Source organism: Hirundo rustica, chromosome 3 (assembly GCF_015227805.2).
Source record: "Hirundo rustica isolate bHirRus1 chromosome 3, bHirRus1.pri.v3, whole genome shotgun sequence".
Lineage (NCBI taxonomy): Eukaryota > Metazoa > Chordata > Aves > Passeriformes > Hirundinidae > Hirundo > Hirundo rustica.
In genome coordinates, this window is record NC_053452.1 from 58,418,957 (window position 1) to 58,556,516 (window position 137,560).

The 137,560-nt window shown below is 42.6% G+C and overlaps 7 protein-coding genes and 1 non-coding gene across 14 annotated transcripts; 4 read left to right on the forward strand and 4 right to left on the reverse strand.

Moving 5' to 3' along the window:
* Positions 1–25,934: 25,934 nt before the first annotated feature.
* On the reverse strand, positions 25,935–32,565 carry SOD2 (superoxide dismutase 2). The gene is made up of 5 exons (XM_040058103.2): positions 32,470–32,565; positions 30,783–30,985; positions 28,556–28,672; positions 27,772–27,951; positions 25,935–26,446 (listed from the first exon to the last, which is right to left on the reverse strand). Exons 1-5 carry the CDS (start codon positions 32,496–32,498, stop codon positions 26,301–26,303), a joined length of 675 nt encoding a protein of 224 aa, XP_039914037.1. The 5' UTR covers positions 32,499–32,565; the 3' UTR covers positions 25,935–26,300.
* Positions 32,566–35,628: 3,063 nt separating this feature from the next.
* Positions 35,629–61,351, reverse strand: WTAP (WT1 associated protein). Of its 3 annotated transcripts, none has more exons than XM_040058115.1 (8): positions 61,214–61,351; positions 57,080–57,117; positions 56,937–56,992; positions 52,145–52,203; positions 50,328–50,455; positions 43,624–43,802; positions 38,730–38,884; positions 35,629–36,854 (listed from the first exon to the last, which is right to left on the reverse strand). In XM_040058115.1, exons 2-8 carry the CDS (start codon positions 57,107–57,109, stop codon positions 36,271–36,273), a joined length of 1,191 nt encoding a protein of 396 aa, XP_039914049.1. In that variant the 5' UTR covers positions 57,110–57,117; positions 61,214–61,351; the 3' UTR covers positions 35,629–36,270. The 3 variants fall into 3 exon arrangements, 1 of the variants encoding a protein (XP_039914049.1); XR_009207625.1 differs by lacking the exon at positions 35,629–36,854 and adding an exon at positions 43,068–43,412 and having other exon boundaries at positions 38,748–38,884; XR_009207626.1 differs by lacking the exon at positions 35,629–36,854 and having other exon boundaries at positions 38,748–38,884; positions 43,068–43,802.
* A 7,230-nt stretch (positions 61,352–68,581) lies between these two features.
* Positions 68,582–77,008, forward strand: ACAT2 (acetyl-CoA acetyltransferase 2). Its single transcript, XM_040058118.2, has 9 exons — positions 68,582–68,645; positions 68,744–68,878; positions 69,998–70,179; positions 71,038–71,155; positions 71,922–72,065; positions 73,114–73,236; positions 73,914–74,068; positions 76,084–76,194; positions 76,767–77,008. The coding sequence occupies exons 1-9, from the start codon at positions 68,597–68,599 to the stop codon at positions 76,932–76,934; spliced, it is 1,185 nt and encodes a 394-aa protein (XP_039914052.1). The 5' UTR covers positions 68,582–68,596; the 3' UTR covers positions 76,935–77,008.
* Positions 77,009–77,194: 186 nt separating this feature from the next.
* TCP1 (t-complex 1) lies at positions 77,195–85,766 on the reverse strand. Its single transcript, XM_040058117.2, has 12 exons — positions 85,601–85,766; positions 84,025–84,110; positions 83,180–83,308; positions 82,713–82,810; positions 82,285–82,395; positions 81,377–81,558; positions 80,659–80,785; positions 80,152–80,327; positions 79,323–79,446; positions 78,218–78,410; positions 77,745–77,908; positions 77,195–77,499 (listed from the first exon to the last, which is right to left on the reverse strand). Exons 1-12 carry the CDS (start codon positions 85,671–85,673, stop codon positions 77,283–77,285), a joined length of 1,680 nt encoding a protein of 559 aa, XP_039914051.1. The 5' UTR covers positions 85,674–85,766; the 3' UTR covers positions 77,195–77,282.
* Positions 84,643–84,778, reverse strand: LOC120751344 (small nucleolar RNA SNORA29). Its single transcript, XR_005700407.1, has one exon. It is a non-coding gene; the product is annotated as a small nucleolar RNA SNORA29 (small nucleolar RNA).
* A 1,400-nt stretch (positions 85,767–87,166) lies between the features above and the next one.
* MRPL18 (mitochondrial ribosomal protein L18) lies at positions 87,167–90,037 on the forward strand. The gene is made up of 4 exons (XM_040058119.2): positions 87,167–87,303; positions 87,747–87,927; positions 89,331–89,565; positions 89,830–90,037. The coding sequence occupies exons 1-4, from the start codon at positions 87,252–87,254 to the stop codon at positions 89,899–89,901; spliced, it is 540 nt and encodes a 179-aa protein (XP_039914053.1). The 5' UTR covers positions 87,167–87,251; the 3' UTR covers positions 89,902–90,037.
* Positions 90,038–91,097: 1,060 nt separating this feature from the next.
* Positions 91,098–102,514, forward strand: PNLDC1 (PARN like ribonuclease domain containing exonuclease 1). 3 transcript variants are annotated; one of them, XM_058419826.1, is made up of 19 exons: positions 91,098–91,191; positions 91,637–91,694; positions 91,816–91,889; positions 92,794–92,827; positions 92,966–93,089; positions 93,718–93,806; positions 94,060–94,166; positions 95,517–95,596; positions 96,577–96,714; positions 97,324–97,393; positions 97,647–97,732; positions 97,959–98,014; positions 99,066–99,130; positions 99,978–100,031; positions 100,245–100,287; positions 100,811–100,910; positions 101,374–101,549; positions 101,706–101,804; positions 102,350–102,514. In XM_058419826.1, the coding sequence occupies exons 1-19, from the start codon at positions 91,116–91,118 to the stop codon at positions 102,414–102,416; spliced, it is 1,596 nt and encodes a 531-aa protein (XP_058275809.1). In that variant the 5' UTR covers positions 91,098–91,115; the 3' UTR covers positions 102,417–102,514. The 3 variants fall into 3 exon arrangements, 2 of the variants coding, with proteins under 2 accessions (XP_058275809.1, XP_039914883.1); XM_040058949.2 differs by having other exon boundaries at positions 91,099–91,121; XR_005699950.1 differs by lacking the exon at positions 102,350–102,514 and having other exon boundaries at positions 100,811–100,927.
* A 16,729-nt stretch (positions 102,515–119,243) lies between these two features.
* On the forward strand, positions 119,244–126,501 carry MAS1 (MAS1 proto-oncogene, G protein-coupled receptor). 3 transcript variants are annotated; one of them, XM_040059580.1, is made up of 4 exons: positions 120,676–120,804; positions 121,745–121,802; positions 123,514–123,660; positions 125,426–126,501. In XM_040059580.1, the coding sequence occupies exon 4, from the start codon at positions 125,463–125,465 to the stop codon at positions 126,450–126,452; it is 990 nt and encodes a 329-aa protein (XP_039915514.1). In that variant the 5' UTR covers positions 120,676–120,804; positions 121,745–121,802; positions 123,514–123,660; positions 125,426–125,462; the 3' UTR covers positions 126,453–126,501. The 3 variants fall into 3 exon arrangements, with proteins under 3 accessions (XP_039915515.1, XP_039915514.1, XP_039915513.1); XM_040059581.2 differs by lacking the exons at positions 120,676–120,804; positions 121,745–121,802; positions 123,514–123,660 and adding exons at positions 119,244–119,332; positions 119,422–119,581; XM_040059579.1 differs by lacking the exon at positions 120,676–120,804 and having other exon boundaries at positions 121,766–121,897; positions 123,264–123,660.
* Positions 126,502–137,560: the final 11,059 nt, after the last annotated feature.

Here is a 137,560-nt window from a genome sequence, read left to right on the forward strand (position 1 = left end):
TTCCTACTTCAGCCACTGAGCATAGTTGTAAAATATCAGTCAGCAGATGCTTGGCGTCAAAAAATACATCCTCCAACACTTTGACAGCAAGTTACAAGTTTGTTGTGTCAATGACAACACATACAGGCTCAAATGTTTTATTTCATCTAAAGTTCATTTTTCACCCTCAAACAGGGATTAGAGTGTGAGCACTTTTAAACCTCTACAATAAAACCTTTTCCTAGAAACACATTCACAAGCCCATTGCCCAACTGAACTTTCAGCTAAGCCTCAGCCAACCCAATAAAAGAAGTTATTGGCCACTCACTAATGATTAATATTATGCTGTTGACTGTAAATGTTTCAGGCAAAGCAGGTCCCATTGATGATCTTGCAAAGAGAAAGCCCTAGAAGTCCAGTTGCTTGCTGGAGTGTTCACATCCCCATGCCGCGGTGTCTCCAGAGAGGATATCTTCTCTGCAGAAGTGCCACGTTTTCAGCACTAGAGCTAAGAAATTTTTTAGGCTTTTCTAAGCCTCTTATGTTTTGAAGCAACAGGAATAATTGTTCTTGGCAAGCATTCTCTCCAAAATGTGCAGATAGTTCCTATACAGTAAAAACTAAAGATAAAATTGCACTGTACAAGAGGAAAACTTATAAAACAGATCTTCCTGAGAGGAGCCAAGCTAAACGTGTCTAGCAGTCTTCAGGAACCTGCTCCGCTTCAGCTCCTTTTGCCCAAACCACAGGGCTGTGGTGGGCTCGGCAAAGCCCTGAATGCCTACGCTGGGCGTCCTAGGACTCTGCACTTCCTCCAGGTGCACTTGGAAGCCAGCACCATCATCTTTTCTGTGACAGGGCCAGAGGCTGCCCCCATCACATGGCTTTGCCTGTAGAGCAGCACTTCTATGTATCTCCAGGCTCCTAATCCTTGTTTATTTCTAAAATCTCTCATGTCCTTTCTCTGAACAAATTCCCCCCTTTCCTATCATCCTATGGGGTCTTCAGATAAAAAAATATCTTCAAGTTTATTCTCCTTGCTGCTGCTCCAGTGAGTCTACATCTTCTCTCTTTCCTTCTTTCACAGGCCTCCTGCTCACTGTGCCTGTGAGAGCTCAAACACTCTCCAGGTATTAGCTGCTCTGTCAAAAACCTTCATTATGCATGATCCCTTGTCTGGCTGCTGGCAAGCTTATGTCATCCTGTTCTTTTTACTGTGTGGCACATGTCAAATCTGCCAAGGGGCATCTGCTTTCATGAACCAGCTGAAACGGCAAGTTTTTCTTCATTTTCTCATGCAACCAGAACGAATTTCTCTCACAACAAGGCTTACATTTTTCCTAAGTATTCAAAGCTGAACTTCTTAAAGAGTTCAACAAAATACAGTGAAGAGTGTGAGGTCACATTAAAAGAAGTGTGACCAGCAGGGCAAGGGAGGAGATTCTCCACCTGTACTCTGCTCTGGTGAGAGCCCACCTGCAGTGCTGCATCCAGCTCTGGGGTCCCCACCACGGGAAGGACATGGATCTATTGGAATGAGTCCAGAGGAGGGCCATGAGGAAGATTAGAGAGCTGGACTACCTCTCCTTTGAAGACAGGCTGACAGATTTGGGGTTGTTCATTCTGGAGACGAGAGGACTCTAGGGTGACTCTTGGGAAGCCTTCTCGTACCTGAAGGGTGCCTACAGGAGAGTTGGAGAGGGACGTTTTACAAGGGTGTGTAGTGACAGGACAAGGGGGGATAGCTTTAAGCTGGAAACAGGCAGGTTTACATCAGATATAGGCAAGAAATTCTTTCCTGTGAGGGTGTTGAGCCACTGGATTAGGCTGCCCAGTAGAGTTGCAGATGCCCTGTTCCTTAAAGCCTTAGGGAGGTCAGGCTGGATGAGACTTTGAGAAACCTGGACTAGTGGAAGGGGCAGAGAGATTGGAACTAGATGATCCTTAAGGTTCCTACCAACCCAAACCCTTCTAGGATTCTATGAAGCCCCATGGCCAGATGTTTCCACTGTTGTAAAGAGGATGGAGGATACACAGCTTGTAGCACAGCTGCAGCTCCATTGAGGCCTGACCCACTGCCACTGCACTTTGTGTTAGCAGTCATTGCTGAGTTAATCTGAACCATCTGGCTGCTGCCATCCTCTAACAGCCACACATTTTCTGCATATTTTCTTGTCATTGCAGTGTTGTGTTCCGGCATCTTTGAGAAAACATCTGCCCTGAGGATTCCCCTTTTATAATATCTTTAAAATATGTCACCATCTGCTCACTCTTAAGATCTCTTCCTTTATCCCACCACAAGTAACTGGCCCCTCAGTGACCTCCCATTTCATAGCAAGGTGCTTGTGCAGGAACATTCATTTCTTTGCTTCACAGTGTGCAGTTCTCTCTGTCAGGTTTTGATCCACTGGCTTGTTCAGTGTATAGCAGAGAAATGCCTCTGCTTTAGCAAATGCCTCTTCTCTTGACTGTCGTAGGCTTCTCTGCTTCTTGGCATCGGTTAACGTCAGAAAGAAGAACTCCACCCCATCTTCCCCTGAAGCATCCCAACTCCAGGCAGAAATTCCTTTGGTTCTTGCATTGTAACAAACTAGTTTTTCCCAAAAACCTGACTGCCCCCAAACCCATCTGCACCACGCACCAGACACAACCACTCTGGAATCTTCACTACTTACACTTCCCCTCGTCACCTTATTTCTCCTCTGCCCTGTGCATGCCGCAATCTTTTGCTGCTCCCTCTAACAGCCCACCATGTGCTGTCTCCATTTACTTTACCTATTTTCAGGCTCATTTTTCTCAAACAGTAAATGCCAAAATTCACTGCACGTCATGTCTTTTGGACATCACAGAGTGGCTGATTCTTTACACACCCCTGTTGAGCGAACAGAGTGGGTATTCAATTCCCTATTCTGAACAGAAAAAAATTACAAAAATTGATTGTGAGGGCCCAAAATCTGTTTTCTCATGCCCAATGGGCATGGTTCCCCATGTAATTGTTATTTTACAGCCAGTTCCTGAAAAGAACAGTTAATATCTGCTTTAAGGTGAAAAAATTATCCCCAGGGCTTCTCCACAGCTCAGCTTTTAGCTGGAATTTTCTCATGTTTCACAAAGAAAGCCACCAGGATGGTCACAACCGCTAGGCAATCTGTGTTTTAGCTCCAGACTACCAGTAGAAAGAAACACAACATCTTTTTCCAAAGCTTTGAGAGGCATGAAAATCTGTTTTGCTAATCTGTCTTGCTAATCTGTCTTGAAACAGAGAACAAGAATTAAACCTTCCCATGCATCTGTCAAAACACATATTTTAAAAATTGCTAAATGGTTTGGTTTGCATGCAAATACAGGAAGATCAGAAAAACAGAGTTTGATTTCCTCAAGCAAGTTTATATACTAAAGGCAATTGACTTAGCTAATTTGCAAATGTGAAGTATGGAAAGGATAAAACAGTTCTGTAAGAACATATCCTGGGGGGGAAAAAAAAAAAAAAAAAAAAAAAAGAGAGAGAAAAACAAACAAGAAAAACAGGAAGGAAGAACTGCCCAAAGAGAAGAATGTCATTGACACCAGCAAAAGTATGACAAACTTGACTTAATACCATTAGCTTGCAAACTGGGAGAAATCCCTGGACTGGAGTCCTATGAGCATGAAGGACAACCTCTAGGCTCTGCTGGGACAAGCAGCTGACATGCAGAGAAGAACCTCCCCAAAGGAGAGAGCTCCTCTAGCAGCTGTGGCTACACAGCCCCCTTGGCACCCCTCAGCAGAGCCTGGAGCTAATTTGTGGCAGGTGTTGTCTTTCTGCATCCGAGAGCTGAGCCCTACCCCAGCAATCCAGCTGATCCTGGTTAACCATAATATTGCAGAATGCTAGAGATAAATTCTAGCATCTTAGAGACCCAGATGATGTCACTGCTGTCATTAGACATTATTTTTGTTTGTTTGAATGCAGCATTCAAGAGCATTATCTGTGTTATTGTGAGGATTTGAAACTGGAATCTTTGAGATGAAAAGAAGAAATTGATTGGTTTTATTTTCCTTTCTTTTTTCCCCCCATTTGCTTTTAATTTATTAAAATACTTGTGAATTTTCCTGGAGATTCACCAGGAATAATTCCAGAGGGACTAATACGCATCATTTTTCTGGCTCCAATTAAATCCAACATCCACTGCCCTCATCGCTAACATGTTCAGCTATGTTCAACAGAGCTAAATATTTAATCTTATTGTAAATTGCATATAATTTAACTTTGTTTTTCTTTTGTGGGCACTGATAGCTCTTTTCTGCTCTGAATTTGTCATCAATAAATCAGAAGTCATCCAGAGAGAAGCTAACTGCTTGTGTAAAATAATCTGTCAGAAGAGGTTCCTGACGAATGTTTGTAATGGACATTACAGAGACTTACAACTATTTCTAAAATGGGGAAAATGTTGCAGTTCCTGCCACTGTTCATTGCACTTGGCTTCTAAAAACACTGGCAAACAGAAATACAACACTGCCAACTTTTGCAATTGTATCATAGTTCCTAATACTGACCTTTTTTATGAAATCCCCACTCCTGAAAGCATCTGGATTAGATGAAGATCTAAACTTTCATTTGTTATAAACACACCGTCTTTCTAAACCACATGGTTAGAAAAGCTTGGAAAACATGGGTGTCATCTCATCTGGATACACCGTCTGTAACTTAGGCACTGCATACAAGCAGGTCACCTACTCCACTCTAGCCCATGAAAGAGGCTGGTACTTGCACAGATTATCCTGCCCTCCCTGCTCACTGACAGCTCAAAGTGAGCCTGAGCTCAAGGAGGTGGAAAGAACAGGGCTGCTTATCCACCCCTGTGCTCACACACATCCTGCATTGGCCCCCCCAGCAACTTGATTCAGCCCCCAATAACTTGATTTCAAAGGAAATCCAGCAGTGGAAACAAGAAACTGTGGCTGTGTGGCCCCACCATCACCAGCATGTCCTCTCCAAAGGGTGAACTTGGCCTGAACCCTCGCACGGTGCTGGGTGTCACCCGAGCCCCAAAAACCATCAGCTGCCCTGGCAGAAAGCTGTAAGGAAATAGAACTGAGGGAGCTGTGAACCAAACTGGTCCCATGGGTGCCAAATCATACAGAAGAAGACAAGAACCACAGATTGTGGCTTGGGAGATCCCAAGTACGGAGAGTGCTTCAGTTCCTTGAGGGTTTCCCATGGATTAACCTAGTCTGGTGTCAGTACAGAGTATGGCTGAACAAGGTGATCTCCAGGGTTTCTCTCCTGCCTGGGTCAGGAGATCTCATATCCTCACCCGGAAAGAAGTGGATTTCCCTTGAGTGATTATGCCAGCCCTATTTAGAGAGAACTTCTGACGCACTCCTCAGGTGCTGCTGGGAGTCGGCAGAGAGCCCATTTTGCAAGGGATGAATGGTGCTCCATGTGATGGAACATGTTCTCTTTTCATTTTTAATGCCCATTTTTTGTCTTCATTTTCTTAGAGCAGCTGTGAAATAAGTCATAATATTTTAAGAGCTCCCTTCAAAAAATGACTGTCTCTCCTCTCCTCTCCTCTCCTCTCCTCTCCTCTCCTCTCCTCTCCTCTCCTCTCCTCTCCTCTCCTCTCCTCTCCTCTCCTCTCCTCTCCTCTCCTCTCCTCTCCTCTCCTCTCCTCTCCTCTCCTCTCCTCTCCTCTCCTCTCCTCTCCTCTCCTCTCCTCTCCTCTCCTCTCCTCTCCTCTCCTCTCCTCTCCTCTCCTCATGTTTTATAGCCCCAGAAGGCTTGTTTGAGAGTTGGGGATGTTTGATGATGACTGGAAATATTGTGTTAACAGAGGGAAATGCAAGTTCTGTGAAAGAAAAGTATCGTGTGCCATGTAAATTTAGTAAAAGACTATTGGAAAGACAGTTAGTTTACCATAGGTAAAAGTGATTTTGAAAGAAGTGATGGTTAAGAAAACCTAGCACTTGCTCTCACTTTCTAAGGAAGATTCAAAATTTTTTAAAAGTCCAGCAGATAAGATGGAAAACAAGATGTTTTTCTATGTAAGATATAGTTAGACACGGAAGTTCCTTAAGTATGCTACTGAAAGAGCAAGAAATGCCATGGGAGGAAGAGCAGAACAATTTCACAGTTTGAAGCTCAAAAACTTATCAACATGGCGAATGCCTCCCCCTAGACCAAAAAACCAGTGTATTTCTGCTTCATGAAAACCCTAGATGCTCAAAATACTGCATTTAAAGAAAACATAAGGAACAAGAAAAATACCATCACAGTGCAGGGTAGCATGCGTGTCTGGACACCAGAACTGGAAGGCAAACTGAGCTCTTTGGGGGTTGGAAGATCAACTGCACTGGTTTTGGAGTGCAGCCTCTGAAACACCATTAAGGATCTGCTGCAGAAAGCATGCAAGGCTAAGAATAAGAGGAAGATTTTTTTCCAAGTCAAAAATTGGTACCAAATAAGCAAACATAGGCCTACCCCAGTGGAGCAACAGCCTATCATTGTGCAGTCTTACCTCTCACTTGGCATCTCCACAGCAGCATTACCTCATCTTGGCTACTTTGGCTGTAGAAGAGCAGAGGCAGAAACACGCTCCTAAGGTCACATGCAGACTTAGAGGTTACATTACAGAGTACCTGCATTGCAGCCAGCAGTAAACAATCTCTGTCCATGTAAGTTTTCTTCCAAGCTGCCATGTGTCCAGCACATGGGGAATGCCCTGGGGAATCAACACACTCAAGGGCAGAATGTGCAGGAACACACACAAGGGAGAAGCGTCAAGAGCAGTGAAAAATTCACCCTTAATCAGCTGCGTGTTTTTCACAGGCTGGAAACAGAGTTTGTAAACGCAGAGCTCCAACACCCCAGCTGTAGCAGGGTCTTGGTGAGACATCCTACCTCTGAAGGACAACTGCGCTGCTGAGAGACCCCGTCCCTGCACACAGACATTGGGCCTTGACTAAAAATGGCTGGCACAACGTTAGCCCATGCTGCCCTGCGTGACCAGCCTTTTCCACCTGGGGGAAGGTCATGAATCAAAATGATGACAGGACTTTTACACTCCCAGGTTCCTCACAACACGGCTAACTACAAGAACTGAACTCAGCAGAGAGCAGCACAGGGCAAACACACCCTGGGGCAGCAGAGAATGGCGCCCAGGTAGATGGCTGGGCAGGAAATTAGTTTAACCATTCATTCCTGAAGCCACAGCATTCACATTTGCTCAGGAAAAATTGCCGAGGGGATCCAAAAGCCCTTCAGTGGTTCTCATGGTCAGCCAAGAATTGAGACTAGGAAACAGTAACGCTGCCCATCTTCAACCACAGAAGAGAGAGCTGCTGCAGCTTTGGGGCCATTCTCCCCTTCTCACAGGGATGGGGCAGAGACACCCTTGGGACACCCACATGGGTTTTCAGTGAGGAGCGAGGAGGAGGTCAAGCCGCTGCTGGACAACGAGCAAAGTGAAGACCGCTTTGAAGGGTAGCTTTGTAATGTTTTTTGCATTACTCTGCTGGCTGGACGGCAGCATGGAGCATCTGTTTCCAGCTACAGAACTGCTCATGGAAAATACTCTGGTGATGGCAAAGACTCCCTTCCCCCTCCCCAAGACTCCCCCCACACCTCACAGAGCTGGATTGCAAGCCCCACCGCTCAGGGCATTTTGCCTGTAATCACTGGCAATAGATTTAGACGTGTAGTCCAATTATGTCCCAAAATTTGTGATTATAACGGAATGATTCATGCCGCAAATGAAAGAGCTAATGGGTCACAAGACTTGTCTTCCTGTGTTTCTATTTGTTTCCCTAATGTGTTTTTTTTTTCTCTTTCAGTTTTGGGGAGTTGGAGTTTGGGTTTTGTTGCTGGTTTGGGTTTTTTCCTGTCAGAGGAGCTGCCTCCTCGTGGCTTGACTGTACCAGGCAAGAGGGAGGGGGCGTGCCAGCAGGAAGCAGTGACTCGACGTGTCTTGTACAGTTAATTGGTTTTGATTTATGAGCTGTAGGCAGATGGTGGCTGCAGCACATTAAAGATTCTTTAGGAAATAACACATAGATTTTTCCCTCCAGTGCCTGAAAATATTGCCTCCCGAATAAAAAGTTTGAGACGGCACAGCCCAGCACCAGCACTGTGGCAGCACCTGTGTACAGCTGATGAGCTTAGGCTTGTTGTTTTTCAGGGCTTTTGTTGCATGAAGGCAGCTAAAGAAAAGCACAAGGGCTCCAATGAAATCAGAAAAGCTGATGACAACAGATGCTTGCTCCCTCTCACCGTGCGCAACGCTATCTCCATTATCTATTTATCTTTCCTGAACTGGTGAGAAACCTCAAAGGAAAAAGAACAAAGTAAAAGCAAACAGAATCTTGGAAGAGAAGAAGAGCTGCTGCTATGAATAAAGGATGCCAGATGGGAAAATCACAGCACAGAAATGCAGCGTGAATCTCTACAGCAAGAAATATGGCTCTTCTGGTATACCTGGACCACCGAAGGCAGACGTAGTTGCAGACACCGTGTGTCAGAAGCTTGGCACATACTATTACTAAATATTTCATCACAGGTCACTTGGAGCATCTGGTTACAGAAAATGTTTGCAAGAAGACTGAGCAGCTCTCTGGATCTCACTGCTGACAACTGTAGAAAGGCAGATAAAACCTTTAATTCTGCTCATGACATGAGGACTCCACCATCAATGTGTTTCCACCTCAAACAGACTTGGCATGGAATGCTGCAGGTGTGAAAGTCTACTTGGGTTCGAGTGACAGCTTTACACATTCATGAACCAGCTATTACATACTCACTTCCAGCTTATACCCAAATTTCTGGAGGATAGGGAAGCATCCCTGTGCATTTGCCCCAGTCTTACACCATTCCCTGGCTTCAAGTATGAGTAATGGCAGGGCTCAACTTGCTGGGCTGGGTGAACCTCTGCTCCGACCACTTGGTTGGTCTTATGTTCCTGTAAGATGCATTTTATGGCAAGTCTGGTCAATTATTGGTAGATCATTTCCACCCCTCCTCTAAGACCTTCCTTCCATGAAAGAGCATATCAGATGTTATCTACACAGTAGTTTCCACCAGTGTGGTAGCTATTAAGTGTTTTAATGAGTCTAATCGAGCCAATGAAAGCTTATGCACATGCACAAAGTGCTGTAATACTCTCTTTGAACTTTGAATTTTTTTTTTTATAATTATTTTCATCAAATGAAAATAAATCAGAATAAGCCACTTTTTACCCCCAGTAGCCTACACCTATGCTGTCCTATATAGCCACACCAGCTAAAATATGCAATGCTAATTATTCCCTGATATTTTGCATGGAGAACAGGCCTTTCTTGCAGTTCCTTGGGGATGCTTTGTTCAGCACCATGAAACCACAGCTGCAGCTGTGGACAGAAATTCTTGAGAGACTATATGGAGGATACAAAGTTAGGGTCTATCTAGCATGTCACTCTGTATGCCACAGGGTTCCAGCAAACCCCTCCCTGGTTGTTGGGGGTTGAAATACTGCAGCATTGACACTCTGCACTCACAGCTCAGATTTGAGGAGGTGGAGAGAAATCTTTTCCCTGGAAAGGCTGCTTGGAGTTACAGAATGCCTTCGAGGCATCCACTCCCCATATGGGATGAGCACTTTGTTCCACTGCAGTAAGGAGAGCAAACCTAACTTGGATTTTGGACTGCTTTAGAATACAAGTATAAATAGGAATTATACCCAACACATACTTCACTCCTTGCAGTGACAGAATGTGCTTAAAATTGTTCTTTCCATTTGTCTGTCCCTGCTTCCAGTAAAATGATTCAACCTTGCACACAATTCAGAGCTTGAACCTTTGCAGGGGTTATTTTACATGCATGTGTTTGCAGAGATGAGAAACTCTTCTGGCCATAAGGCCGTACTTGATGTTTGAAACAAAATCATGTGGAAAATATATTGCAAAGAACCATATTGGGAATCTTAAAGCTTCAAAAATACAGTATTTAAAGCAGCTGACTTCTATTGAAGGACAGTGCAGAAGAAGTTAGTAAAGACTCATATCCCAAACAAATCTCCAAACAGAAGACAACTCCCTTCATAATCCCAGATTGATCCCAGCCTCCTAACACTACAAGCAATATATACCTGGAGGTCAAAGCAACCAGCTTTACCAGGTCAACATGTTCAAGCCGCCCTTGTGCTCAAGAAAAGAAAGTATTGAAAGCCTCCTGGGCTCATCACAAAGAGCAGGACTGTGCCAATCCACACCATCAAAGACGTGGAGCAAGAGCACAGCTCTTGTCGGCACCACTTTGTGTAACTCTGCCCAGTGCTTGCTGCTCCAGAGCACGAGCACAGCCTCTGCGGGCAGGCTGCTGGGGAGCCTGTGGTGCCGAGGGGGGGTGCCTTTGCCCACTGGTGGCACAGATCCATCCATGACCTTGTCACCTGCAGGTGGGACAGCTGCCTTGGCCTCCCCCAGGCCGCAGCTCTAGAGCAGCAGGGGCAGAAGCCGGTGAAGGCTGAGCCGTGTCCCTGCCCAGGGCACAGAGAGCGGGGAGCAGAGCCTGGGAGTCCCTTTCCCACAGGCTGGGTTTCCGGGAGCAGTGCGGTCCCCATCCAGTGGCTCCTGCCAGCACCGCTGTTTTCTCTCTGGGCTTCTCTTGGCTTCATCCTGCGCAGCTGTGCTCTCCACATCAGAAGGGACTTTTCACAGAAAAGTGAAATTAGCAAAAATAAAGATAGTTGAATGCATTTTGTTTCACCAGAGAGAACGTTTGTGGTTAGCAAATAGACATGAAACGTTATAACATAATTTCTAACAGTACCCTATAGAGATGACTTGTCTGTTAAACATGAAATAAAACTGGCAGGAAACCACCATATTGACTTAATAAGGCATAACATTAACTGACACCAAAAAGCAACTTAGTTAAGGAGTAGAAAACTTTACAACCTCAGTTATTTGAAAAATACAGAGGTAGCCCAGCAATTAAATTAAAAGTGACCATTAGGATGATTTGCACTATTCAGTTCACTGCAATTAAACATGATGCCACGAATACATTGGGTTGGAATTTCTTTGACTCCATTATTCTCCTGACCAGTCCTGATCAAAAAAACATTAAAATACTAGCTGCCAGTTGAAAACTCTGCACTGTTTGGCAATATTCATTTAGAGGTATTTCTAGCTGAGCCAATTAAGGCTTCAGAGTTAATGGAGCACATATCTTCCCAGTCCATAATGGTACATACATTCTTGACATACTCTGTGGCTCAAACTGGATAACTGGAGGTACTGCCTGGGTCTATTTGCGGTCCTGGAAGCAGGTATTGTTAATCCTGTCTGTCATTTAACTGGGATTTTGCAAGAACATCTGTGCCCCAAAAAAGGTGAAAAATACAGTAAGATGCTAAGCTCGAAGACGTTTTTTTAGTTCATGCCTATGTTTCTGTACCATATTCAGCCTGGCCTTGACTTAACTCCTTGTGCCACGGGCCCCAGAAGAGCCTCACAGTCTCTGCTGTTCTGCCTGTCATAAGTAGCTTTGTGGAAAATCACAGGATGCTCAAATGGCTGGTGAGACGGATCAGTGTGAAATCACAGAGAGGTGAACATCACTTGCTCAAGCTGCAAGCAAGCCCTTGCAGCAGTGCAGCTGTTACTTTTTTAACTGCAATACCAGAGTCCCAATTCCTGATGGTTTGTGTTGGGAATCTAGGGTACCAGATCATCTCCTGATGACCGTCAGAAAAGGGCTGGTATAACTTCACCTTGAGGTGGTGCGTGATCTCAAAGTATACCGTAAGGACCTGTCCCATAACTGGATGGGTCCTGACCCTATTCCTCTCTATTCTCCCCACTGTCTGAGGTGTCTCCTTTTTATACATCTCCTCTAACAGCACAGTTAGCCATTTGTTCACTTTTAGATGTACAGCTTCCCTGAGATAGTCAGCAATTACCCCCTTCTTTGCTAAAGATAAGCACAACTCATGTTGGGGTGTCAGGGTTGCTTCCAGCTGTCTCTTTGTCTGGCTGATGCAACACTTCAAACACCCCTGGTGTGCAACAAGAAATACAGCTACTGTAAGCATTTTCCCAGTTCTTAGCCACATAAAGAGAGAAAGGTGGGAATTTTTTGGTAGTGGTGTGTGTTTAAAGAGTGTCTAGTCCCATGGGTTATAGCAAGTACCTAAGTCTCCTAAGTGATAAAATATTATAAGGACATTAATTAGGAAAACAAAGTAATTATATGGAGTGAATGTATAAGAGCAATTGATTCAGCTATCCTCCTTAAACTCCAGAGCTGTGGTGCCATTTGTCTAAAGATAGAAGACTTCAAACGTCAGCACGCAAAGTTTTAATATGCTTTTTCCCTAAGGCTAAACTAATGAAAAATTTCTGCACTTTCCTGGAGTTAACAGGTCACATTTATCATGCTGCCACTTATGCTCAAGAACTAGCAATTTAACTGTTCCTAACTGGCTTGGTTCAGCCCTCCTGAAACTGGAGATGGGCTGAGTTTTTTATGCAATCTTATCTGCTGGAAGTGACTAATGTTGGAATAACACAGGACTACAATCTTGGCATTCTGGAAAGCTGGTGAGATCCTATCCCCAAATTCTCCTTAAATGCTGCTGCTAATTTCAGGAGTATTTGTTTTATTACTATGATTTATATATATAGCTCCTAGATAAGTTAACCACTAAGGAAAAGATAATTGACAAATTCTTCACTAGTCTTCTGCGTTGTTTTTTCCCCTCCTGGGATCAAAATTTCTTTACAAAAAGAGATGATTATTCTCTCCCCGCAGCTATAAATTCCTCAGCCAGCTCCTCTGTTACCATGAAGTCTGCTGGGCATATTCCAGAATTATTTCTGAAGTTTTCTCAAACTTCCATATAAGTCCAAAAATTCCATAGTCCTGCTCCATGCCAGCACGACAGTCGACCCTTACTGCTTGGTATAAATTCTTGAAACACTCAGTTCCGCTGATGTGGAGTAGCCAGTTAAATTAAGGGCACAAAATCCACACAGTACTTTGGGAAAGCCCTGCCACAATAATCACATCCGTCTCTCCAGAAGCTTCAGTTCTTTGTTGCAAACCAAGCTGCCCCAGAAACTGTGGGGGCAGAAAGCATCCAGCCATCACCACATAGCCTAACACTGGTCACCGCCAGAGGAAAGGGTGTTGGGGGGCAGTTACAAAAAAGACTGGGGGGGGAACCCCCAATATCTGTGCAAAAATACATGAATGGTACAAAACAAAATAACGCTCCTCCATCGGAGGCAAATAAATCACTCCCAGGCTACAAATAAAGCATGACTTGAAGCATTTTATGAAAATAGATGCAGCATTCCTAGCATGGTGGTGTCCACAGTGAGAGCTTCCTACCAGAGCCTGGTGTCCTAGGCATGGTGTGGCTCCCATGCCTACCACAGACTGGATGTGCAAGGCCAGTGTCTGCTCATGGCCTGTGCATCCCTGTTCCCTGCTAAAAGAGCACGTCAGCCAACAATAACACTGTTTGTTTTGTTGCCATCTCAGTAGACGCTCTAATAGGGCTAATAGGAAAAAGAAACCTCACCAGAGAAGGGAAAGGTCAGAAGGCTAATAAAATAAATGTAGTTATTGTGTGATCCTTTGGCAATCCATAACAGAGTGCTATTTTCCCTTTTTTTTTTTTTTTTTTTCCCTCAGCAGCATGAGAATCTTCTAATGAATCCAGAATGAAATTTCAGCTTTCATGCAAAGTTTATTAGTGACAGTCACACCATTGCAGAATTAGGAATACTAGAGATTTAGGTTTACACTTGTTAGACTCCCTCCTCATTTCATCTCTCTAGGGTTTTCTGAATTTTTCTTCCAGTTTTTCTTCAGCTCTGGCTACCAAAGAGAAGCAGTGTCGTACATGACAAAATGTTGGCCAAATAGATACATTTACATTGAGAGTTCTGCGTTGTTCTTGAAGGGCACAGCTGGCCAGCTGTTGCCCTTTTAATAGCACCACCCATCTAGGTAATTCATGGCTGGTTGCTCTTCCATCTAGCGAGTATTCATTCCTCTGTTCATAATCAAATACCTGCTGAAGTGTTCGGCTGTTCGAGGGCTTTGAGTCAACAAAACACAGCTTGATAAATGGTTTTCTTCCAAGCACACTCCTCTCCAGCACTATGCTGACGCCACGGCACTGCTGGATTCAGGGACTGTCATTCCTAAACGTCTAAGTGTACATACACACTTATATCCTGTGTCCCTGAGAGTCACAAGCAACACACATGGCTGGAATTTGATCCTCACAAGTGACACACAGAGCTAGAATTTGATCCTCAAAGCAGTAGCAAAATCACTACAGCGCTGGGAAAGATGTCCCCGTGGATAAGGGGTTTAAACGCAGCTGCTGTCTCTTCTCTAAGAAGGTTGCTCCTGTGCTCCTCTGCCTTCCAGGAGGAGTCAGCAACAGCAGCCTGGGGCTATGGATGAGTGGGCCCCTAGGGAAGGCCTAACTGGTACCCCAGTGCCTGCCCTTCATTCAGGTTGGACACACAACCGAGGCAACAAATCCCCCAGCACTGCCAGCCTTTGGCTCTCCTCATACCCAGTGGAGAGGGACAGATGTGACTCTGAAGCAAGGCAGCTGTTGTAAAGGATCCGAACACAGGCCATGGTAGCAGAAATAGCACAGCACAAGCTTAAGGAGAAAGTAGCCTGAAAAGCTCCTAAGTAAGTTGCATGGCCTCACTTAAGGAGGTCTGGTCCCAGGAACCACAAGAGGAGGCCACCTGCTGCAGTGAAACTCTCTCAGATCTGCAGCAGGACGACTCAGGCCAGCCCTCTTCCCTGCTATGGACTCCTACAGAGCCATCGGCTGAATCAGCAGCACCTGCAACCTCGCTAACAGCCCAAAGACATTGCCTAGTTTAAAAATCTATCAAACACAGGAGGAGGCTACATCCTGGCTTCTTGTATGGCAGGCTGATGCAAGAAAACACCCAGTCCCCATGCCCTGGGGTGGAAGGAGGGCAGTGTTTGGGTGTGATGCAATTCCCTTCCCAGTACACTACACTGTCATTTCAGCCATCCCTCTACAGCAGTGGAGCTTTTTCCTAGGCGATGTTTGTTACTTTAAAGGGTCCACTTTGTGGCTTTTCACATCAATCATTACTGAAGTTATGTCAAGATCACAAAAAACCCCCACATTTGTAGTTTCATCTGTATATATGCTTCACGGGTAACCATATATCCTGCCTCAACTTTACTTCTTTATAAAAACAACAGCCTGAAATTCTCCACAGAGTCAATGGGATCCTGTGATTAATTAACAGGATATTAAGCATCACTCAGAGGTGCTTTTATCCTCTGCACACAGCTCTGGTGAAGGCAGGACAAGGAGAGATGTAAGAACCAGGCTGACAACCATTCATTCAAAGGGATGCTGCAAATAAAGCAGGTTCATAGATCTGCTACAAGAAAAATCTCATCTTTGGTTGGAGTCCCTGTTCATACAACTGGTGACAGAGCATGAAAGCAGAGCTCAGTTAAACAAAGCAAACCATGGGAACACAAAACTAGTTTGTGAACATCTTAAGTTTTTAGTCCGCATAAAAACCTATTGCTCATCATGTATTATCTATCCTGCTGGCAACCCAGGTCTTCTGCCTACATTAGTAGTACAGCTCCTTAGTTCTCTCCTTTCTTTCTCCTATGGAAAAAAAAAAAAAAAAAGTTATATTACATCAGTGTGATTGAGAGGGAGATCAGTTATTGCTGTCCCCAAAACAAGAGATCATAATTTCTTTCTGAGGCTCTCTTGTATCACACAGAATTGGTTGGCCTGGAAAAGCCTGGTAATTCCATACACTTTAGTGCAAAGTCTCAGACTAGCCACAGACATCCTTCTCTACTGGGTTACACACCTTAGAAAGGGGAAGGCAAGGATTTGATCAAAGCTCTCAGCCTCTGCAAGGAGAGAGAACTCAACTTCTCATCAGGGAGAAAGACAGAAAGAGTAAACAAATCATGTAGGAAACGAGAGAGGAAAGAAAAAAGGTTAAATTTACAGGCTTTAAAACACAAAGAGACATTGTGATCATCCATTTTGTATAGATTCCTGCATAAGCCAGGCCACAACATGATTGATTACCTCCAAATAAATAGGTGGTTAGTTCCTCTACAGCGGTAATTACAGGTGTTTTCAGAAAAAAAACCAAAACAAAACAAAAAAAAACCCCTAACACTTACTTGTATGGTAATATAGCAGTATTTTACCAGCATCACCCATTCATATTTTGGGAATATATTCCTATATCCTGTTCCAGATGCTGGATGTGAGCTTAGCTTGTGCAAAAAATACCTCAGATATGGTTAATACATTCACTAGGGAATCTCAGAAGAATATGGGATTTCCCAAATCTCTTTGGTAGAGAACATATACTGCTATTCAAACTACTTCTAAGTCAGCATTCCTCTGGGGAAGAACTGTCTCAGATGTTGCTGCAGGCTCTCATTATCATGGCAGTATTTTTGGCTGTGCCTCAGGGGAGCAATCAGACAGCTTCATCCATCCCACACCCAGCCAGCAGTTCCTGGACCCTACTTACACAGAGGGTTCTTTTAATACTAATTTTATCTCAGGCCAAGGGTTCAGGCAGTGACCTTCTAGACACCACCACAGCACCAGCAATAATTGCTTGGACTGTTAAGCCACATTAAATTTCATAACCTTGATCTGCTAAATGATACTGAAAGAAGAGTGAGAAGCCATGAGGTCACAGCTGTTCTGATCCAGCTTTATCAGTCAGACATTCACAGACCATTTTCACGCTGCTGGGGCTCCTAAGGACTCTATCAGCTCCCAACGAAGAAATACAAAACACTTCTCAAGATACTCAAGCCTTCTCCAAATACATACAAATCTGATGTGTTTTCAGAAAGCAGCAGCATTTTTTCTGGTCTCTGCTGCTTTTGTTCCTTCTGAAATATACTGATGTCCTATGTCTTAAGGAAATTGCAGTTGAAGTTTCCTGTAGGACTTGTTAAGAATGAAAGTTTTATGTGCTGAGGATGCAGGACAAGTCCAGCAGGCATTACCTCAAGGAATTCTGCAGCTCTAGAGATGTGTTGAGTCTTGCCTGATAGAGAGGTCTGTGAAATGCAGCAGGCTTTTTATTCCATGACACTCTTGGCTATGAATACTACATGTGAACAATTTAACATAAATCACAGAGAAATGTATTTGTTCAGAATTTAGACCTCTACATACTGACATATGAGAGAGCTCAAGAAGCAGATGGGGTTACCATTGTCTGCTCTCTCTTTTGCCACATGGCAAAGAAAGTGACATAAAATGGATTATTTTGTTTCTATGGAAATAAATACCATCTCCTGCTGGAAGTGCTCTTCTCTGCCTGTGTAGACTGTGGCTGGACACACAGCTGTCTGATGGATTCGTCCAGCGGCTCTGCTTGAGTCATGAGGGTCTGGGCTGTGCAACTCCTGTCACTCAGGAAAGGTGGATGTTGGAAGCTGGAACGTCAACACATCAGACAATAAACCCCACAAGCAGCTACAGGCTTTTCTGGGAGCTTTTCCTTTGGTGATAAGGAGCAGCTAGCTCTAAAGAGCGCAGAGGGTCCCTACATACATTAATGCTACCCAGTTTCAGGTTAGTTCAATTTGAGAGTGAAAATAATGTGGCAATAGGATATTGAGTAGTCTAAGTGGGGTCTCTCTGCTATTTGACATATTTTTTTCTTAAAAATTACTGCAGACAAGGCTGGGGCATGCTTGATAATCCTTGACTGAAACCTGAGTATTTGACAGCTGATGACAATGGAGGTGACAGGTTGTTTTGAGTGGATGGTGGTGATACAACTAACTTCTGTGGGCAGCTTTAAATCTTCACCAAAAATATCCTGCAACAGATAACCAACACACTGGCCTTCTACAAGCACTTTTTTTTTTTTTTTTACCTGTTTTTTTTTTGGGGGGGGGGGAATGGGGGGAGGGTGTTGTTTTCCAGTCATATTATTTTTCTGATTTCTTCATTTGGGTTTTTTCTCAGAAAAGTTTTACAAATTTTTCACCATTTTCAAGAACTTTGCAAATTAGTAAAAAAGACAAAAACAGAGCCTTTTTCCTCTCCCTGTCTCTTCCACTGCATTTATTTTTCTGGTTAAGGTGAAGGATAAAACCTGATTGTTCCTCCAATAGAAGGTGAGGTTATGTGGCTTCAAAAAAGAAAATTATTATCGCCATTTTCAAGCTATAGTATTTTTTTCTTTTGAAAAAAACCCCAGACTACAAAAAAAAACAGTGTTGGGACTTTCCAATAATTTTCTCCCTTTGATCTGCAGTCTGACAGGCAGTTCTTTTTTTCTTTTTCACTTATTTTTCATGTTACTGGTTCCTACTTTGTACTAAATTTAATTTTGCACTAAATTTAATTTTGCTGTCATTAACATAACCCAAATGTCACCGCCAACTGTCACCAAGACAGTCATTCTGACTTGAGATGAACAAATTCATTATGAATTCCTTAGGAAAAAAAACCATTCCACAGCCTGAATATCTGTGAGGGATGGAGTCTAAATTTGATCATGACAAAAATCAGTAAATCAGAGTTCTGGTTTAGCCGCTGTTACATGTTCTCTGACTCAGTCAACAAATTTATTTCATTCCTCTTCCCCTTTCAAGCCAATAGAAAATAGTTTCATGCAACTGAAAAATGCTTTGGGCAAGACTGGGAGAAGCAAATAACTTATTTACTGAATATGGGGTGTTGACTGATTCGGAATGTCTCGCCAATTCATCCGAAGTCACCAAATGTTTGGAGCTGGAAAGAGGATGTGGGGCTCAGTTAGTGGATCGAGATCATGCTGAGGGCAGATTGTTCACCTTGAGCAGTCAGGATACTCCCCACAGTATTTTTTTGATATCCAGATTCTCCTTGTCAGGGGAGCACCTTGGGCACTGGTCTGGAGGGGAGTCACCTTTGCCTGACCACCTCAGCTAACGAGTATTTCAGTCATTTGGGCTGCAGGAACTCAAAATACATCACCTCTGAAATGCTCCTGCCATGGCAGACAGGGCACATCACTGGGAGATACATGTTCAGGCCCATGTCAGCAGAGGAAGAATTCCACGCTGTTCTCCCGAATTTTGGAGTGTCCAAAGTGCCTACTACCCAGACAGCAGAGGCAACGCTCCAGCATGCACATCCTCCTTCTTTGCATGAATTGCAGTGTCATCCCACCCTTTTCATTCATCCACAAACAAATCAAAGAGGCAAGACACCAGTCTCATTTCCTTGCACGTGTGTGTGTGGTGCGTAAGGAAAGGAAAGCATATTTTTCCTGAATCTCAGTTCAGAGGCCAAATGGAAGCATTCACTTTTATCACATTCATAGTGCAGGACTGATATTTCACCTCTACAATATATCTGGGAAACTGCAAGCACAGCTCCAACCCAAGCAAGAGCTTTTTTTAAGGGTAAGGTTTTAATGATGAAGCACTATGAGAACCATACACAGAGTGCCACTTGGAAACACTTCCATGTAAACAAAGTCTAATGGTGGACACCTTCTGTCCTTCCAACACTTTGTCAGATCACACTCTGCCACGAGGGGCGAGTTCCTCTGCAGCACTCAGTCGTAGCGGGGAATCAAAGCATGGAAAGCACATGAGCAGAGATTACACAGCCTCTCAAGTCTGGCAGCCAGATGTTGGCTTGCAAGAGTGAGTGCAACCAGATGGTTTTTCTGCCATTTTTTTCTCCAAACAGTCAGAAGTTAACAGAATGACACACATAGAGATAACTTTGTTATCATATTGTGTATTTAGACACACACGCATATTAGCCCCCTCAAAACTGTAATCCCTAAGGATTACAGGCAGGACTAGGATTTTCAGATGTCAGGTCCAGCTCAGACTCTGCAAGAAGCTCCAAGTGAGAAACAGCCAGACTAGGACTTCTCCATATTGCTGCCCTGATATCAGCATCAGCCTAAAGGTGAGATCCAGAGAATCTTTCTGCAGCCACTAAAAAAAGATGCTCCTGGGTGCAGTACATGGGGACAGCTCATCAGCTGGACATGGGCATCTTTGCTTTTTTCCACCCATGCAAAACTGCCTTACAGTGAATTGCTTGGGATTTGGAATGAAAAAATACAGCAGGAAGATCGCTGCATTGTTGTGACATACTGGCTGCTGATGCAAAATGCTCAGGAAAAGCAAAGGAGGTTTTGATGGGACAGTAATACATCCCAACATGATCTAGCTGTTGGATACTTCTCTGAGGCCACAGAAACATGCTACTTTCTAATGAAGCTGACATCAGAGCCCGCTGGAGAGAAATCTGGGCAGGTCAGCTCGGAATCAGTAGATGCAGATGTTAATTTCAAGGATCAGCTTCAAGGCTGAACCCTCATCACCAGCCCACACCTCTATCTGTTCCACAGTGTCTGTGCCAGACAGCCACATCTGAAACAAAAACATTTTGTTCTACTTAATATCCTGTGCTTTTCCCTATACGAGGCATGGGCTTGCCACTCACATACTCCATGTGCACTGCACAGTCTCACACAAGCTGGAGAGAATGCATTTGGGACCGTAAGGAATATCAGCAGACAGACAAAAACCAACACTTAACTGCTATGACTTACATTCTAATAAAACAAAATCCAGGAACAACCCTAATTCCCAGCTAGATAATACAGAAAAGCAGCAATTCTGGCCCTAAGATGCTTTTAACTGACCTGGAAGGCAAGTGAAAATTCCCATTGGAGCATTTGACCCTAAGACAGGCTAATTCCAGTTGATCGTTCCCATTTTATTCAGTTATGCAAACAAGCACCAAGTCCTACACTTAAGCTTTTATGAATAACATCCCTTCATCCCCAAAAAGCCCAAGTGAGAGCTTTAGTTTTGTGACCCTTATTCCTTCATGAGAAAAATAAATAAGCAGAAAATAATGAATATATTTCCTTGTAGAACCTATTGCAATTAAGCTCAAGAAGAGGTGGGGGAGCCCAGATGGAAGAAAAAGTTCAAAGTTCTTCTGACCCACATTCCTCTCAGTGACGTGGGAAACAAACTCAAAACACTCCAGCAACCTGGCTGGCCAGTCTTGTAGGCATCTTTTACAGGAGGAAGAAATCAAAGACAGCTTGATGATGCATCCTTTGAAAGACCGCTTTTCCTCTCCTCCCTACAGCTTCTTAACACAATTCTGCTAGAGGGGAAAGAGTGGCTGGAAATATCCCAGTGAAGCATTTAGTCAGAAGGCAGATACATAGAGAGACAGAGAGCTTTCTTGAACAATACCTTTATGAGCCTAAAATATTTTGTTTGAAACAGCTTTATGTGAATGACCTTTGGAGAAGCCTGAGGCTTGAAGCCCACAGCAGCTGTCCTGACAGACAAGACACCAGACTTCCCTGACAGCTGCAGGGCCTGGGGAGCTTCTGGATTCCTGGAAACACTGACAAGTTCTCAATTCTATCCAGTTTTGACCACAGCCAAATTTTAAAATTCCTGAAAACTGGGAGCCTTTGTATTAGCTACCTCAGGTCTGAATTTCTAGAGGCTAAATAAGGGTTGCAACCTCACCATTTCCAGTCAAGTTCAAATATTGAAATAGTACAAATTAGTCCTTCTCAGAATTGTGAGATTACCTTCAAATCATGACACTTAAATGAACAGATGTTCTTCTCTCTTGCCTTCTGATTTAAAGACCCCTGATGTGTCAGTGGTATTCTTTGCAGTAACTGTGAAAAAAATTTTAACTTTCTCTTACAAAAACAAGGCAAAACCGAAATTCCTGTGCAGTAATCTTCTGAGTGTTGCAAAGGTTATGGATAAAAGTAGCTGCGTTACCATGCTACTTGCTCCTTGATCTGACCTTTACAGCTACAGTCCTAGTGCCAGTAGCATAAAGGACAAGCCCCTAAGATGCAGCCCCATGGAGCAGCTGGTGAGAAGGAACACAGCTGCAAGGAACAAGTGCAGAGCACACTCCAGAGGAAGTGGAACTCAACAAGGAACCTCAGGAGAGGTAGGGAGAAGGCAGGGAAGTATAGACTTGGCTCCTCCTCAGAAAAAACAGGTGATGAAAACAAGAATGGACTAAGGAATCATTGTCTAACTGAAGACAGACCTGGACTTTTCAAAGTTTTTACCTTTCCAACAAGGACAAAACTCCCTCACAGGAAGTCAGATTCTGAAAGCCTCCAACCTGTCTGCAAATACCATGTGCAATAACCAGCAACTTTTGTATGTTTCTGTGGAGTTCCACAGAAATTAATGCTTTCAGAAAAGTGTCCTTCCCTCTTCAAATTTATATGCAACAGGAGCCCACAACTACGGGGACTGTCGGTCACTTCACATAGCCCTCATGTCAAGACTTCCCAAGTACTGTGCTGTAGGGAGTTCTATGGACTCTAGGGATTTCCCATCAATCCAGGCATGCTTTAAAGCACTGGTGTAGGACACATGTCAAAGTTGCTTCTGTGGTGTCACAAGGCTGTGTGGGTCCACCACCAGCCCCATCAGTTCCAGGCAGCAGGTTTACCAGTTTGTGCTAATTGGTTTATCCATCTCTTTAGGTGAGAAGATCCAGAGAAAAGCTGCTGCAGCAGCAGCCCAATAAAGCTTCACTATCGCAACTGCAAAGCTCTGTGCCTCAGGTTGTGCACTCCCTGCAGACTTGGTTTAATTACAGCAATGTGACAGCCTTCATCCCCTGCAGTTAAACCTGTGGTCTCTGCACTTGAAAGACCATTCAGGATGTCGTGTGTCCCTACACAGACATGCAGAGCCCGATGAGGCAGACGGGAACCACAGAAGCATCTTCATTTTAATTAGGAGCACCTCCCCCTAGCTTCTGCCTGCCTGGCTCTAGCTGTGGTAGATGCTGTACTTTACTGTATGTGTTACCATAAGCTGCCTTCTCCCCAGCAGCACTGTCTCCTCCTGACATACTGCTCACTGAAGAGGGTGACCCTGATTATTTAGAAAGTGGAAACTCAAACAGATCCCCTCCTGAGCAGCGAGAACACCCAGCCAGGCTCCTAACCTGACTCTAGGAAATCCAACTCGGAAGCCCGAAGTCAACAGAGTAAGACAGACAGACACTCCCACCTAGTGGGGAAGGAAAAGCTCTGGGTCTCTGGGGCTGGAGCTGCTTCAGCTCTGTGTGAGCAGACCACACTCCCACCACAGAACCCTCTGCTTTTCGAATCAACAAGAGTAATAGCTATGATGAAACCTGAAAGCCTTACTTTTAATTATTAAGCAGAAGAAAAAGGCAGGTTAAGCCTACCAAGTTACCAGTATTTTTATCTCCTCATTATTAGACACGACTGTGAAAACAACTCTTACACTTTTTATAGTAGTGTAATGATTAACTTCTGCAAGGTCAATGCAACAGGCATGTAAAATATTAGCAGAAGGCACAGTGGCATTTTAAACCTACTTCGCTACATTAGAGAGAACTAAATTCTTGAATGCAAAATAAAGACAAGTATATCTTCAGTAAATAAAGAGGCTTTAATATCTAGGAGAGCATACCAGCTCACAAGCTGTATCACTCTCAGTATTTTCTGGAAACAGTTCAAGGGTTTACTGCTTTGGGGGGGTTTTAATACATGTCGTAGATAAAGGCAAAATAGAAAAATTGTAAGGTGGCAATTAGAAGCTGGAGGGGAAAAGCCTCCTTGATCTTTTTCCATTTCTGCAGGCTTAGTAAAAATACCCACAGACCCCTCCTGTTTTCCAGTAGGATGAAGGTGCCATCCTGAGGGCTCACTGGGGCTGGCCATGGCATCTCCCCCATGGCCTGCCACGGGGAGGCTGCAAGAGCTTGGCAAATTACTTTAATCTGTTCTGGTCCACAATGACATACAAACACTTTGTGATTCATATTAGCTTTCAAATGTCTTTTTATGGGTCAGCAAAAAGTCACAAATGTGCACATGCATTTCCCAGCAGCATACTGCCCTTTTGGACCCAACTGCATGTTTCTGAAAAACATTCAGCCATCAAAATCTGCAATGTGCAAACCAAAGTCTCTGTGTGCAGCAGCTTTGCCACCTGCCAGTATTTTATTATGGGATCAATCTCATGCACCCTGTTCTTTCAGCCCATGACACACTACCATTTCCCAGGTTTTGGGTTAGGTACTGCACTTTATTCCCCTCTGGAAAATTATTCCAAATTTTTATTTTTAACATAATGTGGCCTACACACAATGGTGCCTACAAACATGGCACCTTCATCAGCGGCATGGCTAAGCCCTGAGGTCTGTCAGGATGCAATTTTGCAACTCTTCTGTTTGGTCCAGGTCAAAGACTAATCCAGCACTGAAATATGCAAACTCATTGCTCCTGTCATGCAGATCAAGTCTGCAAATAATTCCATGTCCGTTGATGATACTCTGCACAGTTCAGGTCTTAACACACAGTTAACCACTGGGGTTAGGAAGGTCTAGGTAGAACAAACTAAAGGGTCTGACTTGTCCAGACAGGGCATTTGAGATCAGCTGTAAGGCTATCTCTTCCTGTTTTTCAACTGACGTAGGGAGAGACAGACCTGCCCACCTCCACAGCAACCACTGTAACACAAAGTGCTAGTTCTCAGCAGCAATTCTGATTTTACTGCCTAACACAGATTAGTAAGAGGTTTATCCACTTTCACTGCCCAGTGAACAGCTTTGCTAGCACACTTGCTAAATTACAAGCACATACTCCACCTCATAGTGCCACAAGAGCCACTTTTTCCAGATTTCACAGCAGTATGGAATTAAGTCTAAACGAGTCCTTACTTCAAATGAACCACGTTAAGTAACATTTGTGTCCTTTACAGTTGTCCATCAGAACAAGCATCAAATAATTTTCACTGCTTCACTGTCCCTACTGTTTGCCTTCAACAGTAAGTTCTCATCTTCCTGTTCCACAGACATTTCTTTTGGTACAGAGCTGAGGACCTCCCACATTAGACCTAGACAGGACTGACCCACCAGCTGACTGGAAGCAGGAGATGAGTGGATTTTTTTTTAACCTGGTGCACAGCAGAAACTGAGCCTTACCAGCATGTGCTGGGTCTCACACTATTGCCTTTAGAGCCTCAGCAAATGCTGGCTGTGCTTGAGGAGCTCTCCATGGTTTAAAGCCTCACCACCAAGAGCTAATTTGACCTCCACAGCTTAAGCACTCCTTTCCAGAGTACCAGTCTACACGCATATTTACCTCCTGTTCCTTTGGAGTGCGCAGTACCAGGATGCCTGGCACACACATTACGGCACTCGCCAACAAAGCCCTGCCTCAACAGTCACTCGTATTGAGGAGCACTCCACCAGTTTGTTTTTCATCTCTGCTGTGTGGTACTTCACCATATGTAATAAGGAACAGAAAGAAACTCCAGTTTCCTTCGCCTTCGAGAAGACACCATGGTACGCACAACAGGCCAACCATTTCTTTTTCAAGCCCATGGGCACGCTCTGTTACACCACACACGTTATTTCATCCCTGCTTCAAGCATCAAGTTTAATTTGATACTGCTGCTTCAGCAAAAGGGCTGTGCACAGACAACTCGTACTCGATACAAGCATGGAATCAGTCCCTTGGTTAAAGGATGGTCTAAGACATACCTGAAGAGCTGGCATGAAATGAGTGTCACATGCTGGCATTCAGGCTCTATGTGAACAATTTGCCTGAGCCAGTACTGTAATCTCTTGCCCAAGGTAATGCTTCCAACACTTGTTTATCAGTGTGATACACAAAGATCTCACATAAGAGATGCAGGAAGGGGTAGAGATGTCTGAAGACAGTCAATTTGGGCAGGCACAGCAACACCTATTTCCCCTTTCATTTACCTTTTCAACCTTTATGAAAGATCTACAGCCTGTAATACAACAAATTACAAAAAGCGTTTTTCTCTTCCAATTGTTTTAAGATGAAGTAACTAGACCAGATATCACTAAAAATGAGTCTCTTGTAGACAGTTATAGAAGATTCTTCTTTTGAGTTTTATTTGTTTACAGCAACAGTAGCACATATTTCCACTTAGGTATTTTAGTGCAACAAGGAAATCCATTAAGCTTCAGCAAGGTGACCTATGTTTATATGCAATGGAACAGATTAAAGTGTCTCCCTTTGTTGCACAACAGTTTAAAGCTTCAGAACTCTAAGTAAATACCTTTCACAGAATTAAACAAGCAGACACTTTGCTTGATTATGAAATGCTTTTGTTGGATGAGTGAAGTGCTTTCTGCAGTAGAACAACTCATTTGTAAGCCACGGGCACTACTACAAGAGTGGTATCAGAGTAGAACTGGTGACATTTTAGTAGTCTGTGCAAGAATCCCACTCTACTTTTTGCAAGCTGCGTATCTTGAAGATACATTCTCCCAGCTGATCACATTCCAGATGGCTTTCAAATAATCAGGTCGAACATTTTTATACTGAAGATAGTAAGCGTGTTCCCATACGTCAATGCCTAGCAAAGGAATGAGACCTGTGAAAAAAGAGGATGAATTTTGTAAATGTATGAAAACACACTGTAAAGTTTTGAATTGCATCCAAGTTGTACCCAGTTTCTCAGTCTTAATCTGCAGGAAGACAAAGAGCTCTGCAGCATACTGGTCCTTATTGCAATATTTTACAAAACTGTGCTCACACACACAACACACACAATCCATAAATTCAAAGAGCCAATTTGGGTGAACACATCTATAAGTATTCTGGTACTGTCTTGAAGACATAACTGAAAGAGATGAAGTAATTTTTGAAAGGTTTCTATCTTTTGTACAGTTATACAAGCACTTTCATGAAAAATGACATCATAAAGGTTTCTTGCTATGCCGGATTGCTTCCAATACTTTAATTACAGGCTATTTGTTTAAGTGTCTTAATTACCTCCTTGCTTTTGTGCTAAAATACCCTTGTGTCACTGAGTTTTTAATGGTTAATTTTCACAGGAGAGAGGGTGAAATTTACCCCCATTATACTCTATGTCCTTATATTAAATCTATAATTTATTTTCACCCTACTGATAGGCCACACACAGATTGCTGGCAATACATTAAATTCCTTGCCATTCTCTGTGAATTCTGCAGAATGTGCTTTAAAGGTATCTGCAAAATTGTTTGAACAAACTGACGCTGCAGGCAGATTCTCACTGGTCACAACCTCTTCCCTTTGTCAAGGGTGTCCACCACTTCCATCTGTCTCTAGGGAAGTAAGAACATTTTGGAAAGAGATCATTGCCAGTACTGTGCTGCTTGTCCAGCTGTAACATTTAGCCACATCATAGACTAATTTGGTTGACATTCATTACTCTTTGTCAATATAAAGGAACCAAATTATAAGGCTCCATTTTAAACCCAGTCTAGATAGGAACAAGAGTTATGGTGTTCATCTTCCTCTCTCTTGTTGTCTGGCCTCCACTGACAGTGCTGTGAATGAGTAGCTTCTCTGCCATAGAAAAAAAAATCTAAAGGCAAGAGGCTTAAAGCTGCTTGATTATGTGCAAGTTACTCCAGTTTCTCAAAAATCCAAGGAAGCTGAAGCCAAGCAAACAGCACTTTCACAATATGGCCCATCTATCTTCCCTTGGACTAGAAGACCACTTAATCCTTCCGCTCTTCACTTCAGTTTTTAAGTCCTACTTTACAAACACTGCTCTAAAAACTGTTTTCACTTCTGCTAGAAGAGACATTTGGTTTTTCACATCTATTTATCCATCAATTTCTTCTCAACATTGTCCACAAACCACTTTCCAGATGTTATACACTTGCCTACCAAATCTACAGGAGCAGAGGGGAAGGAAAGAAACCTGACCTGTTGTTCCTTGCAAAGGGTCTTGATTTGCACAAGCTGCTATTTGCAGGCGCCCCTGCTCCTTGTTATAGCCAAGCCACCCCCAGCCTGATCCTTGAACACCAACTGACACAGCGGTCAGCTTCTCCTTGAAGTTTGCAAAGGAGCCAAAGTCACGCTTGATGGCTTCCATCAATTCTCCTGTAACAGAAAAAAAGCACAGAAGGATCAGAGGCATATAAACCTCAATCAAAATCTCTCAAGTTTATAACAACAGCTTTTGTGAGAACTGTACTAAAGGGCCTTTACCTTTAATTGCAGGTCACTAGGTAAACAGTACTCTATCCTCCCTAAGGGGATTCCTTCCTTTAAGCTTTAACTGCTAAACTATCCCTACCCAAACTGGAGCATAATTCCAGCCACTAGGCTCGGTGGATCTGCAGCACATTTCTTCCCTTTCTGTGAACTGAGTACATATGGCAATTTAATCAGCACGGCTTTGTACAACTGTTTTCTCTTATGAAGGTGGAAAACATATATACAGCAGTAGCCAAGTATTTTCCAGTGTATACATAATCAGCTCTAGAAATTAAAAATACTTTGTACGTGAGTAGGTTTTTTTTATACTTTTGGCTTACATCCAAAACCCCCCCCAAATACCTCAGAATTTTGGCAACTGTCACACAGAAAGGTGAATTAACTCTGAAAAATAAAGATCCTTTAGACTCCTTCAAAGAGAGAAAAGATCATCAATTCTACCTGTTAATTAAAGCTGATGCAACAAACCACTGTAACGAGCACTAACCTTTAGGCTCCCCTCCTCCATTAGGGGAAAGGTTTGTCCAGAAGATGGTGTGGTTGATATGACCCCCACCGTTAAACTTCAGTGCAGGCTGAAGTGACACCTGAGTTGTAACATCACCTATGGATATAGAAAATAAAAATACATAAATAAAAACATTATCATCACCACAACAGGTAGGAAGTTTCTACTAGGCCTCCACTGATCTCCAAAATCTTTCCACAAGCATAAAACTTATCAATGGGAAACATAAGGTTTGTACTGTTACCCACATTTTCAACAGTCACAGACAAACTCTTTTAAAGGTTTATTATCTCCGACCATTTTTATGCTGTAATACGTGATCTGCAGTATTGCAACTCTCAGGCAGCCTATACCACACATGTACACTACTACCAACCTACAGCAGAATAAATCAACAAGCACAGCCAAAACACTTTGAGGACCCAGCACTTGTAAATTCTTCAGTATCATCACTACAAGGCAAGAGTATTTCTCACCCATTAGCTCACTGATTTGCAAAGTAAGCTTTTTTAAACTCCTTAAAACAATTTACAGGGCAAACAGCTTGTGCTTGAGAAAAGTCAGTAATTTCAGTGACCACATACACAGAATGTTCTTCTCCTTCCTGTCTTTTGTTTCATTTGGGGCTTTTTTTTGGAGGGAGGTACACACAGAAAAGCGACCCAGATCACTTTATTACACATGACAAAATCCTGCATCTGAAATTAAGATCAAACAGCTCTGTACTTCCTCTCCCTCCACAAAATGCTGTATTCCTTGAAGAATTCACTGGTGCATTGTGTCTCTGAAGAGTGTTGCACCACTTCAATACAGGCGCTTTCATTACTATTTTGACTTTTAAAAGCACTAAAGCATTTCAAATGTCTTTAAAGCTTTTTCCATCACTCCTATGTTCTTTAGTAAGGAATCAGTGGGGGAGCTGCTCTCTCCACTCTCCGGACTGAGTGATAGAAATTTTCTGAGTCACCTCAACAACACAGACATGAGGACAAGCCTGAAAGCAGTAGTACATCTCAAAGCAGTAGCACGTATGTTACTGAGGTTTTAATTCAGGATTCCACATTCTCAGCATTTCCTCACAACCTTCACAGAGGGGTACAGCACTGAAATAAAGCATCCAATGCAGTTTGTAAAAACATTATTTGCTGGATTCAGGTATCAGGTTAAGGATAAAAAGTCTCTCATGGCCACTCAAATGGCATCTTTTGGACATTATTCCTGAATTTTGCATGCCTTAATGACACTTTCAAGTTCATCCAGGGCATACAACACATAGGTTTACTCAGGTATCAGCAATTCTCACTTTCACCCAAGCACAAGCAGTTACATTCCACTGTGAAACCAGCTGGCAAGCAGACAGAAGTGTGTCTATACAGGAATAATTTCTTTGAGGTAAACTGTTATCTTAAAAAAAAATCATCACAACAGCAAAAAAACCCCAGAAACTATTCCACCTTCTTAAAAAGATATACACGTTATTTCACAGACTTTCATCAGTCCAACTGAAAGGCTCAAAGTTTAGAAAAAACTCTGGTTTAGCGTAGTTCTGCTATACCTGCAAAGTTTTTGCAAAAAGCAGCGTATCTCAAATTTTGAGATTGTAACAAAAAATTCCATGATGGCTTCCTGCATATTTTAGTGTCTCACATGGGCTTGTGACTTTCACGACCCCTTCATTTGACCAGTGACATAACTGACACCAAATTCAGATCTCCCCACTGCGTGCTGTATACATTAACTGCATGTTTGTCTTACCTCCACTTGTAGGCAACCAAGATTATTTACCAAGACAGCGCAGAACATCTGATGTGAAAACTATCAAGGCACACAAATTTCACTTGATCTAACTTTGTTATTAACCTTTTATTGCAAAGTACTTGTTCAGCAAAATTGCTACAATTTCCTACTGACTCAGGCTTTGTTTGGTTCAAGTAACTAATGGAGAATGGACTAAACCCACAACAATCAACAAATCTTCTAGTTTTACAGCACTACAGAACAGAATTTATGCTTTTTACTTATATTTAATTTCCAGTTAGCAGCACCACTGAAGCTACAACAAAGGACTTTCCCCAAACAATATTGCCATGACATAATTCAAAACTTTTAAAAGAGAATGTTTCCCTTCTTTTATTTCTTTTATGTTCTCCTGTATCATCTATTCCATTAAGCTTCCATCTCACCTGCTGACTGTGGATATACAAACCTTTTGCCAGTGCCTCTTTGTACTTCTCCTCGACAACGTTCAGGTTGTTCACGTAGGTGGCATGGTGCTTGCTGTGGTGCAACTGCATGATCTGTGCATTAATATGAGGTTCCAGAGCAGCATAGTCATATGGCAAGTCAGGAAGAGTGTGCTTTTGTCTAGAAACCAAGCATCCCAAGGGTGCTACCAACTTGGCACTGCTTCTAGAAAAGAAAAAACAAACAAACAAACAAACAGAAGCAAGTAGTCTTATTCAGTAAAACTTGGGCTTTACCAGTGAAATATACTGAATGTTATGATCAGCTGCTTTACATACCTGGAGTGATATCTTAGCCAAAAAAAATCAGATTTCTATTTCTCAAGAGTTTAAAGCAAGCATACTTTGCAGCTCAACAGCAAAGATGAATTCACACAAAGGTCACACATACAAGGCTTTGCACTGTGAAGCTGCCGCTGCTTCTCAAACCGAGCCTCCAGGCCACTGCAAAGACTCATGTGCCCTCCTCCAAAGCATGCTCGAAGGAAAAGTAGGGAGAGCAATTAAAAGCCAGTAGTAACTTGATGAAGCTTCAAAGCTTCACCTAATCTTTACTGATTAAAAATAGAACCAAAGATGTCGCTGAAACGTCCTTCCGTCGCTAAACACAAGGTCCCTGTACTGGGAAATAAAAAAGCAAAAAAACCCGCAGAGTCACCGGGTTCCCGAGACTGAACCTCCCCAGCATTTACACGGACATGTGTTTCCCTGGCCCCACGGCGGGTACCGGGAAACCACACGGGGCGTCACCGCCGCGATGCCCGGCACGGACACCGCGCAGGCTGCGTTACCTTTCCCCACTGAGACGGGGATCACAGGAATTGACTCTGTTGGAAGCCGAGGTGAGCCTGACCGGGAAGGAGTGGCAGAAACATCCGATTGTGACTGGCTCAGGGGCCCCGTGTATTTTGGGCATAGACTTCCTCCGGAATAGTTATTACAAAGACTCTAAGGGACTCAGGTGGGCTTTTGGAATAGCAGCTGTGGAGGCAGAGGGCATTAAGAAATTGAATAGCTTGCCTGGACTATCGGAGAACCCATCTGCAATAAGAGTCCGGTTCTATTTGGTTGGTTTTCAGAAACGGGGCTAGTAAGGCTGTGAGGGACTTTAACACCTCGCACTTGTCATGAGACATGACAAGGGCCACGACGAGAGGAGAACCGCCGGGCCGCCAGGACGGTCAGCTCTGAGGCCCGCCGCCGTATCGCTGGTGACCTTGACATAAGCCAGGGACACGCCGCGAGCAAAGCCCTCGGGACCCTGAAAAGCGGCCGAGTGCGGCGACCCCGGCCAGCAGAAACAACAGGCTCTGGCAGCACCGTGTCAGGTCACCTGAGCTCCTCGGCGGACGGCGGGGGCAGAACCTGGAAGGGCTCAAGGACGACCGCCAGCAGCCCCCGCCAGGCCGGAGCCGACCCGGCGGGGCAGGCGGCAGCAGCGCGACCTCCCTTCCTATAAAATGGCGAGAGGCAGACACCGAGGGGCGAGAAGACGACCCCCCCCCGCCGCCTCCTCCCCCGCTGCCGCCCTCCCGTCCCCGGCTCGGCGGCGGAGGGCGAGGGCAGGGCAGGGCAGGGCGGTGCGGCCGCCGCCCCTAGCGCGGGGCTCTGCCCAGCCCGGCGCTCTCCGCGGCGCGGCAAAGCTCTCACCTGCCCGCGGCGGCGAAGCGGCGCAACATGGCGGCGTCTGCAGGCGGGCGCGACTCTCAGGGCGCAGCCGCGGCCCGCCCGCCCTCCGCCCCAGCCTCGGGGGCTGAGCTCGGCCGAGCCGCAGGTGACACACCCCGCGGTCACCCCCGGCCTTCGAATTCGGGAAAATACCATCTCTTAGCAGTGGGTGTAGCTCGTCTTTATGAAAAGAACGGCTCCTAGAATCGTTATCTTAACAGTCAGGCCCGCAGTAATTTCGGCCGAGGCGAGGCCGCCTTAGCGCCCCTACGAAACAGCTGAAATGCCGCCCGGTGCCTGTGTCCCCGAGAGGATACAGCAGCGCGGCACGGTTCGGCTTGGGAAACGTGCCTCGCAAAGACATGGTTCTGGCAGGGTAGCGACGGCACCGGCAGCTCTAATGCTACCCTTTCAGCGGTTTTGGTCTACAATTTTTTTTTTTTTTTTTTTTTTAATTTCCCCCAACATCTGCTTTCCTGCATGTAGCAATTCAGCGGCCTCTGGTGCTCATGAAAATCCCAATTACCTTAACCCCCCCTCAGCTAAAATAACCGGTAGAGTTAACGTGAGTCCATTAAAAACTGTCTCCTCAGCGAGGTCAGGGAGGAGAAGCTCATCCCTCAGAGTTAGAAGGCATTCTGCATACAAGACAAATATTAGGTAAAATTTAAATTATATGGAATTAATCTCTGCTACCACAAAACCTTTGATCTTTGTATTTTGTCTTCTTAAAATACACATAACCTTAAGATCTTACAGCACCCACATTTACCAGACTATAAAAACTCACATTACAAAAATTTAGTGAGGGCTAAGCCTGAACCATTTTGTTGTGAATAAATAACCTCGTCTTGCCAGTTTGGAAGAAATCCACCTGGAACGACCCCACAAAGGGAATCCCAGCCCCCTGGGAGACACAGAGCTTCTATCCCTGACTTCTCAAGGCAGCCTAGAAAAGGCCAGTAATTCAGCTTCTCTGATCAGCCAGAGGTTGCCCTTGCAGGAATGTGAACAGTGAAAACAGCTGTCCTAGCAGTAGCTAAGATGTAAGACAAAGTGTCCAAAATCAGCAAGTTGTTTCTTCATCCCCGGCTACTGAAAACACATACATCAAAATATAGGTTCTATCTAATTCCAAAGAGGACTATATTGTACTTATTGGATCAATAAAATGTCTTTTTTTTTGTTAAAATGAACCAACTACATCCAGGATTATTAAGTGTTGTAATACAGGCACCAATAGCGAGGCAAAACCATGAATAAATATTACAGGCTTTAGCATTTGCATATGCAGTATTACACTGCAGCTCACTAATGCTTGTAGCAAGTGTTCCATGAAAGCAAGCCAATTATGTAATTATTAATTTTATTATTAACTGGCACAGTTGCTGGGTTGCTTTCACTTTGGAATTAAAAAAAAAAAAAAAAAAAAAAAAAAAAAATCACACAAAGCACCCCAGCTGGCTTATTTAGAAGATACTGTCTAAGAAGAGGATGACAAGGGGAGTGGTTTGTCTTACACCTTTTTACCTTTTTCTTCCCCAAACAACTTGAAGTCTGATGGTATAATTTGTATTTCTGATTGTTTTAATACTATTTAAAAATAACATACCACTCTTGAGAAAATAAAAGCCGCATGTCAAGATGATTTTCAAGTCATGACTGTCCTGTAATACCTGTCTGATTTAAATAAAAAGTCATCGCCACTGGGGAACTGTGCCTTTTTTTAGTGACCACAGATTTCCCAACAAGGCTTTTTACCATCTGATCGCATAAAGCCCCATTACTATACTGTGTTATGAGTATTTGAAGCATCTTACAAATACTGTATTTTACCATGCGCAGGATCCAGGATGTACATATAAACACATGCTACACATGCTACCAATATGATGCTAAGAACAGATAAAATTCATCATCAGGGACTTCTGTTATCTAAAAATTTCCTTTGGGTGCCAGATGCCAGTACCATTTTTGCAGAAGTACTTGTCACTTCGCTTTCATGCATCCAACCATTCAACTGCTATTCAAGCAATCAGGCCTGAAGCAACATTCAAAAGCAACATGGCATCACTCATGGAATTTATACTTCCAGCGATGACTACCAAGTGATTTTAAACACTGATGTGAACCCTGTGAAATTAACACAGCAGTGGTACTAGCCATGGACTAGCATGTTTTTAATCGACAGGCGTAGATGCTGGCAATTTAATTACATCCATTTGTCTTGGACAATATTACTGCAGACACTGATTTATGCCACTTAAAAATGCTACCACAGAAGCCCTTCTATAATCTTAAGAATTTACTGGAACTGTAAATTTAAACAAAGTCAAGTGTGCTCTGGAGCTTTTGACAAAAACTTTCAAGAAGTCTCTTTCCGCAGTGAATTGCAAAGCAGTTAAGCTATTTCTTTTTATTTTAGTAGCTATATATGCATTAATTTTATTAGTCATCTGGTAATTACAAGACTCACAGTCAGAAAAGTGTTTGGAACTGGACTTAAGTCCACTCTAAAATACACCACTAAGTACTTTTGTCTTACACCTTGAACAATGCTTTTTCATTTTCTTGTTCATGTGCTACCAGCACTATAAACTAGTGGACAGAAAATAAACACCAAAAATCCAGGTTCTGAAATTCATAGCTCATTGCTACTGAACACAAGTATGTTTAATTAAAAGGAATTCTTTCATTCTCTGCACCTGTCAAAAAATCAGTTGCCTGAGGAAGGCATTTAAAAACAAAAGTTATCTGTTTCAAAAGGCTGAATTGCTAATTCCTTCAAGTTTTTTAATTTGTGCATTTACCTGTTAGGTACTTCAAGTTTTGGGGTTTGGCTTGTTTTCTGAGTTTTTCTGTAATCGTTAATAAAGCCAGGTTCAAACTCTAAGGCTTACTTTTGTTAACTTCTCCTTTCCACCTTCCCCCAACCCCCACCATTTTTCTGCCAATAAGGACAAAACCTGTGGAGCAAGCATTATCAGGCTGTCCTGAAATTAATGAGTACAAACCTACAACTCCATGTATTTGGCATATGCTGATGGGACTGACACAGATATAAACTCGTTTCAAAAGCAAGGACCGTAAGTACACCTCATACAAATAAGCCACGTAAACCAATGCAGAACAATGAGGAAATTACATTATTAAAAGTTTTTATTTAGGTTTGGTCAGTACAGGTAAGATAATATTGGAGTCACAGAGCAATATGCATCAACAGGATACAACAGTTCTTAAAAACTGAGTAACTATGCACACAATTCATAAACATTCGGTCACCTAAGGAGAAAATGCACAGATGTATGGTGGGAAAAACTGTAATTAACACTGAAACTACTACAGGACTCCTTCAGTAAGTCCATATTTTTAGTGATAAAACTACTGTACTGGGCAAACTTGGCAGTCATAAACCCACAGCTATTATGACAAATCTTGAAGGTGGTGTTAAGTTTAACAGTATGAGTAAGAATGCCCTTACACAGCACAGGTTCTAGATATACACAGATTTGTACAGACATCATTTATGTTATACTTTATGGAAATAATTTCCATTTCAACTTCACATTAACTCATATAAAAATAACTTGAGCTACACAAACGTCTTTTTAGCAACATTCAACGTAATTAACTGTTAAAATTTCCAAAGTGGCAGAGGTATTGAAGCAAAAAGAAACCCACAAAAAGGCAAAATTGTGACAAGTATGCACTAATTTAAACGGCTTCTGGACAGTATCCTCTCCCAATTTCAATGACACTGTATAAAAATTTTGCAGAAAAATGTTACAAAACGGAACCCTGCACATTTACATTGGAGTCCAAACCATTCTGGACATGACGAGAACCCACAGTTCTGTTACCTTTCATGCTCACTGTTTTCTCCTCTTGAGGATCATGATTGGAGTCTGTGTCATTTGAGTGGTGAGTGAGAGAGTTTTCACTGCCAGTGGGAGAGTCTACACTTTCATACCCAGTACTGAGCTGGTTTATGTAGCTACCACTTCCTCTACCAGTTCTATCTTCAGAGTGGTTGGACAGCTTATTACCATTGCCCGGAGAAGCTGGGAAGTCATCTTCCGTGCCGCTACCCTCCCTATAAAATCCAGGCCCAGACGTCCGCTGATGGGAGGAGCTGCCATTGCTTGGTCCGTTTGCCAGGCGGCTGCAGTCTTTGCCCACAGCCTCTCCCTGTTCTGTGGGCTCAGAGGATGGAGTCCTGCTGGTACCTGCGTTGGAGGCCTGGGACTGCTGCTGCTGGTACTGTGCCAACTGCTGGCGGGTCTCCTTCAACTGCTGCTGAAGAACTAGAATGGTACTCTGCATACCCTCTACTTCCTCATCAAGCTGGATGATGAAGTCATTCAATTCTATGTAAAGAAAACACATTTGTTGCAAACACTTAATAGCCCATATATAGCTTGAATCTCAGATAAGAAATTAAAATCCCGTAACTCAATACTTTATGCTAAAATTTTTCAATGAACTATTTCTTAGCCATCAGGTATGCACTGCTTTTGATACTCTGCCTCTGAAGGAGAAAATGCTTAACAACTATGGTATCTACCTACTTTCTATACTGCTATTGAAAATACGTGAGAAAAAATTAATTTCTGGGCAAGAAGAGAAGATATTCAGAAAAAAGCTCAATTACAGTAACTAGTATCTTGCAAGTAGATCCAAATGTGTTTATTTTAATCAAGTATAAATCCCTGGCAGAAATACTGTAAAAGTGACCGTGAACCATATTCGCACATAACAGATGTGAGTTACTGCAAAACCCTATTCAGTAGGCAAAAGTATAATTTCTTCATCACATTTCAAGGAAGTTCCAATTTTTTACTCTGTTTAATCCTTTAAATCCTTCAAGAGAGGACACAAAAAGACCTTCTTACCAACAAGAATGTTAACTAATTTCACATGGTGTTTTAATATTTTACAGTATTAAAACTTTAATTTTTTAAAATTAAAAAATCTTATTTTATTTACCTTAAAAAAGGTTTTTACGATTAGTACTACATTCTGGAACAAAACAAATTTGACCTCAAAACAGTGTAAGAAACATTGACTCAGTCTTCAATTCAACTGCATCATCAGTATGATAGAGGAAATAAAATGCAAACTGCTTAATATTGTAAAAAAAAATTTAAGAAGTGTTCTTACTGCTACGGAAAACAATCATTAGGAAAACTGTTACTGCAGAATATCATCATCTTGATTCATCTATGGTGAAGAAGAAACTCAATGCTGGAGATTACTACATTCAAAAGCAGAAGTCTTTAAATAATATCTACTTGCTTCAATTATGTACTTAGTAAATTTTGTGGAAGTGTATTATCAAAACAGTAGTTCTATTCCCATAAAATGACATTACACAATCATCTACCTTAAGAGTTCTATTTTATACTGCTACTTTCTCAAACAGATGAAAATACGACTGGGGGAAGATCTATCCTGAAAAATGCAGGACATCTCAGACTTAGATGTAATGCCATATCAAGTTTCTGGTATCCTACAATCTTCAGACGTAAAACAAACAAAAAGATACTCAAGTCTATGTGATGTCTAGATAGGTTATATTCCCAAACTTCAGATAACCTAATCTAATCTACCATCCTATGAAGAGCCACTGACACTATGCAGAATTTGAGACTGAAGATTTTTAAACCTGCATTTTCCCCTCCATTTAAATTATGCAAGAGGTCAGAGTTTTTATACAATTTCAATTTAGGTTTACAGTGTTGCAAAATTTAGACTCTAAACATGATGAGATTTTCATTCATCTGAATTATCAAAGGAAAAAAAGAATCAGTTTTTCACATTCTTAGGTATTGTTGAAAAGTTGCTGATTTTTTAAAATAAATTTCAAATGAGTCAGTTTTAACAAGAAGCTTTCTATTCTCAGTGCATGCCTAGGCTTTATGTAATGTTAACAGCTTTCATCTTGCCAATTCACCAGTAATGTGGGCAGTCTAAACATTCCCTATTAAATAGCAAGACTTACAGCACAAAAATCTTGATTTCAAACACTGCATTACTGGAGCTGCAAATCCCACAAGTTCCCCCAAAGTTAAGGATTTTGTCTGACTTTAACTAAGACTACCAGTTAATACTTATTATTGTCATATTTTACTCAATGCTGCCCTTTCATTCTAGCAAAGATGGTTTTCTATTATGTATATCACCACAAAATTAAACTTGTAGAAGTGCAAGGCAACTTCTATTTTTGTTAAAAAATCCCTTACCATCCTGACTGCTTTTAAGTTCCTCACTATATTTCTTCTGTAAAGCCAATTCTGCCTCAAGCTGTGCAATACGTCCTTGGGACAGCTGCCTTCCAAGCTCTTGATTCTCCTGGATAAGCATTCGACACTTCGCCATTAACTTTTTCCCTGTTTGGCTGCAAAGGAAAGAGCCATCTATCACAAAATGAATACAAAACCTTCAGTCATCTTCCTCAATCACAATTACAGACAAAAAGGAGATGCAATTTCTGCATGCCACAATTCAAGGAACATTATGCCTCAACATAATTGTCATAGCAGAAAGTCTCCCTATAGTTACCACGTGCTGTTCCAACGGCAGTTGATCTTCTGTCGCTGTCCCACAAAGTGGAAGGCAAGTTTTATTACTGAAAATATGAATAAGCATATTGTATTTGATACCAACATCTGGATTATCAGTATGCAAAATCTTGCCATGTGCCAATTCTTAACGGCGTTAAATACTTGATTAAAGATGTGTTTTGCAATTCCAAAGATCAAGGACGGCATAGAAACTACACAAGCAAATTGTAAGCAAAATTTCTCCCCATCTGTTGTACTAATGAAATTTAATAACTGAATTTGGGCAAAGAAAAGGAAGTTGCTTGGGGGAAATAATAAATCTCATGTTCATTTTTCATACTGACAACCATTTTTCTTTAAGAGGTTTAAACATTCATTTAAATGCTGTTCAGATACCCTTGTTTAAAAACAGAGATATCTATTTTGCAACTCAACTTATATATTTGACAGTCACATGCACAGTCTGCTTCATGACTTCTATGGTCAGCATTTCTTAAGTACATCTTATATGGTGAAGAGGAATGAAAAAGTAGCTGAACATTGGAACGACATGAAGGATGGGGTGTATTATCTATCTGCTTCCTTTAAAATGACAGATTGCAGATAGTAAGCAATGACCATTAGGACATTCAGTTTCTGTAAGAAATGTGAAACAGGAACTGACAAGATTTTCTTTACTAAATTGGTAACATTACACATCTTTAATCTTCGTGATAAAAATCTCATTGTAAAGCATTATAGGAAGTAGTATGCAAATTAATATATAGGCAATACAGCTGACTCCATGAAAGAGAAAAATTAAAGTCCTTTAGGACTCTTAGTCTGCCAAGTCAGGATAGCATCCCCAAGCAGTTCTCCTTTTAATAGGCTCAGCACCATAATGAAGCTGTTTTCTCTACAGAAGAGTAAGCTCTACCAAAAGCCCCAAACTTGAACAGTTTTGTTGTGAATTCAATAGCAAGACTTGCATTACTTTTCAGGACCAAGAAGGTAATTTAATTTTTTGTATGTTTTTTAAACAAGTGACAAAAACTGAAAAGAAACTGAGGATTAAAAAAAAGAACAGGAAATTTCTGCTACAATCACAGCCACGGTTCTTTCCTGCAATGACAAAACCCAACCAGAAGAATTTAAAACATCAATTTCCTTATCAACTGCCTTCTGAGCATTCAAGCCTTGGACAACTTTTAAGTCCTCTGCCAACTCTGCCCCATTTAACATTTTTCAACTGACTTTCCCAAATCTTTCAGATGGGATGCTCCAGAAGGAATCTGGCTGTGTAAAGTCCTGAAGGCCTGAAAATCTGCTAAAGGCAGCAGCCTGTTTTCTTTCTTGATGTGATGTCCAATGCCAGGTCCTTGAAGTTTAAATTGTGCCGACCTAATACAGTCCAAGTTGCACATTTAAGATGCAAGTTTCCTTAGAGATGTTCATTCTGTGCAGGACCACTTTGGAGATAACCAATGTGACAGATCCCAAAAGGTATTAGGCAGACATGATTTTTAGCCATTTGCAAATTCCTGTTACTGTATTCATCATCACTACAAGTAGAAAAAGTTTACAATGCTTAAGTCATTTAATGCTCTTCTCTTCACAAACCAGCATCAACTGCAGAATCAGCAAGTACCAGTTACCTTGGAATTGGGACTAATTTAGAATCCCATTAGTATCTTCAGGTTAACTCCTGCCAAAATGTAAAATATTTATTACCTGTATAGAAATTTGCATAGTTACCTATAATGCTATTTCTTCCCATCAAATTTTTTCCAGATGTTCTGGACTAGCAGAGAATAACCCTTGCAATTTACAAAAAAGACAACACATTCAAGAACATTAAATCCAATAACTATTAAAATAACTCCTATGAACTGTAAAACTAAGTTCAGCATTGTTTTCATAAATCCTCTTGAACATACATGCAATAAAACCTGTAAGAATGTAAGTGGTTAAATTTCAGAAGACTAAAGTTTGTTGTACTAGGCTTACTGCAAAATGACATTTCAACTAATTTTTATTCCAAGTTTATACTCTGCTTAATGATGGTTAAAATGGCTTAGCATAGCTATTCCTTTGATTACACACCCTTTTATTTCCCCCTCCAGACATCAGCAATGTTTATACTGCACAACCTTATCTACATCAAGGTCCAGAACTAACTCTGCTTAGGGCTGCAGTTAACATGTTATCCACCCTAAGAACATCAGTTGAGGATCTGAATAGGGCCACTGCCTCTATCAAAAAGCAGGCTAGATGCCGTGAAATGAGTAGTTGTGTACAAGGATGGACAATTAAAGCAATTGGGGGGGGGGGGGGGGGGCGGCAGCAAGATGCAAAGAGAATGAAAAAAACCCCCAGAAATACTTTATATGAGCCAATTTCTTCACCTTTCAAGAAACAAAAGCCAGTAAAGTCTTAACCCAGTTAACAAAGCCTCAATTATTTACCAGGAAATCCAGCCACTCGATGTCCAAATTATGCATATTCACACCATCGACTTAGTATTGTATGATGCAAATTAGGCTATGTTGTAGCTACAGAAATAACATTTTCTTTTGACACTTGTCAAAGGTTTGAAAGGAAGTGGCAAGTTACTTGTCTCTCCTCGGTTGTACTCACACATTCAGAGCCTGAGGACTTTAGAAACCAACCTGTATCTAAATGTGTTAAATTATTTTCTGAACTTCAAGTCAGAAACAAGCAATCTACACGGTATGCCTCTTTCAACACATTATCGTGAGCTTTACAAATGGCTTGGTAACACATAACAATTTATTAATGTAAGTCTTACCTCTGTTTTGATGCTAGATCAATAAAATCTTAGATACTGCTATAGCAAAATCATTCCAGATGTATCACTTTTTTAAAAGGCATAATTTTCTGTGGATTTTTCTTTTGCTGTTAAGCCATTACTCATGCAAAAAAAAAATAAGTGTAAGTATACTGCGTAAGTATACTACTCTTTGATCCCATATTAATCATCTGAAGCACAAACAGAAAGATACTTCCAAGTCAAAATTATGTAATGCCATCTTAATATAAGTCACCAAAACAGAATACATCACCTTCTGTGACAGCTGAAGGTCTCTTTTTAATTTAGAAATTAATTTTTTAAACTGAGTCATAAAACGTTGCCCAACTGTTTTGAAAAATAAAAACCTCAGATTACTAAATAGAACTCTATTTGCTACTGGAAAAAAACAAACACACAAATGCTACACCACATCTACATTTTGCTTTACAGACCTCAGACTTGCACTCCCAACTGTCCCAGATGGCTACTCTTACAAGTAACTTGGGACAACAGAACAGAGGCATCAATAGAGTAGCAAAAAACGCCTTCACTGAATCCACCAACAAAAATGCATGCATTTAAGGTTTTTTTGGTTTGTTAAAATACTGACTTTGTTTTCAGCGAACGAGACAATTCAGAAATAACAACCTGTTCAATTCTCGTTCATCCCAGGAGTTTCATGATACAACAGTATAACCAGAAGTGTTCCTTGAACTATGTATTACAACTATTTCAAGGCACATTTTATAGAGAAGCACAATACAAAAAAAACCCCAGGTGTACAACGGAATAAAAACACCCCACCAACACTGAAGACAGTTGCCATCATGTGCCTTCTGTATTGAGCATTTGAGATCAGTTCTTAGTATGAAGATCAAAAAATTCTCATTTCTGCATGAAAACATGCAGCGAAATTCTTATCACAACCAGTTTTTCTTCTACATGCTAGTTGTGATCAAATATATATTGCTTCAAACAATTTTAAACCTGCGTTTAGATGGAACGGACATTTTTGTACAGTCCTAATTTTGAGGCATCCACAGTATTACCAACCATCCAGAAAACAGTTCATTATTTAGTAACAGTGACTTAAGGCTGCATCAAGTGCTAGAAAGCCCAAAGGCCAAACAGTCAAATGTGTACACTACCACTGTAGTGATATCAAATAGCACTCTCGTGGCTATTCAAAACTGGTTAGCAAGTAAACTCTTTAATGCAAAATTCACCTCATCGAGTTCTGACCCAGCAGTTCAGTGAACAAGCAGGAAGTCCACAGTCTTATTGACAAAACTGACTGACAGTGTCTCTAAGTCACTAGGCTCAAGGTTAAGAGCGAAGCATATTCCACTTCTACATTTTACGGGAATTTTACATGTTCAATTCATGATTTAAAATCTCTAGGTTCTCTCTCCACCAAACTGTCTGTAGACACAGTGTGCCACAGACTTAAGACTTCTGTTTCTCCCTCTATTTTCTTCAAATAGAACAATTTTGCAAATGTCTACATGTTCTAGGAAAGATTTTTTTCGAAGACGGCCATTTCTTCAGAATAGTCCGACGCTGTCAGGCCTCTGAAGCAAAGGGGAGAAAAAAAGCTGAAACACAAGGTTCATCTGGTAAGTTTTACATTAAGCATTACAAGCTGGACAGTATAAGAATGTGGCTTTTGCCTCAAAACGTCTGAGTCTTGGTGTGGAAACGAGTACTTGGCTGTCCCACCATAGCATTCTCGTAGTGGGACTGTCAGGGAAGTCTTGACTGGGGAGTATTTGTTTTGTTTACCTATCAGGCGTAAATTTCCAGGCACTCAGTTCATTTTGGGCTTGTTCCAGTTTGTCTTTAGTCTGTTCCAGTTCACCTTTCATTTTTAGGAAAAACAAGTTGATGGCTGGGTCCACCATTGTTGATCGCAATTGGGCAACACTAGGCTGCTGGACTTGCTTGAGGTACTGAATCTGATTCTGCATAAAATAAGAAAAAAAGACCGTTATTCATAGAACATTTAAGAAAAATTTTAAGTCATTTCAATACAAATAGCTAATCCAAAGTTAACATCAAGGCAGCTTGCCTTCTTTCACACTCTAACCTGAAAAATGCATGATAAAAATCACTTGTGCACACCTTGCACCCTTGTCCATGTACCTGCTCACCCAAGCCCCCATCCTAAGCACCTGCCATGCTTAACCTTCCACGGCAGATTTCCCTCCAGATCCCACATTATTTTCTGCATGTCAGTTTACATTTGTCACAGCAATACCTGGAGCATTGGAATGCTCCCTTTCTTTTGTATCTGCCTGCGCTCCTTCTGGGGAGCAAAGAGCATATGGAAAGAATCATCTGCTTAAAACAGACAGCTGATTCCCACTTAAGTTCAGTGGAAGTTATTTAGGAACATTACAGCTAAAATTGACAAATATTTACAAGCAAATAATAAAAAGGACCTTTTAGAGCCTTCTGAAGTTTTTTGCAACTGCAACAGTCACTTATGATGCAAGAATGTGTATTTTTAAACAAAGTAATTTAGAAATACTAATAGCAATTAAAATAGATTTTGGCTGGATTTTATTCTCTTGCAATAACCACAAGCCAAAGGAGTTACAATTTTATGATTACAACACTTGCAATAGTCAAAATTTCAGAAGTATAACTGAGAGGTTTTCTTTTAAATATAGTATTATTCAAAGCACAAATATAAATAAACAGGATTAACTTTAAGTTTCTTCAATTTTAATCCCATCACAGACATATTTTAAATTGTACTAGAAGAACGTGCTTAGAACCCTGCTAATCACCGATACAGCATCAGCCTGCACAGAATGTGTTAATTCTTAAATTCAATTCATTATGCTTCCTGTATCACACACATTTCTTCATGAGCAAGAGGTGAACAGAATCACACAATGTTAAAAGACATTAACTGAAAGTCACAATGGTTTGCCTCCCACACAGGCAGTCTTGCAACCAGACTCGAGAGCAAGAGAGTTTCACTGACAAACCCTGAAGGGAAGGAGCCTCCCTGCACTTTCTGCTTTCCTTGGGACACACAGCACAGCCAGCAGCACTGACAGCTTAACCATGTCCCTGTACATGCAATTACTCTCTTATGGGGTCTTTACACAGCAGTGGTGAAAAGGAAGAACAGAAGTCCTATGTAACCGGACTCACTTCTAAATAGAGTATAACGTGTTTTAATTTATGTATTGTTAGGTAGAAAAAATCCTGGATTTTATTTCAAGTAAGTGGTTTCAAAGGTACTGGAATAACTGAGGTATTTCCTTTGACACACTAATTTGATATTATAAAAATCAAAATTCTTAGCTACTTAAAAAAACTGAAATCATCATACTTTTAATTTTAAACAGACAAACTTCTGTGCATTCAGAAAGAAATATAAAGGGAATAAAGCACTCCATTTAATATTTTCAAGAAATAAAGCACTTAAGGACCCACATACAAGCATTACCTAGAAACAGGAAGTTCAGATTAAAGGTTATGCTAACATTTCTTGGATGGAATTTTACCTCTTGGGTCCTTTGCCTCACAATATATTGCTCACTGAATAAATATCAATTTTATTCATTTTTACTGATGTACATTTTCTATCCACTCAATTTTTTGACTCTTCTACTACTGAAGTATTTCAACAACCTACCAATGCTTTGTGATAGCTAGAGCTAGTAGACACTGAAACGGACAACTTCACTGGCAAGGTATTTCAGAAATATAATCATGATACAGCAACATTGTTCCAGATCTATTTTTAAAGAGGCATCACTAACTGGGAGAGGAAAAAAATAACAAAAACAAACAAAAAACCAAACAAACAAATAAAACCAACCAACACCCCAAACCACACATTCCTTGTCTGACCAAGGCCCAGATTCCTTCTTCTACTACTGTAAATCTAAAAACTGTAACAGATTCCTTGGATCACTAGCACACAGAATTGCTGCCACTGCTCCTCAGTCACGCCAGAAATACACTTGAGCACTCTGGAGGACCCAGTCAATGCTGTGAAATGACAGTTATTTGTCAGTCTCAGTGGGGTGTCTCCAGCTCGCACTCCTGAGCCCAGCAGAGGGCACCTGCACAGGACTTCAGCTCAGCGACCATTTCTAAAGCAGTCATGTAGAAAAAAACTTACTTGAGCTTAACAACCCTTGCTCATTCTCTCCCCAAACTTAAAAGATAACTTCTTCCCTCCACTTTTTCCAACTCAAATTTTATCAATCCCTCCACAAGTGCTTTCTCCAGCTGTTAACTCCAGAGTCCTTATCTGTTATGCTTTTCATCCATGAAAACCTAGCAACCTCCTTCCCAGTATGACCTGCTTCCAAAGCAAGCCCAAATAGCTTCCCTTTTCTGCTGATTTCCTAATTAAGTTTGTCTTCCTGCTTAGCCAGTCCAAACTTCACATTCTTAGCTCTAACCACTTTCTGGTATGAGTCACCTCATTGATATTCCAGGTGGTAAGGGTTAGGGAGCAGGAGAGTTTGCCTGCAGTCACGACCAACTTCAGCTACAGCTGAACATATAGGAATAGTCATGTCCACTGCCAGACCCCAGGGAATATCCACTAAACACCTAAAATGCCTATGGACTGTTCACACTCCCGAACATGAAAGCACACACTGGCTGGTATTTTTCAAACGCCTATCAGATGGATAAGTAGAGGCAATTTCCACAAACAGAAAAAGAGTCTTGTTATCAGCTTTCTCTCTGCTCCAAGCCAAGGCAGGAGAGCACTAAAAGCAGTCTATTTAGAGGACAGCAGGCTGCATGAGGTATTGTTTATGTGCATTTTTATCTTTTTGTTAAAGACAGGCAACAACATTTTCGATCTCCCTAGTTCTCACATTCTTGGAAACAGCTGCATGCTTTCAGCTGAAATTTTCCAAAGACAGCTACAAAGAACAAGCTCTCTAAACATGAAGATTTTACGAAACAGATCACAGGTGCCTAAAAAAAAGTGTAAGCAATCTAAGTCAGATCAATTGTATATATTCTCGTAAGGAAGGAGTAGAAAGGAATCAAGTGCACAACTAAGAAAAGAAAAAAACACAACAGAGCTGTAACCTAAACCACAAGAATAATGACTATCTTGTGTTACAGTACAACTGCACCCAGACAGAGTTCCTTCCACTCATTGTTATCTGTTCCATGAAAAACCTATCTAAGCAGCAAGTACTTCCAAACACCTACCCACTTACTGACTCTCAGTAACTGTGCAGTAGCCTGGAAGGAGGTTAAGGCCTCTCCCTCAAGCAGCAGTAACTTTACCACCACCTCTGCCAGAAATAAAGCCTTACACAGAAACCACAGCCAATACCTTACCTGCACTGCCCTACAAGCAGCAACCTCTTCTAGGGGGTTGTTCCTGCTGGGGGAAGGTAGCTCAGGGCTGCTGCTGACAACAGGGCACATAAGATGTTAAAACACCTGAACTTCAAGGTAGCCCTTAGTCACCCTAAAACGACAGAGCAACTTTGCAGCACCTGACAGACTTTTATTAAGCTGCTGGCTCTGAAGAAATCCATATATTCTCCTGCTAGACTCAGCATAGCGCACTAGAGAGGATGGAGCTATGCACTCCCCTCCCGTCTTGTTTCTTCAAAAACAGTACTGACACAGAGTAAGGGCAGAGATTCTGCTACTGCTACTCTGACATACACACCTACACTTTCAAGATGACAACTGGTGACTTTCATAAGCTGAAAATGCACTAAAAAACTACTTTTTTAAAACAGTGTGAAAATTAAAACACCAAAATAGAGTTCATCACACCTTATTTTAACACAGAGCTAGCGTGCTTTAGTAAGCAAGGTGTTCTACACAAGTAGTCAGAAAACTCAATCTTTGCCAACTACTAGCAGTTGACTATGGTATGAAGGTTTTAAACATTTAAATTTGAAAGCAGTAGGTTTGTAAGAATAAAATATCCCAAAAATACATCTGTAGTCTTCAAGAAACTAGACACCATAAACAGTCTTTCTAATTAAAATGTGACAGGAAACACTAAAGGTTTCTATAATAAGCAAACACATAAATGTTACTGGTATATTTTACATGTTAAGTGTGGATTGTAAAAAATATCTTAACTATAATAATATGGAAAAATTATTTTATGGACTAAAATCAGGCATGTCAAATAACAACACATGATGAACAGTTTATTAAACGATTTAGCAACATTTAGCTTAGCTTTGCATCTTATCCAACATGACATTTTTCTACTGTTACTATAGTGGAAAAAATACTCTCAACTAATACAAAGCCAAGTAGTCCTTCAGACCTTCTTGAAACTATGTGCATTTTTAAACTGAAAAATACCTAGAGGTGACAATGTCTCCATTATATCCCTCCCACCCCGAGTATCCATTTTACACCTCTTCTTCAAGGATGCATCTTTCTACCTCCATATACTATGGAGATTACATCCTTGGTGTTAATTCTTAAGTCAGAAGCAGGAGAAATAAAAGCCACCTGAGTGTGTGGGCATGTGTCTGTTTTTTGGGGTTTTTCTGGTAGGTTGTTACCCACCCTTTTTTCTTTTTTAAAGTACACTGAAAATAAAAAGCTCTTTAGAAGAGATTCTTCTAAACAGATGTTCTGGAAAGATTATGCAGCTATAAACATCTAACGAAGTGCAGTCAAAAACCCCTACGGTCATGACATTGTCAAATTCAAAGCATTAAATACTTGGAAGTTTGTAACTTCAAGGGAGAAAGAAAGGCAAATATAGTATACACAAATTTGCTTTTGGTGAAAAATTTACACTTTTATTTAGCCATTTATTTTTTAGTATTTATTGCTTTAGCTATATGCTCAGAAATTCAAAAGAAAAAATCTGTTATTACTGTTGTTCCAGATCACAGAATGTATCAGTAAAACTTCACAAGTGAAGCAGGACCAATACAGCAGCCTTATAGCTAGGGAAGTGTTTCAGTACAGTAGCAGAAGATACCTCCACTGGCATCCTGGGCTGCATTAGCAGGAGTGCTGCCAAGAGGCTGAGAGAGGCGACCCTTCCTCTCAGCTGGCACTGGTGAGACCTCTGGGGTACTGGGTCCAGACTGGACACCCCAGTACAAGGGAGACACAGACAAATCAGGGTGAGGCCAGTGAAGGGCTGGGAGGCTGATTAAGGGGTTGGAGCATGTGACACACAAGCAGAAGCTGAGTGTTAGGGCTGATCAGTCTGGAGAAGAGAAGGCAATGGTACATAAACACCTGACAGAGTAAAGAAAGCAAAGCCAGTGGTGCCCAACGAAAGCACAGGTGATGGGCACAAACTGAAACACAGGAAGCTCCTGTTAAATGTAAGAAAAGACATCCTGGTGTGTCAGTGGTTAAACACTGGCACAGGTCACCAAAGAGCAAAGAGTTTTGGCATCTCCATTTTTGGAGATGCTTAAAAGCCAGTAGTGCAGAGTCCTGAGTAACCTGGTCCAACTGACCCAGCTGGACTAGAAACTGCCAAGTCTCTTCCAACCTCAGCGATTCTGGGCTTCATTTTTTGCCACTGCAAAGTAAGCTTTATCCCCTTTATTTTTCTTCCTGTTTATAACACTATTTACTGTGAACTAAAGCAATCTTATAGTCTTAGGAGCAGTGAAAATACTGTGTACGAAGTTCAATCAGTACTATACCTGTACCTGACTGCTCTGAAAAACTTGAGGCAAAAAAGGAAGGAAGATTTAAAAAGCAAAGGGGAGCTACAACACTAGTTACTAGTTTTGCACAGAGCTTGTACTTTTCATAAGAGAAGCTCTGAAGAATATATTACCAAAACTCGCAATAAGCTTTTTACAATCCTCTCAAACTGCCAGATTGAATGAAAATTATGTTAAGGTAATCCAAAATGAGATCGTTTCCAAGGAACCAAAACTAAACACAGATATAAAAGCCACAGAAAATGGCCAGAAATAAAGGAGAAACAAAGATCAACAAAATACACATTTAGAACACTAGAAATTAAGCAGGTCTGCCAAATTTCAAAAAACTTTGAACAAGACAGCAGCAACTTCACCTATCCGGCCAAACTGACAGAGGCTTACAAATACCTTGTTATCCAAAGGCAACGCAAGTTATCAGCCTAAAACCTCCTAAATGAAACCAAATAAATTCAAGCATATCCTTACATTTTTATTTATTCCTGACTCTAACAATACTCCGAAGCAACATTTTTGTAGATATGCACCGTAGGTAAATGCTAGAAGAGAATAATGCAAGAATTTGCTTGGTTTGAAGTAAAAGCCTTTCCAATCACAACTGCTGCTGAAAATCAACAAAAGTAACTAATATTAAATCCCAAACTTTTAAGACATGATCTTTACTAATTCCATGAAAGCTAATGTACCCTGCCAGGTCTTCAACAGAAAACGTGATGGTGCAGATACACAAAAAACATAGCACATAGGTACTGGCTCAACAGCTGACACTGCTTGCTCCAAGTCTGAACACACTTATCCTTTCTAAATACTTACAGTACACTCTTGCATCTCCTGCTCCTTAGTTGCCAGCCTCATCACCAGAATATTTTCTCTTCGGGCAGACTCTTGCTGTTGCTGTTTCAACTTCTCTTCAGACTCTCTCAGCCCCGTCACATCATTAGCTAACAGAAACAACAACACAGAGAAAGCATGTTTTATAGTACCTTCTCATAGGAAGTTTTAGAAGATAGCTAAAAACCAAATTCATGAACAGAAGTCAAACAGTTACACTTCTTGCAGTCATGTTTATGACTAACAAACAAAAACCAAAATATCATTAAGTATTAGAAAGGCTTGACAACAGGTCACTTTAAATCTATATTCCTGGTCCTCCTTTAAGACTCACTAAAATTTTGAAGATGTTTCCATATTTATATAAGAAATCACTTCTAAACTGCTTGCTTAACCAAACTACTATTACAACCTACAGTCTGAAACTTGGGAAATTGGAACTGCACCGGATTGTGTAAGAAAAGCTGAGGCCAAGGTAGCAGAGGAGGAGAAGTCTGTACTCTCACGAAAAACAACCTGCAATCTGTAAAACAGTGCTGTTTATGGGCAGTTCTCAGACTGGTCTCAACACTTCATGAGCAAAGAGTAAGACAGTTGAGAACATTCTGTCACAACTAGAATCCTGAGCCATGGACATTTATGAAATTTATATATGAAATAGGGAAAAGGGAGCACTTTTCCAAATTACTTGAAAAAAAACACATGCAAGCAACCCAATACCAACTGCATACATTCACTCTGCTTCTTGTCATATGTAAAACAATTTAAAATTTGAATAATTTAGTTTTGGGGTTTTTTTCTTATTTCTTGAGAATAATCAGCTGTAAATTTAACCTGAATATCACAAGTTGCTTCAGGACAGTGATTTCTATATAAATCTTTGCAGATAATTCATTAACGCTGATTACTGCTGTTTCCAAAATCAAGAAACCAGGAACATTGAAACTATTAATTTATGTGTGTTTAGACAGTTTGAGATATGAATGGAATCACCTGTTTCCATTTGCTACATTTTAGTCACTCCAAAACCCAAAATACTATGAGACAGCAGTATAACAAGGGTGTAACAACAGCAAAAGAGAAGACATCCATTTGGACTAGAAGAAAAATAACCCTCAAACTCAGTGGTACTGCATCTTTAAAGTATTTAGACTGAAAAGGTGAGTGGAAAAACCAAAACACACCATCTCTAGCTGCCAACAAAACTTTTAAAAGTGACTTAAGATTGGCTGTTCAGTCACTCCCAGAACGTATTCATATTTTCTCATTTCAGAGTAGGATGTTTTCCCCATGCTATCTTCCAAAAGATCAAGTTTTAATGACCATGTAAGAATGACAATCAAATTTGCCTAATCAGATCAAATAATCCTTGGGGACTCATTTTAGACATTATTTCTCCTCCCAGTCTTAAAACCCTGGGAGACTACCACAGGCACAGATATTGCTGGAGTATTTCAGCAGATAAAGTTTCCTTCTCTATAAGTAAAATTCTGAAAGTACACCTACTTATGGGGTTATACTTTGAAGCTTTCCCCTGCCTTAGCAGTCCGTGTCCTACAGATGCAAAAATAAGACTTTTTAGATGGTGAGATAAAATTACAACCGGAGAAGTTGCTAAGAAAGCTGGGAGAGCTGAAAACCTACAGTAGAAAACACAAGGGCTCTTTTCCTGACAAGTAACTGACATAACAGATTATTATCTCTTATTTCTAGCACTTTTAGAATGCACACATATTATTTCATCACACTGCTTTATACATTCTGATAATTTGCACCATTTTGAAACCCGGCTAACTTACAATTAAGGTCTGTGTACTTGCCCTCCAGAGCTTGCACGTATGCTTCATATTGTTTCCACCTGTCGCAGACATAAAGAGAAAAAAAGAACATTCTGAAGCTCTGTTTACAAAATCAAGGCATCGCATTCCTAAGCTTTCAGAGCTCACACTGATACCATAATCAGAAAATGTCAAGAAAGAATTACACAACTGCACAAAAGACAACTGCAGTTTTAAAAAAAGGAGCTTTTAATTGTGAAAATAGTTAAGTCTGCTTTGCATCTCAGAGGAATAAAATAGTAGCTGTGCATTACAACACTTAAAACTGACATCTTAAAAATCAGTATTTTAGATAAACATTAGGATCAAACACTACTTATCTGATTATCTTTGTGAAGTACCCTATATACATCTTATTCTCATAGCTGAGCAATTCAAATAAAATTCTGTAACAGAAACTGTGATACAAATACAACATTAAGTATATTACCAAGTGAGCAGGACAAACAGAAGTGTGTTCTAACACTAGAAATGGCAGTCTAGGTTAAGCAGCTCTATCAGCTCATTCAGGTTAAGACCATTTTCTGATTACACTCATCATCCATAAGCCAAACAGTTTAATAACTCTTTGAAAACACGTTAATTAGGCAATTAATTAGCAGTCAAAAAACATCTCTTAAAAACAGCACTGCATTTTATACAAACCATCAGATCAGTAGAAAATAAAGTCTGCTGGACAATTTAGCATGAAATGCTTCATGAAAAAAGTTCACAGCGCTGTGGTTTGGGATTTTTAAGTAGTACTCTGCACCGAACTATGTGTGTTCCTTGTGATGGTACAACCGCACTTATAAAGAAAATTCATCTAACAGCTTACTGCCACAGAAGAAAGTGTCTGCTCCCTCCTCTCAATTACCTTCTCTTCCTGACACATATTTTATGCCAGTCTCATCACAATTGCTCCATTTTAATTCTCTAACCTACAACACTACTTTAATTTAAACTATAAAATCTACCTCTAGGTATGTTGGACCATTTAGTGAATTCAAACAGCACATTAAAGGGTCTAAAAAGCACCAGAGATCTGTAACAGCAAGACCACATCACTGGGAAAAGGAAACACAAGATCTCTTCCTTCAAGAAATGACAACTTCAGCTGAACATGGCAACAGCATGAAAGAACTCTCAAATCTCTGTAAAATAGAGCACTAGTATTCATACTTAACCCTGAAACTAATCTCTCTGCTCTAAGAAGTCTCACCACTAGAACATTAAAAATTCTATGTTAGCTCAAGAGATTTCCATCTCCCAGAAGTAAAACTTAAAAGGTCTACTACTAAACAGCAAATCCAGAGATAAAGAACCTAATTTTATATTAAAAAATGACATGCAATAAAAAGTTAATATACAGGACTACCTGACTTTTAAGTTACACCTAACAGCCCAAACCCACTAATTCTATCGAAGTTGTGACACACTCCACACCCCCCTAACAGGAGCAATATGCAGAGCAAGTGAAATGAGGACATGAAAAACAAGTTAAGTAGACATGCCGGACCACTACCTGAGGGAAAAAAAAAAAAAAAAAGGAAAAAAAAACCAAAATAACCACCCACAAACAAACCATGCAGCCTACAGTCACCAAGAATGTTGCAGGTAATACCTCTAAGTCACCTCTCAACAACTGCTAGTATTTAGGCAAGAACCAAACTCCCGGAAAAGAAAACCTAGGTGGCACTAGGCCACGTCATGGATTTCAAGTCATATGCCACCAAACGTAACTATTCAGATGTGGCATTTTCTCAAAAACCTGGTGAAGATTCTTGCAATTCAAGCAACTTGTATTGGGTCTGGCTGAGACAGAGTTCACTTTCCCCACAGCAGCCCTCACAGCGCTGAGCTTTGCACTCACAGCTAGAATGGTGTTGGTAACACACCAGTGTTTCAGCACTAGGAAGTGCTTGCACATCATCAAGGCACGTTTTCCAACATTCCCCCCTCACCAGTAGGCCACGAATGGGCAAGATCTTGGGAGGCAACATAGCCAGGCCCTTGATGTCCATGCCCCAGATAATGCCTTCCAGCACACCTGTAGAAGACTAAGGCAGCTCATCAGTGACTCTGAGTGGGGGAAGAATAACAAAGGCTGAAAGCCAGATTTTTTTTCTCCCATCAGTTTGCTTTCCACTCAATATGGTAGTTTATGTCCATAATTGATGGCTCAAAATCAGTAACTTGAAGAGCTTCACTGAAGGGCCACTTGGAAAGGCATTCAAGAACAGAGACAGGAGAACTGCGAGGACACTCCTGAATCTCTTCTATGTTCATTTAGTCTCACAAGAACTGGAAGGTTAACTGAGCAGCATTATCTCAGTGACTTAATTTCCTTCATTCTCTAAACCTATTAAGCAGACTTTATAGAGGTAATTGGAAACTATGAAGTCCTAAATGCTTTTTATTGAAATACCTATTTTTATGCTGAGCTTTGGGGTTCACAGTAAATAATGAGCAGTTAGGGGTTAAGACACACACTCCACCCAGGCCATTCCAAAAGTGACTGGCTCTAAGTCCCTGTTGACTAAAGTCTAGTAAAAGCGCTGTACTTCCTCAGAAATGCTTGTTTATATCAGAGTGCTTCAATGATTTACCAGCTAGCCACTCAGCTAAACAACCAGGGCAATACTGATCACATTTTTAGCTATGATCCACAGAGTATTTCTTTACCGTGTTCCTGGCTCTTCTTTCTCTCAGAAGCTCCTACAGTTAAGCTAAGCAACTACTGCATTAAAGAAGCAAAAATTTAAGCCAAGTCCAGAGCAACAAGCCATGAGACAAGCAGAAATTCTGTATTGGCCAAAGGTGCTGCACTGGTCCTGTTCATGTTTAGTCAACTAAAGTTGAGCAAATCTAAATTATGTACTTCATGGCAAAGAACAGTAAAATTGGGACTCATGGCACAGAAACTGACCTGAAGAAAGTATTTTCTATGCATTTCATCACTTCAACTGGACAGCAATGGTGACTTACTACCTTAAGACTAAATGGTGATTACACATGTCTGTGTCAAAATGCATCTGCCCCACCGAAACACAGACCAAAAAAATACATTCCAAATCTTAAGATAATCTACAGGTCAACACATGCTTTTCTATGTCTCAAAATAATAGAAATGACATTAAAATATATATGTAATAATATTTTATTCCAGCCTACAAATGAAGCCAGCAATCAGTGAAATCACAATTAGAGGTGAACTTAGTAGAAATCCATAATTTTCCCCCCATACAAAAAAAGTGTTTGAAAGATTGATTAATGCAAACTAATAAAACGGACATGACCAAAAGGGAATTTAAATTTCCATTTCTGGGTATATTGAACAGTTATTCGCATTAAATCCAACAAGTACCCTTTTTGAGAGCACCTTAGTTTTTCTACACACTAAGAAGATTCAATAGCAACACAGCTGTCATTAGCAGATTCTCTTCTGCCTCTTTGTTAACAGAGGTGAGCTGCTGACATACTTTACCTCCTTTGGGTGTATTCCATCATATTCTCTCCTGAACACGTGCTGGAACTTAATTTCTTCTGTGGTAGTAACTAATCATTGCAAGTTATAGAAACTGATTACAACTGACAGCCTTTTTGTTTTCACACCATCAGTCAGAAAGCAAATGGCACAGAATCTATGCTTTGGTACTTTCACATGAATTTATCCCAGGAAGTAAGGGCACAGCTTTGGAGACTTAGAATTTACTACTGATAGAGATTATTTTGAGTACAGAAATTTCTATAAAAAGGATCACAAGGTCAAAACCACTTATGAAAGAAGCACTTTTTCTTACTGTTTAAATACATTTTTCTTTACAACCCAAAAGACTGGATACTCGGAGGAAGACAGAAACCAGTTTGAAACATATGAAGCCAGACTGTGTTTACTCCCTGGGAAAAACTCACCCCCAAAAGTAGCTGGCAGGACAGTTTACCCAGAAGGGAGGGCAGCTGATCACCATGTACACTAAGTGTTACATATGCAGCCCTTTCTTTCTACACAATTTAGTCTTTCTTCTATCAAACGGCAAAATTTACCTTGAGACCCTAATAATGCTAATAACTCAGTGTACAAGAAGCCAAGAACTAATGTTTACCAAAATGCACAGACTACTCCAGCTGATAAACAGATGCCCCACAGATGGCTAGTTTGGATAGCTCCTGGTTTAGGAATCTGGAAATTCGGGCATACAGAAACAAGTGGCTTGGGGTGGCTTCTTTAAGCAGGTGGTCTGTGCAGCAGGATTTTCTGTAATTGTTTCCATGGTGACACTTAAGCTTTCTAGAAAGTGAAAATGATGGCCAAGTTCTTCCTTGTCAAAGTTCTAGGTGAAGAAAACTTCATTTTAACATTTTTCTTTTAGTATCTGAACATGCCAAGACAACTGCATGGTCTGAGAAAGTGTAAATAGTATTGGAGAAGTAAAGAGTTGACATTTTTCTGATGTTTAAAATAACTTGCTATCTATTAAGGAAAGTAAGCAATCATATCTTCTATAGTTACGAGTGAAGAAAAAACCACTTGTACTCATGTTTTACAAAATACTAGTAAGGATTTTGCCTCTTGGGAAAAAGTGTTCGCTCCCAAAGTACAAACAAAAATATCTGAGACAAGAGGAGAACTTTACAGAAAAGATGCATCATGAAACAAATAGAGCTGTTTTTCAGAACACGGATGCTAAAAGACAGTAGAAGAATAAATTCACACATCTTCCCATGGAAGCTCACTAAAATGTTGAGATGGAAAAAACACTTTTTACGTTACCTTAGGATAAGCTCATCTCTAGGTAAAACCTTAAAATCTGCTTCACTAAGGCGAACCTATGAAGCAAGAAGAAAAGCAAAACTTATCAAGCTGTCCTGATCAAGCACCCTGAAGGGTGAAATCACAAGTAATTTTACACATACCTTCTTTGGGAGAGGTTCTTCATTCGTCATTGTGAACACTGAAGGAAGAAGAAAAAAAGGAGTTTTATTTAGTGTACTTTCTAGTGTAAACAGAACACTGAACAAGCCAGAAACTTGAACTTCTAGTCTTAATTGGTTTAGTTTGCAATATTACAACACCAAAATATTGGTTCCACACAATGCAGCACCAGAGTACAAAACAACACTATGACACGTTTGCTCCTGTAATCTAGATATAGTCAAATGCATTTTTTCTAAAAGTCACCTCAAACTTTCTATATCTAAAAAGCAACCAGTAATCAATTCTTCCCATTTAACTAATCAAAACTACCCAAATTTGTATCAAGCTGATATTTAGTGTGTCTACATCTACATAATACTGTATTTTACAAGTAAAGGATAATCAGGGTCTGAGGAAAGCAATTTATGCTACTGACTCTCCCCTTTGGAATAAAAAGATACTAATTTGTGAACATTACAACATGTTCTTGCAAGTACTTATTCTCTTAAGAGTCTAATAAACAGGAAGTACTGTTATTTTAAAACCCATGTGAATATTTTCAGGAAAAGTAAGATGCAAAATAAATGGTTTAGACAGGCCATCAAACTGAATTCCTCTAGTGCATAAAGAGCACTAGAGGACTGCATTTTGCTAAGTTAAATATTCACACTGCCCTGAGTTACAGGACATGCTTCCTCATCTCAAAAGAGTAATACACAGTATTTTCAACAACTATGATTATGTAAAAAAACCTGAGTTCCTAAATCTTACAAGCGTTTAAGTAACAATAAATGTAAGGTTTGCTAGAGGCATGCATCTTTGCAATACGCTTTCCCATGGAAAAGTTGCATGTAATATTAAGAGTTGACAAGGTTGTAAATCTGCTACTGCACATCTACCAGGGAAAGGATGTCTCAACTCCTTGGCTGTGAACACTTAGCTTTAAAGAAACAATGCCCTTAAGGAGTAGATATTCTATTTTCTCTATGATTTTTATGAATTAACTCAGTATTTTCACAATGACACCCAATGAACCAATTTAACTTTTTCAAATCCTAGAACTGTTGGTCAGTACAACAACCAAATACATTCCAGTGAAGCAGACACGTTTCAACCTGCACTAACTGACACCATTGACAACTATACAGTATCCTACCAAATTCCTAATCAACAACAACCAACCAACACTCATAATCCCTTCCTATAATAAATACTGACATTAGAACCCACAGGAAAGACATTCAGTAGAGGCATCTCACTAATGAACGGCAGCTTCCTGTTGCTAGGCTTAGTAACACACAGGCATATAAGCGCTTCCCTAAACTAGGAGGTCCCCTCCACTCCCACCCCCTTCCTTCCCACTCACAAGAAGTTACTCAAGCATTTTGCTTGAACTTCTGCATACAGCTCCCTATTTGAGACTGCTTTAACAAAAACATACCTTAAATATAAAATAAAAGCTTAAGAAGCTACCGATACAAATTGCCAGTGCCCAATTCGAGATTACAGAAGGAACGCTTGTGACACCTGTATTTAGGCTGCCTACCTCCCCGCTGTAATTTTTCCAAAGATTTTTAGACTTTTTAACTCCTTTGGAGTTTGGAATTGTCTTGAAGACCTCAGCGTTAAGTTCCTGACAGAGAGAAACATGCTTTTCAGATGTCCCACACAACTAATGCTAACACTGATTAATTGGTGCATGTGTTAAGTCATTATGTGCGTTCCTCAAAAATACCAGAAGCACACAAATACCAAAAAAGGTGAATTTCTCCCTAAAGACCTGGCTTGTAACCCCTGCTGCAGCATACAGGCAGGTACGAACATATGATTGCTGTCACAATCACGACTACAAGAAATCAAAGGTTGATGCTCCATTCAACGGTAGTCAATCTTGCATCTCCAGACCTCACAAAAACTCCAGAATCAGACCAAGCTAGTCTAACCTCTACACCCAGCACATCACTGTTTACAAAACCACCTCCTCCTTTCAGACAAGAGCACCAAAGACTGAAGTTATGGGCCACTGCATTACAAAAGTTACTGCCACCTATTATTACTTGCAGTGATAGAACCACGCACTAAAAAAATAAAAACACACTAGCTAAAAATATTCTGTAATTCTGGAAAAGATAGGTTGAGAATACCTACAGATAAGCACTTAAGTGCTTCTTCCACACATATTTCACCCCACAACTGCCCAGCAACAGCTTTTTGGGAACGTGAAGTAACTTAGCAGAAGCTTAAACATTTATTACTGCTGTACACTGCAAACGCATTGTGCTCCATGTTTCTCAGAAACATCAGCAGTGCCAGGCTGCCTACAGCAACTTCAGTGACTTGCCTTAGTTTTCTGCTAATTAACAGATCAATCTGTATGCTACACATAACAACTGCAACTGAAATGTCCATTTGAATCTAATACAGTAACTTCTCAAGCACTGTGCATCAAGAGATGCTTTTTATCACTCAGCTCTCCTCTAAAATAGATCATCTCTCCCCTACCCATATGAGAATTAACTTGCAAGAACACGATGAAGTGTCATTTTCTACCATAAAAAGAATCAATATAAACAACATTCCTGAATAACTGACTGGAATTAACACAACTGTATTTTGTGATTTATATTATGAACAGCTTAACTGTACTATCCTAACTAAGCACTTACATGATTTTGCAGAAATAGTGGCTGCCACACACCACTCCTGCATATCTGTTCCTGGCAACAAGCAACATAAAACTATAGTCCATACTTAAAATAACATTGTCACAGGCACTAAAGAATTTTTCTGAAAACTCAAATGTTTTAGGCTTCTATGGCTGTTTTAATTAAAAATATGTGAAATGGAGAAAGCATATTTTAATTTTAGTAACTCTGGTAGAAGCTGGCACACCTTTTCCTCCAACGTTTTAAAACACAGGTTTTAAAAACCTCAATGAACAAAAGTGACTGAATCAGGCAGGAAGCTTTACTTGTTATACCTGAACTGAGAGTTACTTTAATAATCTGAAGAAAGAGTTCTATGGGGAAAACCCCAGTATGGGCTCCCAGCTCCCAAGGCATGTATGTGCGCGTATGTATATATACACAAACATATAATTTACAGAATCGTTAGGGTTGGAAGGCACCTCTGGGGATTACACAGTTCCAACACTGCCCTTGCCCCCGTCCCCACCAAGGCAGGGTCACCTAGAGCAGGTGACGCAGGAACGAGCCCAGGTAGGTTCTGAGTGTCTCCAGAGAAGAAGACTCCATGACCTGCCTGGGCAGCTGTCCCGAATCGCTGCGCTCGAGATTGCTTAAAAATTTCTCAGATCACACTGCAGCCCGGAAAGGAGTTAAAGGGGAATGCACCACCATAGCAGCCTGTCTCAGTGCTCTGCCGCCCTCAAGGTAAAGAAGTTCTTCCTCATGTTGAGATGCAACTTTTTGTATTTTAGTTTACGGCCACTGACTCGCGTCCTGTCACCGGGGGGGCTACTGAAGAGAGCCCGGCACCATCCACTTTAAGACAGCACCCGCCTCAGCATATTTGTACGTATTGATGAGAGTCCCTCTGTTTTCTCTTTTCTAGAGTAAACAGGCCCAACTCACGCAGTCTCTCCTCACAACATAAACATTCCAGACCCCAAATCATCCTTGTGGCCCTCCCCAGGACCCCCTCCAGGAACTCCTTGTCTTTCTCGTACTGAGGAGCCTTCTGATGTTTAAACAGAAAAGCTTCACAGCAGCCCCACAACTGGTCAGCCCTCAACCGCGGAGGTCCCTCCCCCGCCCCGCGCGGGCCGCAGCCGCAGGTGTTTGACAGACCCAGCTGCTGCGGCCGCCCCCCGGCCCAAGCAGTGCCCGCCCCGCCGCCCTCGTTCCTCTGCCACAAGGGAAGCGACAAACGCGGCTCCCGCGGCCGGGGGCGCGGCAGCAGCGCAAGGCAGGGGGAGGAGGATCCCGGCCGCGCAGCCAGGCCGGGCTTCGGGGCCTCGAACAAAATGGCTCTAAGTGCTTCCGCTCCTCCCCCCCCCGCGCCCGAGGTGAGGGACGGAGGTGCCGCTGGCGTTCGGCCCCCGGGGACCGCGGGCCGCCGGTGCCGTCCGTCCGTCCGTCCCGCCAGGGCGGAGCGCTCGCACGTCCACTCACCTCCCGCCCGCGGCGCGGAGGCCCCGCGCCCCTCGCACGCCGCTTGCCTCGGCCGCGCTCCTCCTCACATCGAGCGGGGGCGAAACGCCACCACCAGCTCCGCCGCCGCCGCCACCAGCTCCGCGGCCAGGACCGCCGCGCCCCCCCCCCCACCCGAGCTCCCCCGCGCGCCGCTCCCGCCCGCTCTTTATTTGCGGGTTCTCTGCGCTACAAAATGGCGCCCAGGGAGGAAATGAGCGCCCGCCCCGCCCCGCGGGCGGCGGCTGCGCGCGCACCCGGCGCGCGGCGGCGGCGCGAGTGTGTCGAGCGGCTCGTGGGGCGGCCGCCGCCGGGGATCGTCGCTCGCCCCGCCGGGCAGCGGCGGCTCCCGCGGGCTGTCAGAGCGCCGACTGAAAGCCCGTCGGCCGAACGGGCCGCGCAACGCCCGTGTCCGTGGGGTGCCGCCTGGCCTCCTGCCGGCGGGGGGCGCCGCTGTCCGGTGGGACGGGGCGAACGAGCGGCGCCCGTCTCCCGCCAAAGCGGCGGCTGAGGGGAGCGGGATCCGGCGCCTCCTGGGAAAAGCGTTTGGCTTCCCGGAAGGCTGGCGGAGAAGATGGGATCTCTGGGAAGGAAAACTGCGCGCAGCATTAAATAAAGTGCGCGATGGGTGCCGGGCTTCTCGGCGTGACCGCCGGGGCTGTTTGCCCGCCGAGCGTCGGTGCGAGCCAGTATCCTCAGCGACTTAAGATAAAGGACTTAAATTCCAGCTGCTTCCAAAGAAGTTAAACATCAGCTTCCGCGTTTGGGAATAAAACCCAGTAAAGTTTGCCCTTCGTTGCGGTCTAGCACTGAGCTGGTGCTTTAAAATAAAGTTTATCCATCTTGCTATCCGTGATTTCGCAAGCTGTGCTATTGGGTAGATACTTTTGCCGGCAAAGTCGTAAAGCTGCTGCGGGCTGAATTAGTCCGTCACCCGGGTTGCCCAGATGAAATTGATTGTCACTCACTATGTCAGTGCTGAAGGTGCTCCATAAATCTCTCCTGGCTCTTACCGGTAGTAGAAAGAATGTAATCACTGCAGAATAGAACCCAATGCACGGGGTCCCACATCCACGGGTATGTGTTATGTATGAATACACAAACTTCTCAGTGAGAACTTAAAACGTTTAAAAACCATGCTACAAGTGATTTGACATAGCAACCCGAGGCAGGGTGGTAAGGTGACCACAAGGAGAGAGGACCTGAATAAATGCCTTTGAAATCTTACCTCATTTAAAAGGGAAAAGAGATACGCTGTGATTACACTACAGTTATCTGTTCCTGCTTTTCTTGCAGATAGTTGTTTTAAGCATTCAAGATTCCAATTAACAGATGAAGCCATCCCAGGTTACGGCAGCGTGAGAGATGCACTGAAATATTAAAGTAGGCCTTAATAAGAACATTACTGTAGCAAATTGATGTGATTTCCACGTGTGCAAATGTAAACATTACAACACTAAAAATGCATATGAGCAAGCAGGAGAAGAAACGGAAACTTTTTCTACACAAAATAGATGCAGACATAACACTCGGGGCTACTTCTATTCTGTGTGTAACATACCTAACATCTTCTGTGTATCAGTGGTGATTTAAACTCAAGATCTCCCAGTACTCTGTCTAGAGTTTGGCTACTTTTTGTTATGTTCAGAAACTAAACCTCCTTTGTGTCTTAGTAGTACAGATAAAGGTCTAGCTCAGATAGACTCTAAGGTGCGGGATGGTAAACCTTCCACCACTGTTTGTGTTTGTGAGCACATAGAAAGTATTCCTGCATTTTTTACCCTTTGTCAGCACCTAGCTATTTTAAATTTATCTTTACAAGTGTAGATTATATTTGTGGGAAATATGCTAGCTGAGCAAGAGGCAGGCAGCCAGGAACATGTAGAGATAAGTGGAATCAGCCTGCAGAGCTTAATATTCTGGGCTGCCTTCCTTCCGTGCTTTCAAGTTAGTAAGTGTATTATCAGACTACACCTATAATTTTTCTTTGGGGAAGTAAGGGCGACAATTTGGTAACCAGTCCTCTGATACCTTCGGGAAGATGATGTTTAACTGAAATACTCTTTTGTTCTGTTTGCACATCACTTTACACAGTGAGAACTAACCTGGGACTTTTTAGAGCCGTTGGAACAAACGTGTTGACACCCGCCTCGGGTTGTGTTTACAGTGTGGTAACTGGAGTAAATTAGCTTTTCAAATAATAGGTGGTATCACAACCCCCGGCAGCAGCACTGGTCTTTGGATGAGAGGGCACACCATGATATGTCCAAGCACCAACACAAAAGCCAAATTCATATATTGATTCACCTATAATGATAAAATGGAATAGGAACCAGATTATGAATGTGTGGGCAGGACAGGGTTTTAGGTTCCTTGAATGATGGTGTGTTACTCATGAGCTTAATTATCCATTAACTGGATGGCTCCTCCTTGGTTTTACCAGCTCACTTCTGGGTTTCTGTTCCACCCCTTGGTTTCACACGGAAGCCCCTGCAGACCAACACAAATACCACAGTGTTTCCCAGCTCCAAGGGATGCTATTTGTCCCTGGGGGAGGCAGACTGAGGGAAGACGCTTCCTAGAGTAAAACGCTCGTAAGGAAAATTAGTCTGTGGGTCAGAAAAGTGAGGAATTGGGGGGAAAATGACATAAAGCCTTTCTCAAAAATTAAGAAGAAAAGTTTGGAATGCTGTACATACTCTTGGTATTTGAAAGGACCTTGAAATATCAGGAACTAAAGAAAAGCCAACCAGCTCTTGCAAAGCCTGTCCTTGACTTGCAAGGACAGGAGATGGAGCAAGACAGACCCGTGGCACATCTGTAGCAGAGAATGAGCTCTCAGGCACATTGGAAAAGGCTGCTTCAGCCTACAGGTATGGGAGAAAAATAAAATCTATGGGTTGCACTGAGAGGAAAGTGATACAGAGAGGTCCTTCAGGTAACTACTGGGTAAAGATCTGAGCTGCAGAAAGCTCAAATTTGACATCAGAGAACTCTCTCTTTTATAGAAGCTTCCCAAATACTAGGCTGCAGACTTAATGCTGTCTTTATATCCCCTGCTAACATGCTTTTAAGGGTCTTAGTGGAATTATCACCTATTTTTCTTACATCTTTATAGCAAGAAGTAACTAAACTTCTTCAGAAAGCTGCAATAATTACTTTTTAATTAACTGTAATATATATATATATGTGTGTGTGTGTGTGTGTGTGTGTGTGTGTGTGTATATATATGTAGTGAACTCCAGAGCCCGTCCTGAAGACATGCCCTAACTGATAATCCATCCAGATACAATTACAACCAAATTGTGACTCAAGCTAAATTCATTTTTGGAGATGCTTGATAAATACTGCAAGCTTGCATTTGGAGTACAGGTGTGCATATAGTTGCTAAGGATATAAGCCCAGGTGTTTACGACACTTTTTTTTTAAACCACAGAAAGGCCAATATCATTTTATTAGTGCAAGCATTTTCCTGTTTGAGGGGAAGACAACGTTTTTTTAATTAAATACCAATTAGATTATGAACATTCCCTTGCAAAGATGGATTCAAGGAAAACACAGATTGCTCTTAACACAGCCAAGGACATTTTATTGCCTTGATTTCCAAGGACCCTCTCAGTCAGGTGGTAGATTGAGAAATTTTAGAAAATGTATCTCTTTATCTCACTGGGAAAGCAGTGTGTCTGTCTGTTTTTTAAACATGTCTAATGTGCTGAACCTACTCATAGACAACTGAATGTCAGTCCACTGCTAAGAAAACCTGGAAAAAGAATGAATTGTCTTTCTACACATGAAAAAAGGCCTTAAGGTACTAAGGGCGTCCAGGAAGCCTGAGTGGCCTAAGCAGATATTACTAGCAATATTTGTGTATAAGACTTTATAGACTAGAGAATTTGCTGTTACAGGAAAGTTGTGAAAACGATTTAAAAAAGAATACAATTATCTCATATTAAGATTTATGAATTTAAAGTAATTGGGTGGGTTTTTTTCCATTAAGAGGTACAGCTTCGTTTTAATTAAAACCACATTCCAAACAAACCTGTTTTTGCAAATATTCATTGACTAAGTGTCAGATTTAAGAAAAAAAAAGCAAAGACTTCACATTTTGGTAACAATATTGATCTTTTAAAAGGTCAGATTTAGAAAAAAAGTTATTTCGCAGGAGAGTAAATCAATGAACACTGAAATCCTCTAACTTTTTGTCTATTTCTAATAAAACTGAGCCAGCATTAGCGAATGAAAATGCAAAAATCTTTGTGCCTTGATATTTCAGGGAAGGCACATGTCCATTTGATTGTGTTCATAGTGAAGTAGTAAATAAACTTGGTTCAGCTGATATCAAGTAAGATTTCTGTTCTGAATTGATGACTTCATTTCCCAGAGTTTAGATTTCTGAGAAATGGCAAAATGTACCAGCATAGGGCAATCATTTGCTATTGCGTATTATGCTGCTCATTAACTACATTGAATTTAAAAGCACAGCTGCCTACTCCCGTTCAGTAGTGTTTTCTTCTGAGTTTAGGTAACTTAACTTTGATCTGTACCATGCATGTTTCATAATTATTTGCCTTTGTGTGATTGCTACATTATTTCACTATGTTACATGCTCCATTTGTTCATTTGGATCTCAATCCTAGACACCATGCAAGCAGAGTTAAATAGAATACTGCAAACCTGATAGACATCCCAAGATAAAATTCATCTCTGTTTTTGGATGCCCCAGCCTCACAGCCTAGTTTGTCACTAATGTTGAGCTGCAGAACTGTTCTGCTGGTTGGGGATGAGAGCAAAGGTGCAGCAGGTCAGCTCACTGGGTGAGCTGGCCTGAAGTCCCTAAGGCTGCTTCATATTTGAACTTCTCCTGTCCATGAACTGTGGGGACAGAAGGGTTTGAAGCCTCACTTTATGTTCAATTCAATATTTGTGGTGATATTTTTAGTTTTAAATTCAAGAGAATCCTGTTCATAAGGCTTACTTCAGCTGTAGTGTCAGTTGTGGACTTTGAACACCTGCTGACATTTAATCTGAGCTCATCTCTCATGTTGACTTTGTATTTCCATCCATGGCCTTAAGTTGTAATCAGTCAAATGTTACTTTAGGAATGACATATGCTACAGTTGATAAACAAGGTTACCCACTCTCTACTGAATTTTGAAAATGCAGGGATTACATTCAGTCATACGGGGTTCCTTGGGAACCGTATGATATTTTTCAAAAACAATCACTGTATTGTGTAAAATCCTACATTCCTGAGTTTTCCTTGTATGTTAGTTCTACTACTTGCTTGCTGATAGCCTTTTGAAAAGGCACAAAACATATTTTTCCCCTCCAGATTTAACCTTACTTTTTTGTCAGTGTTATCAGCTGCTCTGAGTGCAACAGCATCATCAAAGAAAACGAGCGGTGCATGCACGTTGCCAGTTAATGCATCCTTTAATGCATCTTCTTAGGAGACTGGTACATCAATCCACCTAAGCATTTGGCTGCCTGCGAGATTTTCCAGAGATTTCCTTTCCTGAAGATATCTGAGGGGATTCTTCTCTTGCTGAAAGCTGGAAACCCCAAAGTAACTGAAGAAATGTTAGGACACATGGTTTTCTGCTTTGGCCTTATCCTTCGCAAAGACCAAAATATCTAAAAGGAGGAATGTACTTTGAGTGTTTGAGTCCTGCAGCATGATTTAACAGAGTTATTGGTGAAATCTAGGCCAGTCTTGCTCTCCATAGCTGAAGTAGGTTTTTTTCCCTATCTAGTAATGCCGTAACTTTTTATATTGTAAAGCAAGAATAGCGGCTGAAAGGAGTCAGAAGAATCCAACTCCAGTATTGTAGTGCTCCTGTTGCTCATTGTGCCCACACGGAAGGTTCAGATGCATTTTGTGGATGCAGATTTAATACTGCCAGTTTCAGATTGGCCAACATGCAGGATGTAACCACAGGTGTGCTGGTGCATTCACTGCATATATAACCTCATTTATGTTTGTCGGTGTGTGTGCTATGTGCTTTTTAGGACTTAATTTGAACTTCCGTTCTCTCTGTGAAAACCTAGAGCATTTTACTACCTGGCTAGAAAAAAAAGTCTCCAGAGTTTATAGCTAAGGTAGGAGCAACAAGGCATTTTATAATCTTCTTCTTGGCCTTCAGATGCAAATTCAATGCAGTACTTTGGCTGGCACGTCCCTTAGGCCAGGTATCCGTGAATGAGGAAGGAAGGAGTAAGGACTGAAGCTCAAGGCTGTGCAATAAACCAATTATTTCTACCTTTTTTTTTTTTTTTTTTTTTTTTTTTTTTTTTAACTTTTGTTAGTTGCTTTGACTTACTTTTTTGGTTCCTCCCTTTATTCTGTCCCTTCTTCCTCCAGATATCTTAATATTGTTGCTTCCCACCTCACATCCCTAGGCTTCCCACCTACATTTCCCCGCAGAGAAGCATTCCTGCCCGCCCGCCCTGCTGTGGGTTGCGGCCACTGCTGCAGCCGCCCGTCTCCTTCCAGCTCCCCGACTGCCAGCAGCTCCTGCGGGCGGCGCCGCGTCCTTCCAGGCTGCCTCGCCTTTCTCCCAGCAGCATCGCTTCCCATGGAAGTAGCCTGGGAACAGCCTCCTGCTTGCGTCTTTCGTCAGGTCAGACACGAACAGCTCTTGGGCCACCGACGGAGCACTGCCTACACTGATATGTATATATAATATATATGTCAAGCTTCTACTGAAATTAAGAAAAAAAAAAAAAAAAAGGCCGAGTTGGGTGTTGGCTAACCTCTAGGCATCAGCTGCTGAGCAGATCAAACCAGCGACAGGCAGTTTTGTATAGTTTTATTCAAATGATTATTCTCTCTTCCCGCTCACGCAGATCCTAAGAAATGCCGTCATGAAATCAACAAGCTGTCCTTAAAGCCACAATATGACAAGAGAGCACTTGACCCGCACGCTTTATTTTGGGAATACGTAATCCGGACGGAGCTGGCAGCGGGCGTGCGCGGGCACCGGCTGTGCGAGCGGGGGGCACGGGAGCTGACCGCCCGCGGCAGCCCCTCCCCGGCCGGCGGAGCCGCTCCCCTCTCCGCCCCGCCTGGGAGGGGGCCGGGAAGGAGCCGGCCAAGGCCACCCTCGCCCCATCGATCGCCCCAGGGGGCGGCCCGGCCACGCCACCGTCCGCCCGCCCCCCGCGCTGTCCTCAGGTGCCCGACGACGAATCCCCAGCTCGGGCTCCGTCCTCCGGCCCCGCCCGGCGGCGGACGAGGGGCGGGACCGGCGCCGACTGCGCTTTCGCTCCGGCCGCTGCCGCCGCTCCGCTCGGGTTTCCGCCGCTCCGCTCCGCTCCGCTCCGCTCCGCTCCGCTGCGCTCCGCTCCCACCGCACCGCTGCCGCCATGAGCGCGGACCCCGTCGTCTTCGTGTCCGCCGCCCGGACCGCCGTGGGTGAGAGGCAGCGGCGGGCGCGCCGGGCGGCGGATGCTCCCGCCGGGGCCGCGCGGGTGTCCCGGTGCTGAGCGCGCTCCCTCTGTGTCCCCTCCCAGGGTCCTTCAACGGCGGGCTGTCGTCGCTCCCCGCGCACGAGCTGGGCGCCGCCGCCATCCGCGAGGTGCTGCGCCGGGCCGGGCTGGCCCCCGAGGAGGTGTCGGAGGTGATCCTGGGGCAGGTCCTCACCGCAGGTACGGCCCGCCGGCGGGACCCTCCGCCCGCGGCCGCATCTCTTCGGGGTTCTCCCAGTGAAACGGCTCAGGCTTCGCCTTCCAGGACGTTATCCCTTGCCATTGGGAACGCGGTTCTGTAACAAAGGACTGGAGAGGCATCGTGGCTGCTTCTCCATACGCTCTGGGTGGCCGAAAGGGCGGTTTCTTGGGAAGGATGTTTGTGGGGGCTAGTTCAGGTTGTTTTTTTTTTAATCCCTGCAGTAGCCAACGGTGTATGTGTGAATGTTTCTTTTCTTTGTTACAGCATCCTTCTCATCTTGGTCATCCCAGCTTCTAAATTTAGCATCATAAGTAATGATAACTCTGAGACTTTAAGAGCTAGGCCTGCAAGATCTCTGATGCCACTTGTTTGTAGACAAATATGTTGATTTAAGGGAAATGCAACTGGCAGGGAATTATTTGTTTTGAACTTGCTCCTGCTTTTTCCAGGGTAATGTTTAATCAATAGAATCATAGGCTGGTTTGTGTTTTAAACGTGGAGGAAGGAAATACATTTTTTTGTCTTAAAGATGATTCCGATTCCTCTATATTTTCAGCTTGCTGAGTGATGTGCTCTCCTTGTCCTTTTCTTTTCATACAAAGAGCTTTGGCCTCGGGAGATGCAGATGAAGACTGTTTTGTTTGAATATAGTGCTCCTGTTATCTCCATCAGGATTACAACAAAGACTGGAAGCTTTCAGGTCCATCTGTGCATTAGTTGTGCTTTTAGTTTCCATATGAACTTTCAGGGAAAGTTAACTGCTGGTGATGTATAGAAGATGTCAAAAAGAAACTTTTTCAATTTAAATTATTCTCACCTTACACATACAATAGCTTAGGGCTGATCTGAAGTAATGTTTCCTCCTGGCATCAAAAGCAGAGTTGTAGATACAAAACTATCAGTAGCAGGTATCTATTGATCAATATAAATGAGAGAGGCTTCTGTTTGTAGATTACTGCTGGGCACTTTTCTACCCACCAGCTAAAAGTAGCAGCGAGCTCTAAATTTTTGTGGAATCAGGGTATTGTGAACAGTGACAAGGAGCACGTTTGTGTTTTTAAGAACAGACAAAAGCAAAATGCTGCCTGTTCCCACAGGTGCTGGCCAGAACCCCGTGCGGCAGGCCAGTGTGGCCGCAGGAATCCCGTACTCCGTGCCCGCCTGGAGCTGCCAGATGATCTGCGGGTCAGGCTTGAAGGCAGTGTGTCTGGCTGCTCAGTCCATACTGATGGGAGAGTCCAGCATCGTGGTTGCAGGGGGCATGGAGAGCATGAGCAAGGTAAAGCAGAGGATTAGACTCGCGTTGCGCTGACGTACTGGGAGCAACGAGCACGATGTTGAAAGCCCATGTTTCCAGGCTGGCACCTGGAGGCAGATCGAAAGGGTCGCTGCGCTCGCGAATGAATTTACAGACGCAGCAGCTGACTTCAGTAGCACGCTTCTTTTAAAAAAAGGAAAAGACTTCGTGCTGCGTCCACTGAAAAGGTGCCCTGCAAGCACACCGTGCATTTAAAATTCGGTTTTCATTTGATTTCATTGCCCTGTTGCGGTGCATGGTTTGCCTGTGACAGATCGCAATAGACCGGATTTTTGTATTACAAGAAGCCCAGAGAAGGTATAACTGAAAATGTTATTGTTCGCCGATCAATTAGAGCTTGGAAAGAAAGCAAAGCAGTTTTATTTCGAGGTGTTCATCCCAAGGCTGTATTCAGGAATGGGTCTGAGCTGGTGATCTGATGCCCAAGAAACGGATGGCCTCTTCTGCCAGGGCTCAGCTGCCTATGCTGAGAGTGATGTTGACATTCCCTGACAGCAGAGTGCAATTGGGAGCTACCTGGAGCAGGCTAGTAGGATGGGAGAGGCACAGCCACTTGGCCCCAGGAATGGTAGATTTGGTCTGTGGAGAAGAAACAACACTTACAGTGTGGTGATCCGCTACCAGGGGAACACACAGGCAAAATGGCACACCAACTGGCAGGCTTTGGAGGGACAGGCAGAGCCTGCCAGCTGGAGAGGCTGCCAGGATTTGGGGTGGGTACCTCCAGCCGCCAGGCAGGGGCCTGTCTCTTCAGTGGTCCATCTGAATTGTGTACTGGTGATGTAAACATCTCATTCCTTTCAAAATACGCTCTTGCAGGCTCCTCATGTCATCCATATGCGAGCTGGGGTGAAAATGGGAGAGGCTTCCTTGCAGGACACTATAATCCTTGATGGCCTTACAGATGCTTTTTATCAGTATCATATGGGCATAACAGGTAAGTGATTACAGTCAATAAAATGAAATGGTCAACTGAAAGAATTCACTGACAGGAAATTTCAGAAATCTAAAGTTACAAATAACGTGTTTCAAGCTGTCCTTATGTTGTAGTCATGAAAAAGAAAGAAGTACATAATATTGAAAGGCATTGAAGGCATTTTCTGTTTTGTTTGTAAAGCCACTGTACTGGGTTTTCCTTCTGTCTGAGCTAGTCTCTCTGCATCTCTTCAACATCTGAGAAATTTAGTTTCAGAAAAAGTTTAAATAAAATAATCCCTGTATGTAACTGGAACATTCAGCAGCACAGATTTACAGTGGGGGGGAGTTACATAAAGTTACATCTCCTGTGGAGATGTTCTGCAGCTTCAGGTTATTTCACCCTGGATGGGATGGTCAGCCAACTGCTTTTCCAGACCTGCTTATGAAACAGAATGACTTCAGAACTGTTCCCTTTCCTGAAGTGGTTGGAGAGAGATCTGAGTGTAGTAATTCAGAGGAGCAATAAACTACAAAAGCTTGTTTGCATTTGTATTTAATTTTATAATATTATCTAGGAGGAGACTCCACACAGAAATTTTCACCCTCAAGTGAAAGCACCCTAGAAAATCATGAGTAATCAAAATGAAGAAATTGGAATGAAAATGGTTCATCAAACTCAGCTGCTTGCTAGAGCAAACACTAATGACTACACTTAGGCTTACAATTTTGCAACTTAAAATTTTGGCATTTCCTGATGGCAGTTTGCATTTTGTTTCCCATTTCAGCTGAAAATGTGGCCAAGAAGTGGCAAGTCAGCAGAGGGGAACAAGACCAACTTGCTGTGCAGTCACAAAACAGGGCAGAGGCAGCACAGAAAGCTGGCTATTTTACAAAAGAAATTGTCCCTGTTCTTGTACCCTCTAAAAAAGGTAGGTATGAATGGATAATGAGTGCTGATTTTAAGGAAAAAATCCATTTTCTGCTATGTCTCCTGTAATCAGTGGATGGTTTCCCACTTACCAAGCCTTTTTGTAAGCATGTAGCCTGTTGCTCTCTTTTTCAGCTTTCAGTGGTTATATTTTAAATAAGAGAGAAGCAATGCCGATGTCAAATATCTCAGCATAGCTTTCTGCAAATACTATTAGTGTGTTTTATTGGAGATAAAATAACAACCTACACAAAGCACTGACTTAACATAGGCTTGGATATGGTACCAAAATCAGTATGTTTAATTTTATTAAGATTCCTGCTGCAGCAAACTTAAAACAGTCACATTGATCTGGCGAACCTTGCCCACCTAGTAAAATACAGAGTGACAATAATTAGGGTTACTAGTTTATTATGCAGTAATGTTACATATAATGGGTATGTTTCTCTTTAGATCTGTGAGAGATTTAAGCAGACCTATTACAGTGCTTGAGCCAAAGGTCTCCTGGAGCAAGGGAATTCCCTAGCTCCTTGTGAGGTAGATGCAAAAACTGAATTTTCCAAAAAGAAATCAAGAATCAGTTCTTCAACAATTCCATTGAACACACCCTGCAGAAAAAGTCCTGGTATTACATCGGCTACAAACTATTTCATTATAGCAGTTTGATGATAACATTAATGACACTTGACAACTCTTTGTAACAAAATTACTAGAAGTATCATTTGAAATATACCCTACTGGTGAAAGAGAATCTGTTGGGTTAGGAACAGCAAGAACAATACTGACTTTTGCACAACTAGGCAGTATTTTAGCTGCTAGTGTTTGTCTTAGAAAGCCTGAGCTGTCTGCCCTCCTGGAAGGAGCTACAGGGTTACAGCCATTTGTTAAACTGCCTTGAGTTGGCAGCTGTCTCTGGCGTAAGGATGTCTTGTTGGTTGAAAGGAATATGGTGTTATCTTCCCACTCAGCATGCTGTTTTTGCTGTCTTTCTGTTCAAGATGTGTTTGTGTGATTAGACCCTCCTGTGAGCATGATGCTCCATTTTGCAGGTCCTGTAGAAGTTAAAACAGATGAACACCCTCGACATGGGAGCAACTTGGAAACAGTGGGAAAGTTAAAGCCCTGTTTCCTGACAGATGGAACTGGCACAGTAACAGCAGCTAATGCTTCAGGTTGGTTCATCTGGCTTAAATGAAATGGAAAAGAACAGTAGCTGCTTGTGGCTTAAGGCAGGGTCTCTGCATGGGGTGTGGCCGCTGTGCTTACTGCTTTGCAGGAAATGTCAGTGTGTTTGACAATGTTGGTAGAACTCCATTTTAGATGTGGTGGAGGATGTCTTTACAGAGTCATCTTTTGTTTGTTTTCTATGAAACAATACAAGAGTTTGGACAATAACAGCAATATCTGGTAGGATTGAAAGAATATTTCTTGTCAAAACTGTCTAAGGGTTTCTGACACTGCAGGTCTGGACAATGGAAAACAACAATTTGTGTTTGAAAATGTTGCTCCTGTGGGACTGCCACAAGTGGCTTTTAAACATCTTCCTGTGTCCTTGTGCTGCTCCTTCCGAAGCCTGCCTAACAAATCTGAAGTACTTCTTTTTCAGACTGTACTCTGATTCTTCCACCTGCTGCTTTCCAAACAGAATCACAAATGTGTCGCATTTACAGCAGTATAGTTTGGAGCGGCAGAGAACAGACTGGCTGATGTGAACAGTACTGACCTAAACCAATAAACGATTTGTGATTTTTGTTTTGTCTAGGTTGTGATTTTATGCAAACAGGAGAAAGTAGTACAGTAAAGGCCATGAAGTCCAACAAATACATACAAGTTGTTTGTTATTCCACAGGTTTAAATGATGGCGCTGCGGCTGTTCTTCTAATGAAGAAATCTGAAGCTGCTAGGAGAGGTCTTATGCCTTTGGCTCGGATTGTGTCTTGGGCTCAGACAGGTATAGATCCATCCATTATGGGAGTTGGGCCCATTTCAGCAATAAGGAAAGCTGTAAGTAATCACTTACCTATGCATCTATTATGTTAAAACACATTGCTTTTTGTTTTTTGGCCACGTCTTAGTTTTGCCCTGTTCTAAAGAAAACTTAGTGGGGAAAAAAGTAAACCATGTAAAAAAAAGGCTCAAAATAGTATTGTATAAAAGATTAGGAATCCTAGTGCTACAAGGCCAGTACCTACTTGTTGGAAAAAGAAACCCCAAATTTATATGTGTATAAATACACTTTAGAGCATAAACTAGTCAGGTTTGTGGCAGGGTACCTAGATAATGTAGGAGGCTAAAGATCAAATTTCAGGGATGTGTGTAACTAACCTAATTCAGTGATATGATTCTTATGCTGTGTCTGGCCAGGTTAATTTTCAGATCATTGCCTGGTTGTATTTGTAATGGTGCAACATGAGTGCCATCTGCATTAGCAAATGGGATGGTGCCCATCACGTTTCAGTTTGGCCTGCAAAAATCTTGGAGCTTACAAGCTGGATTCCTTTCAGGTGTAACTCAACAGGAAGGTGTATTCCAAAACCACGTCTGATGGGCTCAGAGCATTACTGCACCCACTGATGTGCTCAGTGTTCAGTCCACAGGACAAAGTTCTCAATGCCCCAGTGAGCAGCCCTGTTGGTACCACACTGCTTGCTGGTACAGACATAACCCATGGCAGCCCCAGCTGATTATTTGTTAAAGCTTAGCTATGAAATTGAGCATGAAAAGAACTAAGAACAAATTTACTTTAATGTTCCTTATTTTAATACTGTGTAAAGGCCTTATTTTGTGCACCTCTGAAATGTCCTGGCGATGTGGAGGTCTGACTTGAACTCACCCAAGCTCTGTGGCTTTGACAAGAAAATCAGAACTGTAATGCTAAAGCTTTTTCTATCGTACCTCAAACTGTTCTTTTACATGAAGAGGACAGTAACTGCATATACAATACAGTTTTAGTTTGAACTGTGGGACAGACAAGCTGTACCTCTAAATGTATACATACTATGAAAAAGGGCACACTACTTCATTGAGCACAGTGCTTTGTAGGCCATTTACTTAAGAACTGGACTCGATGATCCTCATGGGCCCCTTCCAACTCAGAATATTCTGTGATTCTGTGGTAAACTTTGTACTGTGTGTTATCAACTGTTCACACACTCCATGTATTACGTTTTCCACTTCAGAATTTTAGAGTACTTCATAGTGAGAGAATGACTGTAACACAGTGTATCTTAAGCTTTTCCCAGAAGAATGGGATACTCCAAACTGTCTATCTAGTAGAAAAAGGCTCTCCTCCTTGACTATAGCCTTGGAGGTGCACCAGTCTGGCCAGCCTAGGTTGTGAAACACCATTGCTGATGATTCTGCTGATAAAGTATTGCTGGTAGAAACAAAGTGAGTGGAAGTAGAAATGTACATATGTGAAACATGCCTAAGCTTGTACCAGAGTAGGCAATTGCATCACAAGTTTCTCAAGTGAAAACATGAGCCAAGTCATCTTCCAAAACAGTCACCTGTGAAAAGCCTGAAGTGGCAGCTTTCAATGTAAAGGCAGGAGAGACTGGAGAAATTAGATGTGGCACTGATCACTAATGGTTGACACCTCACTATTTCCTGTGTAAAAACCTCTGTTAAGTAGAGACTCCCTAACGGAGTCAGACCTATGTCCTTAAAAAATTGCCTTTAATCTGTTAAAGCCTGCTTTTGAATCCAGTGCTTCTTCTAGTAAAGGCACCTGGTACAGTTTGATTCTCACAATTGCACCGCCACTGCTACACGTGTAAAATTAGTCAAGATTTTTATGAGCAGCCAGCATTATTGGAGCTCATTGTCCTGACTTGTCTGATGCCAAAGTCTGTAGGCTTCAAGAATTCTGTCATCAATGCTGGCTGTAATTGTTTACCTTCAACTTCTTTGAAGTGGTAGCTTCAAATCACCCAATTCAGATCTTACGAAAAGCTTCCTCGGGTGCTAAGGAAGACCTAAAATATAATAATAAGGTCGTATTTGTATTGTTTTCTCAGATTGACAAAGCTGGCTGGACTCTGGAGCAAGTTGACCTGTTTGAAATTAATGAAGCCTTTGCATCACTATCTGTTGCAATAGCAAAAGAACTGAAAGTAAATCCAGAAAAGGTAATGATTTGTATACTAGCATTAGTTTACCCGCTGCCATTGAAACTTTTCCCATTCCACGCGTGTGAATTGTAAGGTTGAGCATAGCTCTCTTGCAATTTGGTTTAAGCAAAGAGTAGGAGCCCCAGCAGGCATTTCCTCACAGGCTCTGTCTACTGGCTTTGCTAGCAGACAGTTTCCCAGCTGAACAAGTTCCAACGTTGTTGCAGTGGATTTTTATGCAAATGTAGGCAACCGCTAAAGCACACTTAATTCAAAATTTGACATTGCTGCTCTAAGTATATTTGCCGCAGTATTCCTTCAGTGATGGCAAAAAGCACAGGTATTATTTTCCCCTCCCTAAATGCACCTCTTATCTTCAGAATGAAGATAGCACCCTGGGAGAGGAAATACCAATTGTTACCAGCTGTTGCACTCACAAGCATTTTCTTGTATGAAGTGATGGTTGTGGTTTCAACCTCACAAAAAATCAAGGGCTAGATCCCAGTGAAGTCATTTATGTTGAAAGTCAGCTAAGCTTGTAAAATGCTCTTGACAATATTGTCTATGTTGGCTTTGTGTTTTGTTTTTAGATCAATATACAAGGTGGAGCTATTGCTCTTGGCCACCCTCTGGGCGCCTCCGGTTGTCGCATCCTTGTAACTCTTCTATATGCATTGGAACGAACTGGTGGAAAACGTGGTGTAGCTGCTCTCTGTATAGGAGGAGGAATGGGAATAGCCATGTGTGTTGAGAGATAAATGTGAGGGAATGAATGAACAGCTAGTGGGAACTAGCTTTTGAAACATTTTACTAATAAACTTCTAATAACGGAGTTCACATTTTGTTTGTTTTGCCTTAAAGTAAATAAGCTTACACCATTACTTTTTGACAATCACTGACTTGGACAAAGAAGTCAGGGGTTACTGCAGGCACCCTAGCTGTTAACACACATTAGAGCCTAAATTCTCACTGCAAGGACCAAGCTTGCTTTTAAAAATTAAGTTTGTTCACAAGAAAATAGCAGCAACATTCAACCACTTGTTTTATTAACATTTTAGTTATAAGAGTGGGAAGTGTAAGTGAAACAAACATAAATAAAGCCTAAGTTATTCTTCAAGTGCTCCAGACTGAACTGCATCCTCATAGCACCCTCCTCTCTCTTCTTTAGTTTCAGGGTGCAGTTTAATAAGGTCATCAATTCGAAGTATAGTAATTGCAGCTTCTGTTGCAAACTTGAGGCTCTTAGTTTTGACCATGGTTGGTTCAAAGACACCGGCTTGCTTGTTATCACGAGGTTTTCCATTGATCAAGTCAAGACCAATCCTGCAAAGAAGGAATGCTGTCAGATGGAGAGGGAGAAACAGTAGAAATACAGCTGGGGGTATGCTGTGTAGCTATTACCTCGTTACAGCAACACATACATGTGACTAAAGGGCCGGGGAGTTTTTCTGTTTTGTTTTGTTTTTTTAACTAAGCAAATCATGTTTCAGTAAACTGGGAAAACAATTTTCCATCTAGGCCACCACCCCACATCACATTTAGTAGCCTTCTAACAGACAGATACTTGCCATTTCAGATTTTTGCGATCTGGGTTAACTTGAGCCTCATTGTGGAATGCTCTCAACTTTGCAACAAGATCTGTGGCATCCTGAGCAGCATTTACTGCCAATGTATTTGGAATTACTAAGAGAGATCTTGCAAATTCTGCTATTGCAAGTTGTTCACGTGATCCCTAGAAAGAGGAAAAATGTTTCCAAACCAATAGTTACAACAAGAAGGAAAAATACAACCACGATTAAGAACAGCACTAATAGGTAGGGGTTTTCACATGCCAAACCTGTGTTTGGGTCAAAGAACCATAGTCTAATTATCAGAAAAAGAATTAACTCACATCCTTCATTTTAAAGAACCATCTTAGATTCTGTAAGATGCGGTTTTCATGAACCGCAGAAACTACTTCTAGTAGATGAAAATAAATGCTTGGAGATTCATTGTGCAAGTCTAACACAGACACACCGTTGGTTCTTTGTGCAAGACTTACCATGCTGGTTGCATAATTTTCAAGATATATTGAAAGTGCTGCCTCTACAGCACCACCACCTGGGACAACAGATTTGGATTCCAAAACCCTTTTGACAACACAGAGAGCATCATGTATAGATCGCTCCATTTCATCACACATGAAGTCGTTGGCGCCTCGTAAGATAATTGATGCTGAAGTACGAGCCTTTGTACTAAGAAAAAAACAAATCAGAAGTCAGCTGTGTTGGATGGAATCTGTATTAAAATTCTTGGTTTTTTTTTTTATTCAGTTGAGCCTCATTATTTCAACATTTGAAAGAAAATCTTAATATTGTTATGTCCCCTTGCAGGATACATACAATGTAACTTAGTCACCATTTTAATTTCAAACATGCAAGCACCTAGTTTGAATTTTAGTCTTTTAAAGAAAGCTAGCTACCTGTAAAAGTGTGATGACAAGATGTTTTCCCATCAAAGAGGGGAAACTGTACTTAGATAGTAAGAAAGACCCCTTTTGCACTGCCCTCAAGTAAGCTAATGACTACCAATGTTTTAGAAAGGGCTGTCACTACACAGCTGACAAAAGTGCCATGGGCAGAGCACTTCATTCACATTCAAATGACACCACAGGAACATGAACACAGAAGGGATATTGAAGCAGTGGAACAGTTATTTTCCAAAGTACGTTCTCGTTAAATGAATCGGTATTTTAAGTTTTCAGGTACCAGAGAGCAGCACAAGTGAACACTGTCTTTCACTACAAATGGAAAGATTTAGCTCACACATCTTTATTCAGATTAAATTACTCAGATGGTACTTACTTCCCTTCACCATCTCTAAAGGGAGGCCAATTTAGAAACATTTGCTTATAAACAAAAAATTAAGTAAAAACTGTCTAGCAATCTGACTGTCTCATTCACTGCAGTTCACAAAACGTATCCAGCTCCAGCAAAAGAGATTACACACTGATACTTTCACCTCTAATTCGAGCTGCATTTGGGTACAACTACTTTCCCACGTGTATAACTACTCCAACCACTTAGAAAGCATGAAATAAATAGAATTTTATGTCAAACTTAGCAGAGAACATATACAAAACTGAGTATTTTTAAAAGGATCCTTACTTCTTGATTAAAATCAGCTCATCATCACAGATTCTCTCTTGAATCACCTCTTCTGCCTGTCCCAACATTAATGCCTCAAAACTCTCCTCACCTTCAAGGTTTGCAAGGGTTGAACATATGGTTGCTTTAACAAACAAAAAAGTCAAGTTAACATTCAATTCCTGTACATCATCCTTTGCCCACTTCCCAGAATAGATGTGCAGAAAGATAAACAGAAATAAAAGCTGTGTTAAACAGATTTTTCTTAGAGACCACTTCTATTTCGTGCAGTATTTCAGTTTATAACTGATAAACTGACTGCTCCTTTCGTTCCACTTTCACAGCACTTCTTTTTTCACAGCTAGTACAAGTTCCCATGCTCTACCACAATGAAAATGTTTTCTTCCAAATTTAAGGACAGATAAAAGTATGTACAGGACCAGATTTTTTTAAAGTATGTATTTAGTGATTTAGGCGTTCTCTATTCACCTTGACCTATCTAAACAATGTACTTAACTATCTAAACAGAGGCTTTATGAATGCATGCATAATAAAGACTTCTAAATAAACACAGATTATGCCTCCTATTTCTACAAGAGGCTGATCTTCACAGTGCAAGGCAGCTTTTTCTCCTCCCACTGTACATCTTCAACAATCTAGTCTTAAAATACTACTGCTTTGACAAAGGTCACTTAAAAGCAACATTAAAGCTAAAAAGAAGTGGCTCAGCTCAACTGATCCTGACCTTGAATGCAAAGAAGCTGAATTTTAAAAATAAGTTAACAAATATCCTAACAGCTTCTACTTTGAAGCATAAATTCATAAACCAGTTATTCTTATACAGACATACCTCCTGATGCCTTAGCAATCCGCTTCAGGTCCTTTTTTACAACTCTTCGTACTGCCATAGCTCCAGCATCAACAAAGTATTTCAGACACATATCATCAATACCTCCAGTGGTGAGAATAACATTGGCACCTGTAGCCAGAATCTTCTGAATTCTTTCTTTGGTAATATCTGACTCTCTGCAAAGATTAATGTCAAAGTTATAAAAAGGTATTAAAAATATACCATCACATCCTGTCAGTCAATTTCCTGAAACCTTAATGCAGAGCTCTGCAAGAATGGACCACTGCACAAACATACTTGCATTTCTTGAAAACTGACTTAATACTAGTTCTGCCTCCAAAAGTGAAGGCTTCTTCCATTACTATTTGGTATTGTTGGGAAATGTTAATATTCAAAACATTTTTTACCTCTTGCACTCAGCCAAAATTACATTGAGCCACCTCAACTGAAGAGACCAAATCAAGCCTGTGAAACCCCACTGCCTCCGATACTCAAGCTTCCACACACCTCTGCCTTATCTGGTCCAGCTTCTCAGGGTCTGAGATAACAACCTGAACACCAAGCTTCATTTTTGCTTTCTGCAGGCTGAAGTCAAGGCATGCAATCTTTGCATTAACTATTCTCTTGGTCATACCTGATGAGGAAAAATAACAAGAAGGATTTCGTCAAATCAATTTAACAGAACATCAAGTCAGCATTAGAGATTAAAATTAACGTTACTTTCACATTTCAGATTTCTGTTTGCTTCTCCACCTCCAGTTCTGCCCTACTGCAGAAAAACGCCAATCAAGACTTTCCTGTGTTACCTTTTTAAATACCCTGTCCCCAAAATGTGAATGACCATGACAATCTGACCTATCGGTCTCACATCCTCTAAGTCACCTAATCACAGCACAGCTCGGCTAAATGGAACAGCTCCCCACAAACCTGGCACTGGCTCCCCAAAAGAGAAGCATTTAAATTCCACCAGACCACAACGCTACCTTGCAGACAGTGAGCTAGGGAAACTACAGCAAGTCACCAACCCTCTGTGGATCACTGCTAGCTGGCAGGCTCAAGTCTAAGAAACACTGGTGAAGTGCAGTAGTCTGTGTTCCTGTTTAGTTGTTCTGGAACTGAAAACCCACGTGACTGGCAACGAACGCAGCCAGTAAGAAGAGCAGTGCATAAAGACGAAGAGGACTGAGCTGACACAAAAGATTTCAGAAACACAGCCTGTCCTTACCCTGGGAGCCCACCACGCAGTTGAGAGCGTAACCGTTCACGAGAATGCTCTCCTTCTGGCTGCGGCCATGGGCCTTCAGAACGTTAACCGAGTTGATGGGGTACCGAGCCTGACCCTTCTGGTCTGTGTATTTAACTGCCAGTGCAGCATCCACCACCATGTTAGCAAAGAAATCACTGTCACTGAAAGGTTGTTAAGGTTATAACTGAAGAAGGAAACTAGTATTATGTTTAAGGAAAAAAAAAACCAAAAAAAAAAAAACCAAAAAAAAACCAAACCACCCCAAAAAAACCAACAAAACAAACCATGAACAGAAATAACTGTCAAGTGCCCAAGCTAAGTTTCCAAAAAAGAGCTTCAGAAAGGCACAAAAGTGCTAACTGTCCTTACCATTGTCTTCAAGGAATCAATCATTCTAGAAGCTGAAACATTGGTAAAAAAATTATGACAGACTAGTACGAAACCTGCATTTTACGTACCTTTTCTTGCTGAAGAAAAATAAAAACCATATGTTCAGTCTGCACAAAAGCTAAAAATGCAGGTTTTTCTGTGCCCATGGAGTAAAACTCAACCTTCTTTCCTCTAGATTCACTCCTCAAGTATTTCTGTAACACATTATTCCATTCACACAACTCCCCAGCCTCCCTACCAAGCAAAGCAATTCTTAGGAAACAATACCCTTTAAAAGCTATCATGATGTGTCAACCCAGATTTAAATAAATTGAGAAGAGTTTGAACATGCTTTCCCATGCCAAGTCACAGTATCTGAAAAATGCCTGTTATAAACACAACAGCTTCAATACTGTGTCACGTTCATAAAACCTGCTGCCAAGGATATTCCAGCCTAGCTACTGAGGCACCCTAATCAACCACTCTCACTTCACTCACTTGATCAAGTTAAAGGATACACTCCTATAATTTTTGAGGACATTGATGTTTTAGCAGCATTAATTAGGCACTCCCTGCCCAACTCATCTGTGTTAATAACAAGATTTTCATTGATGTAGCGAACAGCTTCCCTGTAAGATAAAGACAAATACACTAGTAAAGAACCACCTCCACAAAAAAATGAAAACTGAGCTGGTGTTTTCAGCTCTTCTAAATGTTACCTTGAAAAACAAAGGGATAGAATCAATTTCTTTTTAAGGACAGTAACATGACTGTCATTCCATTACACGATCACAGAAATACAATTAAGAAAAGCAAAGAAAATCCACAAGAAAAACCCAACCCAAACCAACAAAAACCCAACAGACCACCATATTCCACTTGGCACCAAAAAGTCTGTATTAATGCAGCCACAAAATGCAGAAATTCAACTGTATCAGTTTCTTACTTGCAGGCAAGTCGGTATCCACCGATAATGGAGGTAGGGTGAATTTTCTGTTTCACCAGCTCATCTGCATTTTTGAGAAGTTCTGCAGCAATAATTACCTGTTTGAAATACAAACACTAAATAAGTGCATTCCACATAAGCAAAACAACTACCCTGTGCAACTAAAAACAGTTTCTGATGTGAGGTGAGAACTACTTAATTCCAGCCCCCACCAAGGTATCTAAAGTCTCAGGCAAGTTTTCAACACTCAGTATCCTTGTTGGTACTTCACTTCTTGAAGTCATTAAAAATTAAAAACCCCAATTCAGCCTGTATCACCAACCTTCAACACAGGAAAAAAATCAATACTGAAACAGAAGGAATCAAATTCCCTTCCAGAGCACCACTTTGCATACAGAAACTTAACATCTAAGGAAAATACCAAATACTGACTTCTGATATATCTACCTGTAAGACTTGCTACATACCACTGAGGTGGTCCCATCACCAACTTCTTTGTCTTGCAGGTCTGCCAGCTCACAAAGGACTTTTGCAGCAGGATGTTCCACCTCTAGCAGTTTCAGAATGGTCGCACCATCATTAGTAATGGTCACGTCCTAATTTTCAGAAATCAAATGTGCACGTGAGGTATATTTCTATTACTGTTGCATTTCATAGCATTCATACAAAACGAAGTTATTCTTTGCAATTGTCCATGAAATTTATACTAAAACCTTCCTGCTTCTAGTAACAGAAATCTTACCAGTGCAGAATCTCCCCTTTCTTTTCATCGGTGCAGATTTTTTCCTCTATGTTATGAAAACTCATCCAACATTCTGCAAATACTGACTAAGTAGTCATGAAATGACCTCCCTCCAACACAGTATTTTATTACATCAGCATAGAAAATAACAAACTTTCTTCAATTGCTTGAAATATTTTAAAATACAAACCGTTGCTTAAACATTTGTTATGAATTACTTGAATTTTTTTGGCTGTATCTCCTAGTGTGGAGACCAGGATAATACAAGTCAGCACCTGCAAAACTTGATTTATATGGTGAAACTCACTTCTTGCAATCTGACCCATATTTTAAGTGGTTACAAGAACTTACCTATAGAAATGAAGTAACTGTAACATCAATAGATGAAACTAAAACGATGTAACACGCACATTACACAACACTCAATTTTACCACAGTTGCTCCTACCCCTCTCAGAACCACTGAAAAAACAGGCACACACACATTAGGCCTATGAACAGCACTAAGTGGAAGCATTTTTACACCGGAATACAAGTTCTCCTGACACTTTCTTAAAGTAACATTACTTACCCCAATATCATCCACTAACATCTTATCCAGACCAACTGGCCCAAGAGAACTCTTCACAATATTGGCAATAGCAGATGCAGCAGTAACTGAATAAATGAAAGAAGTAAGGAAAAAAAAAGTTTTATCATCCCAGCTTTAGGATGATTCTCAGGTTTATAAGAAATAATGCCAAGAACCAACAAATCAGGAACTTGACAAGTGATCTAATCTAGTATTATTATGTTTCAGCCTGTCTAACCTGAAGCTTTACCTTATTTTGCTAGGCTTGCTGCTGCCAAAAAAAAAAAAATACAATCTCTGCCAAACCTCACTGTTCCCTCCCAACTTGTTAAGCTAGCTAACCTTGCAAAACTAACTGACTGACCAGAAAAAGAACACTCCCTCTGCTGTCTGGGTAGGGCAGGACTGAGGTCAGAGGAGCAGTGGTGTTATATTAGGAGGGGCTGGAAGCACTGCTGCTTTTGACTGCAGCAAGCTGTGCCACAAGACTTCACCTTCACTTAGCCCTCAGTTCTGGGCAGACAGAGAACAACGGTATCACCACACATCAACTAATAAAACATCTTTTGGTCCATACACTACTAAAACAACACAAGGCCTCTAAAACACTGGCTCATTTAAAGGTTGTTCTGCCATCTTCATATAGGAAAAAGATACAATCAACCTTTTCCTTCAGACCGTGGCAAGTTTTTCTCTATCCCACAAGCATAGCCACTTAATCTAGAAATTGAAAAAGTGGTAGTTAAATGGGAATAGTTATAACTCAGGAGACCCTCAAACAACCCAATTTCTTTTGTATTGGAGGATTAATGGCAGCTTTCTGGAAGAAATAATGGTGTACCAAAGGTGCCATTATCCCGTGGAATCTCACTCGTGAATTAAGGCAAGGCTCGTAAATTTTAAGTGGTCTGGCTAAAGTATTATCAGAGCTACAGGAATTAATCTCAGTTTGACCAGGAAGCAAGACTTTGGCTTCTGTCTACTCAGAATCCAAGCTCGGCCTCGGAATTTGCAGCCTTCCCCCAGGACTTGTGGTACAATCCTGAGCAATGGATAACGTGTTTGAGAAGCACAGTTACAGACACGCATCTCGAGGGCGGTCCCCACTTTCCGAAGCAGATTATTCCCTGTGCTGGGCAGCGGGGCCCTTCCCCAACTGCCCCTTCCTTTGCGGAATTCCCCGCAGGCCTTGCAGGCTCAGGCCCCAGGCGGTGGAGACGGGGCAGAGCCACTCCCGAGCAGCAGCAGCCGCCCTGGCCCGGTGTGCGCCGCTACCAAGGGAAGGAGGGCGGGGAACGCGGGATCGCGTGGCCACTCAGACTCCTGGAAGCGGCGCGGGATGGCGCGTGCTCCTCGTCCGCCTGCCTGCCTCCCTCCATCCTTCCTTTACTCCCTCCCTGCAAGGCAGCAGCGGCCCGGGACGGAAGGAGTCTGTCGAGAGGAACGGCAGTTCCCGGGCAGACCGGGGCGGGTGAGCACATGGCAGGGGTGACCACGGCCGCGCCATGTTCGCTCCTTCCTGCCCCTCCCTTCCCCCTCCGCTCCCCCGGCCCTCGCCGGGCCGCGCCGCCGTTACCGTTTTGCGTGCGGACCGTGTCACCGCTGGTCCGCTCGCCGAACACGGCCAGGGGCCCCTCCATGGCCGACATCTTCCCGCCCGGGCGCGGCGCCACACGCACAGGGAAGGGACGGGAGGAGCGGAGCCGCGGGATGGCCGGGGCGGCGCGAGGCACCCTGGGAACGCGCCCCCCTGAGCGAGAGTGAGGTGGGACGGGGCACGCCCCGCGGGGGGCGGGGCCGCTTCCGAGGCTGACCAATCCCGGGGCGCGGCACCGCCCGGCCTCGAGCCGCGATTGGCGGGCGCGGCTGGACAAAGGCGCCGGGCGTCGGGGCGGGGCCGGGGGCGCTTCCACGAGCTTCTAGAAGGTGTCGCGGGCCCGGGCGCGCAGGCGCGGGCGGCCCCGCCGGTGGTGGGGTAGGGAATAGGTGTGGGAATGGCGTCCGCGGCCGAGCGCTGGGAAATACCCCGCTTCCCAGATCTGGGGACTTCGGCATGCGTGGCTTTAACTGCGCTTCTCAAACACGTTACGTATTGCTCAGGATTCTACCCCGAGTCTTAGGGGAGGGCTGCAAATTCCGAGACAGATCTCAGGTTCTGAGGTGGCAAAAGATGAAGAAGCTGAAGACCTGCTTCCTGGGGAAACCGAGATTCAGGCTGATACTTTAGGCAAAACACTTCTAATGAGAATTACCTTAAGTCATGACTGCGATTGTGTGCACTTGATAGTGGCACCATTGTATTGTTTGATGGTTTCTGAGCGCTGTCCTCATTATCCTACCACTTTCCAATGGCTAGGTTAAGTGGCTGTGCTTGTAGGATAGGAAGAAACTTGCTTTTCCCTAGTCTCAGGGAGTGATGGAGAGATGGGGAACCTGCAAGGCTCAGTATGGGCATGTAATGATTCATAGAGCATGGTGTGTGAACAGGCTTCTTGTATTTTGACAAGCAGGTACCTGGTGGGGCCAGGAGTGACCTGCACAGCCAGAGTTATGCCTGGCTCCTACGGCAGTGTCCAGAGTTCATCTGCCACCTGGTGCCAGAGTCTCACCAAGCCCTCAGCCTTCTTTCAACAAAATTTACTCTTAATGGCTCATTAAATGCATTTTCAGGACTACAGCAGTTAAACACGGCACCAAAGTAGCGTTCCTGCGCGGTCATGTTTGCCAGGAGGATGCTTTGGGAAGGCAAAGGAGCTCTGCTGTAACCTGTGTGCTGCCGGAGCGCTTGGCAAGAAGCCTAAAGGATGATGGTAGCTCCCGAAACACCTATTGCTGCTCTTACCCACTCCCCTTTCCGCGCCTTGGTCCATCTTTTTTGCACCCGTTCCAGGAAAAGTCGACCCAGTCTCTGGAGGCCGGCATTTCCTGAAACCATTTTTCCACGTGGAAAAGTTAAAAGATGATCCCCCGAGTCGGGGCGGTGTTTTTTGCACTGTTTTGTGAGACGCGAGTACCACGCAGGCGGCCTTCCCTGGGGGGGCGGCGCAGCCGGCGGCAGCGGGAGCAGCCCCGTGCTCGGCGCTTCCGCCTGCCGCCGCCGGCCGGGCGGAATTCCCGCCCCCGCTTCCGCGGGAAGCGCCGCCCCTCGCGCATGGCGGCGTCCGGGTGTCCCTGAGCCGAGGGAGGGCAGTGGCGGCCGCCCGGGGCTGTGGCGGGCCCGGCTCCCCATGGCGCTGAGCAGCCGCCTGCAGCTGGCGGCCGGCGGGCTCCGTGCAGCCGGTAAGCGCAGGGCTCGCCGTGCCCGCCCTTCCCGTGCTGCCGGGGGCATCCGGCGGACGGGTGTCTTTGACAGTGCTGCTGTGCCTGCCAAGGATGAAGGGCTTATACCGTGTTGTTTGGTAGCGCTTGTCTCTGGTTCCTCGTGTACTTCGCTTTCAGCGTTTTGTAAAGATTTGGTCCTAGGGATCTCCTAGTCACGCGTGAGTTTATATTTTATATACGAGTTTAGAAACGGCGTTAGTATATTGCAGTTCACCTCATAAATCGGGGAAGCAGTCTGAGGTCTTGTCATTCATCTGTTCAGTGCCTAAAAAAATAAAAGCAACACGATTCTGCCCTGCTGACTTCTGTAAGCTATGTCATTCTGTACTGTAGCCATTCTATTGTCTGCACTACATGATTTTTTAAATCTTTGGTGTTTTTTATCTGCTCTCCCCACCAAGGTCTTCGTTTAGCATCAACTACAGCCAGACTCAAAACTGAGACTGAAGTGGACACGAGTGAAAATGAGGTTGTTGCCCCAAACTTCACTAACAGAAATCCTCGGAACTTGGAGCAGATGGCCCTGGCTAGGAAGGAGCGTGGCTGGAAGACAACGTGGCCAAAGCGTGACTTCTGGCACAGGTGAGTGAGGAAGTTACTGCCGGAAATGAAGACTCCAAAAGAAAAAAAAAAAAACCAAAAACAAACCCCATAAACCCACATACAAAATGTGTATTTTGGGTTCCTGAACCAGTTATCACATTAGTGTTTCTTAATCAGCAGGCAGCTTCTGTGTACAGAGAACAGTGGACTAGTGGCATGTGAAAGCATATGTGGTCAAGATTTTTCTGTTTATTGTTAAGGCAACAGTAATGTTACTTAAGTAACAGCTTTTTAACTCAGGATTCTCTCACTCCTATGCTTGCCATGCTTCATGGTTTTATTTCAGGTACCGTAATAGTCTGGGGTTGTTTTATGTTTGTGGATTTTGGTTTTTTTTAATTTACTTGTCCTCTGGAAAATAAGTTTATTTTAAGATGGCATTTCGAAGTCTTTATTTTGTTTTTGTGAGGAGAACCCCATCCAGTTTGTTCTTACCAAGAAAGCTGATACCGTCTCAGTGCAATAAGAAATACTTGCTCCTAATAAATATTTTGCTGTTTGTGTGGAGGCTTATGAGGTACTTTCTGACCACTTGCAGATGTCAGCAGGTCGTTACTTGCTGTGTCAGCACAAGCCTTTAAGGGACTGCATAGTGACCCTAAAGTTTAATTTCTGTTGGAGCAGTTCCTCTCATATGTATATGCTCCACACTGTGCAGGTGTACAATGCTTGGTTTGGAGGGAGTGCTGGCCCTGAGTAACTGATGAGAAGTTGCTCTTGGAATTTCATTCTTCTGATCTTGTAATAGGAGTTGTGTGAGTTGACACAGGCAGGCGGCTGGAACAACCACAAAACTACAGCTGAAATGCAAAGAGTACACTTATTTCATTACCGTGCTAACTAGAGGATCTCAAAGCAACACCCAGGCAGAGACACCCAGGCTTAGTCTGTGCAGGGGATGAGCCTGCTGTTGGCATCCATTTATTAAGGGCATTTAGGTTTACCATCATACTGTGATCTCCCCTGTGCTTTTTATGATCTGAGCTTTGATCTTCTGTCTGTCAAAACAGGGAGCTCAAGCACACCCATGAGAGAGCCTCCAAGGCTCTTCAAACACCTGTGTTATCTCTACACAGAGATTCTACTTCTCAAAACAGACAGAGGATAAACAGCAGTAGGCATAATACATGAGGTTTCCCCACAGTGTTATTCTCCAGGCCTTGGCATTCCCAGCTGCAAGGTCACTTGAGCAAATCCTCCTCACCATTCTTCCGCTTTAACGCTTTCCTCCCAACATGAGTCTGATTTTGTGTCTTAAGAAGCAAAACATAATACAATACAATATAATATTTAATTTCAGTTCATAAAGGGAGTAATTTAAGTGTTTGACTGTGTTCTGTGGAAAAGATGTTATAATCCCGTTATTTCTTTCCTGCACTCAGATTACGGCTTGAGCGGACACAGCATTACGTAGAAGCCTTTGTCGAGCGCACCAATGGGGATGTTGTGGTATCTGCCTCTACGCGAGAGTGGGCCATAAAGAGACACTTGTACAGTCCCAAGGGAGTAGCCGCATGTAAAAACCTTGGCCGCGTAATGGCACAGCGCTGTTTGGAAGCAGGAATCAACTTTGTGAACTTTAAAGCCATTATCCCCTGGGAACGCCATTGTGACTCGGTAAGTACCTATCTCTTTATTCCTTTGGCCCTTTCCGCCTTTCTAGGCATTAATTTTACTTCTCTTCACCACTAATTTTCTTATGTGGCTTCATAATCCCTCCTTGCAACACTCAGAAGAGCAGCTTTGACAAGCTGCAGTTCCTGGTATTATGCTTCTGTGAGGCTGTTAACCTCTGCCCCTCCATGTAACATGTCCCCACTGATATTTAAGTGCTGCTAGATTTTTTTTTTTGTATTTATTTGTGTCTATCTTCTAAACAAGATTCAGGAGTTTGAGAAAGCTATGGAGGAGGGTGGTGTCGTTCTGCGTGAGCCACGAAGAATCTACCGGTAAAATGGAGACTGTTGGGAAGACTTTCCAAGGAACAAGGATCACTTCTTCAGGTTTTTGTACTGACACAGAGGAGGTCCAGAGTTGGAAAAAGTTGGAATTTGTCATCTTATAATAAAATATTTTCAAATGGATAGAAGTCTGTCATATTCTTTATTCTAAAATTATCGACACCTTTAATGCTAGAATAAATTGACCATAGTTCAGCTTGACAGAATTTATTAATAATTCAATGTTTAAAAAAAATTTTTTTTTTTAATGTTTGATTTTGTTTGTTCCAGCCTGAACTCTGGAAATGCTTTGATATTTGATCCCTGTACACTGCCAGTCTAGCAAAGTGTAGTCTTTACATGAATGTTTAGAACTGTGATAAAGTAATGTGCAAATCTTGGTGAAAAGATTAAACTCCCCCAACTCATCTTTGAAACTTTCTTGCAATCCTGAGATTCTAACTGCTTAACCACATGGATAGGTTTAGGAGGGAAGCTGCACAAATGTGTGCTGTAGGGAATAAGAAGCCCCATTCTCCCCTTGTGTCTGCTTGCTGCTTGGCACATGCTGGTGCTGTCAGTGTCTCTGCCTGATGCCTCGGCAGAGCTCCCGAGTGGGACCAGGCTGTGAAATCCCCACTGTAGGTGTATTGGAGCTCCTCTGACAGGCAATTGCAGGGAGGCCGGCCTGGTCGGGGCAACTCCTGTACCTGTGTCCCGGTGCTGTATCTGCTCCCTCGCGTTTGTGGCCTCTGGGGCAGGAGAAGGGAACGCCAAGGGTCTGTGCCGGGGTTCGGCTGTGTGCAGGGTGAGCCCGGCCCGGTTCTGGCATCTGTACTAAATCCTCAGTGTTCAGCTGACATAATGGGAAAAAAAGCACTTATTTTAGTGGATTTTTACGTAGTTGGTTGTTCATAGTAATAACAACTCTCAGATAGTGACGGCCTCTGTGCGATCTGTATTTCCGGCAGACGCGCAGCAGGAGCTGCCCCTGCGCTCCCTGGGAGCGCGGGCTGTGCCGGGCGGCTTCGCAGCCTCTCCAGTTTCCAGGCTAAACCGCCCTTTGGTGACAGGGCCTGTCCTTTGTTACCCTCGAAGCTCCCGCGGCGCTCCCTTTCCCATCCCTGACCGGGGCTGGGGTCCGCCCCGTGGGGCAGCGCCGGGCACGCAGGCGCGCCGGGCCGGGCCGGGCCGGGCCGGGCCGGGCCGGGCCGCGGGAGGGCGGCCATGGAGGTGGGCGCGGAGAGCTTTGCCTGGCGCCTGCCGCGCCTCAGGCGCCGCGTCCTCCGTGCCGCCTTCGTGGGTGAGCCTCGGGGGCGTCTCGTCCGGCCCCAGTGCTGCCCTCGGTCCCCGCCCGGCCGCAGGGACCCGGGCACTGAGGGGTACTGCAGCCGACAATGGCGCTGCCGCGCCCAGAACAGCGGGCGCTGAGGCGCGGGATTCAAACACACAGCAGAGGCTGGAAAGGGAACCCCGGCTGCGGTGCTGGCCTCGGCTCGGCGGGCTGGGGGCCGGGACTGTCAGGGGTTCGGGGTGGGGGCACGAACACAGCGCCGGGTAAAGCAGGCCCCTCCTGAGGGGAGGTGTGCAGCTGGAGTGTAAGGCCCACAGCTTTTTCTCTTGAGATTGCTTCCTGTGGTTTGACAAAGGTTACTGTGAAGAGAAGTGTTTGAGAGGTCCGCGTTCTGGCGCTGGTGAGGTGCATGCCTCAAATTTCAGATTCTCTTGCGTTCTTTCCACCTCAACAGCCCTTGATATGGAGTTTACTGGTTTGCATTCAACTTCCCTACAAAACAACGAGCCCAGGTAAAACTGTTGGAGTTGAAATGTGAGGGAGACTTGTTGCTCTAGCCCTGTGAGAACAGCCTGTGCATGGCGACCCTTCATGTATCTGCTCTCCTTTCCCCAATTCTGCTTTTGTTCCCAGCCTGTTTGACTCCCCTGCCGAGCGGTATGTGAAGGCCAGGCACAGTGTTCAGCGCTTCGCTCTCGTTCAGCTTGGTAAGTGCTGCTCTGACAAGGAAAGTGATCTTCCGAGGTCGTACAGGTAACTGGCTTTTTGCTAACAGCTGGGTCCTGCAGGTGGCTCTGGCCTTAATTCACTCATTCCAGAGACGTTTGCTTGTTGAGGTTTTTTTTCCTCCTTCTGATGTTTAACACAATCAGCTTTTTAATAAATAATATGAAGTCAAGTGGGCTATATAGTTTTTAATGGTCTAAAGTTGACCATATTTGAAGGTCACAGTTAAAAATACAAGGCTTTTAAATCAGAGGATGCAAGCAAGAAGTATATGACGGCAGCTCCTGTTCAAATCTGTGTTATTTGATACAGTGCATTATGAGTAAGGGGACTATGAGGAAAATGAAGGCTGCTGTTTCTGTTATTCCTAAAATAACAAATCAGCATGAGAAAGGGCCTCTGGAGGAGGGCTGCTGACAGTTAAGAACCAGTAAGGAGTCAGGAAGCCAGCTCGAAAACAATTTGAAGTATTGTTCAAAGTCTTGGGATATGTAAGATCTTTTAGGGACTAAGAGAAGAGAAAAGTTTCAGTCCTTGGTGGTGCCCAACTTGTTCCAAACATTATGGTGGTGTAATTGGACCCAGACTCGTCTGTGTATGCACAGTCAGAGACTCATCACCATCTCACCTCTTGCCCATTGCTCAGTCTATTTGTTAATTCAGATTTGACTCCTTTTCCCACATAGCAGTGAGAACTTGTCCTGTTCAGCTCTCAGGAATCCAGGGAGTGGCCTGGCAATTGCTGCTAGGATTGGCACAGTGACATTCCTGAATGGAAAGCATGTATTTCTTGAGGGGTTCCTCACATCCCTCATCTAAATCTGCGCACTATCTGTAGACACCCAGCTAAGTGCTGCCATCTCAATAGAGGTTTCTTTCTTGTAGGGCTGGCTATATTCTCAAAAGAAAATTCAAACAAGTAAGTAAAAAAACAGTTTTCTGTTACAATGAGGATAGTGCAGTAGAGATTTTATGTGTAATTCCCTTTGGGGAATTACACATGTGTAATACCTTTTCTTGTAAATATCTTCTAGAGATATTTTTCTTTTCATTTTAGGTATCTGGTGCATTCATACAACTTTTTTCTCTTCCCCTCAACACTGGGAATAAAGGATGTCGAATTCACCCTCTCTGCATCTAGTATTCAGTTCCTGTCTCATTATGGCTTTGACTACAACAAGGTATGCAATCTCTGCCAGAAGTGCAGAATAGAGATAATCTGTGCAACTGCGGAAGAAGTCAGATTAGTATCCCTAAATGTTACATTTCTGGGGTAAATGGTGTCTTCCTAAGGTGTGGATGCATCTTGCAGTTTGTTATCAGCAGGGGTAGCGAGTGCTGTTTTTTCTGAACTTGTGTAAAGGCAATAATCACATCCTCGGCAGCCTCAGACAGATTCTTCTGCCTCAATAAAAACCCCAAAAACCTATCTCTGGTGAGCCAAGGTTTTACTAAACAGACCCTGGTGGATGTCTTTACTATCCATGAAGGTGCAGAAGTATCAGTTTACCAGCATCCTATGTATTGCCACATTTTCCATAAAGTTCAGACTCTGTCATCCCGTAAGAGTACTGTTTGGCAATTCTGGGCAGGAAGCATCTGACTTCTTGAGTATTGGAAACATCTTATTAAAGGAAAGGTAAAAAGAAGAGCAAAAAAATTGATTACAGTTGGCAAATACCCTTTTCTTTCCTCTACGCTTGTTGGATTACCTACAGTTTGTTTGTCCTGACTAACCTGCTAATTCTCTAATGTGCTGTGAGAAGATCCAGGGGAATGTAACCAACCTGGCGTTTTCTCCCCCCTCAGTTCCTCAAAGATGGAATCCCATACATGAATGAGGTACAGGAGAAGATCCTTAGGCAGCGCCTCTTAGCAGGCACCTGGAAAGTCTGCAGGTGAGCACTTCTGAGAGAGGTGTCTCCTCAGTACTGTGTTCATGGCTCAGCTTCACTCATTTCATTTTGGTCTGAACACCTCACTGCCAGCTGTTCCAGCCTGCCTTGGTGTATGAAAGAAGATTGAGATCACAGGATATTATGTGGAGAATGTGGTGCCTGTTGGGAAATGAGGCTTTTGCATTCCTACAGCAAGGCACAAGGCTTCACCTGTGAAGAGTATTTCTCACACTGCCTCTTCCCCGTCATCCAGCACTAGTAATGCAGACAGGGATGTCCTGAAGAAAGCTATTGATGAAGTGACCTCTTGGATAGCTGCAGCAAAAGAAGAGGATACTATGATTCTGCAGGATCTGAATGGTATGAAGCAGTGCCTCTCTTAGACATTTGTGGGCTTCATAATTTCTTGTGAACCTCTGGGGCAATAACTGTCGTTTCTTCTGTTAAATTGCTTTATTGAGAAAGCGTCAGTGCCCATCCTGCCTTTCCAACTCTTTACCCCAGTTTATATTTTCGCTTCTGTCAGGAGTTCATCTCTGGGCTCTGCTTTTCTGCTCTGTTGGGGTGGTGGGTCTTTCTGAAGTGGATGCTTGGAGCATGCTTTGTGGTATTCGACTTCCATTTTGTGCTTCTTCTGAGCAGCACCTGGAGAATTTGTAGTTACTCTGAATCAGGATAATGTTCTACATGTTTTAAATCCTGGTTGATCTGGTTTTTTTTTTTATTTTTTTCCCGTCCTTTCAGAGTTTAGTCCCTCTCGTGGAGCAACAGGGAGCCCCATGGAGACATATATATGCCGATGGGAATAAACAGGCCACTTAGCCCTTGTTAGGTTTTGGGAGCACTACAGCAGAGCTAAGGAACTTCTGTGCTGACTTGAGGAACAGGGAATTTTTTCAGAGAATAATTTGTAGATTTACTCACAGAACCCAAAACTTAATCTTCTAGGTCGGGGAATAAAATATAGAAAAGGTTCGGAAAAACAGAGTATTCGTCTGTTGACTTTTTTTGCAGAGTGTGCAGTAGGAGGGATGGAGACTGTGCTGTGCTTTTTATCTGCTCTGTCAGCTAGGTATGATACTGAAATTTTAATAAGTCTGGCACTGGTCAGCACCTGTGATAAGAAAGACATTTATTTAAGTAAGCAAGAGGACTGATTCAGGTGTCTCTTTTAATGCTGTTCAGAAGAGGACTGGGTTAGTTCCTTATCAGCTGTGTGGGAAAATGCATTGGTACCCTTTGTGTGCTTGGCTTCTGGATCTCTTGCTCTGAAACTGAAACTGTCCAAAACCAGAGAGTGTATTTTTCAGAGTAGTAGCCTTCCTTCCGCTTCAGTTAATCTTTTCCATTCCTTCATGTCCTTACAAAAGCTCATTTGCCTGAATTTTTCACTGTGATTTTTTTTTTAATGTTTTGTTTATTTCTCTGGGTTTGTGGTTGTTGTTTTGGGGTTTTGTGTGTGTCTGTGTCTGTGTTTTTTGTTGGTTTTGTTTTCGTTCTGCTGTCCTTGTGTACAGTAATGTACCAGGATCATATGTTGAGGAATATTTTCTATACATTGGGGGAGAAACATGTGGTCAGTCCATCTGTCTAGAAGAATGATGTTTTCCTTAATAGGCATGTGTGCATATCTGAAGCTTGCTTTTTTTTTTTTTTTTTTTTTTTTTTCCTTCCCCCTTTTTTTTTTGTGCGTGTGTGTTTGTGTCATAGGCTACCATATGCTTGACATTCAGCTGGTTCTGAGGCAGGCTCTCGAAAATGTTTGGACAGAGCCTCTTGGAGACAAGAAGGTGAGTTGGAAATATGGACCTTGTGAAAAGAGGATTTCTATCTGGGCAGGCAGGAATATCATTCTTGTAGGGACTCTGAAATGTTGCTTGTAATTTTAAGGATACAGTCAAGGAGGAGGAGAAGACAATGACAAAGGAAATGTTGATTGTGGGATCCTAGGAAAAGGGATACAGAAAATGGAGCAACTTTGGTTTCTGTTTGTCCTGTAGCCTTAAAATCCCTTTAAATGGAAATGCTTGTCCTTGGGGCACTAATGGATGCACCCTGTGTCTTCAGACTTTATGAAGTCCCTCCTTCAATACCTCCACAAGAATGTACAGTTTTCGCATATTCTGTTGTTTTCCTTTGCTGACTTCAGCCATGAAATTGCTTTGAAAATATTTACTGTGTGATTTGCTGTTTTGTTATTCACTACTGGTATTTTACATTCAGTGCACTATTTTCTGTATTAAAACGAAGGTTGTGGACTTCTCAAACTATGGGTATGAGTATGATATCAATCAGTTGCTTAGAATTAGCTTGCAGAAGTCTTTTTTTTCTGCATCAGTCCTACTTTGTTCTGATAACCAGTGTCCCCCAGAATGTCAGACTTACCCAGCCTTCTCGTCTGAAGCATTGCCGTTGGGGACTCAGCTTGTATGATTGCTGTTTGTTTCTGCGTTTTTCGTACCATCAACTTACCATATTGGTATCAAGTTAAATTGAATTAGGTTAATTTGTGCTCAAAAAAACCCTTTGGTAGGAATCATCCTCTTAAGTAGAGAAGCAAAATTAAGACTCACTTTGAGCAGGCCTGTTTAGTTACTGGAGCACTGATCTCCATAAAGAAGCAAGACAGTTCCAAGGCCCCAGGGGATGCAGTTTTTCTGTCCTTCAGTGCCTTGAAGCTGAACTTGACCTCAGCATTACTGAACCCCAATAAGCAATGTACATACAATTGACATGGGAGGCTGAGATACTCAGTGGCTGTTCCTTTCAGGTAATGGTGAAAAAAGTGAGTCCAGAGCATCGTCAGCTTCTGGAGAACACTTCTTACGACCACTGTCAGAAAAAACTCATTCTCCTGTCTGCCCGGGGCTTCACCAACCTCTTCCAGATACTTGTTAAAGCCAAGAAGGTAAAATGCCTTAACCTGACTCTCACTTTCCATCTCTTTTTAATTTTGTTGTGTTGAATGCAATATTAAAAATCCTGGTGTTACAGTTTGAGTCACCATCTAAGAAAGCTGAACAGATTCTGGCCTTTTGAGCGAGCTGTGCTTTTCAGCTTGCAACAGCCCAGTTTATTGGACCATGTGGACCACTGGTCTGACTTTGTGTGGAAATTCTTAGGTTCTGTATGCAGCTTATCAAATGGATTTTGGCTTTAGAGGACTATGGGTGGTGTGCAGCAAAGATTGTCCCTGCCCTTGTGAGTGAGCATATAAATCTGATCGCTGTTCGGCGATCAGGCTGGAACCCTGTTCGGCTGAACTGAGGATCCATCTAGGTCTACTGAAAACAGAATGCTGCTGAGACAGTTCCCTCTCTAAGAGTCCACAAGTCTGATTTCCTGCAGGCAGTAGTCCTCCTGTGAGCCTTGCAGCCTGAATGGCTCCTGTGTGAGCGTGTGTGGATGTTGCCTGCCGGAGGGAAGGGTTACAGCCATTGAGTGTGCCTGTGTTTATCTCTGAGCTCTCTTCAGAAATGTGCTCCAATGGGCTGTTATGTTTATATTCCTCCCATAGCCCCTGGTGGGACACAACATGCTTTTGGACCTTATGCATCTTCATGACAAGTTCTACAGGCCCCTCCCAGGTACTGCTGTGCGTAGCTGCTGTCCCGGGCTGCTGCCCTTGCACCGGGGGTGGAACAGGAGGTGCGGTGGCCATTTGCCACCACGGACACCTGCAGGGCTTAGCAAGCAGCAGGGCTGGTTGCCTCTTCTGAGTTCTAAATGCTGGAGAGGGCATCGTTGCCTGCTGTCACTTCTCTTTCCTAATTACATTGTGATTCCATTGGATTTTCCCCAGTTTCCTGATGCCTTTCTCCACATGTGCTTTGCTTTCAGAAAGCTATGAGGAGTTCAAAAGGAACATTCACAACCTGTTTCCTGTCATCATAGACACCAAGACTGTAACAAAATATGTGCAAAAGGTGAGATGCACAGGTTTTTTTGCTTTAAGTTCAAACTTGTGTTTCACCCAAGAGAGGGGTTACCTGTCCTCGGTGCCCTGTGATAATAACAGAACTGCAACCAGTTCTCAGTGTTGCCTTGGAAAGTTCCAGTTTTAGATCTCATTTAACAAATTGGCAGTGCATGTAACTGAACTCACCGTAAGGTCTGTTGTGGTTGGTTTTCTAATACATTTTTCTTCTATAGAAATGTCTGTTTCCTCGAGTATCCAGTCTTTTGGAGACATATGCAGTTTTGTGCAGGTAAGTGCTGGCCAATAGAGCTTTCAGCAATCCCTGTCTTCTTTGCAAAGATATTTCACAGTCAGCCATTTCCCATGTTCATACTTTCCCTCCTCTCAAATGTTTTTCAGTTGGATCTTTGTCTTTCAAAATTTAAGAGCAAAGGATTTTCACATCTTTCTTATAAAGGAATTGTAGTAAATTATTTGTTCTGAGTCACTTCTCACATTGAATAGCCATTTTTTCATTGGTCACAAATTTGGTTTGCATACAGCTGTGGACGCAGCTCGAGAGTTATTTTGTTTATGTCATGTTATGAAATGAGTACGATTCAGTTCTTGGTGAAAATAACATCCTAATTTCAAATGCCTGTCCTAAGAGAGGGCTGCACTGAGCCCAAAGCAGAAACTGAAGACATTGTTCAAATGGAGCACGTGAGTAGATTTTGTATCTCATGAGCTTAGTCATGATGTGGTAGGAGACTTATTTCACACTTCTTTTGTGAGTTAATTTTTTCCTTGTCAATTTTGCTAAGGAAAGGAAAATTTTGCCTGTTTCCCATTACCCCCTAGTCCCAAGAAGGAGATGCAAAATGAATACATTTTTAAAAACAGTACTGGGATTCTGAGGGTTTGTTTATTAGCAATTTCAGACTGCATATTCTGCTTGATTGTTCTTTCTTTTATTTCAGTCATTCCAGGGGTATTTGTTTATCCTTCAGAGTTCCTGATTCAAATAGAACCATCTAGTCAACCTCTTTCCCTGCAGTTTTAGTTCTGCTTTTTTTTTTTTTTTTTTTTTTGCTATTCAATTAGAACAGATTTGCTGCTTACAAGTTTTGAGTGAGGGAAGAGACTAAGGAAGTATTTAGGAGTTAGTTTTCAGGAAGAAAACTGATAGATATTACTCAAGTAAGAATTTTGGCCTTATCCTAGAGGCCTACTAAAGTTCATTTTAAAGTCTCCAGTAGCTTTTTCTGAAATTAAACTACAGGTCTTTAGAGAACAGTAACTTTTCCCTAACATGCTGAGGAAAGACAAAAAGTCTTACATTATCTACTTGTCTTCTGCAGCAACCTAAATTCCAAAGGTCCACCATGCCCTGTTATAACTCTTGCAAGTGGCTGCTCGAGATACGGTATGTTCTTAAGCAAATCTTCACAGTCAGATAGATCAAGAAAGGCTTTTGTACTCCATGGGTGAACACATGTAAAGCATTAGAGAATTGCAGTGGGTCTGCTGAATTTGCCCAGAGCTGCTAATACACATTTTTGTCCAGACCCAAAGCCTGGGCTCCCAAGATGTGTGTTCTGCATGTCCCTGGTAGCTGCTGAGGGTCATGCAGGGCAGGTTTGCCTCATGCTGCCAGTACAGACAGTATTTACACTATGTTGGGCTGAACTGAACCTGACTTGGGCCATGAAGAATCAAGAACCCTTGGAAGGGGCAAGGGGAGGTGGGAAACAGCCACCCTAGGGGAAGTAGAAGGAGCTCATAGCAAAGTAGCAGGAGCTCGGTGGCTGGTGTGCAGGGTTAGTGATGCCTGTGCAGGAGGTTGTGGCCAGGACATGGTGTGATACTGGCTGCGAAGCAGATGTTTTCTGGCTTCTCCTGGCAGCGTCTTGTCCTGCAGCACAGGGCCTCCTGTGTTTTGAAATGGTTCCCAAACCATCAGTAACATAGATGACAAAGTTTGGTTTGGACTTTCATAGAAGTTAAAATTTTAATGTGCATCTTGCTAAGCTTTTCAGACATTCATGTAACTGCTGCTTCTTTTTTGGTGGTGTTTTGAAATGCATGCTAGAGGCACAGACTTTTTACTGAGTGTAAAGTTTTCAGGGTGAGGAAGGAAACAGAGTTGAGAGAGGAGGGGGGAGGGAACCTCCAGATTAGTGGATTTTATGAGTTAGGATTCTGCAATGTAATAGTTTTCACAGCATGCTAGATGTGTTTCACTTCTTCTTGGGTTTTTTGGACACTTACAGCTGAGAAGAAATTTCCTCACGAGGCAGGCTATGATGCATTTCTCTGTGGTTCAGGTAAAATGCTTCTTAAAAACTCCTTCAGATATTGTATTGGGGTTTGGCAATCTTTTCCTTCTCTCTAGATCTATTTGATGCTAAGAAATATTTGTTTATATACAGTCTGTTGCTCTTAGTAACTTAGCTGCACTTCAATGCATTTTTGCTTTCTATGTATCTAGCTATGTTTCTCTAGCTTTCTTCTAATGCCGCCTCATTATTCCTTTCTAGTTCTTCTGATGTCAGCTCATTTGCTACTGTGCAGATCCACAGAGTGAGTAATGTTTAAGTGTTGACTGAAAATTGCAATACATGGGATGTTTTCCTATGGAAAACAGTGCTCTGTTTGCTCTGGCTGACTTTTTGTTTCACAGGCAGGCCTTCCTTTTGGACAAAAGAAAGTGTTATTGGAAATGTCATGGTCTAATTAGATTTTTATTTTATAAATCTGAAAGTAGTAGTTTTATGTCAAAGCTGACATTTTAAAAATGAAATCGGGGCCATGTGATGGCTCAGAGGTTGGGAAATGACATTGTGACTTCTTTATTCTTGAACAAGCTCTCTCAAGTTCAGTTCACTTGGATAAGGGTCAAATAATTTTCCATTAGTTTCCATTTTTGAAATCTCTGTGAATCAGTGCCTTCAGTTAAGTTCCCTTTTCTTGCAGCTTTTTGACTTCTTTAGGAAGATACTAAGATCTAAAAGATCTATTCTGTCACTAGTTGAAGAGCTTGACACTGTGTAGCAGTGCAGCACTGGGGAAAAAAACCTTTGTTCTCTTTTGTTTTCTGCTTTAGTGATGCAGTGGAGGCCGATCCTTCTTTCTCGCGGTATCTCACCGTGTTAGCTGAGCACGTGAACAAAGTGAATTTCATCCGAGGGGGTGTTCCAAGCATTGTGCGTATGAATTGCAGGTCTGTGACCTGTTTGTGGGGTGCGTAGGTCAGTAGCCTACTTGATAGCTTCCTTAGAAGAGAGGAATCCACTGGTGCTGGGGCTCGCCTTGGCAGAAATTGTCGTCATACAAGTGATGCAATGGGCCTTTTAAAATGGCCAAAGAGTTGAACTTCTGCTTTGCAGAATGCATTCGTGCTGTTATTCCGTAAGATGGCATTAGCCATATTACATTGCTGTTTCTCGGGTAGTTTCTCCATGGTAGTCGTGACAGTTTGCTTTTATGATGATATTTAGATGAATCTCGGGGAAAAAAAAAAAAAAAAAAAAAAATTACACCAACAGCAGTATTATACAACCAGTCATTTATTTGTCATGTTCTGCGTATTTTCTGATTATATTAATAGTGTCTGTATAGTATTTCAGAGACAAATTCAGATTTGTCTCAATATTGTACATTTTCCAGAATTTTTCTGGGGAAGATGCTCCTTGCCGTCATCCTCCTGCCTTGGTTGTTCATGTCCGAGGCTGGCCAGAGCTGACTGAGAGACAGATTTACCAAGAGTTTAAAGCTCATTGTCGCTTTGACGTCAGACGGCTTTCAAAGAACCAGTTCATTCTGCTCTCCAATAAATACAAGCAGTTAAGTGATCAGAAAAATCTTAATTTTCAGTCCTTTCTTCCTCCGATCCAGGCCTCTGTCCCACCCTCTGTCTGCTGTGAGCGAAATTCTTGCCCTGAGCTGTGGGGCGCTGTAAGCAGCCCGCGGGCTGAGCTCATGCCATGCTTTCATTGCAGCGTCAGGCTCGTCCTGCGGGATTACAGGCACCACCCTCACCTGCAGGTCTCCGTCTATCGCCACTGGAGGCACTCGCCGAGCGTGAACTGCCTGCTGCAGTGAGTTGCTGGAGCACGGGAATGGGGCGGGGGCAGGCTTTCCTTTCAGGTCCGGGGCCCTGGCACAGCAGCAGCCTGCCACGTGTTTGCAGTGTCCTCCTGCCAGCCCCCGGGAGGAACAGGGGACTCAGGTTTGCTTCCTAAGTGGCTGCTCGTGAGCTGATTTCAGCCCTGGGCAACTGGACTTTATTCTCACTCGTGGTTAACCCGTTGATAGCACAAAACTACCTATGTGCTGTCACAGCAGAGAGGTGGTAATCTGAATGAGTGTAGCACCAGCTCTAATAAGCTTGATGAGAAGGAGGCAGAATCTCAGGTGTGGGATGGATGTGGGTTTTTATCTACAGCTGAGTTGAAAGATTGGTAGTGGGAGAGAATTCCAGATTCAAAGTGCACTTCTCCTGTGGGGTGGTGACAAGGGAGGCTCATGAAGAGTGAGTTTTTGCCTTGACATGGTTTGGAAAAGAATCTAAGGGCTTAATAAACACAGTATTAAGCCGTAAATATAACTAACCTAAGAACATTTTATTTTTCTTGTCTCTTAGAATCTCTGGTATTGTGGCACTGTGGTCTCTCTTGGCCTTTGTGCTTGGAGGAGCTCGTAGCTGTTGACTCTAAAGGACTACAGATGAGATGAGGGGAACGCTGATCTTATTTCTTGTGTTTGTCTGTTTTGTTTTGTTTCATTCAATAAAATATGATGAAAAATGAACAAAGACACCCCCAAAACTATGATTATTGTTTGAATTGTTTTCTTGGAAATGTGTTTTTTAAAGGGGGTGTGGTGGTTTTCAATTTGTGGTATTTTGTAATCTGCTCAAAGCATCATCTCCTCCTGAAGGGGGAGATGATTGTTTCAATACCTGATTTGGTACTGTGTAGGTTCTTCACAGCTCTTCAGACCCTCAGTTTGTTCCCAGTGCCGGTGCTTGCTGCATAAAACACATTTCTGATTAAGTTTGGGAAGTTATGAAATGAAAGATGCTATTTTTAGCTTCAGTTGTAAAGCAGGGAAAACATCACTGTTTACCAAATGAAAATGGGTAGAGTTGATGGAGAAACCACACTTGGGGCTCATGACAGATTCTGGGGAATAGTAAATAATTTGCAGTGCTGTCAGTGCAGTCTCATGCACTGGTGTTTTCAGTGGCAGTGTAGCTGAAGTTTGACACAGGTAAGTGGAATTTATCAGGTTCCAGTTTGTGGAGTATACAGAGGTCAGGTGGGTCAGCACCCATTTCTGTTTGCTTCTAGTGTACAGTATGTGAACAGTCCTTTATCCAAGGTAGCATGATATCTACTGCTTTGTGGATCAGTTTCTCTTGATATAGCTGGAATATTTGTCAATCCAGGGAATTTGGTCTTCAGAGATTTCTCTTACTAATCTCCTTCTTTTCTTAAAAATAACCTGTTGATCCAGAGCTGCCATATAATGGTTCCTAGATGTCATTAGTCAAACTTAATTGGATGGGGGCCATGCTGCTCTAATAGGCAGAATCTGCCTTTAATGGACTGTACGGTGGGAGTTGCTGCAGGGGACCTTAAGGCAGCAGCACAGCGCTGCGGTGTGCCTGAGGATCACGTGCTCTCTGCTGCTGAGGGTCCGCTGCTCTGCTGCTCTTGAGGGGAGAAGGGCAGCACATCTTCAGATGTGGTTCTCGAGTTCTGCACAGCTGGTGGTTTACACCTCTTGTTTCATAAACAAGCTCCTACAAGACAAGTAACTGACTTCTTGATGATCTTTTTTATAACCCTTCAGTGATGGGGTTGTCTGTCAGTGCTCCTTCAAGTACCAGTGTGTCTCCCTGCTTATTCTGTAATCCTAGTTGGTCTTCTAGCATCATTAGACACCCCCCTTGTGTCAAGGAGGGCACAGACTCTTTGTGTTGTGTAGGTTTAGGAAGATTTTCTCTGGGTGTTATATACAGTAGCATGTGTTTTCACATGAAAACAACTCTTCTTGGCTTATCATCTGGGAAACATAATATCCTTGTTCTCTGGGGTCTGGATTCAGCTAGCTATTTAAATGTGGGGAGACAAAGCCTCACTTATATTTAATCTTTACAGTCTGGGGATCATGAAGATGCAGGTGCTGTTATCCATGAGAAACCTAGCAGTTTTCTAGGGAACATGCACTTTGAAGGAACAAAGAAATTGTTCTGTTTTTAAATTTTGTTCCTCCCATTTTCTCAGAGTGGCACACAGGCAAATAATGACTTGGTTCCCTATAGTGCTGTTCTCTCTCTTGGTTCACCCTCTAGAGAAGCACATTTCTCCATGAACAAAAGTAGAGATCCTCTCACCCTTTTTGGAGAAATAGCCTATGGGTCTGACCATGTGTTTTCCACTTCCAAGAGACAGACGCTCCTCATGTGGCAACGTGGTGTAGTGGATCAAGAGACTTGATTTTCCTGCTTTAGAGCTGGGAGAAGTAAGTGACAATTGCTGTAGAACTCCCAGATATTCCTAGTATCAATCAGTTAAGTTTACATGCAGAGTAAAAACATGAAGAGATTAGAGTGAGTTTAGTATGTGCTGATCTTCCAAGGAAAGACTTTACAGAAACAAGTTGCCTTCTCTGAATAATCAGGGGTCACTTGCTGCTCAGAGCCTCTTAAAGAGCTCACTGAGATATACTGGCAGTCAGTTCCAATGAAATGTGTTAGCTGGGGGCTAGTCAAACAAATCAGAGCAGAGACATTTGGCCCTGGGAACAGAGCTACAAGTTTTCCTGAGCAGCTGTTGATGAAGACACAATCTTCCTGAATACATCAATCTGGCCATTCCAGCCTAAGCTGTTGCTTTTGCTCCAGACTGGGGAATTCTTACTAATTGAACTTGGAAGTATCCAAAGTATTTCAGGTTATGCCTGTTCCTGCCTGTCTCCTGCAAGGAACAGGAGGTAATTTAGATTCTTGTGAGGCCAGTTCATGGTGGTGCAACCTGACTTGTAACTCTGGCCCTGAAGAGATGCATGTCAGAGCTTCTGAGTTGTTCTGAGGTCTGGCAGTTCAGAAAATCAAACCTGTCTCCCTTAGACAGTGGTAAAACCACAGCAGATTCCCTAGCAGCAGTTACAGCACACCTGCCTCTTAGTGCTGTGAGAAATTGGTGCTTTAGCTGCTAGGCTTGAAAGGATAATTCCAACCCTCAATGGAAAAAAAGTTAAAATTCAAGTTGTGAAGCTGTACGCTAAAAATACAGCCCTGCAAATGGAACACTGCAGATCAGAATATATTTATTTACAAGAACAATTTGATTTTTGATACATTGACTTTTTTTAATGTGTTCAAGATTAAATAAGTGGGTTTTGATATAACATCTTTACTCCAATGAGAAGGCATGGAAAAGGCAGAACTATCTAAACATTCTTTTCTTCTTGCTGCTGCTCATGGCTTCAGTGGTAAATAGGCCAGATTCCCTCTGGCCCTGGAGGACAGGAGAGCAGGATTTACCTCTCTGAAAAGATACTTTTTTCATATAGAAGAAAATTTTGTATAGTTCTGTGTTTTCAAATGGTGTGAATCAACAGTTCATCTTCACAATATGCTTTCATTCAAAAGACATCATAGCACAAAAACTTGGAACGGCGAGGTTGCAGATGTCTTGCTGGATAAATGAAGTGCAACAGCCTGGTGCCAAGTGCCAGCAGTGCTCAGCCCCTTGGCTGGGGGTTCCCTGACAAGCCAGAACAGCTTTGGCTGCATTGCAGCACCACAGCTGGGTGAGAACGTTGTGTGCTGATAAAGCAACTGAAAAGGTTTCCATATACCTTAGACATAGGAAAACCCTGCTGTGCAACTGCTCTGCTAACACATTTTTGTGGCATTCTTTTATATGCAGCAGCAAATCTGACTTTTATTTTCTGGTTTTTATCTCCCTTTTTCCCATGGCTTTTCCCAACAGCCCCTCTCCACTGGTTGCTACAGATTCCAGCACTGGAGAACCCCCCCAGGAAGTCTGAGTGAAGGGGCAGTGCATGAAATGCCATGGGTGTATTTCTTCCAACAACCCTTATGCTTAAGGAAGAGGGGACACAAGGGGCCCTTGGAAGGGGAATGTTGCATCGCCCCAGGCCATCTCTGTAAAGGCCATACAGACCAGTGATGCTGGGGAGAGCCCAGATCTCTGATCCCTTGGTTTGCTGGAGCTGTGGCGTGGCTGACACCTGTGCTGGCCGTGCTGCAGAGCTGTCACCACACATCCCCAGGAGAGCGACCCAGACGAGTGTGTGTCAGTGCTGTGTCACAAAGCTGTGGCTGGGCAGCGGGGAGGGAAGCAGGACCTGTGCTCCCAGAGACAGTTGGGGCTCATGGCACAGAAGATGGCCCAGGATTGCTGTGGTGCACGGACTGCAAGGAGAACGTATGTGGGCGGAAGCCATAAAAAGATTTTTTTCCAGAGGCCTCCGAGGAGCTGTGAGTTTGTTGCAAAGCAGGAGACCATGAAAAGTGGAGAAGAGTTGTAGGAGTCAGGATGCATGGAGGATGAGGGAGAGTTTATGCCCAATGTCTCGCCTCATGCTTGTGGCTTTAACTAGCTTTAATGAAACCAGTGCTTAAGTATTATGGGAGTGCCTTTGGACTTTCCTTCTGGGAAGAATCTTGGCACAGTCCCATCTCTGAGGGGTACCTGGGCTGGGGTTGCTCTCTTTTAAGCACAGACGCAGTATGCAGAAACACTCCCACATGACATTTAGACCCCTGCCCTGCAGCTCGGGCAGGGGAATGAGACTCATATCCTCAGAGAAAGTGGATTCCAGTCCCATCAGTATCCTAACAAGCAGGTGAGTCGTTGAATCCTCTTGGACTTTCTCCCCAGCCAAATGAGCATATAAACAGACAGATGTTTCACCAAAGGTAAGATGAAGATGGGACTCCTGCACCACTTCCTCCCCGGGCGGGACAGCTAAGGACCCCCTCCAGACACAGGAGGAATTGGCACTCAGTCTCCTCTTTACGGAGATGGCTGTGTTAATCCACAGACCTTCTGCAGCCAAGTTTTAAAAGAAAATGGCAACAGCAAGTGTGTTGGCAGAGAGCTTCATGCCAGTGATGTAAGTTAGGCTAGCTTTTAAAATACCTGTGGGATGGAAATCTGTGAAAGATAATAGATACTATGCATGGGAAACACACGGTGCCCTGGCAGAAACACATCCAGTTAAAAAGGAAAATAAAAAAGAGTGCTATTTAAAGCTTAAAGAGGGCTAATTAAACATCACCCAGGCACACGCAGATTAAGGAAGTCCTAAAGTACTTCTGAGTTTGGACCTGGTCCACCCACAAACACTCCTGGAGTTTACCTGGGTTTAGAAGCAGTGGAAGAGTAATCTGCAATCCTCATTTTGAATTTTGAAGTAATGCAAACTATTTGATTTGCCCCATAAAACTTGGCACTAGTGTTAAGAGGTTTGGAGGGTTTAAAGGGGATTTTGGGGGGATTTTGGGGGATTTGGGGGAGGTTTGGGGGGTTTAAAGGGGATTTTTTGGGGTGTTTGGGGGGTTTAAAGGGGAATTTGGGGGATTTTGGAGGGGTTGGTTTGGACAGATCTGCCACATGTTCTGACTTTGCTTGAAAAGTTGCTTCTAGAAATCCCTGCTTTGCCTCCAGCTTTTGCTTAACAAAGGTACAGCTGTCCTAATTTCTCACCATTTAACAGGATGCTTGCTTACCAGTGCAGCCAGCCTAACCAAAACAGGCAGTCCTTCGCTCGCTCTGGAACTCATCTGTCCTGTGCATGAAACATGCACAGCTGACTTTGCCAGTCCTACATAAATGTGAGGATTTGCAAACCCACAGGCTCCCACAGCTGCCTGCAGTGCTCAAAATTTGCCCCCTCCCCTGGGATGCAGGACAGAAGCAGCTTGATGTAATTGTTCCACAGGGCCACTGGGTCATGGGAAGCAGTGCCACAAGAGACATGCTGGGCTCCTGGGCCTCCCTTGGGGTCCTACAGCCTCCAGAAGCTGGGCAGTCTCCATGGGTTGGACTGGGTCTGGCTGCTCAGTGTGAGGAGTCTGGGGACTCTCTGCAGCCAGAGGCACCCCTGTGAGGAGGGATGCTCTTGCTCCACGGCTTGCATTGATGAATGTCCTAAATGCACCACAACTTAAACACAAGAGTAGTGCACGGTGATGGGGGAGCAGAGCCGCACCCAGACCTCTTCCCAATTCCACAGGCACCTATCACTGTACAAGCACTCGTACAGTCTGGCTGGCACCTCTGATTCTACATCTCCTCCTACTGAACTTACCCTCCTTCACCTGCTTGCTTCCAGTGGTGTCACTGCCGAAGGGGGCACCTGGAGGAACAGACAGCGCCTGTCAGGGGCTGCTGGCTCATGGGGGGCTCCAGTCGAGCCGGAGTCAGGGCTGTGCCTTCCCAAAGCACCGCCCCACCCCCTTGCTGCGGGCAGTTCCCAAGGAAGATGTGCTGGCCTGGCAGCTCTTTCTGCGAGTATTTGTGCTAGGGCAGTGGCGTGAGCTCCTGGCACACATGCCAGGATTAGCAGCCTCAGTGCTGGTAGGGCAAGAGAGCCCTGACCCTGAGATTGGCTCCATGGGTCAGAGCACGGTACTGCTAACGCCCAGGCTGGGGGTTCAGTCCATGTACAGCATATTTGAGAGTGGGAGTGGGAGCTTGAGAGTGGGACTTAAGGATCCTTGTGGGCGCCTTCCAACTCAGAATATTCCGTGAATCTGTGAACCCTGGTCCCCCCTTTCTTCCAGTTTTTGGCCCCCACCACATCCCTGGAGAGGCAAGCACAGGAGAGAGATGGACTTTGCTCCTCAGCAGGCAAGAAGGACTCAGAGAAAAAGTTAGATTTGGAAAGAATGGGCAGGAATAGGTGACTGGGAGCTGGAGGTGATGTGAAAGGGTTTGCTGATGATCATCTGCAGGGGAAAACAGGCTTTAGACAGGAGATTTTGGCCCTTCAGCCACACAGGAGTTTCTCCTTGCTGAAGGTTACCACTTCTCTCAGGGTTTGCTCATTCATCCTCTAATCTGCCACATTCACCACAAATTCCACCAGAGCTGGGCAAGGGGGTTGGAGCAGCTGATCCTTCAGTAAGGGTCAGTGTTTCTTTCCTGCTGCTCTCTTTCTGCAACTCTGACGTTTAGAAATGAACGCAGCTTCCTTCTGTAAGTATGGATTTCCCCTGACACCAGCATTTTTCTACTGAGGGGATGGTGCTGGCTCTGTGTTCACAGGTCTTGTTGTCAGGCAGGTGTCCCGGGAAGCTGAATGCAGCCATGGTTGCCCTACTCTGCACCCAGCTCGCCACAGGCACAGGAAGCAGCCCGGAGCCCTCTGTGCTGGAGCTGGCTTCTTGTTGGAGTCCAGGGCATTCCTTTGGTTGCCCTGGAGGGTCAGGGACCTGGGCAGGGGGGTCTGGGACCCCAGCCCAGAGCCCAGGGCTCAGAGAGACACTGGATTTGATTTCAGTCCATGGGAGAGGCTTCTTGCACTGCAAGGGGGTTTGCAGGCCACAAGAGTGTGAAAAATAGTAGTTTAGTATATCACAGGGTGAAAAAACAGTGGGTTTGGGATTTTTGGCATTGGAGTGAATGGGGCAAGATGGAGAATTTGGGGTGTTGTCCCTTTCTTCTTCCTTCTTGTTCCCTCACTCCATTTCTGCAGTGACGTTGGCAGAAAGTAGTTAGTGAGGATTGGGTCAAAGTAAAGATGACCTTTTTAGTATTAGTGATAGGCATTGGCCAGAAATAGTTAATAAGAAATACGTAGCAATTAGTATAAAAGATAAGGACAACCCAGCTCGGGGGCAGACGTGAGAAGTCCAAGCCGCGGCAAACATCTTGTTGGACTGAGAAAATTGTAAGATAAGAAACAATAAACACGAAGTATGCAACCTTGAAAAATCTAAACCTAAAGACTCCGTCTCTTCCTTCTGTTTAGCACAGAGCTTTGCAAAAGGCAAAAAAGACTCTAAAACCACCTGAATGCCAAAGAATTTAAACTCCTAAAAAGGAGCCCCCGACAGCTTCTCTGCCCCTTTTAGTCTGCACATAGCTGGCTTGTTCAATTGGGGCAGAGACTGGGTGGAAATTTCCCTTGAATCACTCTGGCAGGGATCCAGTGTGATTTTAATTTTCCAGCCAGGGACAGGGTGCCTACCTGGTAGGGTGGATTCAGCATTCTTTCCTTCACTCCTTATTCCTGTAGTACCTAAGCATCAGCTTCCTGTTCTGTAGCCACTTGTGCCCCATTTTTTGAGATGTGAAATGCTATATCTTATTAAAGTTTAAAAGATTTAGTGGGTTTTGGTGCTTTTTCGAGAAATCACAAATTCACCAACAAATGGAGTTTTCACCTCAAAAACTGGGACTATTTCTGAAAATAAAAAAAGGGCAAAGTTTACTTTTTTCCCCTCAAAACCTTCTTTCCCGTGCCAATGGCAAAATGCTTGGTTTTGTCACACTGCAAATTTGACACCACCACCTGCCACTGGTTTCACCTCTTCCCCAAATCCACATGTGCTGGAGACTGTGACTCTTCTTGGGTAGAATCATGTAGCAATTTGCTGTCTTTAAAGTCTTGAAAAATCTGAAAAATTCATCCACCTGCAGAGTGCATCCCTTCAAGAGGATGTAACTAAACTTCTGGGTTTCCAACCCACCCTGGCTCTGTTTTTGCTCTCACCTTGCTCCCCATGTCCTATCCATTAAGGCTTTCTGCACGGCCCTCTGAATGGTTTCTCCAATTCTCATCTTCCTTCATCCCCTGACACAGAAGGAGACCAGGGGTTTTGCACCAGGGATTTTGCATTTTGCAGAAATGCACATGAGGCTGAGTGGCAGCAATGCAGGAAGCCTTTGTCTCACAGTGGTTGTGAGTCTGACAGCACAGCAAGGATGAGGAATGTCATGCTATGGCCATCATGGCAAGGTCAAGCCTCATTGGGGAGAATGATGAGTGGGTTAAAAATGAGGTAATTAATGACAGAAGATAATTATTGCATTGTTGCTCCCAGAGCCCGTAGCAAGCAGTTTGAGAGACTTTCTCTACCTGAAATCCTCCATCCCACTGAAACCAAAGTACTGGAAGATGCTTCTCCTCTTTTGATAAAGACCCAGGAAATATAACCATGTTGGCAAATCACCTGAATTACAATGTGATTCATCACCTACTATGTACTTAACATGGAAACCAATCTGATAAAGCTGTAACTACCATCAAGGAAAAAAAAAAATCAACATCTGGATAAAGTCTTGTTTATGTAACTGGACACAAAGTCATTGATCAGTGATCTGTATCTCTCTGTGTCAAAATGGTAATTAATGCACTGTGTCAATAGATAAATATACCCAAGTATGTAGAGATAACTCGTGGTATCATTCAATCTTTCGCCTTTTGCTATCTAGTGTAGTTTGCTCATATTCACATAGACTTGGAAAAGTACGAAGTGCCAAGCATCTTTTACCCCCTTTATGGTAATCGCAGCTGATAATGTTCAAAGTTTGGTGAGAATAGGTCCCACATTTTCCACGAGTCATGAGCTTTGTTGTAATTTGCCTCCAAGGGCCCCCCTGGGGGTGCAGCACTGACCTCTCCAGTTCTGGTGGGCTGATTTCTGGTTCTCTGTATCCATCAGAAAAGGGGGGAGCTGGGTTGTAACCCAGTCTTGAGCTCCCTGAGGCTGTGTCTCAAGGCAAGGACACTCAGCCTCAATCCCTCTGTTGTGAGGAAGGGCTGAGTACTCGGCTCTGTCGCTGTGACCTTCCCCAGTGTGTCCCGGGTTATTTCCTGTCAACAAAGGCAAAGCACGACCTTATCAGTCTGCTTTTAGAGACCTAACAGCAGATGTGCAAGGGCATCTTTAGGGTATGTAAATAAGAAAAAAATCCTACCATTGCTCTTTAAAATGAGACTATTAAAAAAAATTAAATTTATTTTGGTGCATTTGATTGCTGAGTTTTGAATGAAACAGCAGAAACCCTTTAGGCTGTTCAAATACGTATTTGTGTACTCTATTTATTTAAAAAGACACAGAAAAAAATTGACTACTAGGTGGCATTGATTTAAAACAATAAGCCAACCAGTGTTACAATTCAAATTATTTCTCTTCTCTCGTAAGCAAAGTGGCTCAGAGGCATTTGCTAAGACTCTTGCTTTATGCTCGCAGCACCCACACCTCCCATCCCCGTGTCCTTCTTGCTGGGACTGAATGTGAGCCTTGTGGCAGCCTCACGTGTTTTTTGTTTCCTGTGAAGGAGGAACTGTGGCCATAAAGGTGTATTCCTGCTATTACAGTTGCTTGAGGCTGCTCTGGTCTCCAGGGACTTGCAGGAGACAGCCACCTTCTTTCTCACACAACTCAAGCTTGCAAGACCTGAAAAGTGAAGCAAGTGGGATGCTGAAGGCTCCACTGGTTGTACAGGAATGGAAAGTCGCAGCCATACTCATGAACTAGAGTCAAGACTTTATTAGTACCACTCCTGCACAAAAAGAACTTGAATCCAGAATTCCCAAGGGCAGAAGAGATGCAAAGGAGGATATGCTGACTTTTTTTTTGCACTACACTGAAGTAAGATCAATAATGTGCCCAAGAAGGAATGCAGGACTAGAAGGGAGCTCTTACTTTGCAAAGATGAATTTCTTGTTATTGCAATTAAAAAAACCCCCAAACAAACAAAAAAACATCCTTAAGCTGATAATATTTTTTTTCCTGAAAGTATTCAAGACTTTCTGCCTGTTTTTATTCCGGGCTGTCCAGAAGTCATAGTCCTCTGGTACCAGATCAGTTTCCAGCCCAGTTTCACTGTCATGCTAGAGGTGGTACAATCTTGTCAGCCAGGCCAAGTCACTCTGACACTTCTAGATAATGCCCAACAGAAGTAATCTTATAATTTCCTAACTGGAGGGAAAAAAAGTGTGCTTTACAGGCAGTTTTCCTCCGTTTTTCAGAACAAAAAGTGTAAGTCAGCATTCAAACAAGTGTCAGGTAGGGTCCTGCTCCCAGTCAAGCCAAGGGATGAGCTTTCGGGGGGAGTTTTCAGTGGGAGCTGCTGTGGTAATTAAAATGTTCAAGATATGTGTTAGACATAATTATTTTTATCTTGAAAACTGCCAGCATGCTACTTTTTGCAGATAATGGGTAATTGTGCATGTGAAGAATTGCAGACATTCAGTGGCAGCCACAGTGCTCATGGTGAGGGGACCCCCAGCTAATCCAGCTCATGACTTCTTTGCCGAGTGTGTTAGTGGTGTTCCAAGTCTGTAGATGAGCCATGAGGGAGGAAAGTGAAAGATGAAGCTGAGTCAGGTCACCACATGCACTCAGGCAAGCTCTGGGGCTGATGTTGTAACTGGAGGGACAGCATAATGCCTCCAAAAAGGTAACATTTCTTCAATGCCCAGTGTATCTAAAGGGTTAAGGTGACAGAGAAGGTTTTCTTTCCTGCCTAAATTAGGAAAGAGAAGAAACTTCTGAGATTCCATGTTTTGTGTGTATGTCTGTGTCCTGGAAGACCTCTACCAAATAAAGACTTAACATAAACAATCGGACAAAAATAAATTTTCTCCCTGAGGTAGAAGGAGCACATTGTAAGAGGGGGTGAAGGCAGCCCCTGGAGCCAGTGGGTGCATTTGAAATGAGCATGTAGACAGAGAAGACCTTTAATTGCTGGTGGTGTGACAGGAGAAAAGTCTGAAGCAGGTTATGATCAGACTAGTGCCTTGCTGAGTAGAAATGTAGAGAGGATGAGGCAGGGAGATACTGAAGATGCCTGCAACTCTCCACACTCTCCATATTGGTTTTACTCATGCTTTGATGGCTCTGTCTGCACTGAAGTTAAGGAAAAAATCCCATGCCTCTTTGCCTTAGAGTTTTGTTTTGGTTTTTTTTTTCTTCCTTTGCATCATTCTTTCCATTTTCCCAGTCTCTCAAGTCTTGACTGGCACTTCAGGTGTTCAAAAGAAGAAAGCGAACATCTCAAGAGAGAGCTGCAGAAGTTATGAGAGAAAGGACAGAGCAGGAAAAAAAAAAAAAAAAAAGGCCATAAAGAAGGAAGAGGGAAATAGAAACACCCAAAGCCATGGACATTGGAGTAACATGGTGGACAAAGGAGGCAGAAGAGTAATTTCAGTACTGCTTATTTTGTTCCTTCTGCTTGGTCCAACTCAACACAGGGCTGAAGGTCTGCAGCCAATGCAATGGCAGAAATACTATTTTAGGCCTGTTTGTTTTCAAATCAGCTGGCAAACAGTCGATTCAGCAGCCCAGGCCTTTGCCTAGCCCCAAGAGGATATCTTTGGCTTCTACACCCATCAGATTGTGCAGCTATCCAAGAGTAGAAAAGACCAGGGCAGATGCCCCAAAAAGGAAATGTTACCCTTCCTTTCCCCAGAATTGTTTCCAAATCCTTATCTGAGCTTGGCTTTGGTTTATAAAAAAGAAATGGCCCTAGAAGAGAGGGGCCACCTGTGCCCATTCCAGAAGAATTTTGACTCTTATGTAATACTTTCTGTGGAAAGAAAGTCTTTGAAGTGCACAAACATGTAATTTGCCTCGTGGTGCTACAACAGCCACGTTCAAGAGCGGTACAAGGAGGTGATGTGACTGTGATGTAACGTGTATTTGAGATGTGTGAGGAACAAGTGAGAATATGAGTATTGCCAGTCACAGATTGTGCCAGTTACTGCAGTGGGGAAGTGCTCTTGGCTGTGAACTAGGGCAGAGACTGTATCTCCTCTTGCATTAACACAAAGCCTGTTCTTGGAAGCCAGAAGAGATAATTAGGCTTAATCAAGCACATGTTTCCCAGCAGGGAAGTCTGTTTCACCACTGACACAAGGAGATGAATGCTTGAAAAGCCTGGCCTTGTTTTGCCTGGCTCAATGTTCCTTCAGGAATCACGCACCTACAGTTTAACGATCGTGCCGAGAAAGATTTACATTTGCAATTATGGAACAGGCAGTTCCACCCCTCAGCTGTTTCTTCCCAGCTGATGAAAATGTGAAGACTGAAGAATAAAGAGTAAGAAGAATAAAGACTGATTGTGAACACAAGCTAGAATTTAGGTGGCATTTAAGATGTGTTCTCATGCTATCCTGACTTGAGCTTGCCCTTCAGAAGAGTTTGTGGTTTATATGACATTCAAAGCCTTTGTATTCAGATATTCAGAGCCTGCATCCCGATCCCATCCTGAGGTGCAGATAGCAACTTGCTTAAGTAGCTGAGAGGATGCAAGAACCCCCTGTAAAACTAGTTAGCTGGAATCAGGAAGCACCTGGGGCTCATTCCCCGGTTTTGGGCTCACACATTCTGTACTGCCATTTATCTCTGCCAAAACAGAATTAGTGGATGCCCACTGAGACTATCACAGGTCATAGGAAGAAAAGATGCCTCATGTTTACAGATTCTGGCCAGCATCCACTCATATTGCCTCCTCTGTCCCAGCAGAGTCATCAAACCCACAGCCACGGTGCAAGAGACAGGGGCTCCAGTGGCTCATCTGCCACGTGAGGGGTGAGCTCCACTGCCGTGCCATCCTGACCTGGCGCTGCCTGAGGCTCTGCTTCAGGACTCTGGCACTGGAGTTACCTTCCAGTTCGGAATGCTGGCACTCCGTCTCTGTGCAGCATCAAAAGACAGCTCTGATTCTGGTCTCCAGCCATCACAATACCTCCGAAACTTTCCAGTGAAAAAAAGAGATACAGATCATCAGGTTATCTTACAAATCTCTTTACCTACTTATTTTCTTCTGACTCATATGGCTTCTACACAACCAACTGTATTCTAGTCTCTTGCTGATTCTTCCTTTCCCCATCTCTGTCCCTCAAAAAAATACCCCAACACCAGAAACCAAGACTTTCTTCACTGGGAGAGTACTAAGCTTAATTTTGGCAAGATATCTCTATAAATATTATGCATATTATATGCTATACAGTCATCTGGGTGATTGGTACACTCGGCCTGATGAGGAGGAGCTGTATAGCCTCGTGACTGATACCTCTCTATCTCTTCCCATGCATCCATAGTTGGAGGAGGACTAGAAAATAGCTTTGCTGAGAGTATGTCCCAGATTAGAGTCTGATCTCTTTGTACCACAGCAGAACAATCCACATAAAACAGTTGCAGAAAACTTATTAAGTATATTCAAGTGTGCCCTGAGTCATGCTTGTAAACTCTGCTCCTCCGCCTCACTGAAAATGTGTATGTATCAGTGGGAATGTGGGTGCATGTAAACCACAACAAGGTATTACAAGATTAAGCCAGGACCAGAGAGAGAAAGAAAAAATAAGATAATGAGAAAGAGAAACAGGATAGATGATACAGAGCCGCCAGCCTTCAGTCTTTTGCACGTAGGTGCCTCGGGAGCAGTGAAAGTGCAGTGAAAGTGCTTTGTTGCCAGGGCTACGTCCTGTGGGACTGTGTTGGCCCTGGGGGCTGGTGGTAACCTGAACATTTCTGCTCTGCACAGCCATCTCAGGCCCGCTCCATCCCACCGTGGGGGCACAAGCAGACACGACTGCCCACCTGGCACATGCCCTGGAGCCCTACCTGCATCTGCCTCCACTGTGACCAGCAACACGTATTGCATGGCCAAGAGCCACACAGAGATCCTGGTGTGTTGCTCACAGGGCAAAGAAAATCATGTGTCTTTGTCATCAAAAGATAAGGGCAAAGTATGATCAGGAATAAAAAATATAGTCCTGGGAAATGTGTTTAGCAGGAGACAGAGGCAGCAGTAGTCCCTGGAACATCTAAATTCAAGGAAAATATTTTCTATTAAATAAAGACTGAAACTTCAATTGACTCTGATCATATTTTAGTTGTTGGAAGTCCCTGTTAAGGAGAGGAAGGAGTGGTGTCTTTAACCCCTCCAGATCAGAGGAAGAAGGAAACTTACGTTTTGATCCAGGAAGAAGAAGTGGAATGCCTAAAAAGCTCAGAATTTTAGGTTCTTTATCTCCAGTTGCAATTCAGTTCGTTGTTGTCCACTACACAGCTCATTTAGTGTTATCTCAACTCTGCAGGGCAAATAGTTTGTTCCCAAATCAAACTAAGAATATAAGAGGACAAGTCAATAATATTTCTGAAAGCAAACGGATGGCACAGCCAATATGGGTGTTTATGCTGGAACTTGGGCAAGATGTGCCATTGCATCACTGTAGGAGACAGAAATCCTGAACTAGAACTCCTCATGAGCAACCTTTGCTCATGTGCAGGGCCTGAATTATTACCCAGTTTAATGACATGGATTTCCGTGTGATGACTACCACAGCTCAGCATCTTGTCCCATTTCTGGAAAAGGTATAAAGGAAAAAGTTGAAAAAGGTGGAAATATATAAATAAAAAGCTAAGATCCTGTTTTTCCTTTAATAGAATCAAACAAATTCCTTATTGTTTTTGTGAGGTTGAAGCAGTAGGTAAATTCTTTGTATTCTTAGTATTCATATTACTATCTCAGGTAAGTGTCTCACAGATTTGAAGTTTGCCTCCCAGTGCTCCCATGCTACTCCCATTTTGCGGAGGAGGAATTTTGATGATGCTGAGGCAGTCTGAAACAGAGTAAACCCAGGCCTCATGATTTCTACCCTCAGAGTCATTGTCCTGTACTCTTGCTGCACTTTAACAATTTCATTTTTCAGAAAATATAATGGCCTTTTTTATACTTTAGGACTCTAGATCCACTCCATCTATATATGTACACTTGACAGAAGAGACCATTCAGTGTTTTCACTCAGTCACCTTCTGGCTTCATGCAGTAAACCCACTGCATGAGCTTGTTTTGCACTTGTGTTCAACATGCAACACCTTGAAAAATAAAAAATTATCTCTGAGTCTATGTTTTGTGTTTGGAAAGAGATGGGTATTAGAAGCAATTTAGAAATAATAGAAGAACCTTACTCAAAGGAAAATGTTTAGCTACTTGAGAGTATTCATTTCAAAATTCAGCATCTGGGGAAAATCCTGAAGCAGGAGGAAATATTTTCCATCTGCAGTGGTATTTTGATGCACTGTGCTCTGGTTCTTCTCTATCAGTCATGCTCCCAGCTGGACACCAAGAGAAAAGAGAATTATAATACAAAGTCATATTCCATGGTGCACTGTGGGAGGTTCTGTTCAAAAAGGAGAAATGAGACACGAGAAAACTGGGCTACAGTTTCCCTGCAGAGCCTACACATCCCCATCACAACAGTGAAATTTTGATTTTTAAAATATTGAATTAATTTATGGACCTTTAGACCACTTCTACAGTTCTGATGGAAATTTCTTCTTTAAACCCTGGCAACACATAGTAATACACACCTCATTCAGGCATGTCATTATAAAGCTCTTGTTGTTTACTGCTTATTATCTAACTACAGTCATACACAGTAGTTTCATTTTCAGCGTGCCATTTGATGACTTGTAAAGACGTTGCCCTAAGGTGTCACAGACCTATCCTGGCTGATTCCAAAGAGTCTCCAGAAAGTGCTATTTGGTGTCTCCATACATCAGTTATAATCCTTTTAAACAATTTTCCAGTACAAGAAATCCTCAGGAGTATAGCAATTTCTCTTGTGCAGAGGACAGGGAGACAGGTGAGCCACCAGACCTCAGGTGAAAAATCCTGAGTGTTCAGTGAACCGAACAAAGGAGACTCAGGTTTCACAGTAACATGCATCCAGCATCTTACTTAACCACCTATTCCTGCAGTACACAGGGCAAATAAAGAATAATGGCTAATTTCTGTGATAGGTTGGAAATGCATGCAAATGATAAATATGTGATACGGATTAAAAGTACACAGGGGTAGAAGACAAAAGACTTAGTACAATCAAGAGTAAAGATTATTTCAGGGCAATATTTCTTCCTAGGGCAGCCACTTGACAGACATAACTTAGCCTGACAAGCAACACTGTTTCAAGAAAGATTTGGACATATATTGATGGGAACATCCAGAAACAACATGGGTTGAAAGAGAGAGCCCCATGGTATCAGACCCTTCTTCCACTCACTTTATCAGTAATACAAAATGTCTTACTCTATATTCATTACTGGCTAAACGGCATTCAGAGCTTTCCTTCCAGAATTTTATCATGGGAAGCTCTGACTCATCTGACCATGCTTCAGTCACATTTTCTAATGTGTAACTTCTGCTTTGCACAACTAAAGCTAAAGAGGTTTAAATACTAATACGCCTATACTAATCATACACGCCAAGTTATTACTGCTGTTCTTACCCTATTGTCTCCCCAGTGGTTTCCTGTATTGTTTTACACATACAGAATGAAAATGTAGAGAGAAAACACTGTTTCCTGTATTGTCTTACACTACACCGCAGTGGTGGCCCTAACACTTGGTTGCTGTTGGGGCTGACGGCAGACAGGTGCAATGTATTTTCTCTTTTGATGCGTGACGCTGCTGGGTTTGCTGCAAGCGTTTGTGTCATCGGTGACCAGACCAACAGAGAAATAAGACTGAGAATGGTTTTAGCAAGGGTAGATTTCTACTGGGGACAGACTCCACTGTCTTCAAGGTCAGAACAACCACCTGCTATGCAAGCTGTGACTGAAGGTAGGTCTGCAGACAGCTAGGGAGTCTCTGAAACCCAAGGATATAGGGAATACAGATGGCCATTAGGAAACCTCATTATTTTATGTTAGTTTTCCTCAGCTCACAGCAACACTAAGAGCTCCTCACTTGCTGATACTCTCTCTGATCTGGGAAACTCCCTGCAATTTACTCTGGCTGCTTCCTCACCAGCTGTGACAAGACACAGAGGTATGAGCTCAGTTCCAGAACACCACATGTGCTGCCACCCAGGTGGGTAAACACGGATGTCTGGCATGGTGTGAATGGGTCTGTACAGCCTCTATATATAGACAAACTGGCCGATTTCCCCGCTGGCTATGGGGAGTGGAACCAGCTGTGTCCCCCACAACCCAGCAGGTATGTGGGTGAGCAGCACACACACTGCCCCAAGGCTGCAGAGCTGGAGCTCTGCTCTGGCTGCTGCCAGTATAACCCCTGAGTGCTGAGCCCTGGCTTGCCACCCAGAGCTGTGCAGGTCAGAAAAAAGAAGGTGTCAGGAGCAGAACATCTCAAAATCCTCCCTTGCTCATGAGACAGTCAGTCCACAAAGTTAACATGTAAACAAGTCCTCCAACCTTCCACCAGCCTGGGCAACACCACCAGAGTAATGGGCCAGACACCTCACTTTGCTTCCAGAGATCTGCACACCAGCTTGGGGCTCATCTGGCCCTACCTTTTATCTGCTATTAAATACCCTTTTCTCATCAGCATTTTCAGAGCAGAACCTAAAATTCATGGATCATTCAAAAATATCTCTGACAAATTTAAAAAAAGGAATCTGAAAAGAGCCTTGCCAAACTATTTTAGGAGTCTGTATGGTCCCAACACCAACTATAAACCGCCCCATCTCTCACTATATCCGTTATTCTTTCCTCAGGTACATTTCATCTCTGTTTCCTGAGTACACTTGGCTTTCAGGCCCTAAATCCACTTTCATAAACAAAATGTGTTTATGAAAGTGGATTTAGGGCCTGAATATTATTTTGTGACCACCCACAAAATAATATGATTAATTCACCTCTACCAACTTTAGCTGTCAAAATTTCTCAGTAGGATTACAGGATTAAGCAGTAATCCTTGATTTAGAGCCTGCTATTCCATACTGTTCTCATGAAAACACAATCCTATGATTGCCACAAGTAGGATTTTACAACTGAGCAGCCACCAAGGAGTCTTCATCCTTACACCAATTCCAGACTTTGTCGTCTCCATCTTTTGTTTTCTAGAATTTTAACTCCTACCATAACCTTACTTTTAGCTATTAACAGATGACCCAGGCTGGCTTCAAAACTTGCTGCTGACATATATTTTCACCTTGTTTTGCAGAAACCAACCAGCTTTCACACCTGTTGCCTATGAAACACAATCCATCAGTTACCACCCTTTAGGGAACTGGTATATCCTAGGATCTTGGCTGGTATGAGTAGGATAAAAGGTATCCAGCAAGTTCTGTGGTGAGTTTTGGGTCAGGATAACCTTAATTCTCCAATTTACCCCACACCTAACTCTTACTTTCATGACACTCCATATCACCTCACATATGAGGAGTATCCATAAGTCATCATGGTTCTTCCAGTCTCTCTGAGACTTAAAGGGTCTTAAGACCCTTAGGATCTATGAATTTTATAGAGTCACAGAATGGTTTGTGTTGGATGGGACCTTAGAGATCATCCAGTTCCAATCTCCCTGCCATGGGCAGGGGCACCTTCCACTAGATGAGGTTGCTCAGAGCCCCAACCAACCTGGCCAGGAACACTTCCAGGCATGAGGCATCCACAGCTTCTCTGGGGAAACTCCTTCCAGTGCCTCATCATCCTCACAGTAAAGAATTTTTTCCTAATATCTGATCTAAATCCACTCTCTTTCAGTTCAAAGCCATTTCCCTTTGTCCTATCACTACATGCCCTTGTAAGAAGTCCCTCTCCAGCTTGCTCTTAGTGTGTCCACAGTCCTTTGTTTGCGCCCTAAAGCCTCCTGTTTAGTCTTTAGCCTTCTTACAACCTGTTTCTCAGTGTGCTCTTCAGCTCTCTGTTAGTGGTTTTCACCCAGATCTTCAGTCTATACTCTAAAACCCAAGCCCAACTCCTAACCTTTGTTAGAGCTGAATAGTTAAGGAATGAATTTCACCTGGAAAGTGATAATGACTGAATGAGCATCAGGAAAAATTGCTCTTGCTGAAAGTGCTACCAAAGCTCATCCCTGAGGGGTTTTGATTATGGCTCATGTAAGTATATAGCGGCAGATCTGACTCCAGGGTACACAGAGGCCTTTTTTATACACTGGCACCGGTACCAACCACACAAACCCCTGCAATCTGGTTTATAAATCCTAGGTTGTTGGGTTGTGTTTAATGAACTAAGTAGAAGTTCTTTAAAGGTTGCCTTCTGCTTCCAGGAATTGGAGATGGGAGAACATGGAAATTATTCAAAGACTTTAAGAAAAATGATAAAAGGTAACACTACTGGCTTTCTACATACAGGATACTTGCAAGAGTTAGTCCATTCATCTACAGTTTACATCTCCTGCAAAGCTGCTCTGTCCCACCAGGTTAGTGTCAGAGAGAATGATTTTAGGATAAATTATCATTCATGTGACATCTTGCTGTAAATTCAGTTTCGATCAAAATTAAGAGTTTCCTTATTGCCCATCATGTTTTTACTCTCAGTACTACCTTCTAGTCCCAAGATGAGTTCAAGTTCCACATTTTGCAATTGTAGCCCCCTTGTTCATATCTAAATACTCAAACTGATTTAGAAATAGCTGCTCCAACTCTTGGCATCATCTGATGTAAAGACTGCTACTCAGCCTTCCTCTTACTCCTAAAATCACCAAGGATAAGGAGTATTTGTGACCTATTCCCCCCAAGACTAGGTTTCACTCTGGTGCCCTGGCCGTGTAGATGGTGACTGATGGTGCTCCAGGGATCAGTCATGAAGGAGGTGCTGTGTGCCTGAGGGAGGTCTCACAAACAAACTGCCTTTTGGAGACTGGGAAGCCAGGGCTTTCCAATTTTGGATTGCAGTGGGCTGCAAACACAAGTACCTGGTCAATCTTGACATGTTAACATATTCCTATAATGACTCTCTCATTACTTGTATGCATATTTCCTTTTTGGGGAAAGGAGCACGTTGTTTCCTTTTTCAGAGGTAGCTTGAAATTTTTGGTCCCATAGGTGTTGAACGTAAAGTAGATTACAACTTAAGCGAACAAAAAGCAGTTAGAAGTTGTTTTATTTCACTCTGTTCCTTTCCTAACTTTATTCTGACCCTCCCTTTGAGGTCATTTATTTCTCACATTAGTTAGTTACTCTTCCCGTTCGGGGACTTGGTAGTATTAGTGAAACATTTAAAGGAGAAGATCAAGCAAACTCTCTCCTTATTTGGCTAAGAATGTTTGTTCTGCTAACATCTGAATATAAAAACAACCTAATACTTGGGGTAGAAGCAGGGGGCATCCTCAGGAGACTTTTCAAGCTCCTAGGCTTGTTTGAACTTCTCAGGGGAGACTGTTTAAATCTCATGAGAAGGTTTTTGGGTTTGGTATTTGGTTGGGTTTTTTTGTTTGCTTGTTTGGGTTTTTTTAGAATAATCTCAAGATACAGATTTTACCTAGAGGAATGGATGTTTGAGACTAACACGATGATGGGCTATTTTCTTTGTTCTGTGATCCTTTCCTTTCCTTTCCTTTCCTTTCCTTTCCTTTCCTTTCCTTTCCTTTCCTTTCCTTTCCTTCTACATCCTTCTCACTTTCTTGTTTTCTCATATCAAAAAATATAAAACAAATTTGTGAATTGACTTTTTTTAGATGGCATGTGGTGGCACAGTTCTAAATTGAGATTTTTTTTTTTTTCCTTTGGATCTTAACATCCCCAAATAGATTTTCTACTCGCTTCATATTTGTTTGTTTAAACTAGGTCTCTTGGTATTGTAGCAGCTCAGGACAACTTTCCATATACTGCCCTTCAGTTCCCACAAGAGTTAAATCCCAGGCTTTCAGCTGGATGAGTTGCCAGCTACTGAGTGATGCCATTTGAAGCTCAGCCTCAGATGATGAGCCTGGGACCCTTTACTTGGCATGCCTCAGAATTTTGGAGCAATGGGAGGACTGCACACTTCTTTTTGAGTCATGGTCAGAGCCACTATTTACTCCCCCTCTTACCAAAGGCAAATGGTTGGAGGAGGTAAACTTCAGCTTCTTCAAGGGAGTTCTTCACCAGCCTCAGGGAAATCTGAACAAACCATGGATGTATCTGGAAGAAGACGATTCTTTCCATCCTCATCTCTGAATGCTGTCATGTGGGAATGACCTTAGTAAGTCAAGAACTTTTTCTCTTTGTTTTACTCTCCAGAGAGAAAACTCCTTTCCTTCAGTGATACAAATCAAGAACTTGCTTGAATATTTTCATACTCTTTTTTTTTTATACTTGAGCCTTTTCATTCTCTTTTCCCTTTCCTATTTGTGTTAACTCTTGAAGTAGATAAGTTTCTCCTCTCCTTTTTTTCTGTGAACCTTTACTGTACCTCCAGCAGCACACTGTCTGAGCACCTTCCCTCTGCAGTTTTTGCAGAATACTGCTTTTGAGAGGCTTGCCACTCATTCTGGTCACTGCATTTACTTGTTGCATTCACGCTTCCCTACCACATCTGCAGCTGTGTTATTTGTTGCCTTCAACTGTATCAGGTGGTGGCATGGTCAGCATACAGGTGGGATCATTATTAACGTTCTTGCACAGGTTTAAATGCCAGCAAGGCCTGAGGCTTCCCAGGTTGTTTACAGAATGCTCGTTCTAAGATTGTGATATCCTGTCTTAAGGAGCTGTTTAGAAATTTTGAAATTAGGAAATGCAAGGCTCATGATAGAAAAACTATGACTGAGGTGAATGGCTCTCTTTAAATAATCATTGCAGAAGTTGCCCCAGTAGATCTTCTTTACCTTTCATTTGATGTTCTTAACTACTTGACAATACGTGTAAATTCTCATTATGGCATGTGAGTGAACAAGTTAACTTACATGGATGAACCAAGTCAGTTAGGTAAGCTTATTGTCAACAATTAGTCCCTGTTAACACCAGTAAATCCAAAAGTGTCCTGAATGTGACTGTGTATCATCACAGGGCAGCTGGGAAGTTATCAGGGAACGGGCTACGAAATATTTGTATGAAAATCAGCAGAAGCCAATGCTATTAACTGTTATGAAATAAAAGGAGACAAACAAAAGCAGAAGCTACTCAGTAACTCAGCAAAACAACAGTTGAAACTATTATAACAATGGCAGGGAACCCGGACAGCTTGTGGTGATGATGATGATGAACATGATGTGATGAACATCTCCTTGTGATGGGTTAGATTTATAATGTTTGCAAGATACCTGCAGTCATGTTAAGTGTTCAGAGTGTGTGAACATGTTTAATTTATGTTATGCTGTAATAAATGGCACTTAAAGCAGGTAAGAAATTGCTCTCTCAAAACAGTGCCATTTTGCCTTCCCTCCACCTCTGTACTTGGAGGGAATACAATGCCAAGTAACTACATATTATTTTTACTTAATTAAATCCCTTTCTGGAAAACTAATGTTGGTATCAATGTTTTTTTTGGTTTTTTTTTAAACCAAAAAACCTATGAGCCAAGTTCACTTGAAATGCATATGTTTAACTTAAAATTAATGCTATTAACTTCAGCAGGAACTGAAGAGACCTGTCTGGGAACAATCTAGGGCTCTAACAAGAACTACCAGTGCCATTTGTCATGACTATATAATGAAACTGCAAAGTGATGGAGACATTGCTTGTCCAAGAGCTCTTTAAGAGAACCTCTTCAGCTGTGATGTAGCACCCACAGGCTGAGCCCCTTAGAGAAGGCAGCTCAGGATTTCTGCTGGCATGATGGGCTTAGTGATCTTTAACATTGCCAAGAGCAGTTCCCACTGGATTTTAGCTAGCATCAGTATATCAAAGCTGGTGTTCCTTTAGCTAAGGCCTTCATGTATGACCAGAAACTGAGGGTCCACAAAACATAAGGAAAAGGGGGAGGGGAGGAGCACACAATGCTCACAGTATATTTTTATACATATTTACAGAAGGAAGAGCTGTGCTATCCAAACTTGAGCTTTGCCCATGGATGAGCCAAACATAACGTTTCATCCCAGCGAAGGCACAGAGAACATCTCAATGCACAGAAACATTTCTACACAGGAAAGGGTCTGGGAGATATTGACCCCACTTTGGGTAATTATGATCATCTCCTTCCTGGGTTTTTGTGAAAATGGAATTGTCCTCTGGTGCCTCTGCTTCCAGATCAAAAGAAACCCATTCACTGCGTACATCACACACTTGTCCATTGCTGATATCTCCTTACTGCTTTGTACGTTTATTCTGTCAATCGAGTACATTGCTGGTTTTGGATTCGCATATGGTTTTTACTATTATGTAACCACCACACTATCTATTGTCTTCCTTCTTGGCTATAATACTGGTCTCTATCTCCTGACAGCCATCAGTATTGAGAGGTGTCTGTCTATTGTTTACCCCATCTGGTACCGATGCCACCGGTCACAGCACCAATCGGCAATTGTGTGTGCAATTCTGTGGACTCTGTCTTTCTTCATGACAGTAGCCGAATATTTAACATGCAAAGATGATTCAACCAAGGAACAATTCGACGATGGCAACCATTGCCAAGCACTGCTCATCTTCACGTGGATCCTGACTTTCATGATCTTCATTCCTCTAATGATTCTGTCCAGCCTGATCTTAGTTATCAGGATTCACCGTAACTCCCTGAGACCCCATTCGTCAAAGCTCTACATCATCATTGTGACCACAGTCATTGTCTTCCTCATTTTTGCCATGCCTATGAGGCTGTTGTATCTTCTGAATTACCACCACTGGTCATCCTTGCTCAGCCAGCAGAACCACGTCACCATTGTTCTCTCCACCGTTAACAGTAGCATCAACCCGCTGGTTTATTTCTTTGTAGGAAGCAGCAAGAAGAAGAGGTTCAAGGAGAGCCTCAAAGTGGTTCTTAGCAGAGCTCTCACTGACGGCTTGCGGCCAAGAAGCCAGGAAGTCGGCATGAGTTTGGATATGGCCGAAACAATTTTCTAAAGCTTAGGGGGGAAACTCTAGGGGCAAATAGTTGGACGTGGAACGTTTAATAAACCACTGCAAAACTAATGGTATTGTTATCTTTGGTGGTTGAGCAATGGAAAAACATGGACTAGAATAAAGATAACTTTTATTTGTGGGGTTTTTTTTTTATTATTTGTATTTTCTTAATTATTCAAACACATGCTACATCCTGATGTGACTATGCCGATCAAAGATACTAGGGTGAAATAGAGACAGGCTAACAGAGAATATTAAAAAAGGACACAGAAATATGTTATAAATAGTGTGACATTTATAAAAGCACCGAGCACCCATAAATGCTATTGAAGTCATCAGGGCCTGTGTGTGTTCACATTTTTAAAAGTCAAACCCACTAAACACAGGATTCACATTTCATACTGGGATTTAGTTTCAACTGTTTCCAGCTCATTTAACTGCGCAAAAGAGCTGCTCCCTGGGGGAAACAGAGGAAGAAATCCACTTACTTATGTAAGTCACCATACACAGCCAAGCACATACGGTGTAATTTTGATCTAGCAAGACATTTAAATATATATTAAATGGCCTAATTAATTTGCTGTTAAACTTCATAATTTGTTTTCAAAGTATATGTTGCATAATTTTCACTGACACTGACACGTCTCTGGGTCCTTGGATAATTCGGATAATATCCTTGACACATAGGAGTATCTGGCAACACAGGGATGTTGCCAACTCACAAAGGGCTTTTGTCCTAATTATGAAGGGTGGAGCTGGCTTATCCCCAAAATGTCGGCATTCCTGTAGGTTTAGATATTCGACGAGTCTATGAGAAAGTCAGTCGCAACATTTGCTGCCCCAGCCACATACTTAGTATTTACTTCTTCTTTGGAGAATATATATTCCCTGTGTGCCTTCTCTGTTTTATAACAATCAGTTTTAGAAAAACAGAAAAAAGAAAGGTGCCTTGCACAACGAATGACTGGAGCTACACACCAGCCACACTGTTCCAGCTGCCCGCCTCCCTCCGTTGTATGCCAGGGTACTGGGGCTGGTATTTTGTGGAGTTTAATTCCCAGGGCCAACTTACCCAACAACAGCCAAGCTGCAGAGTGCAGAGGACAACAGGAAAGAGAGGATGGGGCCAGATGAGCTTTATCACACAGAACATGGGAGATTTTGGCAGTCAGAGCACTGTGGCACTTCCAAAGAGACACGCTTTTGCTTCTGGCCACCATGGAGCTCCAAACTGAACAGGAACTTGAGACCTCCCCTCACAAGCAAAAGCAGCATCTTCAGCTTCCCGCCAAGTTTCCATTGGCACACTTAATAGCTAACTGGGGAAAGAAAAATACAACCCATCCCTCCTTTGCTGAAAGATTGCCAGTCCTGGAATAAGGAAGATTGTAGGTTTAGACAGAAGATTGGATGGGAATTCATGTAGAGAAGAGATGTCAGAAGGATAAATTTTCTTTCTACACGTGCCTCTTCCTCCTTACGTTAAAGCGTTGCAATGTGTCACTGTAGAAAAGACTTGGGAGAAGGAAGAGGTTACTCCTACATCTTCCTGAGTCCCTCACTCTATCAAAACCTTAATCTGTGACAGCCCCTCTACTTGTCCCAGTTTTTATCTTTGAAACTCTAGTCCCAGGCTTGTCACCTCTACTGGTTCAGGTGGTAGATGAGCGGAGTCTGCTTCTCTCTTAGGGCAGAGATCTCCTGTGCTGCTGGAATGAGACACCAGTTGAGCTGCACCCCACTGTCGATGGGGAGTGCAGGATAGGGCAAGTAGGTCTGTGGACACCTTTTGAGGGAGGGCCAGGGGGAAAAGTGAGTGCTGTGTCCACATACATGTGTCATGGGAGTGCATGCAGCTGCTGAGGGCTGGGAGACTGTCGGGAAATTTGTCAACACTGATGAATGACATAAAATTAAATAACAGGGTAGATCTAGCCCCCACCAAAAAAACCCCAGACTTTCCTTTAAAGCTGTTCCCTACCCTTACCTCAAAACCTTTACAATAATCACACAGACAGCCAGAGAGAGGGGCAACATTGCAGGAGGCATCTTCAACACATGCTTCTGCTGTAACCACACAGGTAATCCAGTTCTCTCAGAGTGATTCAGGTGAGGTAAGGCATGTGATTTACAGTGCTTAAACATATCCAGATAATTACAACAGGCTTGGGTTAAGGATCACTATGCATGCAACCAGGGCAGTAGATATGAAGAACTATAATATGCAGCAGGGCATATTGTGAGCTGAATGGGTGCTCTAGGACTTCTAGCTTCTTACCCCTTTTCACCTGGCCATGCCTCCAAATGTTTCAGATTTTGGATAAAGGTCCATAGATCAGTTTACAGGACAATGAAAATTAATGCTCAGCACGAGATGAATATCCAGAAGGACAAATAAGAATGAACATCTAACAGTTGAAAAACTATTAATATTTCCCAGTGGATAGATAAAAATAACTCAGGGATGTTCTTTCTTCTTTATCATAGCACCTGGTGACTGTTCTCCGGGCAGACAGGCTGCAGTACAAGAGAAACTAATAAGCACATGATTCCATCATTAAAAAAAAAAAAAAAAAAAAAAAAAAAAAAAAAAAAAAAAAAAAAAAAAAAAAAAAAAAAAGACAGGGAAAATGTGACAATTTGTTGCACAACAAGGATGTGATTCTCCACCAGCTTGCATCTTTAAAAAATTATTTGCAACTGTGGGAGAGATTAAAATACCACTGTGCAGATCAGATGGTTTAAGCACTCTGTAATGGTGTAGAACAGGAAAGGTTGTCTTGTGGGCTAGAAGTACTAGCTATGGAGTTCAGAGATGTGGGTTCTATTTTAATGCAGTACTGGCATCTAATTTTTCTGTGCCACTCTTTCCTGCTTATAAAATGAGTTATATTATTTTGCCTCCAGTGTTGTGCTTTCACATTTGCACTTATAGGCACTTCAGAACAGCAGCTATCTCTTGGTTATCTCTTGTAATGTCTGGGGCAATAAGAACGTAATTTTGCTGTGCAGTCAAGACAGGGAATTATTCAGGAAAGTAACACTCAGTATAAAGCTTGCTTTGTTAAAACTCTCTTTACCAGGCTTCTGGTCAACTTGATACTAATGAATGTTGTGGGATATGAAAGCATGACTAGAAATACAAGGAGAGAAGTCGCTTCCCTAAGAAATACAAGGAGAGAAGTCGCTTCCCTAGGCACAGAAGAATTTTTGCTCTTGTAGCTACTCCCTGAGTAGTGAGGATGATATGGGGCAGGCTGCTGTTTCAGGCCCAAAATGATGTGATGAATTTATGCAGCAGCTTTCCTCTATAACTCACAGACTTTGTAAACAGTCCTTGTGACAACAAGGGCAGAGAGGTGAGGAACAAGATATTGCCCAGTTTACTTCTAGCCTGGAGCATACCCTGGGAAATCATCTAAGTGAAGCTGAAATTCTTCCCAGTTGCACTGGTTACTGCAAACAACAAATCTCCCTTTCCTGTCATGAGAACCAATCCACAAGTCCACAGCATTCCCTGGTAAAATGCCTCACATCACTTTGTGGAGTGAGGGTAAGAGGGACAGTTCATTTGCAGAGTCCTCCAAAATATGTCTGGCTCCATATGTACCTCAGAGACTCCTCAAGTCCTCCCACTGTGCCAGTCTCAGGGAGAGCACGATCCACACACTGAGTTTTATGACCAGACATTGTAGTGATGATACTGGCCAGCAGATGATATTCTCAGATGGTACTAGGTCAAGGGAAAGCAGAAAGTCAGTGTGAGTTTGTGTGTAGCTCACACCATACAATGCTGCCTGCCATTTGTGTACCTGCTGCTTCTCTTCCCAACTCTGTGGAGAAATAATCCTAAAAATCCACTACACAGGGTTTCTAGCTACCCACCCAACCCGAAAGCCAGTTCGCTTTCTATGTGGTTGCCCAGGCACTTGTGTGATGTCCACATGGAATTATTTTCTTTTCCAGTTGACTCACATGAGCCTAAAAGGTGAAGCATCAGGAGTCACATTCAAACAAAAGTATTATAGGTGCAAAACTTTGAATTCAAAGAAGAGGTACTGAGATAGCTTGCATGATTCTAATATTTCTTCCTTGTATATAACCATTCAATTTTTAATTATATGATTGCAACCTGTTTTTTTCTTCAAACTGCATTCTTGCCTCATTCGATACACCAGACTGGACCTGCTACCGGTTTAGTTAAGTATTTCTAGAGTCCTTGCTTCAGTTGTTTCAGAAATATGAAGGAAAGGGGAGGGAGTGGCTGTGGCTGTATCCATCTGGCTCCAAGTTCTGTCTCCAGCACTGTTCACAAACAGATGCCTAGGCCTAGAGGAGAAGGAACAGAGCAAACACGGATCACGCTTCTTTCTCATCCTCTCCAAGCCTGCAACAGTTATCAGCTCAGAAATACTTTGGTCTAGAAATGTTTACACTTGGTCACTTTCAAGGCTCTTCAACAAAAACATCTGACCTCCATGGAAGCCGTAGGAGTTTTTTGCGTCTTCAACACTTTCACAGAAATATTTAATAGTTACTCTGAAGGATTGTCTTCAGGAATAGGATGAAATCCTTGCTTGGATTCCATCACTCTAACGCCACTAAGCAAGATGCGATACGAAGCAACTAATTTTTTTCTCTAAGAGCTGGACACAAAGCATCTCTGGAATTGGAGTAACTTTTAATTAATTATTTCTCCTGTTAAGAATCTGCTTTATAAAAAATGTGGCTCTTGAAAATGGGACATTATAGCAAATAAATAGCAATTTTCATGATAAAAGTTAACAGATTTTTGAGGTAAAGAATAAATTAAAATCTTTATAGAATCAGTATTTTTATGTATAGTCTACAAAGAGATGCAAAACTTAACAGCTAAGTGCAGGAGGTGGAGAGAACACCTTGGTGTCACTGTTCTATCTTAGAACAAAAACCCCATTTGCTTAAATGCATTAGAGGAGGATGTTTTATATTTTATGTTATCTTTTGTCTATTTCAATTTATTTTTTAACTGAAAGAGTGACATATGTATTTCAAATACAACTTTTTATATTATTTATAGGAAAAAAAGTTCTCTTTGTTACAAGTATTTCAGATGAACACACATCATATACTAAGCTCAATGACTACACTCAATTATATACTACAGCAAAATGTCATTATTTACTGAAAATAAATGTATAAAACCAGTAAATTTTGTTTTGGCTATTTTTTTTTTTTTTTCCCTGGGCTTGGCCTGGAATGGACCTGCCCTTAGCCAGGGGACAGGCTGAGCCTGTCAGACCAGTGTCTGAACAGTAAACAACATCTCTACTGCTAACCTCTACCTGGCTGAGGTCTTCTGTAAATACAGCTCAGGTCACTAACTATATTCTTTATATTATCACCCCTCTTTTGGTTAATTTATCTGTTAGCATACATAGCATTTCAGTACAACACTGGCCTCTGCTTCTTAGCAGCATTCAGTGTGGAGAAACTTTTCTCTGTACTTTTCTGTGTCTGGATTTGATGTCACTTCCCAGAGCATCACTCAGCCACTGCATGTGCCACCCTGTGGCTTCTCCCTTGTTTAGTCCCTGTGGCAGAAGACTTCAAGCCTACAGCACAGCTATTTTAACTCCTTGGGCAGACACAGTGAAATACATGCCATGCATCTCTCAGCTTTCTATCCATCCTGAGTTTCCTACTGTGTACTCCATTCATACCTCCCTTCAGTTTCATCATTTGCATAAGGCTTGTAAAATTCTGAAGAGATTTGATGCCTCCTACCCTGTCTTCTCAGAGTCACTGCAGCCATCACGTTCTTCTCTTGGCCATGCCCATGACATCACATCCCTCCTGTACCTCAGGGACAACAAAATACTGACAAAAGGACTGCCAACAAGCTTTCAGCATCACTGCCCATCATCAAACAGTGTCAGTCTCCTCATTATTGCTTTGTGTGGAGCAGCAAGAAAGAAAAGACACAGAAAATCCCTCCAAGCAGTTTTACTGAAGGCTTCAAAGATGAATTCTAGCTCACGAGAAAGCTCCAACATCTGATTCAGAGAGCAGGCTCTGAGGCTTGAGCACACATTATAACATTGAGAAAGTAAAAGTTCAGACAAATAATATACAGGGAAAACTATTTTCTCTTTTGTGTTGGATAAACCTTCTATCCTATTTTGGATGAGCACATACGTGGTATTTCCTAATATTACTTTATTTCAGCTACTAAGGAAATAACTGTCTGATAATACCAGTATTTATTACTAGCAATTTTTCCACTATGGTGTTGATTCACTTCAGTAAGGGTGAACTGTAAGATTTTCTTCCCCATTGTAACTTCTATCATATCTTTAAACATCATGTCAGTACACGAAAAAATGCCAGAAAACTCTTCAAGACAGCTGTCATTCCATGTCTATCTGAAGCGTATTTCTTAGCACATTCACTATCATATTTATACACTTTCTGTTCATTTTACTCTGGCCCTGACTAAAAAAAGGCAAGGAAAATCTGGATTACTGCACTCATTCAGATGGCAATATAACAGATCCAAAACTGCACAGCATGGAGATCTCATTCTTGTCTTGTGATCCACACGTGCAAATGGTTTTTATGATCTAATGTGAATCTCTAATTGAACCATTTGTTCAATACTGTAATGGCTTACCTGGGCATTCATGTATACACTGATACTTATTTTTCTCTACCCTATCTCCTACTGTGAATATAAGACATCCAGGTCAATGTGGTATCTATTATTAAAAACCCCAGATTGTTACATTTAGTTTAAGTAAGTTAATATGTAAACTTCTTTCTTCTACTTCACACACTTTGAAATGCTTTACAGACAAATGTAATGGAAATAAAACGCATGTCTAGAAGAAATGTAATACTGGCCTAAATCTATTTATGAGTGTGGCTATAAAAACAAATATATATGCATGGACAGAATATATAAATGTATCATCAGAATATATCAATAAATTCTAGCAAGGCAGAGTGATAGAAGAATCACCTGAATAAAGTATACCACATATTTAAGTCCTCCACAAATAGTGCATTATGCAAGAAATTCCTTGCTCAGTTCTTTTCCCCTGAGAGGACTAGGTAGAACGAAAATGTAGGTTGAGCCCTGATGCTTTAAACAAAACCAATCTGGTAACTTCTCTGCTGTGTATGAAGTTTGTCAAGTGTGATGCTGAAAATAGCATTTTGATTTTAGTGCCCTTTGGCTACATGGGAAAGAATTTTTCTTTACAATTTCCCATTACTAAGAATCAGGAAAATTATAACAAACCAGAAATTTATCAGCTACCTTGTAACAATCAAGAAGGAACAGATGACAACATATTTCCTTACATAATACTACTGAATTAGGTGGAATAACTACTGAAGTAGAAAAAGAAATGTTGCCTATTGTCTTACAATAAAAATACAGCATGATGGAGCAGTAGGACTTCCAAATGAGTAATTTTTTCACTTCAGCACCACACGAGGTATCTGCAGGTTTTTGACATCGTAAAAAAGTGATTTTTACATATCTTCTACCAGCTTGCACTGCTTGCTTCGAGCTAAGGATCCACTGCTGTTTTCAGCTACTCTAGGTTAGCATTGTGGTTCAGACCCACCTGGCAACCAAGCCCCACAAGCCACTTGCTCACTCCCTTTCAGGGGGGTGCAGGAGAGACTGAAAGGGTAAAAGTGAGAAAACTTGTAGGCTGAGATAAAGATAATTTAACAGGCAAAGCATCAGGCAGCCACAAACAAAGGGAACAAGGCATTCATTCACTGCTGCCCATAGGCAGGCAGGTGTTCAGCCATCCCCAGGAAAGCTGGGCTTCATCATGTGCAACAGTGACTTGGGAAGACAAACACTGTCACCCCAAACATTCCTCCTTCCTCCCCCAGCTCCACATGCGAGCACGATGCTGCATGGTGTGGGACATCCCTGTGGTCAGCTGGGGTTGGCTGTCCCAGGTGTCCCCTCCCAAAGCCTTGTGCACCTCTACCCTCTTGCTGCTGGGGGGAGGAGAGGCAGAAAAGACCTTGATGCTGTGTAAGCCCTGCTCAGCAATAACCAAAACATCTCTATATTATCAACACTAACCTTCTAAGCCGCAGCACAAAACAGTGCCCTTCTCAGTGCAAACACTGAGCTCAGCACGTAAGGACCTTCCCAACAAGACAAAGATTTCACATAAAGTCAAAGGGTTCAGACAAAGCTGACGTTCTACAGCATCACTGAATAGTCCCATCTAGATTAGGAAATGTCATTAATTATCTCCCTAACAGCATTGGGAAGCCTAAACCTAAGTCTGCAAAACAAGGTCATCAGGGACTGTTTTCCTCAGCAGGAATTGTTATAAAGCAGGATAACTCATCACAACAAATCAGAAGGTAGGCCTTATCAAGAGCTTGCCTTTAAAAATGCTAAGGAGAGTAGAAGTAGAACAGAAAGAAGTAGAAAGCGTTAGAGAAACGGTGAAAGACTGAAAAAGTAGCAAAAAGAGTAAGGAGCATTCAGAAGTAATGGCAATGGGAGTAATATTAGGAAGACTGAAGTACAGTATAGCAAGCAAGAGAACAGAAAGAAAAGGAAACTACCCAGTGAGTGGCACATCTGTGCTTTCTGAAAAGCTACACAGCTCCATGGAAGAGCCTTATGAAGCTTCCATGAAGTATAAAAGTAATTACTTTAACATAATGTAGCTTACAGACAGATAGAAATAAACTGTCCAGACCTCACTGGAGAAGGAATTTCCCACAGTCAAATGTAAAAACAGCTCTGGATGCTGAAAATTTTTTTGTTCCTATTACCGAAAAAAAATAGAGATCAGATGTGAGTGTTAAAGGGAACTGAGACAGTAACAGTGAAAGTGAGCTGCCTCTCAGCCAGCCTGACCTGCACACCTGATGGTGGCCACCTGAAGAAAGACTGTGAGTCAGAGGAACAAGAAATTATGGGACATTTGACACCTGGCAAGATGAAAAGAAGAATCCTGGAGGACCTGTGCATCCATCACTTATTCATGACACTGTGCCTATTGAAAACCATCCATAACATCGAAATTGCAGCATGACTTTCAGGTGTACTGGGATTTACTCCACATAACTAGCAGCCATCGTGCTGAACTTCTCCTGAGGGAAAGGAAAAGGTAAGATTAAGACAATTACATAATTTCAAAATATTTTAACTCTGTCATGGTACATGGTGAGCTGAGATGACAGTATGATTACGCACGGGAGGTAAATATTTATGTTATAATTTATAAATTATTCTCAGAATGGCATATTCCTATGGGCTATTTGCAAAACATAGTTTAGGACACAAAAATGACTGATGACAATTTCTATTGCATGTAGCTAGCTTTAAACATTGCAGAAAATCCATGAATCTTGAGAGGACTGCTGCATCCACCAGATTATAAAGTTTAAGGAAAACATGTAGTAAATGGAAACAGTCACATGATTGGAATTTGTAAACTTTTACTTAAAGGTATTTGCACTTACATTGTGTATTTCAGTATTTCTGCAGCACCCTTGCTGTGTTGCAACATTGGTTCACCGTTAGGTTGATGCTTATGTATTAGCACAGCAAAGCAAATTTTGTTCATTTTCCTTTCTAACTGGGAATTTTTTCCCCAGATATTTATTTCAATTTCTTTCCTTCTTGCTAGGGAGCTGTTCACATACTTTTCTCTGTATGCAAAGAAACTGCTCTGAAGCCCTGCGCAAATAGTGCAAATACAGAGGCTTAAGCATTCATAGCAGTACAAAGAGTGAAGAATGCCACTCTAAACTTCTTCAGTCTTTTGTCAGTAAACAACTTGGAGTTAGCTTTTATCAGATAACTGAAATTAACTGTTTCAGCACTGCCAGGCCCCGACACTGTGATATTTATATGTATTCTTAATGTTACCAAGGTGAGCTGTCACATTGTCTTCAGTGGAGCCACTCAGGTACTTAAATCTACACAAACAAAATTTCAGGGATAAAGCCATATTTGCAGAAAACTGGATGGTTAATAAGATCAGCAGCTACAGAATGTTTGCCTGCTCTGCTGTCTGCGGTGAATTTCCTGGCTGATACATTTTTAATTCAAGTTGGTTAGCAGAGATAGGATTTCCACCAAGTCTTTTCTATTTCACTGCTCTGTGTAAAGTGAGTGATGCCAGTCCTGCCAGCAGAGCAGCAAAGATTAAGAAACATAACCACAGAAATAACAGACTCGGTATTCTTTCTGTCAACTGCTTTTGTCTTTTTGAGCCTCTAAGCTGATGTCATCAAGCTTCTCTTTAAACTATACAGGCTGGAGTCTTAAAAGCACACAACAGGGATTCTTGGGTAATCAGATTTGGAACTTTCCGGAATCCACTAAAGGTTAAAATAAAAGACAAAGAATTGACAATAATCAATTATACTGTAGAGGGCAATAGCACTTACTCAGTCCCTTTTATTAATTCTTTTTCTGAAGTTCCTCTCCCCCTTCTGGAGCTGGTGGTGGTGTTTGTGCAGCTATGCAGTGAGCCAAGTAAGTCAGGTGACAGGTACAGCTGCGAACTTGCACAACACAATCAGAATAGTATGTCAGCTTTCAGCATGAGCAGCACCTTTAGCCAGCTGACTGCCCTGCTGCAGAACTACCAGGCAGTAGTAATGCTTAAAATGCTACCATAAAGGTGGGTTGCATATGAGAGAAAAGGGAGGAAAAGGAGATCACAGCAGCCTGAAATCAGGCTGAACTGCCAGAGGCAGGTCTTCAGTGCTGTCTCATTCTCATGCTAGGGAATGGGGCAAGAAAAACTACTTCAGCTGTAGGCTTTTTTTTTTTTTTTTTTTTTTTTTTTTTTTAATGGCTTTTGGAAAGCATTCGTAATTAGAGAACAGGATTTCTTCACACAAGACAGCTGTCTGTTTAATGACTGTAATTTTTAGTTTTCTTTCTGTCTCCCACCCTTATGCCTCTTACCACTCTTGAAGGTGCTTTCCTTCTTAACTGCACTTTCATAAAAACATACTGCTAATCAATGACCTCTTTTGAATTTTTACGTTGCAGTTAAAATTTGCTAAATCCTGGAAATAATTATGCAAGCTCCAGGCTGGATTGCTTTTCTCTGCAGGCC

Excerpts from the sequence above, each read along its gene's own strand:
- PNLDC1 (XM_058419826.1), top strand. The coding sequence starts at position 91,116 with ATGGAGGTGGGCGCGGAGAGCTTTGCCTGGCGCCTGCCGCGCCTCAGG. Across the intron at positions 93,090-93,717 it reads ATGGCTTTGACTACAACAAG|TTCCTCAAAGATGGAATCCC; the intron begins GTATGCAATCTC and ends CTCCCCCCTCAG. Across the intron at positions 95,597-96,576 it reads AGCCTCTTGGAGACAAGAAG|GTAATGGTGAAAAAAGTGAG; the intron begins GTGAGTTGGAAA and ends TGTTCCTTTCAG.
- TCP1 (XM_040058117.2), bottom strand. The coding sequence starts at position 85,673 with ATGTCGGCCATGGAGGGGCCCCTGGCCGTGTTCGGCGAGCGGACCAGC. Across the intron at positions 83,309-84,024 it reads TGTTAGTGGATGATATTGGG|GACGTGACCATTACTAATGA; the intron begins GTAAGTAATGTT and ends TCTGAAAATTAG. Across the intron at positions 81,559-82,284 it reads TCCTCAAAAATTATAGGAGT|TGACAGTGATTTCTTTGCTA; the intron begins GTATCCTTTAAC and ends ACAACCTTTCAG.
- WTAP (XM_040058115.1), bottom strand. The coding sequence starts at position 57,109 with ATGACGAATGAAGAACCTCTCCCAAAGAAG. Across the intron at positions 52,204-56,936 it reads AGAGATGAGCTTATCCTAAG|GTGGAAACAATATGAAGCAT; the intron begins GTAACGTAAAAA and ends TGTCTGCGACAG. Across the intron at positions 36,855-38,729 it reads ACTTAAAAGCAGTCAGGATG|AATTGAATGACTTCATCATC; the intron begins GTAAGGGATTTT and ends TTCTTTACATAG.
- MAS1 (XM_040059581.2), top strand. The coding sequence starts at position 125,463 with ATGGATGAGCCAAACATAACGTTTCATCCCAGCGAAGGCACAGAGAAC.
- SOD2 (XM_040058103.2), bottom strand. The coding sequence starts at position 32,498 with ATGTTGCGCCGCTTCGCCGCCGCGGGCAG. Across the intron at positions 27,952-28,555 it reads TGGAGGAGGGGAGCCTAAAG|GAGAATTGATGGAAGCCATC; the intron begins GTTAGTGCTCGT and ends TTTCTGTTACAG. Across the intron at positions 26,447-27,771 it reads CCCTTTGCAAGGAACAACAG|GTCTCATTCCTTTGCTAGGC; the intron begins GTCAGGTTTCTT and ends CTTTTTTCACAG.
- ACAT2 (XM_040058118.2), top strand. The coding sequence starts at position 68,597 with ATGAGCGCGGACCCCGTCGTCTTCGTGTCCGCCGCCCGGACCGCCGTG. Across the intron at positions 73,237-73,913 it reads AACAGCAGCTAATGCTTCAG|GTTTAAATGATGGCGCTGCG; the intron begins GTTGGTTCATCT and ends GTTATTCCACAG. Across the intron at positions 74,069-76,083 it reads TTTCAGCAATAAGGAAAGCT|ATTGACAAAGCTGGCTGGAC; the intron begins GTAAGTAATCAC and ends TTGTTTTCTCAG.
- MRPL18 (XM_040058119.2), top strand. The coding sequence starts at position 87,252 with ATGGCGCTGAGCAGCCGCCTGCAGCTGGCGGCCGGCGGGCTCCGTGCA. Across the intron at positions 87,304-87,746 it reads CGGCGGGCTCCGTGCAGCCG|GTCTTCGTTTAGCATCAACT; the intron begins GTAAGCGCAGGG and ends CTCCCCACCAAG. Across the intron at positions 89,566-89,829 it reads GGGAACGCCATTGTGACTCG|ATTCAGGAGTTTGAGAAAGC; the intron begins GTAAGTACCTAT and ends CTTCTAAACAAG.